General features: G+C 41.1%; 1 protein-coding gene across 2 annotated transcripts; it reads right to left on the bottom strand.

Moving 5' to 3' along the window:
* Window positions 1-11,844: 11,844 nt before the first annotated feature.
* On the bottom strand, window positions 11,845-78,654 carry ITGA6 (integrin subunit alpha 6). 2 transcript variants are annotated; one of them, XM_019727442.2, is made up of 26 exons: window positions 78,407-78,654; window positions 49,018-49,142; window positions 47,166-47,245; window positions 45,605-45,860; window positions 43,667-43,798; window positions 40,425-40,635; window positions 39,532-39,725; window positions 39,304-39,392; window positions 38,512-38,630; window positions 36,330-36,428; window positions 36,025-36,086; window positions 31,883-32,043; window positions 31,557-31,700; window positions 29,996-30,111; window positions 29,676-29,865; window positions 29,500-29,583; window positions 29,325-29,404; window positions 29,098-29,175; window positions 28,908-29,010; window positions 27,321-27,494; window positions 25,916-26,014; window positions 25,705-25,815; window positions 25,507-25,605; window positions 19,577-19,702; window positions 16,289-16,418; window positions 11,845-14,051 (listed from the first exon to the last, which is right to left on the bottom strand). In XM_019727442.2, the coding sequence occupies exons 1-25, from the start codon at window positions 78,586-78,588 to the stop codon at window positions 16,311-16,313; spliced, it is 3,222 nt and encodes a 1,073-aa protein (XP_019583001.1). In that variant the 5' UTR covers window positions 78,589-78,654; the 3' UTR covers window positions 11,845-14,051; window positions 16,289-16,310. The 2 variants fall into 2 exon arrangements, with proteins under 2 accessions (XP_019583001.1, XP_019582999.1); XM_019727440.2 differs by lacking the exon at window positions 16,289-16,418.
* Window positions 78,655-110,812: the final 32,158 nt, after the last annotated feature.

The following is a 110,812-nucleotide window of genomic DNA, read 5'->3' as shown; positions in this document are numbered from 1 at the left end:
TCTACAGTGAAAAATCATTTCTGTGCCTTCTCTCCACTGCTGCTTCCCCATATATACACCCCCTCCCCCGCCAGTGCTTTGGTATATCTTAGATGCAACAGATTTACCTTTCCATGGGTGTGAAGTTTATCTATATATATATATATATATATATATATATATATATGCACACATATATACACACACATGTATATATATGTATATGTGTATATATGTATATATGTAATATATATATATATATATATATATATATATATATATATATACTTTTAACCTGAAAATAAAAAGCCAAAGTGAGAGGCAACAAGCTTTTATTTGCGATCATAAAGAATAGCTATTTGGGAAGCACTGATTCAGGCAGAAACCCAAATAGTGATCTGATTATGGGGTGAAGGCAAGGGGTTTTTATGAAAAAAGGAAGGGAAATACATGAAGGAAGGAATTTCTATTGGTTCTAATAAGCTGTTTTTTAGCTGTACATGGCTCTTTACGAATTCTAAAGAATGTCTTTAATTATCAGTCCTTACAGTCAGGAAGTCAGCTTCCCTGTTAGCTTTACAAACAATTGTTTGGAAAACAATGATGCCCAGTCTAAAGGTTATTTTGCCCAGTTCAAACATTCCAGAGGTTCAAGGAGTAAGATGTACAATGCAGTTCCTCTGGAATGGCTGCTGTGACTCCATTTTAAAATGGCTCAACTTATGCCTATAGACAGACAGGTAGCTAGGTAGGTAGATGGATAGATATAGATATATAGCTGATATAGATATATAGATATGGATATATAGATATAGATAGATATATCCAGCAATTACTAGTATAGAATGATAATTCATTTCTCCATGGTGATCAGGTCTTGGGTTGTATAAAAATATATGTATAAAAATGAGATGAGAGTTGATTTTTAAGGTGTATCAGTCCCACAAATTTAGCTTGAAAGAGAACATTGACCACCTTGAAACAAGGGTAGGTGGTTGGAGGGATGGGGTGGAAGCAGCACTTAACATGTTATCTGAAAGTGGTGCCTCTAACCATTTTTTCGGGGATCTGTTAACATAATGGTTGTTAAGACTTTGGTAAAAATACCTTAGAGGAAGCAGCATGAACATAAAACCATGATATGTAGAGAAAGTATCAGAGGAAGGTGTCTCTTATGTTTGCTGCCTCACCAACCATGCTCTCTACCTTCCCAATCTGACTGGCCTTCATCCCTTCTATGAATATTTGTTGAATGCCTACTAACGCACTAAGTAATTATTAAGTAATGGCCTATGTGGTTGGGAATAAAGTCGCATGCAATTCAGATAGGACCCCTTTCAGATATACCTGTTCTTACAAAGCATATACTGTAGGGCCGAACATAGTAGAATTGTATACCATATCTTCAAATATTAGAGAGCTCTGTAAAAGAATGATTTGGTTTGTCCTTAGTGACCCAGATAGCAGACGGGGCTAGTGGGTGGAAACTAGGGAGACAGATGTGATGCACACATGGAAAAACTTTCTGTGGTGATAGCCACTGGACTGCAAAACGGGCAGCCTGAGAGGAGGGGTTCTTGTCAATGACCATTCCAGTCTAGCTTTGTAAGGACGGTGCAGAGAGGGTGATGGGGAAGTCGTGTAGTGCAATGAAAAGAGCATGAGTTCTGGTTTCTAATTCTGGTTCTGCCAGGTACTGGCGATGGCCTTGAGTGAGTTACATAACCTCTCTGAGCCTCAGTCTCCACACCTAAAAAGGGAGGGTAATATGTCTTGTTGGGTGGCTGTGACATAGATCGTATAGCTATCTGTTAGCACAATGCCCAGCACATAGTAGACCTACTCAATAAATGGCATCTATTTTTTTTATATTATTATTGCTGTTTTTATTATTTCCTTATTAGGATTTTATCAGAACCACTCACATATGTTTGGCCTGTAGCCAACTTTACCAAAGGCTGGGGACAAAACAATTTGAAATTAAATAGCAGCCATCCTTAAACCAGTCCCTCAACCAATTTCACCACTCTGCTGCGGCCGCCCTTCACGTTGCCATCCTCCTTTCTTCTTCCTTCCAGACCACTCCCTGAGCGCTGGTTCGCACCCCGTTGTACACAGTATCATTCAGCTCCCTCAACCTCTGTTAGCAGCTCGGCTGCTTTGCACCTAGTCACGCTGAGGTGTTCGGCTAAACATTAACTTGTGTGGAATCACAAGGCCCAGCAGAAATCTTGAGATTTATTTCAGTTTTCTCCCAGAAACCAATCCAACTGCTTTATAACGTGTTTTATTTTTTTCTCCAAACAAAAGTACACTCACCAAGCTTCCACCCAATATAGAGAGAACGAGTATATGAGAACATATAAAATGGCACCAACTTTTTGCTTCTTGGTGAAAGGCTTAGAGCCCAGAAGCTGGATTTTTTTTTTTTTTTTCAGGTATCTGGTAATGTGGTGGTTGTTAAGGCTTTGGTAAAAAATATCTTACAGGGAGCAGTATGGACATAAGACCATGAGAAATGTAAAGAAAGTGATCAAACGGTGGGATCTTTTATATGAAGTTTACTAAAGGGCTATCGTATTTTACTATGTAGATGTAAAGTACAGTGATATTCTAAGACTCAATAAAAAATCTTTTTGTATAGCATACTTGGGCCAGATCCTCTAAATTCACTGAGAATTTATGATTCATGTTGGCTGATTTGACTGAAGAGTGGAAAAAGCAATAAACAAACTAGACTATGCCACGTGTCTCTATTACCTCCTGGCTTCATGGGGCTCAGAGGACAAAGGAGGGGAAAGTCATGATGTTCACCCCCCTGCCCCCTGCCTGCCAGGCCATGATTTGTGTCCCTCTCACCTCTGCCCAGGGAGCCTTAGAGGTGGTACCCGTTTCCCTCTGTTGTAAATTGGGGTGTGCTTCACCATCCCTAGCTGCAGACCTCCACCCACACCTCTAAATAGTCCCTTCCAAACACTCTTCAGTTTCCCCTTTGAGTGTGCTACCATTTCCTGTCCCAGAACTCTGACTGATACATTAGCAATATTAATATAATTTTCAAAAAAGGTAAAATCGTGACTCTCACGCAGCTATAAAATAAACACATCATCACCATGTTGTACGGGTTAAATATCAGGATTTTGGCAATTATCTCAGTAAAGCTGAAAAATATAAAATAAAATGAACACGCCAAAAATTCAATTAACATGTTCATTAAATGAGGGAACCAGAACCGATGACAACCAGTTCAAAGGAGAAGTCAAAAATAGGAGGACAGAAATGATTGCAAAGGGCTACGAAACTGGCTTTTTCCCCCCTTAGGAATCAGGAACCCTCCCCCTGATAGTATTTGCATAGATATAGGCAAGAGTTATTTGCATTATCAGCTGTCTACAATTTACAGAGTTATACATAGCTCAAAGATAATGAATCAGCATCACATACCCTGGAAAGTTGTGCTCTAAACAATACATTGTATTCCACCGAAGCAAGATTTTCTTCCCTGCATACATTTGTCTTCTTTTTTAAGGAGTACTGCCATTCGACTTATTACTTGTGCACTGATGTGGAGGCCATCCTATTCACCAGGACTTGTTTTAGGGAAAACATCGTATTTATCTGGAGTAAGTACTGTATTTGATATGCTTTTGGAGTTGAGAGGCTGATCCCCTGGGAAACAGAACAGCTCTGCAGGAAGCCAGGGGAGGAATTCACTTTGCTGAGCAAAGGAGCAAGGGGGGTGGTGAGAGATGGCAAAGGCTGTTTCACAATGAGAGCATTCCCTGTAATCTTCAGTCAAGTTTACTAAAAAGAAAAAGATTGTTAAGACAGTATCTTTTATGCAAATTGGTGAAAAGAATGAATTTTGCATGAGAATTGGAGCCAATGGGGACAGCAATTACACAAGAGGAGCCTGAGTGAGAGGTGGGAGGGCTGAGGGAGACTGAGGGTGCAAACCCCTAAGAATTTATAGACTGGGACAGGGAGAACTCTGCACTTCGACAAACTTGGAATTAGCGATTTGAGGCTAGGTCTCTGAGAGTCGGGAAGTCTCCTGCTGATGTCTGAATTATATAGCATACTTGGGCAGAGTCCAAGTTGTTCTCTTTTTAAAGTTCTGTTGGGGTAGGGAGGTGTAAATTTCTACTTTCACCACCAATTTCCCTTTATTTCCTCCATTTCATTTCTTCTTAAGTTCTCAGCTGCCTACTTCTGGGGTTCATTCATTCAATAAGTGTCTCTTTAAACATGCTCTGTGCTGGACAGGCCCTATTTTCAGTTTCAGGGATACAGCAGTGAACAAGATATCCAAGTCTCTGCTGTCCTGGGACTTCTAAGGGGAAGAAACAGATAATAAATATACAGATTATCTCAGAGAGTGCTAAGGCTCGAAAGATAATAAAATGGAGCAATAGATTATGTGGTGTGTGTGTGTGTGTGTGTGTGTGTGTGTGTGTGTGTGTTGTGGGAAAGCTACTTTATAAAAGAGGTCTATGAAGTAGCAAAGGCCACTCGGAGATCAGGACCTTCAGAGGCCCTCAGAGAGAAAGGTGTTACTGTGACCCCTCCCAACACAATCCTCAAAAAAATAACCTTCCCGCCTGCAAGAAAACAACAAAGCAAAAATTTCCTAAACTTGTGGGCCTTCCTTCATTCATAATTCAGTGTGTTAAAGAGCAAAATTCAACCAAGTAAATTTTAAGATCTACTTGGCTATATTAAGTGATTCATGAATCAGGCAGCATCTCTCATCTAGCAACGAGAAGGGTGCTCCAAGGCACTGTATAAAATGGTTTTCATAGGAAGAAGGGTATGGTAGGGGAGTTGGCAAAAGAAGAGAAAGGATTACAGTTATGCACTGAATAACGATGTTTCATGGTTCAGTCAACGGACAGCATACACACCAGTGGTCCCGTAGAATACAATGGAGCTGAAAATCTCCTATCGCCTAGTAACATCATAATGCAACAAACACATCATTTACATGTTTGTGGTGATGCTGGTGTAAACAAACCTACTGCACTGCCAGTCGTATAAAAGGAGGGCACATATAATTATGGACAGTACGTAACACTTGATATGGTAATAAACGACGATGTTACTGGTTTGTGTATTTATTATACTACACTTTTTATCATTAGTTTAGAGTGTACTCTTTCTACTTATAGAAAGTCTACTGTAAAAGAGTATGCCATGTTACCCTGGCAGCAGCCTAATTCATCTCGTGTTTACTGCATCTCTTGATTACATCGTTTTCTCTTGTACTGATTTAATCTCATGTTTGTTTGTACAGTAACATGCTGTACAGATTTGTAGCCTAGGAGCAATAACCTATACCATACAGCCGATGGTAGATGGGCTGTACCATCTAGGTTTGTGTAAGTACATTCGTGATGTTTATACAATGATGAAATCACCTAATGACACATTTCTCAGAAAGAATCTCTACAGTTAAGTGGCACATGACTACATTTTTGACCAAACATCTTCTTTGGGGGGAGAAGGGAATGGCAAGGGTTTTATCATGCATATTGCCTCTTCTTTCTATGGGGGATGGAGAGGACCCATGTGACAGACGACCTCATGGGGGTTGACCAGAAAATTCCAGACTGGTTGATTAAAATTACATTTCTGGTGAAGGTTGAGACTGCAGTTAAGTCAGGTAGTAAATCAAGGTTTGGTAGCACGGGCTTTAGCACAAGTGATGCCATTTTGGGCTTGTGGTTTTCTCTTTAACAAAAGTAATCAATATGCCATTCCATTGTGGGATATTTGGAGGTCCTATCTAGGTTCCAACAATATGCACAAGGAATAATATGATTAAAATCTGCCTAAATATATCTATGAGCTCTTAATAGAACAAAATTCTAAGGAATAAGAAAGCATTATGTCTTTGGCAACCTTTATTTCTTACTAGTTCATAAAAATGGCACATCTTACCATTGATAATATCTTAGATGAAATTTGGCTTAACTGTTTATATCTGGATAGTATCTTAGATGAAATTTGGCTTACCTGTTTATATCTGGAGTATAGAAGCTCCAGGGGTTTTTAACTCTATAAGATCCACATTAGGTTGACGACTAGGTTAAGATTTTAGGCAGCAAGCAGAAAACATCCCTTTTTTTGGAGCTGTATTCCCTTCTATACTTCTCCCAAACTGCCTAGTTCCTGCCTAAATTCATCACTTTCATAAGACTGTGCTAAAAGCAGCAAGAAGTAGCCAAGATATGTCAATACTGAATCTTTTGCTACCTTTTCTTCTTGGCTGTGATATAGCTTGCCTTCCAAAGTATCACAGATGGTGGTATTATTAAATGTTTTGCATAGCATAACAAGAAACACCCCATTCCAGCCTTTAACATCTGACTTCTCTTTACCTGTATCCAGACATTTCCATGGAGCTAATGCCACATGGCCATACCTAATGCAACAAAAGCGGAAAGAGGGATTTATTCTGAGTAGTGCATCTGTCCAGTTAACATTTGTATTATCATGGTAAAAAGAGAAAGTGGACATTGGGAGACAGCTTAGTGGTAATTGGAATTGAGATCATCTGTGGAAGGTGTGAAGCCAGAGACAAGCATCTACTGCAATAATATTTAAGGAATGACCAATAGTAGAAGCCAAGGGAAGAGTGCTTTGAAAAATGATGGGGCATTTGATACTGTTATTCTCCAGCAGTAAAGCAAAAGGAGAGCTGAGAATGTATAGTGTCAGATGGGTACTAGATTTGTTGGGAGGGGAGTTGGTGGGCTTGGTAAATAAGGAGAAGGGATTAAGAAATATAAATTGGCAGTTATAAAATTGTTATGACATGTAAAGTACAACTTAGGGTATATAATCAATAATATTGTAATAACTGTATATGGTGTCAGGTGGTTGCAAGATTTATGGGCAGATCACTTCGTAACTTACATAAATGTCTAACCGCTATACTGTACACCTGAAACTAATATAATATTGAATGTGAACTGTAATTGAAAAATTTTTTAAAGATACTCAACATTGAATTTTAGGCCTCCACAACCATACTTAATTGCAGAAACACCCACCGTTAGTCCACCTTTCAGATCTCATATGAAGGTATTTCATAGAATCTAATTCACATGCAAAATCCTAGCTGCAAGAGAGTCTGAAAAAGTATTTTTAGCTTTCCAACTAGAAGGGTAGACTAGAGGTTGAGCAGCGAATCCATAGTTACTTATCATGTGGCTTAGGTGTTTTATTCATTTATTTTTGTTTTTCTGGCAGAAGTAGTTGGGTTGTTTGTTGTGGGAACAGGAAAAGGAAAACTGAAGAATAGTTGATGCTTGAGAAAGGAAATGTCCAATTGCTAACCCGTAACTCTTAGTTAGCCTGAACCTTATTTTAATCTTTTTGTTTTGTTACTGATTTAGAGAAGTCATTATACCAGGCCAACACATCGCTGCTTCTGGGGTCAGCTACTAGAACTGGCATATTGTTCCCCATTCAGTTGTAATCATAGTCACTGTAATGGGATTTTGTTCCTAGCAGGGAAGGTATCTTGAAGGCTTGGCTCACAAGCGTGGCCTAAGACCAATGTCATCTATCCTGTCAAGGCAGTGAAATCTATATACTCAGATACAACAGAGATTAAAATGATCCCCGGTTGCTCTTTATCCACAGGTTTGAGAATGTTAGGGGGTTGGAAGTTAAATAGAGGTGAAAGGATGGTGTCTAGGTAGAATCCTACTTATTCCTTAATAGCATTTTACAAATGATGAAGTTAAACCGTTAGGGGTTAGTAAACTTGCCTAAGGTCACATACGTAGAAAGTGGCAGAGCGATGACTTCAATAGACTGACTCCAAAGATCCTTGCTATCCGACATGGAATCCGTGGACCAGCAGCATTGCAGGGCCTGGAGCTTGTTGGAAATGTAGGCTCAGGCTCCGTCCCTGGCTGCCTGAATCAGAACCTGCACGTTAACAAGATCCCGAAGTGATTCTCAGGCATGTTCAGGTGTGAGGAGGACTGCTCTCAACCACGCTGTTGATTAAGACTTCCTAACCAGGGGGGCTCCCTCAGGTAAACACCCTAGAACTGCAGTTCCATCAGCAATTTGTTGATGCCTAGAATCAAACAGATTCCATCTTACTAGGGAAAAATGGTTTTCTGTTTTTGCCTTTAACAGATCTTTCTGTCAATGCATTGGGATGTGGGAAGGAGAAATGGGAGTTTTCAAGCTCTGTTCTTCCAGTGACAGCCTCTGGTGTAATATACATGGTGTAACTCAAGCATGAGACGGGCTCTGTAAGCATTTCATCTTCTGCAGAGCAGTAAAGGTGATAAACCACACACCGGCAGCTTGCCGCCCTACTGAAGGAAACCAAAGAATTGATCGAGTGTGTAAAGAACTGAGAAAATATTTTTAAAAAGAGTCTACTCTTTTTACACTCTTCAATTTCATAAACAGAAAAAAACAAGAATCAGTACATAGCAACCTCAAGATGCCTGCACACTGACTTCCTATATGTGCCCTGATCCCAACCCAAACATACAGATGCTCCTTGTATTAAGGGCTGAGACATTTTGTTGATAAGCAGTTTAAATGGAAGAGTTAGGTTCACAGTATTTTTCAGTTAATTACGGATACTTAGGCTTGCAGATTGTAGCTGCATCACCCACTAGTAAATCATGGGGTATGCTAGACTTTGAAGAGGAGACAAAGGCTCTAGTGACAACTAAAATAAACTGTTTCCCCGTCTGTGAAATGAGGAAGAACTAGATTTTCATATTTCCATCCTATTTTAACATTTTATGATTCTACACAATTAACAAGTGTAATTATAAAAATAGGCAACATTTAATGAGCACTTCCGGACCTTCTCATTTACGCCTTACAAGGACCTCTGAGGTGGGTACTGTTATCAATCCTATTTTACAGATGAAGAAACTGGGGCACGATGTGTCAGTCACAGAATGTAACCTAGGGTGATATTCTGAGACGAAGCTAATTCGCATCCAGGCAGTCCGACTCAAGCTCCCTCCACGCCCATGGCTAGCATACCTCTAGCTTCTCAGCTCATTAGTGCTGCAGTAGAACCACCACGAGCAGAAGCAGGCATTCCCACACAGTGAGCAGGCCCCCTTCAATATTCAGGCCATCCGACAACCTCTAAAGCAGTTCTCAATCATGGTTGCACTTTAAGTCACTTGGGGAGCCTTAAACAGCATTGATGCCTGGGTCCCACCTTCAGAGATTCTGATAGAGTCCGTCTGACTCATGTAGTCAGTCTGGGCAGTGGGATTTTTAAAAAATGTTCTTTAGGTATTCAAATGTGCAGCCCAGGTTCAGAACGACTATTCCACATTTTCTGGGAATGGTGTTGCTTCCAGAGGTAAGTTCCACCCACAAACGATCAGGTACTGACCTTACATGTCAACCATTAATAGCCTAATGCAAGATTTTGAATTCTGCTACTTAATATAAAATGAATTCACCTGTTTGTCAGTATTATCTGTTGTTTTACATGTAAGCTTCCTTTAAAAGGTCAGAGCCAGTGTTCTATTTGTATGTATGTCCTCAGAGCCTAATAATATCCTTGGACATTAGGGGGAAAAATGATTAAATCATATCCAACTATCTCCATCTTTCAATGACAGGATCTTAACAGAACACTAACATCTATCTACTGGCTATTAGTGAATTGAATACTTATCTGCTAGGTTTTGAGAAAATGAAAGCACACTCTATCCCTGTAGTTTGAGATTTTTTACAGATGTTCTAGAAGGATGAATAGTGTATGAGAAATTTTATCTGAGTTGTCTCTGCCCATTTCAATGACCCTGGCACAGGCAGCCTGAGAGAAATGGCTCCAGGGCAAGGGCAAAGAGAAGATTGAGGCACTTAAACTTTGCTACAAAAATTGCACTTAACTCCTTCACTCCAATTGTAATCATCAACCTTTACCTGATTTGTTCCACCCTTTGTGGCGCCTGGTCCACACTTGCACTGTGCTGGACCAGTTTTCTTACTCAGATGTGTTTTACAGTTCACTTATCCTTCGAAGATTTAACCATGAATTCCCTTTATAACTTTCCACTTAGATGGGTCTGTTGGTAACACCTCTGTAGACCGGGCCTCAGCCACTAGTACACAGTACTCCCACGTTCCAACAGCTGGATAGGATGCCTTTCAGAGTCAGCAAAACCTAAGGTACAAGAGAGAAGATACTTGATATTTGACCGTAATCAGGGACTTCTAGAAGAACAGATGCCCACTGGCTTCTTTGCAATAGCCACTCTTTTTAAATCATTCTCAAGTTCATTTTCTTCATCTCTTTGAACTTCTCCTTCCCCTCAATCTGAGTAGTTGGACCATAGGAGTGGTTGGACCCTAGCCTTTGGTCTCCACGAACTGCCTTTAATCATTTACTTGATGCTACCCACGCTGATCAAACAACTCTTCCACATTCCTGTTTTGTCAGCCCTGAGGAAGTACTTATGTGGAACCCAGAAACCTACAGCATTTCTCTCCTTTCCTCCTTTAAAACAAAACCTATCTTCCCACGTCGTCTTTTTGTGGGTTGGTGTACTAGAGATCAGTTTCTCATGAAGATGTCTTCATTTAGGATAGAATGACAGTCTTATGCTTACTTCCCATGTCTGGACAATTTAAAGCATTCCCCACCTCCATCTACCCCATTCTAGAATATTCTCAACCACAAGTGCACAACATAAGTCACGACGGTGCATGACCCATGTGAGGATGTGGCAAGTAATCTGCAACCAACCAAGTGTCAATGTTTGCGAAGAGATCCCAGGATATCCCGATACTAATACCATCATCCCCGGATATCCCTATACTGATACCACTCTCACTGCTACGCATTCCTGTATGCTTTTCAGGAGGGAGAGAAAGGTGGAATCACAGGAGTCATATAAAGCACCGCCATGACCCCTTGCCCAGGTCATTTATGCCATAGCACTAGCCAAACCACAGCAACTGACACCCTTTAACGATTATGGTGATTACACATTAATGTAGTGATTTAATCTGGGTATAACCATAGGACTGTGGCTATAAAAGGTTCACAGCCTCTGGCCCATCATTTTAAAAAGTACAAATCACACATTTCTTTGGGTGGTAATACCTGTCTGATCTTCAAAGAATTAAGAAGACTAAGACTTAATATATAACACCAAGTACAGTGGAAAACTATTACCTAATACACGGGACAGATAATATATTTTAGATTGGAAATTTATTCAGGCCAGGGCATGCTATATTGTCTGGGCACTATATACATGCTTTATTTTCATTTATTCAATTGTGATAACTCAGCTAGAGAAGATTCATAAAACTGCTTCAATCTAAATGAAATCCCTTTGGTAAAAAAAAAAATATTTTCTGACCCATCAATTCTACTAATTCAGCTCCTGGTGGTCAATATAGTGACACATGTCACAGCTGGACTGCTCTCACATCCAAAATGTGTTCTAAGAAGAAAGCAGCTTAGGCCTAAGAACTTTTATTTTTCATGCCATGGGATCATTGCTAAATAATACCCCATCCTTCACAGGCACACGCCTTTGAAGAAGATGAATCAATGCAAACAAACATCTCCCAATTTCTAGGTATCTTGAATGAATCATCTTTAAGATCATTTCCTTTTGAGCATCAACTGAACAGTAGAGTCAAAAGGGTGTATCATATTTACACTGCATTATTTGGGGGCACTCATATGTTTTGCTGATCTGAGATTATATGGGACACTAAGAATATGTAAAAACATCAAAAACTTTAGTTTGGCTTGATAAAATAAAAAGAAAGGCAGTTCAGGTTACTTATAAGTTTAGAGTTTGTTTCATATATACAATGCTGTGTTACTAAGCAATGAACACTTTCATAAAAAAATTTATTTCACACTTTTATACAAATATCCACAGGTATTTTCTAATCATGAAATAATTTTACAATGCTAGTTAGTATAAAAATGTATCAAATGTGAACAGACCAGTGACTCGACTTGAGATGACATTTTTAACAACTATAAATTTAAACACCACTACATTCTTGTTTCTTTGTTGTTTAACCACCCTTCCACCCCCCACCCCACCCTTTTTTCAGGACATTCATTTTTATAACAAAGGTCTATAAAAACGTTCAAAATATCAGCTTCTTAGCAACCTAAAAAGCCAGTGCATTAGGTTCCAAGTTACCTAAGCAAGAAACTGAGATTTTAAACACTATTATGACCTGCTTCAAGAAGTTTTTGTAAACAAATATCATTTGTAAAACAATTTTTGTGAGTGAAAATTCCAAAGTACAACTAGAATAATGTTCTTCGTATCTTCAGGGCATAAGATTTCCGAAAAGAAAAAAAAATAAAACTCCAAAGCAACAATGGCACATAGCTGTATTTTGTTCTTTTAAAACACTAAGACACTGCTTGCACTGTCAAAACAAATTAGCACCTGTTTGCTGTTGTTCCCTATATAACTTAACATTTTGAAGCACAGTAATTAAAAAAAAAATTCAGCTTTCATATCTATTCAACCTCTGTTCAATGTATAGAATAATGACTTCCTCCGCCCTCCATTTTTATAATTAAAAAACATTCTAATGTTCTTGTTAGAGTAGTCCTGAAGTAATTTGGGGAATCTATAGAGAGCAGAGGAAACAAAGCGAAAAATAGAACACTGACTCACTGATTAAATTATTCCAATAACATTAAAAACTTAAAAGCCATGAAGTTCTAATCTGACTTTTGGTATCAGATACTCAGTAGTCTTACACTGGATCGATTTGGATCCACCATAGGCACTCACCATTACTTTCAAGTCCTTTATATACAGCAGTGACAAAAGTTCAAGAAACAAACCCATTATTTCCAAGAGTTCCTGAAAGTTATAGTATGTAATTCAGAAATATCACACAGGCTCTAAACTCAACAATCTGATGTCTGTTAAGAATTAAACATCTTACAGTTAATCCCATTTCTTAAACAAAACTTTTGGGTTTGGAGGGAAGGGTCAGGGCTATTGTGAAGGAAGATGTTTTAATAACTTAAACTTATCTGTAAATTATAACAACTCTGGTACATTTATAAAGAATTATTTTCTTTTTGCAGTAAATAATAATATAGGTCAAACCAATGACCTCCCATGTCCTAACTGATTGCTTAATCCAACCTGAAGGGTAAATTGGAGAATCTTTGGCCTGTTAGTCAATAGCAAAATGGTTTGTAAAAAAGAAAAAAATAAATACCATATACAAGTAAGTATAACTAGCATTCAAGTCTGTTGCACCTGTGTGTTTTAGTGAAAAGGGAGAATGGAACCTGTATGTAATTGGTGGGAGCAAGTATTCACACTTCTAGGAAATGGAAAAAGATGGCAGGATGGCAACATCACCTTCTATTGCACATTTAATTTTAAGATAGTACTTTAAATTGAAACACAAGTACCCCTAAGGGCATTGTCTTGTGCTGTGGGACAGTTAACATGCAGGTTCTCCAGTCCTATGGGAAGAATGTTTGCAGAGGCAGTGCCGAGGTTAGGATGGTCACTCTGTTGCCATGGTGACTGTGGGTGCCTTCTTTGAGCTACACTATTGGGAGGATGTCATATGAGCGTAACTGGGCAGGCCCTTCCCCGGCACACGTGAGTCAGCCGCACCAAAAAAAAAAGGCAACTCGAAAAGTTAAATTAAGGCAGTTAAAGAAAAATCCATTCCAACAGTCTTAAATTTGGCTGTGCAAAACAGGAGCCTTAGGGTAGGTAACAATGTCCACAGCAGTTAAAACTGTACGTTCGTACTGTATGTAGTCTGTCTGAAACCAATATTCAGGTCTTGGAACAGGCTTTTAAATCCATTTGAATTTCTGAGTTGGGAAAAATTAAAAAAGCAGTTTGGGTACTGTGAAGCTTCTTTGGTCCCCCCTAGGAGTAGCTTTCATTTTCATTCCACCTTGTGATCCACTGTTTTTTTTCAAGGTTATCATTATATTTTTCATCTTTGATCTCTCGCTCTTCTTTCCGGATCCTGACAGCATGATATCGGGGAACGCTATCATCGTACCTAGAGCGTTTAAAGAATCCACACTGGAGAAGGGGGAAAGAGAAAAAGAAACAAATTAAGTAATCTCAGGAAAAGCAAGTACACTAAACGGGTACGTCTACGCTTTCTGTTCAGCCAAGCCTACCTCTGGACTAAGGGAAAAAGACATGGTTTCTTTTAAGAAAGAACTAATTAAGTCGAAAAGAACTGATAACAGCCAGTGGAGATAAATGGAAGAGAACAGCTGTAAAACTGGAAGAAAAGTCCGTTTTTCCATCTTGTCTACATTTTGTAACAATGTAACCTATTTCCTTATTAAATTTAAGAGTTTATGAAACATTGCTTCCATTTTTTATAATCACAATACTATAATATAAAAGATCTAATTTTTAGATTATTAAAACATCATTTTGAAGAAAAAAAATTTTTAAGGCCATAGACCAAAGATAATTTCATGCCTTTCTCCCACTAACAAAATGGAACTCAGGTCACAAATAGTTTACAAATTACAGTTTGAATACGCCAGTGTCCAAATGGGTCAGTTTAAGAATTTTCTCTCCTCCGACGCTCCAGTACACATCTCTCATTAGCTAGAAGGTAATTTATACTGCTGGGGCTTGCTGCTGTGCTTCCAAATTAAGCTCTTTTACTAATAAATCATGTAACTCTGTCCTGCAATAAAATCAATCATACCACAAGGAACTTGAGGAAAGTATCAGTAGACTGAATTTCAGAGCTCCGCCTAATTTCTTCTTTTTTTTGCAAAAGAAAAAGACATTTACATTTCAATTGTTAATGAATACATATTTTATTCTTTAAAAAAATATGCAATCTGATTCAAAGTAGATTTTTACTGAGAACATATCTAGATATTTAAAAATCAGATTGAATTTTTTTACATGAATGTATATGCCTTTTTAAAAAAAATGTGTTTTCAATTAAAAAATGCAGATAGAAGAAGGATGAGGAGGATACTTAGAATGGTCTGTTTTTATAACATAAATTCATTCAACATAAATGTTCTGTTCCTATTAATGTTTTTATTACATGACATTAATAGGAACAGAACATTTATGTTGAATGAATTTATGTTATAAAAACGTCATGGGGCAGAATAAAATTATGTGCATAGTTATCACTGAATCAATAGGAAAAATGGACCAAGAAGGACCAATGAGGCCATTTCAACATGGACTCCTATATTATCCTGTGCATAAAAAGCCAAATCACTATTACAAAATGTGGCTCCTGCCCCATTTAAATAAAGAAGGAAATCAAGGTTGATATGTAAAACTGAAATGGAAATGTTGGGATTCACTGAGACAGTGACATGGAAAGGGATTGTAGGAGTAATTCTATCCTCTCATGCTCACAGAAATGGAAAAAGGAATCACCACCAATTCCTGTTTCCACGGATTCACAAATAAGAGAAGCAAAACATGAACTTAAAAATTAACTGAGACCCCAAGATTGAATCAAATCTCTTGGAACATGAATCAAGGTCAAAATCCATTACAACATTTTGAAATAAAAACTATCCAGAGCATTTGTATACTAGAATTTTGTGTACTGAAGGTCACTTTGGTAAAGAACTATTTTCTGAAATTGGTCATAACATCCATCATGCCAACCAATAGTCTTGGTTTGTTGTAATGGTCTTCGGCCTGTGGTAGATATGCAGGAAGAGGAAGTTGCATGCTTAGCTAGCATAAAACAATTTCTGAGCAACAATAAAAGCATTCTAGCCTTCCCCCATCACTTTATAGCAAGGAGATAAAAAAGATGACAGTGAGAAAGCCTTCTCATCAAGAGAAACACCATGTTTCCAACATGCAACAGGTTAATTAGGCAGTCAACACAAGCGTTTTGGAATTTGGGAAATTCCAAAATGGACAAGAAATCTGGAATGATTTCTTATGCATCTTTGAAATTCCAAGTGGGATGCTGCATACTGGAGTAACAACATGTGGCAAACTGGGCTACTGTGGAGGTCAAAGCCTCCTTTTGTGTGTACATAGATTGCAGTTTTCTTCATTGCTGTGGACTTATGTTTAACAACACAAAATAACTCACCTGCAACGGAAGATTCTTTGTGCATTAAAAAAAACAACTGTGAGCTTTCGAGTGAAATAAATAAAATAAATCCAAGCAAGGCAAGCCAGTGTGGACATTTGGAAACATCTGTTAATGGGACACATACAGCAAGCTGTTGCTCTTAAAGTTAGCCACCACAACCATAGCAGGTCCCACAGCTAGCAATTAAAAAACATTGATCAATTACCAATTACAGAAGTAGATCAATACTATGCATCAGAAGTAAGCCTCTCTTTATCAGATGGCTGAGCATGGATCTCAGCCTTGTGATATGTGGCATCATAATGATCTTTCTTATTTCTCTTGAAGAAACCACACTACAAGGAAGCAAGGTATTTAGTCAGTTTTACAGTTTGGTGTAATAAGAGCTAAACAAAAAAAAAAGTCTTAGATTTTAACCTGTTTTCTATTCATAGCTTGTTTACCAAGAGACCACTATGGATCAAGTGAAAGTGAACAGCCACGGCACTATATTCCATTGGGACAGCAATCAACCCAAGTCTATTACCATGGGTCTCTCTCGGGTCAAATATTTATATGGGTGACATTGGTTAGCTGATTGATTTTTCTATTTGTAACAGAAATCCTGAGGACAAAAATTATCCTAAAAGGGAAAATATATACACATCTGATTATAGGTGTAGGTGGTTTCTCCCTGCAGGAGAATATGGACTTGAAAACAGGCCTAAGATTGACTTCTGCAGTTTATTGAGGCAAAGGTTAAAGAATCAATTCTCTAAAATTTAGCACAAATCCAAATAAAATAGAGATACTGTATTTTTCTGCCTTTCACAGTAAATTTTATGGAATAAATGCCATCTAGTTGAGGCCTTTGGATTTGTGGGGTGAATCACAATATAAATTCGAATATACCATCATGAAAGAATGATTGCAGTCATTGACCCAAATTCTGAACCAGCGGGTAACCCTGAAGGGGTAGGAACCTATGCTCCTCAGCTTAAGTCCCTCTAAGTGAGTATCAAAGAATAATTCTACTTTCTACTATATCCTTTCCTTCATTCCGCGATGGAGAACTTTTACTCTTTACTTTTATCTAGTTCCTAAGACCATGGAACTGCCCTTTGAAATATAACTTGGTCAAATAAATCTCTGCCCTCCTGAAAAATTCTGCTTCCTAGTCTGGCAACTCATCAAAGTAAAAAAATCTAGATCTGCTTTGTACAATATGGTAGCCACTAACTACATGTGGCCATTCAAATTTAAATTAAGTTAAATTAAATTACATTTACAAGTCAATACCTTATTTGCCCTGGCCATATCCCAGTTGCTCAATAGCCACATATGACTAGTGGCCACCATATGGGTCGGTACAGCTTCAGAACATTTCCATTAATCCATAAACTTTTATTGGGCAGCGTTGATCTAGACAATTTATCTTGATACCTATTTGTGACTCTCCATTTAATACACAGTGAACACCCCCACCCAACTTTCAATAACGTGTGCTAGTAAATAGGGTGGGAAAATGAATAAACCAGAAACTGAGAGCGCTGGTGCTGCCTCCAACTTGGAAACGTTCTGAAAACCCATGGCATAAGCATCTTGGCAAAATGAAGGTGAATGGACCAGCCTGGAGGACTTTCCTCTTTCACCTCCAAACAAAATCCTATGCAGAATCTCAATATTTAAAGCAAATAAAATCAGAACTAGTCTGGTTGAAGTGGAGATGTCAGCCCTAGCCCCACCTGCTTACTCCTGGCATCTACGTGGATGTGCAAAACCCACTTTAAAGGCCACTGAACTAGAGTCCTTTCTGGCCCCAAAATTCTATGACTTTAACACATAACAAATAGTTCAGTTTCAGAAAGAATAGTATCTAGCTGTAAAATAATAAAAATGATTTTCATCTGGGGGTTGTAGATGTTGTTTGATTACTTTAGAGTTCACTTGTGAGTTGGGATGCTTCAGAACTAAGGAAAAAAAGAGCCAATGAGATCATCTAGTCCAACCTACTTATTAAACAGCCGAGGCAAACCAGTACCCCAGGGAGGTGAAATGATTTGCCCAAGATTATATAGCTTGGATTTCTTAACTCTCAACCCACTGCTATGTCTCATCCTCATTCAAAACTGCCAATAAGACCTGCTACAAAACAGATTATCCTTGTGTCCTTTTCCAGAGAGCACAAGAAGGCCATCCTCAAATATAAAACCTCAAATTCAGTTTTCGATATCAAAATAATCTTCAGGGCTTCTCCTATATTGGTTGGCTGTGCTTAACCAGGGAAACCTATTGCCTGAAACATCAGAGGTAGGACTGGCTAATGCCGCCTGTGAGGAAGAATCTTGGCATGAACAGATACCAAGCTTCAATCACACATTTGGAGGACACCAGAAAATTATCTCAGATTGGCAAAAGGAAGTTACTTGGAAAAATAAATCAAACAGGAGATGCCCAATATTTGAACATGAGACTATCCGGAACCCTTGCCATTCTACTTTTGGATCCGAGAAAAGGATGAGAATAGTCTGCTCTTAGAGATTGCTGGCTGAGGTTCATAATTCTTTATGCAAAACTCACTGGACCAGATATGTTTGGAAATCCCGAGTTTTGGGTATTTTAGACAAGTAATATGCATACTTAATGCCACTGGAACCAAAACATATTTCTAAAGTGAAATTAATGAACAAAGGATAAAGACTGCACGGCCTCTCTTCACATCACGTCAAGTTTTGCTGCCAAATAAGTCATTACAAACTTTCAGTTTTCAGAGTTATTTTTGCAATTTGTAATTGTTGGTAAGGGACTGTGGACCTCCATTACTGAGAATAAATCCAAAATCTATAGGTTGTAATCTTTGGCAAAAGATGTATGCATCCGTCTCACACACACTTTTTTGTAAACTATTTATTGGTAGAAGTAGGGGGAAGATACTCCATTTTATGTGCAGGACCAATTCTAAAGCGGGACATATTGAACCCAAATCTTTCTCATGTTTGATATAGGCTATGATGACCCCCTTGAGATGCAGTTGTTCATTGATTTCATAATTTTATATTCTTAATCTAGCTGCAATGATGTAAAGCCCAATAGCTGCCATGAACATTTATTTGCTTACTACAGAAGTTGGAATTAACAGGGATAGATTCAGATTAATGTACTCAACAATTTGGCATAGGTTCAGAAGATTCTAAAACTAGTACAAATTTTGAAATTGTTATTTGCCAAACATGCTAAGTTATATGTGAAAAACACCAACATTTATACATTTAAGAAACTTCTTATAATGTATAAATAATATACTTTTAAACACAAAGTATTAGGTAGACATACAGGTGTTTTTCATAAAATTCCCAAGTTTGTTGTATGTTGGGAAAGTTTCATAATAAAATGTTGGGGAAAGGGAATACATGAAAAACAGAAATGTACATACGCTATCAGTGTTCAATTTACTTTTTTAAAAACATGAAATAAAGTTTAAAATCATGAAACTCACATTCCGGCTCTAACTTACCTTCCATAATAAAAGAACTAACAGAGCAAGCATCAAAATTCCAGCAAGAATAGCCACGAGGATGATCCACCAGGGGACTCCTGAATGCTGTGCTACAGTCTTTGAGGGAAACACAGTCACACGAACCTACGGACACGCAAGACAGCAAGATGATTATAAAATGGGGTGACAGTTAATACCAGGAGTTTACAGTTCTCATTCTGTTTCCGGACACATTTTGGACAATGCAGCCCATGGACGGATAAGATGCCTTTTTGACACAAGGTCCTCTCCCTTCAGCATGGAATATTGCTTCAAAAGGCATTCCTTGGAGATCTTTTCCCAGAACCAGGAAAATGCGGAGTTACGTTTTGACATAGTGGTTATTTTTTTGCTAACTTATCTTTTAAGAACTTTTGTTAAGGAAAGTAGAGAAAATTGTATCATGAACCATCATTTCTCGTCAAGTTTCAACAGTTACCGGTACATAGCCAATCTTGTCTCATCTATGTAATCTGGTATCTTTTTGAGAACGATCATACTTTCTTAAAAATTATTTTCAGCAATAGAAATAATTGGGCCAATTTATGCACAATTAGCCTACATTCCGCACTTAGATTTTAATGATGCTGTGAAATATAAAAACAGGGCTGGAGCTGCATGACTGATACCATTTTAATTTTTCCTTAGGCTATCACACTAAGGACCCTAATGAACAATAAAATCTCCTAAAATAGCTTGGTGCCACCTTCTACAACAATGTGTATGGACAATCTAGACTCTGAATTCATTCAGAGGCAGCTGAGAGATTTAAGCTGCAGCTGATGAGAAGCTTAATCTCTAAACATTTGATAGTTGGCAAATGCCAAGTAAACAGAGTTCATTCAGAAATCGAAAAAGTTGCTTACGGAAATTCACAACAACCTGGTTAATGTTGGTTCAGAGCTCAAGTGGATTTTTGTGATGCCAGGAGACTATTTTTCAAAGCACATAAAATACCTAGTGACTACTATGAATATGATTTTATAAATTATACTAATGAGAAACCTACCAGTTTGAAGTTTCTGATATTTCTGACTTAAGAGAATATAAAGAGTAAACAAAACTGAGAAGGACCATTTAACTTCTGAGAAGTATTTTAGTCAAGTATTCTATATTAATATTGAACACTGGATGCTGCCTAAAAATGCTTCTAGGTCTACATTGTACTTCAATACTTCTGTACTGCAATTCTTTTTTAAAAAAAAAGCTCTTCATTAAAGTACTTTTCTTTCTACTTATACTAGAAAACAGCTTTCAACCCTGTTTAACCCATATAAAATACTTAAAGGCAGGATTTTTGCTTTTCTCTAAACATGTAGTAAGGAGGAATTCACATTTCGAGTTTTCAGCAAACTAATTGACTATAACAGGCAGGCTTAAACACCTTTATCAGCTACCGGGTTTCCTGTTTTGATCTGAGGTTTGGCCCTTGCGCCTAGCCCCTAGGGGGGCCTCAGAGCTCACTTCCCCTCACCTCCCTTCCCCCTACAGATGCCCCAGCTGTAAGGTAAAAACAATCCTTTCTTGAGATTACTGGTTCTAGCACAGGGCGATCCATAAAGTAGGGGGGAAAAAATGGTGAGAGACCAGAGAAGAAATAATATAGTTGATGTGACTGGTAAATTGACCACTCTACATCAAAACAAAAAGATAATTTCAATTAGCCTACACCGAATCTCATTTAACTTTGCTTCCCTAGTATCTAGTACAGGGAAGGTACCTTGTGTGTCCTTGTGGGCAAGGTGACAACTTGACAACATTCTCATTTGTAAGAATAAATTCTGATAATCCTGGATGTGGAGAGTAGAGACTAGTCCGTGGCAAGGGGAATCAGCCTTATAATCACACTGTGTACTAAAGAAAGCCTTTTAAATGGCTAATAACAGGGGGAAATTACGCCCATAAAAGGCTGCCATCCAATAGCATACGGGATGAACTAGGAAATCTGTGACTTTGCAGCCAGGGGCGGCAGGGTGGGGGGTGGGAATCCAGCTGAGCGCTCTAAGCCCCAGGTCTGGCTACTTATTCAAACCAGAAATTGGAACCTTGTAGAAACTGCAAAACAAATCATTGGACAAAGACTGAGGACCGAAGTTAGTGGCTGGGCTACCCATTTAAAGGGCAGATGTGCCCTGCAAACCTCGTCTGTGTGATGGGCCACGCGGCTGCGGACTAGGGAGAGGCCAGTCAACGAGACTTTGTTTGTTTACTTCAGTTGTCAACTGAAGGTGTTTTTGTTTTTGTTTTGTTTTGCAGCACAGTCATTCTCCAGCTGGGATGACGAGTAAGGGAAGACCAGTGGGAGCTGCAATTCTCAGAGCTCTGGGAAGCCTGGTCTCATCTTGTCACAGTAACTGTCACTGATGGACAATGACAGGTTAAGGCGAGTAGAAATTACTTCCAACTCCAGAAACAATATTCTATTTTGGTTGCATGAACATGTAGGCATTTCCATAGGGATGATCCAGGCACGGGAACGTCCTTCATCATGTGCCTGCCTGGAGGGCTTGAGCTCTGCTGACGCATGAAATTCTGGCACCGGTGAGCTGTGCTTACACCCCATCAGCTTGCCCAGCCACAGTTGCTTCCCTAAATCTCTGTGTAACGTAATACCCTCACTCTCACTGAATACTAGTGCTAGAAATCACTCAACAAAGGGATTGTCGTATCCTTTATAAAAGTCTGTTAAAGACACCATCCCTCTAGTGAGTGTTCCTCGTGTCAGAAATCCAGCTTATAATAGGATCCCTATCTCAAGTTCTCTGAATTTAGAGCAAAACGAAACAAAACAAAACTCATTCCCCTGAAGTACAATGTGCCTTCATTTACCTGTCATATTTCCTTTTATCTTTGGCAGCCAGGAGCGTAGATACTCTCTTCCTATTTCCTTAGGAATGAATTGGGGTACATAAGTACAACCAATAAACGACCCCCTCCTTCCCTGGCTTAATTCAACAATTCTCACCTGTGTTCACCTTCTTCTAGACCATGAAATTCTTAACAAATGACCCTATATCTTATTCAACTTTGCTTCTCTAGCATCTGTGCAGGGAAGGCACATTGTGTGTCTTTAATAACTTGATAACTGGATGGATTCAATTTAACTGATGCTAAAATATAACCACCTCATCTTTATAACCAGCTCTCTCTGTGTTATAACGATGTCTTAAAAGTGTCTTACTGAGAAGTGAACACAAAACTTTTGAAATTAGTTTTGTTGTAAGGAAACAAAAAGGGTTTTTCTTTTTCTTTCTTTTTTAAAGGCAGGATTAGGGTCAAAGCAATGGGAAGAAGTTTCAATATTAAGACCAAAAGACAAATCTGCATTAGTCAACATCCTTTACTTCTATCTCCAAAGAAAAACGATCTTCAGCCTGAAGATGAACCAAGATAAAGATGGAATTTAAATCCGTAATAAGGGAAGGAATAAAAAAGGAAGGCCTGACACTTGAACTAAGCTAAAATCTTTAGGTACCCACCCCCCAAAAAAAAACACTGCTCCTTAAAATACTAAAGAAATATGTAGATACAATACCTGAACTTTGTAACTCAGAAATCACTGTTACTAAGAGATATCAGAAGACTAGAGGTAAGACAGTATCTCAGTTTTCAAAAGAAAGGGGTTTTACATGAGATGAGTAATCCATTCACAAATCTACCAATTCTTAAATAAAATAGCATCAGAGCAAAGACTCCACACAATTCCCATTAGCAGGCATGAGTTCCCCAAACCCTAAGAATATGAACTGCTCAAAAGACCCTCATTTTCATTTGTGACACAGCCACTAGACTGACTCCACGGCCCTCAGTTCCATCATCTAGAAAACAACAGCCCTGGATGACGAGTCATGGGCCCGGGGTCTGGTCTCATCTCCCCATGCTAGTCCTGTGATGCTGACAGAGGGACAACCTTCCTTGGATTCAGTTTTCTCGTGTGAATTTGAGACGTGGGGACTTTTAATGGGGAGCAAGTGTCACAGTCAAAGAACAGCAACCCTGAAGTCAGGTAATTATAGGTTTCAATCCAGAAGCCCAAATTACATCCCTTCTCTACACCTGCTTCTTCTTCTTCCTTTTTTTTTTTTTTGTAAAACGGGTACAAAGTCTGAATTCTTCTGAGGTTTACATGATAGCCCATAGGTAAAGCATCTAGTAAATTGTAGACAGTTTATTAATGCTTTATTAATGTTAGTCCTTCCCCTCTCAAGTGTTCTTTCTCTTTCTAGCTCTAAAAATTCAGTGATTCTCAGGGTTGCTGATTTAAAGTTACAGAAAGCTACTGCAGCCCGCTTCAGTCGGAGAGGCAGAGAAAGGATTCTCTGGGAGGGTGTGATTTAGCTGACAGTCCCTTATGACGCCTTATTGACAGGACGTTGAAAGGTGGGCAGGAGTAACATGCGAGGATAATATAAAGCCACACATGGGTGACCATGTGTCCTAGTGAGCCTGAAACAGTCCCACTTTACACCACTGGTCTCAGCACCCTGCGCCATGTAGCACCTGCCCCAGACAAATATTTTCTGGTTTGGATGATAAATTGTATGTGTCAGAAACCGAAGTGATCAGAAAGCTCCCTGGTGCCTCAGCTGCCTCAAGGACTGAAGCCAGGCCATTTCCATAAGCAGATCAGTACATCAACTTAAGAAGAATAATTCACCATGTTCCTTTCTCCATTCAGTCTCTTTTGCAAAATATTCCCATCTGTGACATGATACACGCCCCTGTGGGTTCCAGACCCCCAGAGGGTGCCCCACACTCGTGGCACAACACAAGCTGCTGCTCCTCGTCCTGTTCAATATGTTCCTTAATTGCCTGGATGAAGACACAGCAGCCATACTTCTCAGTTTGGAAAAAGATAAAGCTTGCAGGGATAGAAAGTTAAGAGAGAGCAAATGATCAAGCCTCAAAATTACTTTGTAAACTGAAACAACGGACCAAAAGCAAATCACATGAAACGCAAAGATACATTTAAACGCATGCCTTTAAGTTTTGCTCAAGGATGGGATATTAAAAACTTAGCTTGACCACAAATTGTAACGAAAAATCTTGAACATTTCAGCAGAACACAAACATAAAAAGAGTAGCTACTAAAAATGCAAACACAATCCTCAACAAACATTAAAACACCACATTTTAGGCTGAGATGCTTCAGGGTAAGCTGAACTTGGCAGACCACACGTCAGCTACTCTGCCCATCCCTGACCATCAAGGATGGTCACGTTGCCCAACGAGGGCTGGCCCAGGAAGAGGAGAGACCTAGAACCAGTTCAGCTGTGCTGGGAATGATGGACAACTGAGGTACTTAGCTCTGAAGAGAAAACAGAGGCATGTCCAAGGAGCCATGACAGTTTCTTTTCAATTATTTCAAAGGCTCTCTTGGCTACATGGCCGAGAAAGAACTTATTATGAACTTGGGGCATCACCAGGGGCTGATTTTATAAGATTCAATTCTAGATTCATACACACAGAGAGCTTTTCTAATAACTGCAGTGGGGCACACATGGCACGAGCTACCCCATAATGTGGTGGTCACCATCACTGGGGGCTCTCCTCTCCACCAATGGCTACAGCATTAGGGTCAGAATAAGACATGGGTTTCTAGAGAATAGAGAGGTGGGAGGTGCCCCCATTCTTTCATTGAGCCAACAAGTCTCAAATCTACCACGTGCACTTCAAAACTAGATGACCCTAGATTCACTTCTTATTTCAATGATTCTATTAAAGTACAGCTTGGGGTGGCAGTACCTTCAGATGTGCTCTGATTTCTCTTTAATGGGGGTAAATAACGGTGCTTTGAGGGAAATGAGTGCTAGAGCAGCACGACCTCAGGCCATGGGCACAGAGGAAAAGAGTGACACAGAGGAAAGAGTGATTTGCTCTGAACTGAATAAGGATGGGGAACCTCTCACCTGAGTGCCTGCGTTTGGCAGCTTGATATTCTCGGTGGTAGCAGTTACATCAATGGAAGCCCGCACAAGAATGTCCAAGTAGTTCATTTTAGAATATTCCTGTTTGTAGACAAAATTAGCAATTGTGTTAGGGAAGTGAGAAACATCCTAGGAGGTGGCAAATGACTTCCGGGGGGGACAGCCTTTGCGGGGCCACACCTCTAGAAATGTGCTGTTCCATAACCGGGAGCGCAAAATCACCGAGGCCTTGCTATCCAGCCCCCGCAGCGGGCATCTTATGTTCACACACCTCACGTTGACACTGCAGTTCTGGGGAGAAAAGGAAGAGCAGTCTTTAAAATGTAAGGGTCTGGGGAAGACCTTCCCCCCAGCCTTGGTCAAATATTCATAGCTCTTGTAAAATACTTACAAGAGTCTGGTATTTTCTTTCAGCAAACAAAGAAAATTTTTTGGTATCATCTATCTGTTTTTCAGCAATTTCCCGTTTCTTTCTTGAGTTGTGAGACTCCTGTAAAGAATTATATCCAAAATAGTTCCACGTAAGTACCTTTGTCCCTACTGTACAAACCTCTTAAGCACACCCTTTCACAAGATGCCAAATCCACATCATCGACAATACTCGGCCTTCTCCCATCACCAATGACGCAGAAATAATTTAAGTGTAAAATCTGCAAGTGTTATTACCAACCTCACTTCAAGTTTGTGGATTTAAGTAATTTATTCCCACGCTGACCTAAAAACTCAGGGAGAGCAAGAGGCTTCCTTTGTTCTTCTGTCTCCCCACTCAACTGTGAGCATCCTAAGAGCAGGGATCAAATCTCATGCCTGTATCTCCAGCACCAGCTCGGTGCCTAACATATGGTAAAAAGTCAGCACATCTTGAACGAATAAGCGACACAAAAGAACAGGGAAAGAAGCAAAAAGAACTAGCATAAGATTTATTCTCAGTCAAGTACCGAAAACTAACCCATATAAGAAGTTCTAACATTGCATTTTCCTTAAAGTAAGGATTAAGAATCATGGACCAGCCTGTTTTTCAAAGTTGATGGACAGAGGATCATTCTAATAAGCCACCAACTACCAACACTGAGCACACCCTGCCACCTTATAATTTCAAACAGAAAAAAAGAGATATTCAACAACAAAGCAAGTCTTCATCACTCTGGAGTACATATGATAAACCAGTTATATAAGCAGTAGAGAGAAGGGTTACGAGTGAAGGCTTTGAAAACAGGCTGAGCATGAATGTAGAATCTGCCTCTTAACTGTGGAGTGACTTTGAGACAGTTAATCCCTCTGAATTTCAATTTCCTCATCTATGAAATGGTGACGCAAAATACCTCATAGGACTATCAAGAGAATGAAATGAGCAAATGCAAACAAAATGCTTAGCATAGTACCTGAGACACAATAAGTACTCAGCAAATATTTACTGTTTTAAAAAACAAGAAGGGAAGGCTTTCAAGATCACTGGCCAAGATGCCAGTATGTTTTGTAATGAGTTTGGATCTACTGGGCGTTAACACTGGCATGTCCCAGTCCTTATATATCACACGGGATCATAAAACTTCAAAACGTCATTTGCTTCAACAAGCTATGAATGACCCTGACTTCGGTGCCATAATGGTCTCTAATCAACAGAAATCCTAAGCCTGACTTTGTTCCTCAGCTACAGAAAAGAAATTATGACACAAAGAAAAAGTCAAAGAAAGTGCCAGCATATTAGTTCCCCAAGGAAAGTAATGGGTTTCTCCTCAAAAGTCAGCTCCTCTTATTTATATCTATGGAGACTTGAGATAAATCTACCAACATACCTTTAGGCCCAGAGAGTTTATTTCTTTTTGTGGCTCACAATCTATCTTTTCCAATCCTTTCGTTTCTACTTTCACCAAATAAAGCAACCATTTGCCGTTGCTAATTTCTTTTGGCCACTGGATATTCAAGGTCGCCGTGCCGAGATTTTTAAGAGGTTTGCCCAAGTTAATTACCTGTTAGAAAATAATACATATTATCCCAGTGTAATTCTCTTAATGTAAAAGTAGCAGCTCCTATTACCAAGAGGAAAAAAAAAGCCAAAATATCTGGCATCATCCTACAATACAAGCACAGACTCCAAACCTGGATTATCGATGGATGCTCAAAATAGAAATTTGTGCTTAAAGATTCTTGTCAATAAAAACAGAAAGATAAAAAAGGTCAAAAAGAAGTGCTGCCTCACTTAATCCAGGAACTACTGCTGTGTGCAACAGAATCTGCAGTGCACGTTCACTCTGTTCTCAACATGCTCAGAGAAGAGTCACACGCGTGTTTGTGAATCGCTCTGTAACCAGCCTGCTCGGCAGATGACAAAGGCCGTGCCTTGGCAATGCACCAACCACCTGCTTCAGGGAAACCCCATCTACTGCAAACGTGAAGCTGCTTCTGTCCTCTCCCACCCTCAGGGAGCTTGGGATAACACCGGAGAGACCTGAGTAAAATCATGATGGCAGCCATCAATCTATAAGGCCAAGCTCGGAATGAGCAACTTCCTGCAGCAGAAGCCAAGATGGTATGAGCCCTCTTTGTCTGTGTGGGCTGCTCCAGAACCCAGACTTCTTTCTCAGCCACACTGGCACAGGTGTCATAACCACCAGCACTACCTGTCCCAGCTGTGTCTGTCATGCTGAGACACAGAGGAGAATTCAGCTTCTTCCTCCTGTTGGAGTCAGGGGTGGGCCAATTCTTGCCATTTCAGGTGGTCACCTCAACAAGGGTTGCTATGCTTCCAGGAACATGATCTGAGCCACCCAGAGCCAAACCCACATCGGAGTTACGAGCCAACTCTGTTCCACGTGCTTATGTTCATTCGACTAGACTTAGTATCACTGTGACTGCCTACTTTGAAACAGTTCAGAGCAATCATTAGTCGTCCTTGCTGGCATGTGCCAAATCCACATTCACCATCACAAAGCTGGGCTTGGGAAAGGTGAGTGAACATTAACCACTGCAATAAGAGAGATGGCCTTACAATGGAGGAAGAAATAAATCAGAGCATGTTCTAAAGCCAAACATAAATTACTTTATTTTTCTGTTTTATAGACAGACTCGGGCATGGGGGTGGGGAGGAATCAAGGTGTCTCTATACCACGTATACATTAAAACTCTCTAATAGGAAAAAGACAAAATTGAACTGGATTCTGAACGAAGTCGTATGTTGAATGACAGCTATTGTTCTCTATTCTGAAGGACAAAACTTTTATGATAGCCAGGAGGTTAATTAAAAACTGGCAAACTCACTTTTAACTGAGCATTTATCAGTCATATTTATTAATATTATTTATGAAAATTACATATTCAAGACCATATTTAGTATATGCTAGCTTCCAGTATCTATAATAAAAGGACCCACTGCTACAACTTACCCTGAACTCATACTCGACTAAACTTCCCACTTCATCTTCAGATTTCATAGCTTGCTCACCAACAACTGTACCTCCAAAGTACACCTGGGAAGGTTTAGCAACTCTGTTAAATTAAAAAACACTAGTTTGAGTGAGGATTGTAAATGGTTCTTTCAAATACTGATTTGTTATGCTAAACACAAACACTTACCCAGAGACCGATAAAAGCAGTTCAATAACCACTTTTGCTGTAGCTGTAATTGAAGCCAAATTATCCTGATTGCTTGTTCTGAAAATGAAAAGGAAACAATAGGGTTTTATTTTAATAGTTTTCTCGGTACAATTACATTTCCTTTATGCGTTAGATCAGGGCCAATTCATTGACTGGCTGTGTTTTCATGAAATAATTCTGAATGAAAAGGTTGAAGTAACTCTTACGTTTCCAACTTCAGATTAATATCCAGATCTGTGGTGTCAAAGGTGACCTCAGTTGTACTTAAAATCAAATAAAAAGTAACCTGAAAAACAAAAATAGCTTTTAACACAGGCCAAGCATATTGACATCGTCATGTATTTAACACAGTAAAATACAGTATGTGAAGGAATCACCTACACTGGAATTTCTTTTGAAAGGATTTCCGAGCTCACAGTCTGCTTGGGAGCCATTTTGGTTGGCAACACAACTTAACTGTTTCTCCTGTAACAGGAAAACACACTAGATCAGATTCTGTTCACTTGCCACAGTGGTGGCTGCCTTTTCCCCCTCAGCGGGTCTCTAAATACACTTACAGGGAAAGCCCTCAGTTCTCTGTATGCAGAGTAAGTCAACGTGTCCGGAAAAGTTGCAATGAGTTTCGCTTCATGAGCGTCGTCGCCATCTTTTCTGGGATTGCTTGGGTTAGAAGGGCTGTTGGTCACTGTTATTTCTAAAGCAATGTCCTTCTGATCTTTTAGAACTAGTTCTGGAACACCTTTTTGACTATTGAAAAAAAAAAGGGGGGAGGGTGGAAAATGACAAAGTCCTCACTACATTTTCAGTAAACCCTTTCTTAACAAAAACCACTGCAAAGCCAGAGTCATTTTTGCTAGTACTACAGAGCGATTCTTACATTGGTAAATAAGAAAATTTGTCTTGATTTCCTTCTCGGGTACAAAATTTATAGTCTAGTTTAAGGTTGCTGTTACACACATTGTCGTCTCCACATCCCTCTTTTAAGAAGTGCACCTGTAGGAAAACAAAACCATGGTAATTTTTGCCATTTAGGACTCAGAAAGGCATCTAAATAGGTGACTGGCTGTTTCCGTACAGTTCATTTCCCTGTGTGACAGTTACCACAGCAGAAGTCAAGCTTCCATCAGACTTTGGAATGCATCGAATGCCCACTCCCGAACAAAGCTGTGTTTTAAGAACACTCTGAGCAGGGCGATGAGGGAGTGTGCTGCAGTGAAGGCTGGGTGGGGGCCCTGCAGCCACACAGGTCTGTGTTCTGAACCTGGCTCTGCCACTCATTTGTGTGGCTCAGGAGAGTCGCTTAAGCTTTCAGAGTCTAAGTTTCATCACAGTAATAGTAATATGGGGGCACCACCACCCTACTTTACAGGGCTACTGCAACGATGATGATGATGCTACCTAACACGTGATTAAGTATTTTAACTCATTTAATCCTCACAACAAACCTGTGAGGAAGGGACTATTATGAGCCCCGTTTAAAGTCAGGACAGCAAATGGCACAGAGTATCCAGCACAGTGCTAATGGGTGCTTGACAATCACACTGATAAATAATTAGCAAAACTGTCTCTTTGCCTGTTACATTTAACAGGACTATGGAGCTGGGAATATACACAAGAAATATTCATATTTTTGATACTCGATAATATCAAACGTATATAAAAAATATCAGGCACTATATTTGGTGACAATAAAGACTAACAATGTGTAGCTTTAGGCATCAGCTCCTAAGCCTAATGCAGCAGGTACTCACTTCTGAAAATCTTTGTCGTGGGCTAGTGGAATCGGGAGTCTCAGAGTGGACACTCCAGCACCAAATGGATTTTTGCAGCAAGCGCATGACGCCAAATCGAGATGTCACAGCTCCCCAGTCTAACCTTGTATCTGAACCATCCTAAACCCTAGCAAACACACCCCACTTTATGGGTACACAGCAAGCCATATAATATATATTTTTCTTCCTAAGATTACCTCAGTGACATTTGGCACTAAATGACTATGTCATTGCTAATACTTTCTTGCCTTGCTTGAATTTTGATATTCCTTGATTTTAATGTTCAGACTGAAAACAGTTTGTTTTCTACATCTTAACATTCTCAATGGCAAAACACAACATACAATGTACTTTTCATTCTACGTGTAGCTACAGGATAAAGCTGATGTGAGAATAAAATGTTCTGCCAATCAGTCTCAATAAGTTGCTGTGGCCAAAAATTATTAAGAAAAATACTCTGGCTCCAAATTGTATTCTGTCTCTCCATATTCATTGCTAATTTGAGAAACAAATCCTCTTCAAACAAACTGCTTATGTTAAAAAACTTATTTAATACAAAGGAATGAACTTTTAAGCAAATCGCAAGTTCTACCGCCCTCAAAGACATTTGATTTCGCGTGATAAGATGGCTAAAACTCTGACAAAACAAAAGTCAGAAAGACTTACATCCGTATGAACTGTCTTGGGTTCGTTTGAATTCAGAATTGGAAGAACTTCTGGAAGTGAATTCACTCGCCTCCGAGTGGTTGGCTCTTGGATTTCTACTGAAGCAGTTATGGGAATGGGACGCAGTTTATCTCTGATATTTTCCTGAAAAGTATGCCGAGATCTAGGTAAACATGGTATAAATGCTATTGGGAACTCCAAAACAATGCCTTATTTTGTACCAAATAATGAGTTGCTAGTATAAATTTCAAAAGTCTATATATGCCACCATGACACTCAACTTCTGTCCCCTTGAAGAAACCAGCTTGACTATCTGCAGACCTCACCTGTAACCAGAGGGTTTCCTCCATGCACACCTTCTGCTTCTGCCTATTCAGAGTTAGTTCTTTAGTATACTTGGGCTCAGAACCTTGGTTTCGAAACTGAACTCTTGATGACAGCCCAGATTTTCTTCTTTCCTTTTCAGCCTCCAGTGTACCCACAATGACTAGATAAAAACAGACAGAAATCGTATGAACTTCAAGTACATTCAGGCACAATTCGGCTATAAGTATGCTGAGCTCCTGTTAAAAATATTTTAATTTCTTGTAGAAAAACACTTTTCTCCACTGCCATTGTTTCTCTTCATATTTCCTGGTGATGTACATTTTGATTGACTTACACTGTTGCTGTTCTTTCCTGCCCATTGCTGTTAAACAATGTTTTAAAGTTAAATTTTTATTGGGCCACCAGGGGGAGCTCGAGAATAAGTCAAAACCCCTGAGCAGTGTCTTCGAATCAGTTTCTGGCTGAATTTCAGGAACTCAAGAGTATTAAAGATAACAGGAAAAGACCCAACACTCCCTAAGGGCCTAAACTCTCTCTCCCTTCCTTCAATGGGCCCATGCTTAAAGGACTTAGTGCTTTAATATTCAAAAATGTAAAAGGGATTAAGAAGTACAAATTGCCAGTTATAAAGACAGTCAAGGGGATATAAAGTAGGAAAAGGGAATATAGTCAATAATATTGTAGTAACTATGTAATGGTGTCAGATGGGTACTAGACTATTGGGGTGATCACTTCATAAGGTACATAAATGTCTAGTTACTATGTTGTACACCTGAAAATAATATGTCAACTGTGACTGGAAAATAAATAATTTTTTTTAAATAAATAAAAACTAGAAGAAAAAAAAAATTTTTAAGTCTTTGGACCAGGAGTGGCAGTAGCATCTCCTGAGATCTGCTCAGGCCCCAGCCAGACCTACTGAACCAGAATCTGCGTTGTCACAGGATCACTAGGTGGTTCTTAGACACATTAAAGATGAACAAACACTGATAAAGGACAGTTTCCTAAAAGAGGAATACATATTAGAGATGGATAAGTCTTTTGATAATAGGATGAGATTTTTCACTTTAAAAAAAGTTAAAAGGTAAAACATATTCCTGTTAGTGGCTAGAGGGCCCATTTGTCAACTAAAATAGTTCTCACAAGCAAAGTTTCCAACCTCCAAAGCTCTAGAAGGCACACCCCGCTCCTGATTACCTAGACCAGGGGTGTCCAAACTGCGATCCATTGTTAATTGGCCTGCAGCAAATTCCAAAAATATATTTAGTTTACTTAAATAAACCAGGTGAGGCAATACATACTACACCTCGAGTGAGTGGCCCGGCTGTTTGTGTATTTTACCGCATATGGCCCTTGGTGGAAAACATTGAAAAAAGTTTGGACACCCCTGACCTAGACTAATGGAGCTAACAGGCAAGCTAGGATCCCTGACTTCAGAATGTATTCTTTGCCTGTTCACTGGATGTAGCCGCTAACTGCGTTCCTTTATGGGCAAATGCTTCAGAGACTCTGTCACAAACACAAAACACGACTGCTGTAATTTAAAGCTTGTTAGATGTCCAGGTTCCCACTTGCCTCTAGACCTCTGCATGAGTCACTGTCTCCCTCTGGACCGCCTCCTTTTCCACCTTCCCTGACTGTCTGGCTAACCCTACTCATCCTGGAGCTCTCAGCACGGACATGACTTCCTCCAGGAAGCTTTTCCTGGTCCTTCCCCGGGGATCTGACAGCTCTACACTCAGCCCACTGCGCTGTACCTGCTGGACCACCTTCCCCAGCCAAAGCCATAACCAAGGACCGCATCAGTCCGTTCAGCACAACACCTGATATAAATACCATTTGAAGAATAGGTAAATGGAAGCGGGAGTAACTGGCGCCATACCTACCTACACACCAGCGCATGCACGTCTGTGTACAAAACACACAACGTGACATTATTCTTATGCTGAAACCTTAGCGCTTCAGATGTCTAAGACCAAAATCTAGAAACACTGACAGTTTCGATCATAATTTCTGTGTCCATCTAAAGAATCCTTAAATGCCACGGCTGCCAAATGGAATGCGGCTTCATTTTCGGCCCTCTGTCGCCCTGACATCATCCATTTATCAGTGACCTGCTAACTTCACAATGAACCAGACGAAGGCTCACGTGCTGAGTGGCCGTCACATCAAAAGTAGGGGAGGGTGTGGGTGCATTAAAACCGTTTATCTCCCAAACCCACTGTAACCTTCCCTAACCCTCCAGACAGTTCACATCATCTTAAAATCCTTGCAATCCACCTTTGCTGACCTTTTGAGGGGAAGCCAAGTAGAATACTCATTAAGGCTCAATTATAAATATCTGTATGTACAGGACACCACATGTGAGGACTGGTGAGTTAAAACAGTCCGGGCAAACAATAAGCTCACAGTCTCAGACACTGGGAACAGAGTGTAGATTTATTAACTTATGCAGCTTTGTGGAAGTTCGGTTTTACTTGATTTAGAACTTCCCAATACTGTAGAAACACAGGCAACATAAATAGGTTTTCTGTAAATGTCTTCAGAGAAAAAAGTCCTATCCATGATGGGCCATCAATAAACACTTGGATAATGGAGTCGTTATATAATATAAAATTAATATTGATTGGGGGGGGGAGACAAGGAATGCTCTGATGAGATTTCACAGCTATAGTCAAACGGAGTGGTTCGAGAAAATGACAAGACTAATAGAATAAAAATGTTTCCGCATTTCTTCTCTGAGCCTCATCACAGAATCACTGTCTCTCCTTGGTTCTATAGTCCACTTCCAAACACAAAGGTAAACAAAGGCCTGTGACCCAAGCAGGCAAGTGTAAGGTATTGCACTTGGGTAAAAATAACACAAATGATACTGAAAGGATGATAGATAGCGAGAAATCATTGAAGACATTTTCTCGTCATTAGAAGCCACACAAAGGATTTGCTTTCTATATTCAATACAATGCCAGCTGCATCAAAAACGCAGAGCAAAAGGCCACAGCTCAGCCTATGCACAGCCATAATACACAGACATGAAGCATGCTTCATGCAAGGCCCAGAGCCCATGGAGGGATGACACAGCAGGATACTGCCCAGCCGCAGGGGCCGAAGGGCAGGGAGATGAAGAAACCACCCGAGGAAAGCTTAAAATCTGCAAAGCTGAAGGTGAAGCAGGCTTATGATACTGTGACCTGAGTGAAGGCAGACTTATTTGCCAAATTCTGGGATATTAAACAGTTCCTTTAAATTCCCATGCTCCCATTCTCACTCTGGAGCTGGACCAGATAGCTTATACCTGAAGAGGTATGGCTGCTACAAAAACATACCAGAGAAGACTTGGGGATTGACAATCATTATTAGAGCATCATTAGCCCTGTCAAAATTTGGGGCAAAACTCCTGTTTGGATTAATAAGAAAGGAAACAGAATAATACCTGCTAAATGATAAACCACTTTCACCATGTTATCTCATTTCATCTCTTCAATGTTAATATAGTAATTCCTATTAGAGGCATTTTTATTTATTTATTTTTTTTAACTAATGGGAAACTAAAAACTCAAATGTTAAGGGAGTTGCTCTGTGCTAGAGGGTGCATAACCATCAAAGCTAGAACCAGGAGCAGAGCCCAAGTCTCTGAACAGTCAGGGCCAGCCTTCACGTCCCCACAGGGGCCTGCACGTGGGGACACAGCTTGGGTGTTCTGGGCCACAGAGGTCTCTTTGGAGGGGGCTGGGGAGCAAAGAGTATAAACTGGCAATTATTCTGTGCAGTACTCCGGCTCCTGCAGTCTCTCTTCTACAATCACCACCCACCACCTCACAACCACAAAACCACTTTTCCACACTGCTTTTCAAAGACAGAAATGGAGGAAACAGTTGTGGTAGCAAATGAGTACTTTTCCAAGACATGCTGTCCTGAACCATCTGCTCTGGAAAATTCAAATGGGGACCAAATGGAGAGTTTTTCCCTCATGTACTTCACCTTCTTGATTAAAGAGAAGACAGCAGAGCTACTTAATTCCTTAAACAAGAATTTATGGACCCATTTTGGCCGTTACAGTTTTATTTTTCCGTTTTTTTGTGCAGAACTTGCAACCTGGCAGACAGAAAATAGATAATGTTCAAAGGTATTAGGTACTTACCTATTGAAGGATTATAACCGTCAGGTTTGGCAGTATAGTCAAAGCAGGCCTTAACCCTGAGGCTGTATCAAATCAAACACATATTTCTTAAAAGATGCATTATTGCAGTGGGAAAAAAACCCCACGTGTTCCCCAACTCTCAAATCCCCACACTGCCCACCGATGAGTAAATTGTTATATAGCCACTCGACAGATTCCTCTTTCCATTGCCCATTTCTCCATCTCCCCTGTGGCTCCGCAGGCCAAGGTCATCAGACAGCAGTGGGAAACTGAGGGGGCTAACTGGACACAGTGGAAACTCTCACCATATTCCACTAGGTGCCCCGCAGGCTGTTTTCTGGTGGAGATCAATTCTGTTAGGTGTTACTGTGATGGTTTTCTGAATATTAATCACAGGCCGGGATCTAAAGAACAAAGGAGTGAAAACAATGCTCAGCCTTTTACTACCCTGAATGTAAGATGAATTCATATACAGATAACATCCTCAGCTGCCTACTCTACCTTATAAACCACAGGAAAAACAAAATGTTCCCACATATAATTTTTTCCCCATTGCTGAAGAAAATAGCTGTTAACAGATATAACTGAAAACCTGATTATACAATATTTATTAAACATTTTGAAATAAAATTTATTAAAAATTATAAAGTATTTTATAGTTTTATTAGTTTTGTAATTAAAAGAGTAATATATGCAATATGTACAATTTCCCGAGTTTTCAAGCAAATATTGTGTCTCTGTCCCCACCCAAACCCCCAAGAAGCCTTGTGTGTCCTTCTAGATACATATTATATAGTCCAGGGGTGTCCAAATTGCAGCCCGCGGGCCAACTGCGGCCCGCAATCCATTTTTAATTGGCCCGCAGCAAATTCCAAAAATATATTTAGTTTACTTAAATAAACGAGGTGAGGCAATACGTACTTCACCTCGAGTAAGCAGCCCGGCTGTTTGTGTAGTTTACCACATATGGCCGTTGGTGAAAAACATTGAAAAAAGTTTGGACACCACTGTTATAGTCTATGTGTTTCTGTTAAAAATAGCTAACATTAAATATGAAACCATTAAGTGGGAGTCGGTTTTCCTCTCATTATGAAAGGATTTTGAAATTGACTTTCATGCTACCTACAAGGAAAAAAGGAACAAGTTTTACAGGGTTCACAGTCTACTTACTCATGAGGACAGGAAACTATGGATGTTGAAATGTAAAATACATACAGAAGCAAGTATTTAACTAACTAAAGATAGGTTATCTGCTGGGAAAGACTTGGTTACCAGATTTTGGTGCAGGAAGTCAAGTCAGAGACTATCTAAAAATCCTACCACTGAAGACTTATTACATGTATAGTATGGAATGATATTACCTTGTTAGAAAGAGTAAGATTGACTTATCTATACTAACAAGGGGAGATAACCGAAAGAGATTAGATTTTAAGAACGAGATTAGAGAACAGCAGTTATAGTATGGCCTTCTGATGTTAGCCTGGAAGTCGAGGGCTACTCAAAACTATTAAAACATTGATTCGTAGAAGATGGGACTATCGGGGAACTTATACTTGCTACAATTCTGTATTAACATTTTTACAAGAACATGTTTTTAAAATTTAAAAAAAAGATAAAAAACAATTCGTAATGGTGAATCCCTGGGAAAAGCAGACTCAAACACAGCTGAAGGGCACACCACGACAGCCTTCTGGGAGGTCGTGTTGCTGAACCCGAATCAAAAGTCTAAAACACACAGTCCCTTCAACTCAGCAACTCTCTTTTAGGAATTTATCATAAGGAAATCATCCAGGACATGAACAAAAGCAAGGATGTTTACCACAGCTTTCTGTATCATGGGAAAAAAACAAACTGGGAAGGCAATATAAATGTCCGATGACAGTGTGGCAGCTGTTAATAAACTACGATCCAGCAATGTGATGCCTCATAGACAGCTATTAACTTCATTTCAGAAAAGTACTCAACGACAGACAAGGAAAAAGCCAACTGTGCATTATAAACTCTCTGATGTGTAAAAAGTCCACTAGGCATTACAAACAGGATACAAAACAACATGTACATTATGATCTCAATTTTTTAGATATACATGTACAGTCACAGAAAACAAAAGACTAAAAAAACATAAACCAAAATTTTGGAGTTTAATAATGGATAGTGAAATATAGGGTATTTTTATTTCTCTACATTCTTTGTACTGTCAAATTTTCTATACGTTTTGGCTTCTATCAAAATAAAGGTTTTAAAAGATGTTTATGAAGTAAACATTTTCACCAATTCTGACCTCTTTTTCTCAATTAGTTCAAAATTCACAGGATTTTATAAAACAGGCTTTTATTACATTGTTACACTACTTGCAAAAAAAATCTTCAAAATGTATACAAGCTTTTGTCTTTTGAAGTATAAGCATTACAAATTTCAATACAAAGGTCAAAATTTTAGTGTAACTTGATTATTGAACATGTTTAACTAAAGTCAGAGATAACACACCTGAAAACAGTTACTGAATCTGAGAGGGAACCAACGGCAACATCAGGGTAGGAATTTCTATCAAGGTCCATATTTCCAGCAATTGAATATCCAAAAAAACGTGAATTACCCTCGAGAACCTGAAAGGAACAGGTCATCAGAATGGCCACCAAAACGAGCCTCTTATCCATGCTTTGAAAAAGACACACAATTTTCTTTTGAACTGAAGTTTAAGAGTTCACTTATAAACTATATTCATTTTAAACTATAAATAAGTATACATATGATCCAACACTTCATGCATTTCAAAAAAGTCACCTGATTTACATTATATCTCAAAGGATAAAAGAATCAATTTTTGATGAGCTTGTTTACTATATATTAAGTCAATCAGAGTATTTCAAACCAAACCTCTCTACCTGCCCAAATGTCTCATTTTTCTCAAAAGCAATTTTTAATTTTTGGTGTCTGAATTCTCCATGCAATTATAACCATCTATTTTTCGCTATTTAGTATGCTATTAAAAGATATATATCACATTTCCATCTATTTATGCTGTCACAATAGAATAGTCTTTTCCTTTGGATTACTTTGATTCCTAACTTATCAAAGAAATTTTACAACTAAAACAAGCAACTCATTGCATTTATATCTATTTCCAAGCTATCTTCTAATACTTGTTTTAAAACATAAAATTCATACTATTGTAGATTTGTAAATAAAATATGGTTAGTGTGAAAATTCACACTTAAATACTCTATTACAGGCAAAAAGCTGAGACCCCTATTATAGAAATCTGTGTTATCTGATTACCTGTGTTGGTTTGGTATTTATTCCATTCGCGGATCCATGATAGATAAAAACCTTTCCCATATCATCATAGGGAGCTCCAACTGCAATATCTGTTGACAACATCACATTTGAACAAACATTACATTTTGAAAACATTTCAATACAATGTTTTAAAATAAGATGTCATAAGCACTCATCAATCAAATTATCTCTCTATAAATCATAACCATTTCACAATCTATTATCTACCTGGGTAGCCATCTTGATTAATATCACCAATATTTTTAACTGCAATGCCAAACATAGAATCTTTGGTTCCATTAAGACGAATTGGCTTGACATTATTCCATCTGCCTTGCTGGTTAATGTAGACATACACTGCACCTCCAACTTCTCCATCTCTATCAAAATACTGTGGTGCTCCAATAACTATATCTTGCCACCTAAAAACATAATGAGGGGAAGAACTGTGAACCATTGGCTTAAAGAGCGTGCTTGGGGAGAATACCAACAGCCTAGATACTAAGGACACAAAGAGCTATGATAGAAAGGGCCTCAAATCTGGAATTTATATGTCATCCATCAAAATATTTGTTAGAAACCAAGGTAGCTTGTAATAAATATCCAAAGAAAAATACAGAGGGTAAGAACTTGAAGCCAGTTACCCAAGTTAGGTCCACAGCACAGAGAGACGCCCAGGAAAGATTCCACTCCCCTCCACCTTCCACCCCAGACCCAAACTGGCACCACGCACCATAGACTTATGTTTTGAGTTTGTCACAATCCCTACTTTCAACAGGACATTATGGATGTTCCAACATCCCCTTAAGAAACCACAGAATAGAACCACATATGTATCATTTTTGAGTTAAATTTTCCCCCCCAATTTTAATTCTCACACACCCAAGATCCCAAAACATGAGTAAAAACTGAAAAACTTGTACTCCTACATCCCGGGGAGGGTAATGAATGTCTGCTGCCAAAATATAAGTGATGAAGATATGATAGGATGGTAAAATTCTGGCAGCAAAAATATTCTCTAGGAATCAATTAACCTGAAAGGATGGCTCTTCTTAAGACCTATAGAAGCCAAAGAAGCAATGATTCCTTTACAAATGTAAAATGACCGAAGACATTCTTACCCGTCTTTGTTAAGGTCCACCACTGCCACGTCATAGCCAAATGAAGAAGCCAGACCCTCCCCATCAAATATGTGCTCGGGGAGAAGATGTGCAGACTTCATGTCTCTTTTTAGCAAAACCACAGCGCCACTGTGATTGGCTCTTGGAGCACCAGATACAAATGTGATGTCATCTTTAGAAATAATCCCTTTCCCTGAGTCCAAAGAAAAGCCTAGAAAAACAAATTATAGTTCACATCAACTCTGTTTTTCAGGAGGTATTGAACACTGGTAACTCCATCAGTATCTTTTCCTTTTTGTCCCAACCATCTCCTTTTGATCCCCCTACTGACTACCATACTTATGACATGAATAGAGTTACAGAGTTAAGTAGAGGAATGACACAAGTACAAAGTAGTAGGTGATTTCACTGCTTTCTATGGAAATATGTTAAGACTTAAAGAAAAGAACCTATGCTATTTAGCATCTGTGTAACTTGAATCACGAAGCAGTCATTCATTGTAAGAACTAGTTTAAACCCATTTTAATACAAGCACTGTTGTAAAAGGAGATCAAGCTAGATACTGAATTATCATGGAAAAGTTACATCAAATACACAGATACAACCCGACATAGCATAATTGAGTGCACGTTGTAGGGTTCTGCTATATTGTAATGATTAATAACTTCCATATTCATCGATCTCCTTGGAAATCAGGCAAGAACAAATGCCAACATCACTGATATACCGCAGACAGCATGTCATTATTTTGGACCAACTTAGTTCTCAGACACAAACATGCAAACAAAACCATGATTGATGAGGTACAGTATTTGAGAACCTATGTAAACAATAGAGGTGAGCAAGTTGTCTTCTCTATCAATGACATACTTGTTAGCAGGGCAGAAAATGTTAGAACACCTAATTATAAAGCATCTGGTAGGATGTCAGGTTACAAACACCAAGATTCAGCAGGGAGCAAATATAATATTTGCTTAATTTGAATGGCCCGTATCAAGACCATTCAAATTAAGCAAATATTTCTATATAAAGGTGAAGCAGATACAGAATAGTATAAGCTCACCCTTTCTATTGGGTTTTATTTATGAAAAGTTTCACCAGTACTGTTGCAGTTCTCAAATTGTGAAGTGAGTTGAAAAATAGGATGAGCCACATGTTTAGAATGGGGCGATATAATTGAATCCAGCTCTGAAAACCGTCTGGCAGCAGAGCCTCCACCATGGCATGCTTTTTATGTGTGCTTGACTTGAAATGAAATAGAAAATGAAAAGATTTATGCTCTGTATGGATCAAAAAAAATTTTTAAATGACCATGACCAAGACAATTTATTTGTCATCTCAGAGGTCACAAACCTAGGTAGCTATTCATCATCACATCAGGGGATGTGTCAGGCTGCTCCCTGGGAGGCTGTGTTTTATAAACAAACTGATCGGGATCTGTATAGGAAACGCTGGTCAGAAACAGCAGGCCTGTACGCATGCACGGGATGGGAGAGATTGAAGAAAAAGCAATTAAGCTTAGTAAGAGGCAGGGCAGCGACCACCATTCTGGCTGAATGATGAAGCCAGCACCGTATCCGGCAAGCCACGGTCTCTGCCAGCTACCAAAACCTCAAGCACATCGTTGGATTCCTAAAGCCCACTGATTTTTTTTGACATAACAGATGCACAGACCGCATGGACAACTGAAATGTAACAATACAAACTTGACGTGTTTTTCCAAGCATCCACGTTTGAGGAAATCCATTCTAAAAATAGCAAATGTGTTTAATAGTCAAATGCTCCAATAGCAACTACGTTTATAAAAACCATGGGCTTCTATTTAAAGACCAAAGGGCTGGTTTCTTGCCTAGAGCCATTAAAATGAAATGTTTCTGATCGTAAACCAATCCCTAAACAACACATTTGAAGAGAGGTTGTCTGTTAAAAAATATTCAAGTAAAGTATTGGTTTGTTGATAATATATTTACCTTGAAAAGAAAACGATTTTACCTTGAAAAACCATACTTAATAATTGAGACTGAAAACTGCTTGGCCCTGTGTTCCCTTCCGGTTCTGCAAAGTCACTGACACAGCATTCACACACCCAGCAAAAGAGTGACAATAACGCTTACTTTATAATATTGTTGGGAAGGTCAAGTAAGACCTGGAAAGCAGTAAGTATAGTACGTGATTTATAGCACATGGTAGATGCTTAACAAATGATAAGTCTATCTTTTCTCTCTTCTATGCCTTCACACCAAGTTTTGAATTCGGGGGGTGGGAGGAGTGTCTGAAAAAAATTTTTAAGTAACAGTACTGTTCATATGTATCTATGCAATTAGAATAATTTTTAAAGAATGTTTACTAACACATCATTTAGAATTATTCTTCTATCTAGACCTAGGTTTTCCTTTTTTACCTTCCATTGTTCCAGTAATATCTCTAGCATACTTTTCTTTTTCTAAAAAAAAATAGGTTACTCTTTGGGTTTAGGAGATTTTTTTACATTTTTTTCGAAGAAATGCACAGTAATTATTCTTTATGTCAACTCATACCAAGAATTAAAGCTTTTAAAAGCCTTTGTGTAATTACCATAATGCACATGAATAATTTAGGACACCATTAGTAATGCAAACAAGCCTTAGGAGTTAAGGAACGGGCACTTAGACATAATCCGGGGGTCCTCAAAGCTGCTTTAGCATCCTGCTCATCCTCAGCTGGAAAGCCCCTGTGCCAACCCGCCAGGGGCCCTGTGACATGAGAGCCCCAATCCAGACTCAGGGCCAACCCTGGGAGAAGGCAATCACAGAGGAAGGACCTGGAGGCCCTGACCTGCCACTTAAGAATAACTTCAGAAACGTCGCTCTTCAGAGTATCTCTAGAATGAAGCCCTGAACGGAGAGGGAAGGCACTCAGCTTACTGCTAACATCCGTGCATTTTTTCCCCCCCCCGGCTGCATGAACGGTCTATTTCAGGTTACAGAGGCTGACATTAACTCAGGAAACAGACTTCCATGCAGAGGACAGACGATTTTAGGAGAAAGTAGGTCTCCTCCCCACTTGAGGGAGCCCAGGTGAGAAGGGAAAGATCCCAAGCGTCAGATTACCTCCAGATCACCAAGGCCTAAATCAAATTCCAGCAAATGCAGCCACAGGCCCGTGGCTCCACCTGGCCTATTCTCAGCCTAGAAGTCCCTGTGAGGGCAGTGTTACACAGAGGCGTCTGAAAGGGTAGGCATGCCACCTACTCTCGTTCCTACCTAAATAACTGTTAGCAGGAACAGGAACTAGACTTTCATCATGGTCAGTCTCTCCACCAACTTCATAAGGCCCATCTTCAAAGATGTTCATGTCAAAAAAAGTGTTATTCTTTTGCTCTACACGAACAATCCCTAAAGGAATGAAATGGTGAAAAAACAAAACAAAACAAAAATGAAGGTGAAACAAAATAAAATAGATGGTTCGAAATAAACATTTCTCATGTTATCACTTAGTACAGCAAGAAAAGTTTAGAGGAAGAAAAGACAGAAAAAACAGATGACTTTTGAAGCTATTAAAGTTAAAATCATGTACATGTAAATTTTTACAACAAAGAAACTTGTTCTAGTAATAATAAAGAAATGTCCCATGCATTTTCATGAGTTAGATAACTATCTTTACAATGCCATGAAACTAGATGGAAAATGGAATGTTTACTTAGTTAACAAAACCTATAGAAAACAATTTTTAAGAAATTATATGAACCTGATATATGATACTTTACATTTTCTGTAATCCAAAATCAATTTACCATCTTTACAGTAGTGTAAAAATGAAATTGATATTTTGATCTGTTCTTCACTTTAACCAAGATTTCATCATTTAAAAATTTTCATTCAAAAGATTTCATATACTAACCCGACGACGTGACGTGTTTTTTTTAATGCTCACTTTCTTTTCTTTTTCTTCTTTTTTTAAAGGAGGGTGCATCTTATAGTAGCCCATGAAGGGATTGAACTGGCAACGTGATGTTATCAGCACCATGCTCTAATCAACTGAGTTAACCGGCCACGCCCTATGTGACTTTTTAAAAATGGTAACCTATTAATTCAAGGTTTATAAAGTAGATAAGACATGTTTCCCATAAGTTAAAGCATATATAATTGGTGGCTGTTTTTATTGTTTTCCTATGTATGGCATCTATTCTTGATAAAATAATTTCTAAATTCAACGTGTTATTTTGATTAGGTCACAATAACCTGACAAATACCGTTATGTGAACGATTCAACTGGGAGTGGGGAGACCAAAGGATATTATTTCCAAAGGTTACTATGAATGACACATAGAAGAAGGTGTTCTCAAGGATCATTTCTAATAGGAATGAAAACTTGGAAATTATTGAATGGAAAATTTTTCCTAAGATTTTCCTGACTGGTAAAAATGTTTTAATATAGGAATTTATTTTAATAAATTTCTCAAAAAATGTCTAATTTCCAAATCAGATAAATTTCTCCTCATTATGGATTAGACTTAGGTTAATTGTCCTTTATAACATAGTGGCTTTCTACACTGCCTAATTTCTTCAGAGAAGTTAAACTTTTATTATAGGAGCTGACCAGGTTCATCCAGTCAAAAAATGTGGGCCATTCTCCTCCCTCCCTCTCAATGTATCCTTTTACCTGTATCACAATATTTAAACAGTACCATTAAATTTCTCTGCAAGTTAGCTGAAAATACCATCTCAAAATTCCCTAACTTGTCATCTACCCTTCTAACTCTATTCGCAAAACATGGCCTTTTAAGATGCTATATAATGAAAGAAATGTCTGTACTGATATACTGTCATTTGTACATGACAGACAGCACTCAATTCTGCTGTTTTCAGATCACTACCTTAAAACTTTCAGCTTCATGAAACAGGAAACTATAAAACAGCAAGAACTACTAATGTTAATTATTACAGTCTTACAGAAAAAAGTTAACTACTTATATTAATGTAAATTGCTTGTAGAAGGGAAAAAAATCTCTTAAAACACACATTTCCACCATTATTTGTTTCTAAAAATCATAATTTAGAGATTTTAACATCCTAGCCTACTTCTATAATATACAAGTAACTTATAACACATTGTGTTTTCATTTAAGATGTACTAAATCATGGTGAATAGAAATTATGCAGTCATTCTCATCTCTATTTCTCTAAATACACATATCATACCTTTCCAGTTATAAGTGCCCGGGGCTCCAAACACAATGTAATGAAAGTCTTTAGTGAAAGTAGCTGCTACACCTTGCTGACAAGAACCAAATTTTTCATGGCCTCTCAATCGGCCATCACAAAAACTCCAGTCTCCTCCATCCATATCATCCTCAATCTCAAGATTCTGACTCAGGACGTAACACCTTCCAAAGATGTCTCGGGATTCCTGCTTTGTATTAACATGTTGCCTTTTTTCATATCGATGAGCGCATGTCTGCAAACAGATGGAATAAAGTAGCCCGTTCATGTCTAAAACATTATGTTTTTTATTACAAATTGATAAAATAGTCAAGAATAAAGAGGATGTTAAATGTGCCCTCAGCCTGGGATTGGATCAAAACCAGCAAATCCTCCCCAAAGTGGCACTAAGGAAACTATTATCTAGCATATAGAAACTAGGACTTCTGTCATAGTCTCACCTGGAGAATAATGCTCTAAGCCAAGTAGCAAATGCCAATCTGTAATCTACAGGCCATTCATTTGTAAATTTACCTGTCACATAAACAATGGAAAAACCTTATTTCTTTTTCTTAATTTAACTGGCTTTTAGGGGCTGTATACATCTTCACACTAGTATGTTTGTGAAAATAATATGTTCCAGAGGAGAGAAATGGAGATATATTCACAGGGATTGGGCAAACATAGCTAAAACAAAGACATTTTCCTTTCACCCACACTATTTCCTTATAATCCTAGATCCTAATTGATACTTTAAATTCTGAGATTAAGTTTATTCTATCAGGCATTCTCACCCAGAATTACACTGCTGGGAGAGATGAAATAATCTCTATAGTTTTACAGAGCATTCATGGCTATCCTCCCTGTACCACAGGTTGAAAATACTTTATAATGTCCAAGTCAATTTCCCATAATGCAGCCCTTAAATATCCAAATTCTACATTCAGTAAAATTCTCACTTTTCCTCAAAATTTTATATACATTTGTTACAGCAACCAGGTTTTGAAAGAACCACAGAAAGATCATCATACTCTAGGCCGAGGGGCACTTCCAAGGGCATCTAGCATGATCCACCTTACAAACCCTGTTGTCTTCGCTACCACTTCTCTTTGAAGAAGCTCAGAATAAATAAGAGAGTTTAAAATTATCTGATCTTACTTCCCATGACCATTCCCATATTTGTTTATATTTCATCTATAAAAGCTACATAGTTTCCGGGAACACGTCTAGTTTTGTTTTACTTTTCTTTTTTTTCTTTTTCTAAGACTATCTAGAGTTTTGGGGATAGTCAATAAAGGTTTTTGAAAATAAGTTCTTTGAATCTCAAGGTTCTAAAGAAAACCAGGTTGCATTGCTGTTTCAAAGCACGTCAAGAATCATAGGAAAAATAGTGCTTTGATTTCTTCTTGACATCAATTCCTGCTTTAAAGCAGGACACTTGCTAGAATGTCCAGTCCGTGTTGGCAGAGGCTCTGCCTGTTGTGTTCACTGCAGTAAGCCCAGTGCCGGCACACAATAGGCACTCAGACACTGTGGGCTGAACATGCCCCTCTACACTTACCACGACTTTACCCCCTGGCCCTTGGCTCTGGACGGTGACTCCCATCCATTGATCTTCCTTGCTTTCCGAGAAAGGGTCAGCTGTGGAAAGCAGCACAGGTTACACACACACAGTTAGGACTTCAGAGTGACTGAAACAGGCAATGAGCCAACAGATAAACAAGAACATAAGAAACTGTTTCTAAACTGCCTTGACTGCAAAGTTTAGCTCCTTAGGAAATTCAGTTCCTCAATCCAGGAAAACGATTTCTTACTTTAAGAAAATGGTAAGTGTAAGAATCTTTCATAAAATTCTTTACATAATGTACATAGTTCTACATGGTGGCCCTTCACCCTCTCTAACACCCAGGGCCCTGAGTACAGAGAGGTATTTGCAAATGGTAAGACTAAAGGGTAGCGCTCTAACATATGTCCCTTAAATCAACAATGTGAAAATCCAAACTCCAACTACCATCTCCACTATCAAAAAGCAGGTACTTCTCTACATACAGGCATGCCCCGTTTTACTGTGATTTGCTTTATTGCGCTTTGCAGATACTGTGTTTTTTTTACAGATTGAAAGCAGCCCTGCCCATTTTCCCACCAGTCTCAGGTGATGGTTAGCACTTTTTAGCAATAAAGTATTTTTTAAATTAAGGTATGTACATTGTTTTTTCAGATATAATGCTACTGCACATGTAATAGACTATAATATAGTATAAACATAACTTTTATATACATTGGGAACCCAAAAAATGTGTGTGACTTGCTTTATTGTGATATTCACTTCATTGCCGTGATCTGGGACCAAACCTGCAGCATCTCCGGGGCAGCCTGTACTCCTGAATGTGTTACATACAGCAGGAACTGTTCTTTACTGGGGATGGGAAGACCAGGCCTCAGATTCACTTATATCTTTCTATCATTGCCAAAAAGGAAGGGGATATATTTATTTTTACCCCCTCTTCCCCCAAAAAGAGAAACCACAAATACCATCCTGTGCTCATTTTAGTATTAGTTGGAACCTACTATATCCCACTATTTGCCTTTTCAATGAGAAGCAAATGAGAAGATTTTCAATCTTAAATCACTACAAAATTTAAACAACTTTAGGTAGACAGAAAGCAAAATGCCAGAATGTTAAATAAAGAGTGATTATGTCTAGATTACCAGTGGGTTTTGGGGTTTTCCTTTATAGGTTGATGTCGTTTATAAGTTTCCCACAATTAACATGTATTATTTTCTAATCAGTGAAAAAAGTTATTTCTAAAAGATGAAAAAGCAAGAGGAGAACATAAACATGAGTCTGCAAATCTACTTAGGCCAAGTATGTTAAATTAGGTTTGGCTGGAGCTTCTCAGTATACGAAATTGCTCTACCCAACATAGAGTCTTCGCCAAAAAAGCCCCTATCTGGGACAGCAGGGCAAATTTTATCCTGTTGTTTAGCTCTCATTTCAGAGAGATCTGATATTTAAAATAATCTTTCTTCCAAATATTTTAACAGCAAGTGAGAACTTTTGTTCTATGCATATCTATGTACAAGATATGCACGTTCAGTTTTCTTCGCTGCTCTGATTTTTTCAACAGCATCCTGCAGAACCTCAGCACGTCACTAGGTGGCAGCATCAATACACCGAATCCGTTTAGAAACCAGGGTTAGGCGGGGCAGCAACACAGTGCATCCCGAAGTGATTTAACAATAGAAAGTAAATGTTTTCAGGCCAAACAAGAAACAGTCAAGGCTGATGCAATTAGAAGAGGCCCTCTCTCCAAGAATAAATGCTTGTACCCCCTTTCCTGCCTCATGGAGAGGGCAAGTCGGGTACAGGCAAGTTGGCCAAGTGAATACTAAGTGAGTATAAAAGAACATACCATCGTTATCAAATTCAATCCGTGTACAAGGGCCCCGGACAGTGATGTCGCAGCTGTACAAGCCTCCTGTTCTGTTGGCCCTCTGCAATGGAAGGGCCACTGCCCGAGGGGCCCCCACGAGCAACCTGTAGGCAAAACAGAGAATTTGGAGATGTGAGTTTAATATGCATTTAACATCTGTTAGACTCAAGAGATACTGGGACTATTCTTTGTCAAGGAGTCTAAGTCTCTGCCAGCTTAGGCAGTGATGGGCAGCAAAAGTAGAATCCAGTGACTGGCTCATGCAACACACACACATACCTACTACGCAAGTGAAGTACAAGCAGAGGGGTTGCTGAAACCAGGTGAAAAATATGCCCATCTCTCATACCAGCAGCTCTCTCCTGAGTATGAGTCTGGTGTTTTTAAGACACACTTTTCACAGACCATGACCCCTACACCTCAGCCAAGGACAGTATATGGAACTCACTCAATAGACAAAAACCAACAGTCCCACACTGGAGGGGAAAATGGTCATATTAAACGGAACAAGCAATTTTTCCGACTGTGCCTTCCTGAGGTATTTTTCAAAGGTAATTTTGACTATATGAGTATCTTGTTAAATTAGGTAAACAAGGAGGCCATTAGACTGATGGAGCTCTAATGCCATGGTGACCTACGTCAGCAAAAATCCAAGCCTGTAAATATCTCAAGGTCACAAAATCCAACCCTAAGTACAACCAATCTCAAATAGCCAACCAGACTTTAAGCTATAGCTGACCAAATAATTTCCTTCATTTCCTTGCTTTGTTTGTATAAATCTTTCCCCTGGCTCCTGTTGGTGGAGCACTCCTAACCATTTCCGCTTGGGGGTTGCCAGATTTGAATCAATTTTTGCTAAAATAAACTCCTAAAACTTTTACTATGCCTCAGTTTATCTTTTCACAATACTGATTTAGAGCCTAATCTTTGCCCAAGACAAAACTAGCCTGAATTACTCTCTGTTGCAGCCTTGGCCTCTTTCCCTCTCAATTCTTACTTCCTAGCACTCTTGTCTCCAACAAACCCCTCCACTGCCACCCCACCAGTCTCGCACAAAGGGTTCAGGGAGGGCCTAGGCAGTGCCACTTATGTACTAGGTATCGTAATATTCCTTCTTTCCTCCCACCCCCGTATTCTTGTTATCTCCTTGAAGAGGGGCCCGTAACCCAAACCCATAATCCTTAAAATCTCACCGTTTCACAGCCAGGAGGGATCTCTGGCAACCCACTACCTTTCTGCTGGGTTCCTTTTGCTAATGCTCTTAACTCACCATCAGTTTTAGTCTTTGGGGTCTGGCTGACTGATAGAACAAATAGGAAAAGAAACGCACACCTGACTGGACACATAGAAATGAGGCTGGAGCTGGGGAAAAGGGTTGAGAACACAATATAAACAAACAACAAACTCCCCCAAACAGAAAATACGCCATTCTTGGCTTTCGAGAATTCCACACATCTCAGATGTAGAGGCAAAACAAAACAAAAACAAACAAAATATCCACAAACCAAACCATCCCGACCCCCTCTGTCTCTGCTGTGATCCCAGTAAAGGATTGAATGTATTTTTTTAAACCAATGCAATGTAGTGGGTGCAACCGGAGGAAAATGTACTTGGAAAACAGAGGGGAGACAGACTCTGCCCAGTGAAGCAAGGTCTTGCAGACTGAGATTTGACTTGTGTGGGAACAGAAGCCCCTGGCACCATCCTTCTCCCAGACCCCTGGATGGCAGCAGTCAGCCTCCACATCCAATCCATTCTACCTCTGAGGGGACTAAACAACACCTACAAAGGTACAGCACTGGGGCTGAGACTGAGCAGGAGGATGGAGGCAAGGTCCTTGGTGCCTAGAATTTCTCGGCAGAGGCAAGGCCAAGGCCCACAGGGGTCCACTGGGCCGCCCCACGCCTATTCCACAAATGTCCCTGCTCCCAGGAACTCTGACAAATAGCTGAGAGGTGAACTGGCCCAAACTGTGGGTGAACAAGTTTAATTACCTGGCAGATGTGGGGATGGAAGCCTATCCCAGACACTGGAAGGGGAAAGCAAGATGCCGGGGTCACAAGCACAGACCTGTAGGGTGTGAGCATGGCGGGAGCGTCCAGCCCACTAACCCTGCAGATGGGAAAACAAGAGACCTTTGGAAGGGGCGTAACTGCTCTCCCCTAAGTTCTCATAACTAGATGGCAGCCAGGACAAGAATTACTTTGGAGCAATGTTTTCTCCATTCTTTTAAAATGCTCCCTAGGAAATAGAATCTAGGATTTTAAGACATTTACAATCTAGCTAAAAGGGCAAAACCTATACAAATAAAACGCTAAAACAAGAATTGCTCTGGGTATGAGACTAAATTTAGAAAGGTTGAGGGAAGGCAGAGTCAAAGCATGATTGCAGCTGGGTGGGGTGAAGATCGGGAAGAGATTTCCTGTAATGGTAACCAACTCCAACGGGAAGGCTCTAAGGAGCAGCCCAGAGTTCCAAGGTTATTACTGTGTGTCTTCTCCCACCACTTCCTGTCCCATCCACACCCAAGGAGGCTGACAAACTGCCTAAGGCAGGTGAGGGGCCTCTTATTTCCTCTTTACTGTACTCGCTCATTCCTTCACTTATTCATTCCACAAACATGCAAGAGCCTTCTAGGATGAATCAGGACTCCCCCCTCCCTTTCCCTGCCAAACTGTCCCCGGGGGAGCCAGATCCATAAGCTGATCATTAAACCATAGCGAGGCAGAGGAAAGGCTGCGGCCAACGGGAGTGCAGTGTGCGGTCCAGAGGAGGGCGCCTAAGCCTGCCTGCGAGGAAGGCTGTCAGGTAGAGGACAGTGGAGCTGGAGGGGGCCAGGTGAGGGGCAGAGCAGGTGCAAAGGATGAGAAGGAAGGAGCCTGAAGAAAAGGAGTGGGAATCAGCGATACAACAAGATGGGGTTGGCGATGGGCAGCCTGGTCCTCGGTGCTCCGCGTTTGGGGCAAAAGGTCAGAGACACCCGGCGTCAGCATCCACGCTCCCGCTGCCTGTTGTGCCCTGCAGGGGACAGGTGCTTCCGTGGATCGTGTTGTTTAAAAAGCTGTGGAAATTGTTCCACTTACAGAGTGGGCACGTCCTCCAGCCCCTTTTGTACTGGCTGCGTGGTAGGGTTTCTCCCTTCTTGGTATCTCCATCTTCCATTCGGCCCCCTTACGACGGTCCCCTTACCCACGGTGGTTCCAGGGAGCCTTTAACATGTGTGACAAAGAGTAGGCACTTAACTCCACTTTGCTGGCTACTTATAAGGGCTGTGGCAACAAAACTTCACATGTGCTAAAAGTGCCAAATTCTTGTAGTTCAAGCAGTGTACTGGTTCTACTTGTGGCTACTCAGGTGGAAGCACAAGTAGATGGAAGCAGCAGGAAGGCGGATGGGAAGGGGACAACACATAGGAAAAGAAAATTCGACAAAATAACTGTACCTCTGCAGAGAATGTTAGCTGTCACGTTGCCTCCCCTCGGTTCTGCCTGCACGTGTCCCCTGCATCATCCTTCCTCCCAGGTCCCTGGCCCACCTTGGAATCTGCCCCACCTGGGATGGAGGGAGGCAGGTGTGTTCTGCAGGCTCAAGCCCCAGTCAGCCAAAGGAGGAAGAACAGAAACTGACTGGGGGCGGCAGGGGGAGGTCTCCCTGGGACCACACATACAGGAAAGCAATGATTGAAGCGGGTGGAAGTAAGTCAGACAAAATCAATAGAAAAGGTTAAGGAAGCACCTTGAAGAGAGAACACAGTCATCCCAACCAAACTCAACAATTGGCAGGTATCAATCCTCAAGGTAAAAGCTGCCTGCCCTCTCCGGTTCAGGAAATAAGCCAACTCTGAATTCTGCTTAGAACCAGCCTTAATCACAGGAGGCACAGCCCGTTTGCTGAAGCTACGTCTGGGAGGGACAAATAAGCAAAACTAGAGCTGTGTCCAGTCAGTGACACAGTCTCTGGTGCAACCCATTTACTTTCTAATCTAAGTCCTTTAGGACCCAGGCATTGGTCTGGGCCATTCAGAACACAGCCAGCTCCCCGAGCTAGCAGAGAGGGTACAGCTCCAGGAGGGACAGTCTGCATCCGGGGATCCCTCAGGCCATTCCAAATCTCCCTTTCTGCTCAATCCCAGCTTTCTTCCCTTTGCCTCCAATGCCCTTTGAAGCTGGGTTCAGCGTAAGCAGCAGGCACTCTCTGGGCACGACCAGGATACCCACAGCAACTCCTAGGACCTGGGCAGCAGCTGAAAAGCGATTCAGTTCATTTTCTCTTAAGCAGCAGTAACAGCAGCTGCTCTTATTACCCACTATGTATGGAGGAATTCAGAACTACAGTAACAACTCACATTCAGAGTGACAGGAACTAAAGGATATAAGTTATGGCCTCCAAAGGGAAGTGATGGAAATTAACAGAACAGGATCTAGGAAGCCTAGTCCCGTATTGGGTCAAAAGAAAAACTGCACTACGGAAAGGTAAGAATCTGGGTTTGAACTAAGATTGTTTTAGGCACCAAAAGCAACAGGAAAAATTACTTCCCGAATGCCTTTCCACAGGGCCAACGGACAATCATCTCTACTGTTTTGAATCTGTACTGACATGAAAATTACCTAGGGATTCCAACATACGTATTGGAAACCCATGTTTAGAATACAAGACAAACTCAAACCTTGCAAAACCACATCATCTTTAAAGATGAGAAATAAAATTTGAAATAGTAAAATGCCGGGAAAACTGTAAAAGGCTAACTACACAAGTCAGACAGTAACTAAGGATATGATATAAATTCAGGTCTTTGGAGTCTAGCTCGGAATTCTTGGCACAAAGATTCAGGACCCACCTTCTAACCACAAGGTTATTTCAAACTTCTCCAAGTTAGTCACACTCCTATTTCATATAGTCAAGTTCTCCCCCAATTAGAGCTGGTATACTTTTGCATAACTACTTCAACCAAAAGTCCTAAACACTGGGGGACTTTTAAAACTGTGAGGATAAGCAGCTTTGCTTCATTATTTTTGGCAATAATTCATTTCCTCGAGGATTAAAGATTCTGCCTCTGGCTATGCAACTTTGTCTCAGGAAATATGAAATATTGCTTCATTAGTACAAGAACACTATTATTGCTTTAATTTAAAACACAGCCTTCTTAGTTTGTCCAAATTAGGTCTTAAAAAAAATTAGAAGATGGCACTACCATTTCAACTGTGCCATCTCTACACTTAACCCATCTTCAAACTCAATTTTTAATTTTTGTTCAAGTAATAAATACAAATGGCAAGAAATCAGAAAAAACTTAGGGTGGAAAGCTAGATTTCAAAACTCATCCCAAGCCTCACTCTCTGGGTAAAATCCTTTTTAATTTCTGGATTTACTTCTCTAGAACTCTAGACATGCTCAATGTTTATTTCTTGATTTATCAGCTTTAGACAGTAACTGTTGACCCCACAATATGAAAAGGGAAGAACATAAACTACTCGCTATTTTCTCTCTTATGTTTAATACCTTGCTACCCTTTAGTTTTAAATAATGCATTTTAACTTCTATTTCCCTCCATCAACTTCCGATATAATCTCTCCACTCCCCAGTTGGTGAGATGACCCTTTTCCCCTAACTTTCCTCTTGGTTTCCTCCATTCACTGTGCTTTTACACTATTATTCGCGATTACCACTTATGTTTTCTCTTGCAACCACAATTCAGTCATCTGCTCTTTTATGTATTAATAACCAGGTAAATATCATTCAGTGCTCAACCAAATAGCATTGAAATGATTCTCTTTCTATCTGGGACCAGTATCAGGAGCCCTTAGCTTCAGAAGAAACTGTTCCTAGCATCAAGGTCAAACAGATTTTCTTACCCTCCATCAGCTTGGTGTATTTCACGTTTGGACAACTTTTGCTTTTCTTGGCATTTCTCATTGCCTTTTCTACATTGTTGCCTTTATTTTAGCCTCAAGCTTTTCTTAGCTCCCAGTCATACCTTGTATGGAATCAGGATCTCTTCATTGTTCAGGTTTCCTCCTCACAGCCCTTGGACCTCCTGGTACCGCACCCTTATTCCTCTAGGCCTGCTGTACAGGGTCATCCTAGGACGGCCCTTCCTGCCCTCCAGGGTTGGTCTGCTTTCACCTGGGATCCCACATTTTCTCTTATTTGAATTACTTTCTTACATAATGAAGGAACAGTACGTGATAGGTAAACTGAGTCCCTGCATATACAAAAATGGCATCATTCCACTGTCACCCTTGCCTGATAGTTTGGGTATAGGTTGAAAAACATTCTCTTCAGAACATTGATACTCTGCATTGCCAACAAAAATTCTGATCGAAGTCCAATTCTCATTTCTTTAAGGAAGATTTTGAGGCCCACCACTTTACCCTCGGCATTCTGAACAGCATGATGAGAGTATCTATATGTGCGCTTTTATTCACTTACTGTGCACTTAGAATCTGTCGACTTAGGACATTAACTTCCAGGAAACTCTTATCATGCATTGATCACTTCACTCGTTCCATTTTCTGTTGGAACTCCCGGATTAATCGAACTTCTCTCTCATTTTCCTTCCCTCTCTGTGGTTGAGATTTTTCAAATTATTTTCTAGTGTTTCTACTTTATTAAATTTAAAATAAAAACACTAGAAAATAAGTTTCAAATTCAGTAAAATTCTAAATTTCAGCACTTAACAATCTCCAAAAGCTTTTTGTTCTGATTGTGCCTTTTACATAACGCACCCTATTCTTATTCTGTGAATTCAGTATGTTCTCAAAATTCTCAGTATTTTACCTAGAACTTTTCCCCCCTCACTTCTCATTCTGTTCCTGGATTATCTGTTTTTTACAGTTTTTCTGTTGGTTTATTTCAACCATCCCCTTTTATGCTGCCAGCTCTCATCACATGCCTGATAATCCTCGGTTCTCGTTTGGCTGTTGTCTAAAAAGGTCCATTTCTAGCTGGGTCTCACCCTGAGCAGGAATTCTGAATGGGAGTCCGGGGTGGAGCCTGCTGGCGGCAGTTTTCAGTTTAGGCTCAGTGGGTAGGGAGCTTTTAGACTGTAAACCACTCCCTCTTCAAATGCTAGAGGACAAAGGCTTAATTCTTGGGGTGCAGGCATTCACACTAGCGAACTCTGTTCTGTGGTCCCTAGCATTCTCTAGCTGTGTGTGTGTGTGTGTGTGTGTGTGTGTGTGTGTGTGTTTAAATATTATCACTGCCTTGTTTACTTCTATAAGAATCTATCTTTTTAATTTGTGAGTTGTAATTGATTTAAGCCTTGTAAAACATGCACATGTCAATATTCCCATCCCTCTCCCCACCAAAAAAGTGTTATGGTTTTTTGTTTTGGGCCAAAGTATTAAATGCCAGCAGCTTACACTCTGTACAGCAGTGGCAGATGATGGTGGCACGTGGCGTCCATAGTCCTGCAACAGACCCTCACTTCTAGATCCAGGCTTCATTCCCAGTCCTGCCTTACTGACAATTCCCAGGGTGGTCATGGGGGGAGGGACGCCCCATCTTCCCCAATCCCTGCATGACTGTGGCTCCTTCCCTTATTAAGGTCAGAAGCCAGATCCCATCTCTCAGCCATTACGGAGCCCTGAGGAGCCTGGAGGGAAGCATACCTATAGTATCATCTGGAACCACAAGTCAAAATCCAATCATTTCTTGAAGGAATCAGATTTTCATCACAGCCTAGGTCCCCTGCAGTTTGAAGATGAATGTCTTTCTCCCAACTGTTATCGCATCTCTTTATCATTGAAGACTTGCAATTAGGATGTCAAATCCTGAAGAATTATTACTAAATGGAGGCGAAGAAATTTAACTCACTTCTTTAAAAATCAGTTTGTTTTATTTTAAATATTTTAAAACCAAATTTAACCTCTATCAGCATCCACAATTAAAACTGATTGAATTCCTTTTAGGCTGATGTGTTTATAACAAAGAGAACATTGTTGTTCAAAATAAAGTAATCAAGAGGGCAGCTCTCATAGGCGAATGATTTTATAAGGGTGAAATAACTTGGGGGTGAAAAGAAACCTTGCCTATATTCAAGGATATACAGAAAACAGCTCAAGACCCCCACGTCTGAGAACTTTGTTCTGTGGTCAGGCATCTCAGGAAAGGCCCCTGGGTTATGCCTTCTCTCCTTTTGGAAGGTCTAGGCGCTCCCACACTGAGGCCACGTTATACGGAGACATTTTTGGTTATCCGACTATCCATAAAGTGGTTCAAGCTTCCAGCCCTTGTGAGGCTGACCACACATCCAGGCTTTCCCTCAGGACAGGCCTGGCTCATGCCTGTTGTTCTGGGCCCCCGTCCACTCTCAAAAATGCCCCAGTTTGGAAGACAAATAGTCACCCTAGCCTCAGTCTAAAACTAGCCACGGAACCTGACTGGGGTGGCAGCTCGTAGTAACAGTGCCAACTGTGTGGCTGAATGTGGCCATGGTTTCACGGGCACTGGTGCGTTGTTTTGGCCTGGGAGGCCCTATGGTCAATCTCCACATGATCAGGCTACCGAAGGGCAGCTCGTCTGGTCACCAAATCTCTAATGGCCTCATGAGAGTCCCTCCCCCCCTCACCAAGGTGACTCTCCATCCAGGTGTCCCCTGACAGAAGCATTGCCGCTCCTCTGCCTAGAGAGGGAAGGACCTGCTTTCCAAGGTACAGTGATGAACAGGGAACGTCCAGACCCTTTCATCATTATCCACCCCCCCCTCCCCCCCCCCGGGCCACCACTGGCAAACCAACCTGGTAGCCTGGCTAGATTGCTGAGGACTTTTGTCCTTTCCTCCCCTCTGTTTAGTTAAGGATTTTCCTCCCCCTCCCTGCTCCACCTGGAAAAGAGAGGCATTAAAGCTAGCCTCTGCTTTTATCCAAACCTTGCAGCCATGCCTATGTCAAATTCCTCTCAGAGGAGAGAGGGCCTGCTTCTCTCTCCTCTGGAACTAGAAAATCAGTGAACCATCAGATTAACACCGCACGTCAGGCTATACAAAGCCCGCCACCCCCCCCAACATATATATACATATAAGTTTAAAGTTATGAAGTCACTACCTTATTTTGGTGACTGGTTATTTGGAGATAAAAAAATAATAGATCTGAGAAATCTGCACTCACAAAAATTGACATCCAGCTGTACTGAGCTGTGCATTAGCAAATATTGAGCCCTGGTGTCCCTTTGGCATACCTGCTACCCACTGACCTGGTTTCCTGCAGGAGCTCAAGGAGCCCAGCTTGATCTCATTTAAGCCCCTAATTTTAGGCAAACAAGGATGAAGGTTCATAAAGGTTCTGCCCAGGTCACCTGGTCAATTCTACAGCCTGCATTTATGACCTTAATAATCAAAACAATTAACCACCTGGAATGAGGAACTAAAAGGTCAAGGGAAGAGGGACAAGGAAGTAGACTACATTTTACTTTTTCATGAATCAACCTCTAAAACCATATTCATTACATCATTTGAGAGGAATCCCCAGAATGTCAAACTCCTTCACAACCTTAGCAATGAGATTAAGCACCAGGGACTCCTCTTCGTTGTCAGAGCTTTAAATGGTAAATCTAGGAGGGTACCATGCAGAGAGCGCCCTTTCTAACCTCCCTGATTTAACTGAAAGTGTCCTGTTCCCTGTCTATTCTTCAAGGGTAGGAACGGTATCCACCACGATCACTCCTATCTTGCCCCATAAGAAAAGCTTTAAACTGTGGACTCACTTCCCTTATTCAAGAGGGGAGGGACCTCCGAGTGTCTGTGACTTCCCATGTCTAGTTCAGTTTTGACCCTCTAATCCTGTCAAATTAGGAACTCAACTGGGCAGTTGGCCCCAGGGCAGCGAGGTTTGTGCGAAGCCAGTCGTTATTTGCCAGATTTATCCTCCCCCCTGACTGGCTGCTCTTCTTCCACCAGATCTTAGACCCTTTCCTAGACTCTCGCTTATACTCTAGTCCAGGGCCCGGAAACACCTTGCATTTACAGATGACTCTCAACACATCTTTCAGGCCAGACCTTTTCCACACTCAAGACACCCAACTGCCCAAATTCCACACTCAGACACCCAACTGCCTACTAGACATCTCCATTTAGCATCTCACATTTAATATGTTCAAAACAAAACTCAGCTTTCCCCCGTCATGCTCCCCACAAACCTTCCCTAGCTTAACAAATGTGTATCATCCATCCAGGTGCTCAGGCCAGAAACCAAGGAGTCATCCTCGATTCCTCGCTTTCCCTCTCATCCCACATCCAGTGCACATGCTCTTGGCTCTGCCTCCACACTTTGCTCTGAATCTGACCACTTCTCAGGGGCCCTTTGCTAGAAGGATGGTCTGAGCCACCATCCAGTTACACCTGGACAGCGACAGCATCATTCTAACTGGTCTACCTGCTTCCATTCTGGTCCCACCCCAGCCCACCTTCCACCAAACACCCACTGTTCTGTCTATATTTTAAATCACATCCCATCACTCCTCGGCTTACAGGGTTCCCATGGCCACCAGAATGAAATTCAAATTCCCGCCATGCTCTGCAAGGCCCTATGTGACCTGCCCTTTACCTGCCTGTCCAGCCTCAGCCCCTCAGGTGTGCACACCTGCCACACCCACCTGGTTTCTACCTGAGGGTCTTCGCAGTTGCTTCCCTCAGCTCAGAACACTCTCGCCTTGGCTCAGTGGGTTGCATCCTTCACATCCCTCAGGGCTCAACCAAAACATCTCCTCCTCAGAGAGTCCCTTCCCTGATCGTTCTTGCTAGGGTTCTCCCCGTCACTCACTATTTAATAATCGTCCTAGTCCTTATCAGTACCTGAACTTACGATATTCAGTTGTTGTCAATGACCTGTCGTTCCTCCATGAGAATGTTACTGGCTCCACGGGAGGCGGGCTCTTCTCTTGCTCCCTGAATACACCACCTAGCGCAGCACCGGGCACAGCGTGGTGTCCACTACGTGGGCTGCCTATCGGCCTAGGTAGGGACTCCTCATGCGGCCCGATATCCTTCACAAGGGAAGCAGCAAGCCTGCGTAGTGAGCTAAGTAGTGTTCACATTTGTAGGGCACTGTAATTATAGAGTCCTTCACATATACTTTGACTCAAATATGTCTCAGCAATTTAGAGAGGAAGAAACTGAGGCTCAGACATTACCTGGCATGGGTAGGACTTCAAGCCCATAACCTTCCCTCCCACGTGCCATATTCTTCCCACTGCCACGGGGAGCCACCCCCTGCCATCTGGCCACCCCCTGCCATCCACACGCCCCCACTCCTCTCACTTCCCAAGCACACAAAGGCCTTGGTGCCTTAGCACGCAGTGTTTCCTGCCATCCTGACCCCACCGCCCCCACCTCACAAAAACTCTCCTCGACAACAATTTCCAAACTCCAGCTCCAGGCTTTACACATGAATTTGCCTTCAAGACCCTGTGCTCAAGTTTCACTTTTTCCAAAGTGAACTTGCCTGGACAAGGATTTCTCCCGATTCCATTTAATTGGGCTATAAACTCCCTGAGGGCAGGAAACTGGTCCTATTTCTTTTTTTTAATAACCTCAAGGGTTTTTGAAACCAAAACCCTATGTAACTATACTAACTGTCGGATCCAGTTGGGCAAGTATGAGCTAAAATTCACAGTGGAATAAATCTGTTCACTTCCTAACCTTGAGTTTTCACATTTACACAGAAAGTTGATTAAAAGGCTTGAGGGTCCCTTTTCTCTATGAACTACAATCTCAGTTGCAAAAGACTAGATTTCTAATAACCTTTCAAGAAATCACATAATAAAAAAATATATATACCTTACCCACAAATTAAGGCAAACAAGCTATTATTGTTAGCAACACCCTGGCAGCTATTATCTCCTATGTTCTTGTATTAGGCACTCTACTATAAGTTTATTCAGAAGTAGACACTATTACCTCCACCAATTTCACACATGTGGATGCCGGTTCAGAGAGGACAAGCAACTTGCTCAAGGTCACACAGCTGGTAAATGATGAAACAGAAGCTGTGCCCTCCACTCCCTGATCTTGCTCTAAACCACAACACCCACCATCTCCTTTCTGCTTGATTGGGTGACACCATCACTGAAGTAATTCGATCTACCCACCTTTTCAAAAAAGAGTCATTTACAAGAACATGGTTGGTTATAATTAAGGTCTGTGAAGTGCTTCGAGATTCAGGCCACAGGGGCCCGAAGAATACCTGTTGCCTTTATCTGGAACAAAACCCAGTCAATTTTGTCCTGGCCTTCCCCAAATTTCACACACAAAACACTTCTTTGCTTGTCTCATTGGAGAAACATGATGGAACTAAATCCTGTTTCCAGTGACTATGAAACTCCTGTGATGTTGGAGCCTGAGGGTTCTAGCTCTTATCTGACTCTGTACATTTTACTGTAGGTGTGTCTCTGAGAACAAGGGAACTCAGGCAATAAAGGAACATCAAGCAGAACATGTTTTATTATCCACAGCATTCACCTCCCCGTCCAGTTCAGAAATCTCTACCATCTACCAGAGGAAAAAAAACAAAAGATATAAAATCATGGCATGAAGTTCAGTCATTTAAATGGAATGCCAACAAGAGTGGTCAGATCAGCAAAATGAAGGGGCTGGGGAAGGAATTCTGCTTCTATTCCTGGCATCAATTTTTGATGTGACCTTGGTTCAAACTTGGTTCAAACTTGCTTCTAATTTCCCAACGGTAAAGATGTAAATAATCTCAAGAAAAAAAATACCATTGGCACCCAACAAGGCAAAATTACAATAGACACTGGCTGACATTTAAAAGGGCCAAGAATTTTACTTCAATTCAGCACAAATTTATCAAGTATAGGTATAAATATATAATGACCTCATTTAAAAAATGAAATTATTAGCTGAAAAGTGCTGACCAAGCAACTCATACTGGTAAGACATAACTCAGAGCTATAATAAAAATGCTGCTATCTATTGCAGTAAGATAAGGCAAATGAAAGTCTCCAAGCAACCATTCTTTCAGTCTTACAAAGCAGCTGCCAGACTATGTCAGATGTGGCATTTGGTCACTTCCTGTACTTCTGAATTATCAGATACCCAGTTTTGCAGTTGCCAAATCACATTTGTCCTTCTAGTAAATTGTCCTTTCAAGGAACCAAGTTTAAGAACGTGTATGAACTGGACTGTGAGCTCACCTTCACACAGTGGAGACATGGCAGATGATTAATAAATTTCTGTGAAATAAAGTTTATTTGATAATCTCTCATCACATTTAATAATTTTAAATTCAAGCATGTTGTCTATTAGGTTTTTATATGACAAGTGTCCCAAGCATCAATATTATCAGTGCTAACTCTCAAAAAAAAAAATTGTTTCTTAAAAGCTGTTATTAAATTAACTCATTTGTAAAAGTGATTTTTCAATTTCCATCATTTTTTCAGTAAAATATTTTAAGGAAAATCAGGAAGAGAAAAGGTATATTTAAAAAGTACACACCTGGTAGCTCGCTATATCCATTTTACTATTTCAATCGCTTAGGAAAGCCACATTTTTCAATGTTTTCAAAAGGAAATTAGTATGATCACACAGTTTATTTTCTAAATGAGATGACTGAAACAACATGCTTAGTAGCAGTTAGTAGCAGTGCCAGAGACAGCTGGCTGTTGCCCAATATCAGCTCTCCCCTTCTTTCCACAGTGAAGGAACTTTTGCTGGGCATCAGGGCCCCCTGAATAAAGACTACTCTTCCCAGCCTCCCTTTCCAGTGGGACCTGCCATAGCTCTCAGTCCTGCTGAACGGGACACATGATGAAGTGTCGCATTGCTGCTCCCAGGAACCCTCTTTAGAAGCTGGTATACGTGTGCCTGTGACTATTTTTCTTTGTCCCTTTCTTCATCCCGACCCCTCAGACCAGCTCCCAGACTTTCATATAACAAGAAAACAAAAACAACGCAAAACACAAAACCAAAAGAGGCCTTTCATGTAAAAAAAAAAAAAAAAAAAAAAAGATTTAGAAATAGGATACTGTGACAAAAAGAAATACAATTTATAAAGTGTACCTATATAAATATTTACAGCCGGCAAGTTACACTGCTAAACATTTACATTGTTTACTACTCCACTCCTGCATTTATAGATGATATTTAAAAATATTTAGCAACTAGTATCAGTATGGCTTGGGGAGCAATTTATCAACACACAGGGTGGTGTAGCTTTGGCGCTGCACCCCAGAGACCCCTGTTGTATTAGGATGTTTCCCCTTTAATTGATGAATTATGGGGAGAAGTATGGGTGGCGGGTGAACGTTCTAAGGGAAGAGTGGCCAGGGCAGTGTTAAGGGTCACTCAGGGCAAAGCTATTTACCAACTAGAAGTATTTCAACGGTTTACCAACTAGCACTACTTCACTGGTACATAATGGCTCAACCTCAGTCCTACGTGGGCCTGTCATTATCAGGATAATATGTTACGTGCTTGTAGCAGGAACTACCGCGAGATAGTGCACGCCTTCTTATCTGCCCCCTGACAGACTGGCAAGCCAAAACCATAAGCAAATACTGACGGAGTTACAAGAAGACCCAGTAGGTTCAAGTGTCGGCTGTGCCACCTACTAGCTGGGTGTCATCTGTATGAGTTATCTGAGAAGAATGGTTCTACCGAAATTTTCTCATAGGTGTTGCAAGGATCAAATGAAACAATGTCAAATAACCTTGCAAACACTAAGGCAATGATGAAGCACTACACATGCTCTTACTAGTAATGCATATTGCAACAAGCCATTCTAATTTTCACAAGTACTTTTTAACAAGTATAGGTACAGGTGGGGCACAGACACTGAAGCCATCAAGAATGCAACAGGCTGGGCGTCAGCCTGTCAACTCTAGCTGAGAAGATTCCAGCAACCCCAGTGGCAGGGTAGCCTGTGATAGCAGATGGTAGGACAGAGTAAGTGATAGAAAGTAATGAAGAGCAGCCAGCCACTCTTTCAGCATCAGCCATGATTATTAAAGCAACGCCAGGCGAGCCACTGCACTAGGAATTGATCCTCTGCTTCAGGGGAGAGGAGGGGGGCATAAAGTTCTTCATTGCGGCACTACTGTTAACAGAAAAGGCTAGAAATGAGCTGAATACCAGACTCGTGAAATAAATCATGCTTCATCCCTAAAACTGAACACTATGCAGACATTAAAACTCCTAAGGAAGCCCTTTAGTTACAACATCAAACGAGCACTAAAACATGCCAAAAGGAAAAAAAACACAAGGTGCAGAAGAATACATATGGCATGCTATCATACATGCAGAAACTGTGTCTGTAGTGTGTATATATATATATTCGCTTATAAACGTACAAGTGCTCGTGAAAGGATTCACAACAAACTGGTAAAACAATGGTTGCTTCCAGGAAAAATAGGGTGAATAGAGACCATGGGAGGGGGGCAGTTTCATTCCACATCTTTTTGTAGTTTTTATATTTGTACCATGTGACTATTACCTAATCAAAAATGCACTTAGAGTGGAATTTTAAAAATGACATCGGTCAGTGGACAATGGGTCACTGCAAGTCTTGCAGAGAAAACGGCAGAGGTGGTCACAGAGGTTAGAATCAGTGCCCAGAAGTCATGAAGAAAGCAAACCTCATAATTACGTAAGGCAAGCTCATACATGCTATCTTTATGTAGGCAGTTGCAGGCAGGCAAAAGTCAAAGACTGATTTTTACAGCCCATTAGAGAGGCATGACAACACACCAATAAAGAAGCGGATAAAACCATACCTTCCGTGCACCAGGCCCTGTGCTGGCCCCTGAGCGATACAGTCAAGTGCGCATGGAGGGCAGAGGTTGAAATATACTGAGGAGAGGAAATTCAGACAGCTGAAAAGGGAGACAAGTTTTCCCCCATAGCCAAGGGAGGTGAAGAATAAAATGGAATGACATCAGAGAGACTCTCACTTTCACGGCGCTGACAGCATTCAGGGGACCCTCTCAGCTATGGAACACCAGCAACACAAAACCCTCACCTCCCTATCCTCCTTTACCAGGGAATGAATCTGTCCAGTTCAGGGACATCTCAATATGCAGAGCAAAAGCTCAGTAGGTACCATTTATAAATAGCTTCAGGGTTCAAATGCCTTTGTCTTGGAAGCTGTGGACACTGCCCCGACTCCCTGCAGCAGCCACTTGTGACAGGGAGGAGCTGGGGTGAGTCACACCCTGAGTCAGGCACCTTTCATCTAATCTAAAGCATGAATGAATGGAGGGAACCAGGAGCATAACAGAGTGGGTGTGGGTCCATAAGGGAACACACAACTGCTCCTGGATGTGTGGTCAGAGGCAAATCCAGGCCTGGTTCCTTCATCACTGAGAAATGCTTATGTCAGGAACTCGGGATGACAACTCTCTGTGATGAGAACAGACTGTCAGATGAGTTTGGTGGGATCTGAACAAATCTACTTAAGCTTCTGGTGACATTTATAAAAACAGACACATTGGCTAGACAGACCCCTGTTTGCAGGTGGGCAGTAGAGGCAGAAGCCAGGGGCTCGAGTGGGAAACCAGAGACACCTCTGGACATGAGGGGAGGGGAGATGTAGGTGCAGCTTTGTCAGCAGTCAGCTGCATGACCCAAAACAAATCCTAGGTCTCCGATTATTGATTTATTAAATGAGGAAGATGGTCTACTTTTCTAGATCATTTCCTGGGTTCCTTTCTAATTTCTGCAGGTAGTTTAAACAGCTTCAATGGTAAAGAAATCCACAAAAGCATTGTTGGGTCACAATACTAGAATACACCCACTATTGTTCAGATGAAAACACCTATGGCTTGAGCAGGGGCTTAGATTTCTCTGACAGTACATTTTTGTTTTCTTTTTGAGGAAATGATGTATGCTGGGCTCCACATTAGAGCTCTAGGCAAACAGATAAATCAGGCCCCACTCCCTGCCCTCAGAAGGCCCACAACTCAGAACTGACAGGAAGCTTCTATTCGGACAGCTCCCAAATAGCTTATTAGAAAAATCATAATGAAAACATCAGTAAGAATAAAGAGAAACTATTAAACCACACTCAGCAGGATTTGGGACATCAAGACATTAGTCATTAGACAATCAAAGAGAAAAGGAACAGAGGAAGAAAATAAAGCCACTCCTAGGTAATAGATTAACATGGGTCTGAAGGAAGCTGGGGCGGGGTGAGGTGAGATGTGTGTGGTATGAACGAGGAAAGTATTTGCAAGACAAGCTAAAGATGGTCTTTCCACCAGGAGCAGCTGTTAGTCTAATCTGGTGTTCCCTGAACAAACACACTTCTTGTGAACTTCGACCCGTAAATAAATGTCATATGGAACCTCAGCTCCAACCTGAACTCAGTGTGCCACTGACATCACTCTGTGTCATTGTAAAGCTACTAAGAGTTATGTAGGAGCAGCAAGACACAAGAAACAAATGAATATGGCCAAGCCTTTTACCCGTTGCAGTTTTCTCTTTAACTCATTTATAAATTTAAGACAAATTACAGCAGGTCCTCAAATAACATCGTTCTGTTACAACGCTGCAGGAACTTAACTCTTGCTTATATCAATTAGCCTATGGTTAAACTGGCTTCATTATATGTCATTTTGCCTATTCCAAGAACCTATCAACGGCATTCAGTGAGGACTTAACAGTATTCTGGTTTCTCAAAGGATGTGCACAGGGAACCCTGGATTTCCACAGGCAGAGACAGGTACACAGAAGCAATCCTTGACCAAATTGGAAAACACATACTAAGCTAGGAGATGGCATTTTAAACTGCTACCATAAAATTTGTTAAAGGTTTAATTATATTGCCCCTAATCTACTTTAGAATATGTCAGATGATATGATTTAGCACAATTCTGTATTTAGTTATTTTAAGATTAGTTTGCCAATATTTTATGGCCGAATACGGCAGCCTCATTTCTGGGCACTTTAGAATTAAAGAAGTACCAGGGTGTTCACAACCATGTGAATATATGTAACACTACTGCACTGTACACTTAGAAATGGCTGAGACAGTCAAGTGTATGTTATGTATATTTGCACAATGGGAGCAGGACCACCACCACCATCATCAGGGTGTAAAGGATCATTTTAAAGAAATTGTCATCCCACTTCCCATTCTCTAGAAGTCTTCAATGCATTTGGGAAATTACATCAACTTAAAGAGCTCAACAAATACTTATTGGGTACCCATTTCTGTCTACTAGATTTGAACCAAAAAGGGACAAGCCGTCAGTCTCATTCATAAGAAGCTCACAAACCATCAGCGATGGTTTCAGGCAGACATTTCTAGAGTGCCTTCCATATGCAGGGGATTTAGCCAGGCCAAGAGGGCAAACAGGTGTCATCTTATGTGCAAACACCCACGCCTGAGCAGGGGCGAACTGTTGGTGACCTGGAGAATTCTGAGACTCAGCAAAAACACTGCTATGGTCATTTGCAGTGCCCCCGATTAGCAGGGGGAACGGGTAACAGTGGCTGTATATTTGCTACTGCTATTCCAGGCCATTATGCCGGGAGACACTTAAAAACTTAAGATACTGTTCGTTCTATTTAGGACAAGATTATGCAGCACAGGTTTAATTCCAAGAAAGGGCCATTTCACCGAAAGGTAGACATGTGTATGGCACAGCATGGCCATACATGGGTGGACTGGGCATCGGGGAGCTCGGTATCAGGGCCCACATTGCCCCTTCATAACTGTCACTTGACTTTTCTGGGTCTCAGTCATCCGTCTACAGAAAAAAGGTTGGGCTGGTCAGTGCTTCTCAACCATTTTCACAAAAGCGCTGAATGACGGAGGAAGGCAAATGAGTATGGGGGCATAGCCCAAAGAGACCACCAGAAGCTTGAAATGTCTTTAAACCCTGTTTCATAGTAAAAAGTTGAACATATTTCATGTTGCACTATAACGAGATAAACTTTAAAAAAAAAATAACTCGCCACCATGCCACCTCAGGAAGATGTTCAATATTTAATTTGTTCCACACCCCAGGGCAATGGATGCGAAGGTCTTGATTGTTCATACTCTTGCATAACTTCAGAGATAATTCTATTTCCTTTCAGATTCGGATTTACCTCAGGCGACCGCTTCAGCCTATACTATTTATTTTGAAAGCAGAGGTAGAAAATTGGCAGTATTTTGAACCCAAAGTGCTCTTTAGTACATTGCTGACAATTCAACAAGGTCATGCATCGTTTTTATTCAATACATGCAGGGAAACACTGGAGACGTGGCACAGGAGCACAGAGACAATCAACCAGGCCAGCAGGAGCAAGAAGCCAGGCTGCGGCGCCCCTGCCATGTTCCTGGCTCACTTCCACCCCGCACAGCACACGCCTACCTGTCTGTCCACACCTGTCTACCAGGCCTGGAGGACACACAGACACTGCCATCCAAGACAGTAACCGATTCTGGAACAGCAGATACTTCCACATGAGAAATGTTCACTCAACACCTAAAATGAGCCTTGTAAGAATTTAACAAAATACAAAGCTGTGGTTCTCTGTAGCTCAAATATAGCATAGGAACTGGAGGTTGTTAGGTGGTTTTGATATGTTACCATTTTCTCTTCCTTCTTCCAAGTCTCATATTTCCCCTTCCTCTCTTTAAGACAATGTTACAGTTTCCATCTGCCTGTGAACTGCTCCCAATTCTCCTTGTAGCCCCACCCATGGGGCAACTTCACCTGTGATCTGACCCCCAAAGGGTAACCTCTGCTGTCCCCAAGACTATAAAGATAGCTATAAAAACTCCCTCTTGTGAGGGAATTATACTCATATTTTACGCATAGCCCAAAGCGACCACCAAAAGCTCAAAATGTCTTTAAACCCTCCTGTTTTATATTATATGCTAAATGATTTATACTTACCGCTAACCTGCACAACCCTATGGGGCAGATGCCGGTAGCACCTCCATTTTACTAACGAGAACAAGTAACTTGCCCAAGGTCAAACCCACAGAATGTGAAGAAGATGGGATTCAAACTCCACATCTCACGTCTTCTAGAATGGAGTTCTTACTCCTACCAGGCAAACTTCTACACAAGTATTGAGAAGCTTAGTACTAATGATCTACTGTTATTCACTGGGAAATCAGAAGCAACCAGAAAAAAACTTCAGTCTTCCATCAGGGCAACTACCCACCTACCTGTATCTGTGCCCCTCTGTTCTGTGATGTGGTAACTAGACTCACTCCTGCACTGGTGCAGCCCTCTCACCCCACCCACATCACACCAGCAGTTCTCACCTCTCTGACATTCACTTCTCCTTTTCTACTGCGTCATCCTCATCAAAGATCCAGCTCACTATGATTTTCTTCTGTCTTAAAACAAAACCGATAAAATTCCCTTTTGACCCCATTTTCCCCTTAGCTCTCGTTCTCCTCTCTTCCGCAAAACTTAAGGTTCCTATTCTTTGTCTCCAATCCCTCTTCTCATCTCTCGCCAGCCCGCTTCCAGCAGGCAGTGCTCCCTCCACCAGGGCTCTGAAGGCTGCCACATGGCTGGGGCAGTGACCCATTCTCAGCGCCATCGGACGCAACCGATGGCCCACTCCCTCTCTAGCACACTTCCAGAATAGCACATCTCCTGGTGCTCCTGCCTTACCAGCCATTCTTCTCAGTCTCTGGTGCTGGTTCCCCACATCAGCTCATCTCTGCAGGGATTGGGGAAATGCCCACAGTGAGTTCTTAGTCTCCATCCTCACCCCCTCGGTCATCTCATTCATCATTCAGCCCATCACTAAATACAACCTAGAAGCCAATGCCGCCAAGATCGGTATCTCCAACCCAAACCTTTCCACCTGAACTTCAGATTCTTACCCAACAGCCTACTCAATAACTCCACTTGGATGTTGAGACATCTCAAACCTAACGCACCCAGAATCAAACTCCTGATCTTCCCCCAGTATCTGTTCCTCTTATAGTCCTCCCTAAACCGTTACCTCACACTTCATCCTTCCAGCTTCTCAAGCCAAAAACCTTGCAGACATTCTCCTCTTTCCTAATAACTAGTCCATAGGAAATTCTGTTGCTTCTACCTTCAAAATATATCCAGAATGCAACCACTTCTATCTTCACTGGTACCACCTTGGTCCGAACCACTATCTCTTATTATTAGAGGGGCCTCCTAATTAAACATCACTGCATCTACCCTTGCCCTCATACAGTCATTCTCAATAATCTAGCAGCCAGAGAAATCTGTTTAAAATCTAAGTCAGAACATGTCATACTCTTCTCAGAACCCTCCAATGGCTTTCCATCTCACTCAAGAGGAAAAGCCACAGTCTTTCAATAACCATAAGGCCCTATACAATTTGCCTCGAAGGAGAGCAGCTATGAGGCCTCAATGGCAAACATCGTTTTCCTAGAATTATGTCTCTGCATAACCTGATCACACCTGAGTCTTTTTAACCTTTTCCTTGTTTGAAAACTCTTAGGTTTATTTGTGTCACAGCAAAGCTGGATTCCTTAAACCCTAATCAATAGGTTTTCAACACCTCACATTCACCCCAGGTATTTTAAATATATTTTCCTGTCTGTCTCCAATCCCTCCAGAGACTTACAGAGTTCTAAACATTTTTACTTCATGATTTCAAAATACCTTTGTTCTCCAAGGACAGAGAGAACTACCCTGCCAGTGAGGAGGATGGGGGTCAGGCCATCATCTGATAAGCCGTACCAGTGGGAAAGGGACCCAGGCAGGACTTGTTACTCTCCTCAGCAAGGAGGAAGAACAGAACTTCAAACTCCCAGTTCTGCCAAATGGGCAGCCCACACCAGGAAACAACCATTCCACACCTCTGGCTGTGATTCACTTTGATGAGGACCTTCTAGTTAACTTTACACCACGTTGCTTTGTCAGGTCCATAGAAGACGGTGACTACTTGAGCAATAGTGGTGTATCCTGTAGAGAAAGACTCTGATTCTACCAGGAGAAAAAAGTCATCTGGCTCAGGAGACTTACGCGTCAGTGACATCCTACCCACTGGGTCTGAAATGTTTACCATTTGTAACACCACACACACACACACACACACACACACACACACACTTAAATGAATGAATGTCCTTTTCAAAATAAAGAAATTATATGACATTGTTATCACCATGCAAAGCAAGCGGACCTTGGGTAAACAGGCACTGCCCTGTGCTTTGTTCTTCATATCACTAACCACTGTGTGCCTTTCAAATTCTTCCAAAATTTATTTTCATTTCTATACTCCCAGACTTAGAAAGCATGTTTCTCTAAAAGGCTTTTCTTATACTACATCTGAAATGGCTATTCAAAAAAAGCCATCTTCAGATTACATGACATGCCAAATATGTTTAGCCAGTTGGCAAATAAACGTGCGAGCAGACCTACGGCTCTGTCACTTGTTTTTGCCTCTACAGTTGCTTCAGTGGCCCTTTCCCCATTCCCTCTACTTCACAAGTCTTCTTTAGCATAACTGGTTTTAGAGACTTAAAAGTTTTCTAAAGTCTTTTTGGCCCATTTGGGGACGGATAAAGTCATAGCAGTATCCAACACTGCAATCTAGGACGTATGTGTATGTCTATGTGTGGTGTGAAATGGGGACTGTGGCCTATGGAAGGTGGCATTCTGCAAACACACCAATCTTGGAACAGGTAAACGGATTGGAATTGTTCTGCCTTGTTTACCTGAACAGAAAAACAAGACAGCGGCAGATGAGATGACCATCAGGCAACAGGAACTGACACTGACGAAGAAACGACCTACCTGTCCAAGTTCAGACCTAATTAACAGTCAGCCTCTAACGTTAATTCCCAAAGAGCATGGTTTACAATTCTAAATGCCAGTTTAACAAACAAAAATCTGCTAAAGTTTTAAAATCTGCATACTGCACAGGCAAGGAAGCATGGAAGATGTGAATTTACAATCAATTTGCCTGCCCTGTTGTGGCCACTGCACCTCTTACAGCCTTGGTTTCCACCCTTTATTTAACAGAAGGTGCTTATTTGGGCCAGGACTAGTCTAAGGCACGACTAGCCTCACTTCACAGCTGAGGAGAGAGAGGTCTACAGAGGTTAAGTACTGTGATTTATAATAAGAAATACATATTTGGTCTTTGTTCACTGTTTCTGGAATAGAACACCTAAAACCCTTGGAATTTCTTAATTATGAGAATAAGATGTCTTTTGTTATGCTAATGAGGTGACTTTAGGAAAGTACCTGAGGAGGAGGGCTGGTTGCCAGGAGAACCAACCACTTCATTAGAGGGTTGGAAGTTTCAGTCCCTCCCCCCTGACCTCCAGGGAGGGGAGAAGGGCTGGAGGTTGAGTTCAATCACCAAAAGCCAATGATTTGATCTACCATGCCTAGGTAAGGAAACCTCCATAAAACCCCAAAAGGATGGAGTTTGCAGAGCTTCCAGGTTGGTAAACACATGGAAATTCCAGGAGAGTGGCACGCTCTGAGAGAACATGGAAGCTCTGTGCCATTCCCCCTACCTCGTCCTATGCATCTCCTCATCCACTGGCCATTCCTGAATTACATCTTTTTATAGTAAACTGGCAATCCAGTAAGATGTTTCTCTGAGTTCTGTGAGCTGCTCTAACAAATTAATTGAACCCAATTAATTTGGGGGGTGTGATAACTTCCAATCTACAGCTGGTCCATTAGAAGCACAAGTGACAACCTATCCTTGGGATTGGTATCTGAAGCAGGGGAGAGGCCGTCTTGTAGGACTGAGCCCTTAATCTCTGGGATTTGATGCTCTCTCCAGGTAGACAGTGTCAGAATTGAGTTAAATTGCAGGACCCCCAGCTGGAGTCAGAGAATTGTTTGGTGGTGTGTGGGGAAAACCTTCACACACTGGAGCTGGGTGCAGAATTGTAGGTATCCTGCACAGTGTCACAGCTAGTCAATGGCAGAGCAGGATTTGATCCCAGCTAGCTCTAGACTCTAGCTGGCATCTAGACTCTAGCTCTACAGTCTGCTCTTATCCACTCCCTTATGCTGCCTTCTGCGTAAAAAAGGAAAGCTCATCTAGCTCCAACCTAGAAAACCTTAAGAACAAATTCTTGGATCACATCTATGGAAACTGATTACATCTAGTGCAACAGACCTGGCTGAGCCTAGAATTGTGTTCTTTACGAGGAGATTCCCCAAGTTACCCTGATGACCATGCAGGTTTATGCGATTCCCAAGTTGTACCCAAACACAGAAGGGAAGACAAGCAGCAGAGGTTGCCTCTGCCCCCAGCACCCATTACTGCAGGGCTCCATCTTGACCGCCTTCCCAAGAGGCTGTTCTGAGCTGTGGTCCAGAGATCTCCATTCTATAGCTCACGGGAGGGGTCAGCAACTTCCCCACCCAACCTAAAGAGTTACATACATGTAGCCAAGATTCCCTTACTGTCCTTGAATAACGAAGCTTTAATCAGTTCACAAAGTGCCCTCACATGCTTACTCACATTTGACCCCCACACCCCTGTCAAGCTGCTTTCAGGATCTCATTCTCCAGCCATCCTTCTCTATCTAGTCTCATTATAACAACCAACAAATCCCGAGTACCCACTGCAGGGCAGGTCAGCCTGTATTTCTGGGGTTAAGTTCTTAATTCTACCTTTAAGGCAAAAGTCAAGTGTAATTAATAATCACTCGTGAAAATCCCTTAGCTGGGACTTAAGCCCTTGAAAACTCAAAAACCGAGAATTACCATCTTGGGTGTCTTTGTGCATTATGGCTATAGCTTCCCTTTTCCCGGGGGCAGCAGAGACCAAGGGCTATTTAGAGCAGGGAGGGCAAAAGGTTGTTAAATAAAGGGATTTCTCCCTCTCTCAACCCTGAGCTAGAAGAGTTGATCTCACAAGTTAAATTGAGTGTATGACTCCATTGTATTTGCAAGGCATATGATACGTCGGTGCGATGAGGCAAAGAAATGAACATAAGACCCCTGCCCTCACATAACATATAATTCAGTTGGGAGAGATTGGATCATCCTCTGAAAACAGCAGATAACAGTTAAACACAAAACCATCAGAATTGTCAGACACGTGATACTAAGTGCTACAGACACTCAAACGAAGAAGAAATTCCTGGAGTGTAGGCTGGGCTAAAAAGGCTTTCCAGGAGAAATTTAAACTGGGTTTTGAGACATGATCATGTTCTTTCTTAAGATGGGCTGACTTGGAAGCAATCAGTATTGCAGGTAAAACTGACCCTGTCATCTAAGCACACAATACTATTTGCCTTTATGTCTCCACTGTCCCTCTGGAAAGTGCCAAACAGTTCACTGGCCAACTCTGTCCACAGTAATATATTGAACCAAGGTCCTAAAGGAACCATGTGCCATAGTTCTACTACTTGGTTACTAAAGCTTAAATCTTAATATTGTTATGCTAAAATAGAGTATTATGCGGCTAAGCACAGAGTAACAGTGTCTTTACAATAGTGATGAGCCTGTCACCTGACTTTCCTAACAAATTATTCATACCAGATGAATACTCTGATGCTTTTTCTCAACCCTACGTCATTACTTGCGTGGTCTCACACCAGCCTGTGTTAAAATTAAACTTGTTTATTTCTGCTTCCTTGCAGAGTCCTAAGATCTCCTCTAAGTGTCCCTGCCCATTTTGGCTCTTTCCCTACTCTCAGAACTCAAGGTGACCGAGCACAGCCCCTGGATGATGGTGCTGGGTCACATGACACTCTGAATGAATTCAAGGAAGCAAGTGCTTAGGTGTACATCCTGAAGACAGCTCTGATCCCTAGCTAGACACAGTCACCACTCTCACCAGGGTTTTTCAGAAGAAGAAGGGAGGGGGGTGGGTGACAGGCAAAGAAGGAAGGACGCCAGAAGCTGATCCAAAACCAGTTGAAATAGGGGCCAAGAGGAAGAAAATCCAAGCACAGATATTTAAATAGATAGCCCTGACCCATATGGGAAGCAGTTTATAAATCAACCTAACATAGTACATTCCCCAAACTCAGATGCTGGTCAATTTCTCTAGCTCTGAAGGACATTTCTGAATTGTCCTTTTAGAGATGGCATTAGCACAAGTCAGAAATATCAGGTTCAAATCCACATTCTATTAAGATTTTGCTGAAGCAATTGTGAGACTTTTAGGCATTTAACTTTCAGCTTTGGCTTCTTCATCTACGTATAAAAGCAGCCAGTCAGACAAGATGAGCCCTCGTTCATTCAGTAAACATGATTTTAAAAGTGGGAGCATCACAGTTCCGAGAAAAATCAAGAATAAACATCACAGAGTCAGAACAGAAGTGACGGTGGACCTAGAGAGCCTCTGGAAGATAGTGGTGATCAGAAAGTCCCCAAAAGAAAACGGGGGTTGGGATAAATCCAGAATTGCTCCATGAGAATATATACAAATCTCTTCCTTCTAGATTCTGTCCTACAGTCATACATATATATCCATCTCTTCCCAGAAGTGCTAAGAGTGATGATGATTCACAGGATGGACGTACCCACAGATGTCATCTTATACTTTCTACCTGGGGGCTAGGGGTGGGAGTGTGTGACTCAGCTTTACCTACGAGAAAGGAAAGATTCCAACGAGTTCAGACCCTGACCCCAGTAACTCCAGCCAACCATCTAATAATCTTTTGGAGTCTGAAACGTCTTTAATACACAGTCTAAAACCCTGAGTGAAGTTTTATGGTCTCTAGTTCACCTTTATAGTCCCGAAAGTTTTAGGAACTCACAATATGTTTTAAGGCTCTCAGATACAATACTATTCTGTCATAAAATCTGAATTAGAGTTTAAGATGTTATTAAATATTTTAATAGCTTTGTAGAAAACTTAACCCACAAAAATCTACGGTGGTTTCTAGAACAGTGCATTCATTTGATATTCCCACATATCTTTGATATTTCACTTCTCTGACTCAAAGCCCCTTGTTCAGAAAATTCACTTTTGTTATAAATCTAATTAAGATGGACTGAAATTAAATTGTTTTGAAAATGGGTTTCATAAATGTGACCAAGAGTTTAAAACATCAGTTACCCAAACTACAATAGCCATTGGCTTTACTCTTTGGCAGTCTTAGAATCACAAAATGTTCACAGCAGTACAGTGGCTGGCACACAGTAGGAATTCAATTACTGCTTCTAAGTTTATCACCATCAACAGCTATCTTTAGTCAGCAAGTACTCACGCCAGTCAGGAATTAAGCACTTTGCATGTTATCTCTTAATCCTCACAACAACCCTATAAAGCAGTAGTATCTGCCTTTTACAGATAAACTAAGGCTCAAAGTTAAACAGCTGCTAAATGGCCCAGAACAAATTAACAAATTTGAGCTCAGGTCTCTCTCACCAGTTCCCTGAAAATACTCCCACTGAGCTTGCCCAGAGAGTACAGGGTTTAGGAAGCTGGACCAGAAGTAGTGGGGTCTAGACCTCACTGGCTGTTATTTACACCTGCATCCTTTACTGACAAAGGTGACAGCGGATGTGGGTGTGGCCTGTGTGTGCTCGTTCTCCTGGGAGGACAACGCTGCTCCTGCACCTAGAATACTTTACCAAAAGAAGAGGGGTAGGGAGCAGCATTTGACGTAAACCACAGCCCCTAGAGTGTAGTTACCGCTATACTCTAAGCTCTAGGGAAAGATGCAGTCCCCTTCAAGTGAGCCTCTCCCCGTCCCAGGGTTCAATCAGTCCCTCTGTCAGCCTCTAAGAAGAGCATTTCTAGAAAGTATCAAACCCCCAAAACAGGCTTATTCTTTCCCTCAGGAGAACCTGCAGAAGCTCTAACAGCAGAGAAGCCCACCAGTAGTAACAAGGTTCAGCAAGTGTCCTGCTAACCACCTTAGTGACAACGGCGTCCTGGCGAAATTTGCACATCCCCACCCCAAGGATCTTTTCTTGCCCCAGTACTTCCCCAGTACAAGCATTTCAAGGAAGCCAATCAGCTTCCACAAGCATCTGGTACAGAGCGAGAATGCCAAGGAGAGTGTATTCCCTCTGCTGGCCCACAGTCATTTGTGCACAAGTTCAAGTTCTCCATATGGGTGGATGCACATCTCCACACTTCTAAGTATTCAGACAGTAACCGTGATCCATTAGCTGAGTGAACAGAAACCACCTTTCGCTTCAGATTTACAGCTTAACAATTTCTACTGAGAGAGAAAGCAGAGTATAAGCAGCTGGCAAGGCCTACAGACCACACACCAGCCGCCTCCCCAGTGTTGTCAGAAAAATCTGACTTTAAGATTCAGGGACCCACCATATTCCCCTATTCCAAAGTTCTTAATTGCTGAAATCAAGAGATTTTTCTCCAGCTCTAAAAGTCCCGTTTGCCTCTTCTAAACACCAAGTCCTCTCTTTACTGTGGCTGCACTTTGCTTTCTCCGCTCGGTTGGTCCTGGAAGGACCTTGGTTCAACTAAAGGCCTGGGGGGAGGGCGGCCTTTTGTGAGTTTATTTTTCAGTAGCACAGATCAAGAATGCAGCCCCACTGCGATTAAGGAGACTAAGCTCCCAAATACCCTCTCCTGCCTAAATAGTTTGATCATGTGGGAATCAAACACTGTCTAAGAAAGAAAAGAATTTAAGAGTGCAGGTCTCCACTTTCTCCTGGGAGGAGCCGCGCTATTCTATGGTGGGGTGGGGGTGGGTGGGGGAGGCGGGGCAGGGGTTGTCACTTGCAAACCTTGTTTTCAAAGCCCCAGCCCAGGTCGGTCCGACCTGTTGCTTTCACCCCTTGGCTGGGCCTGCCCCATACAGAGGCCAGAGGGCCTCGGGTGCCGCTGGGGGCTTTGGGGCCTGGGCTGGGGTCCCGACACACCACTCAGAGGCTCTGTTTTCTCTGTTGATCCCGTCCTGCGAGCAGGTGGTTGGTTAGTACCATCATTTTTTTTTTTTTAAGGAGAGGTGTGAAAGTCTCCTACAGGAGCGCCCTCCCTGCAGGAAAAACCACGCAGGACGCAATTTAAAGTGACTTTCCAACTTCTGCGGGGCGCGCGAGTCTGCAGCGGGACGTAGTGCTCCGTAAGTTTGGAAAAGGCCTGGATCTTCCTGGAACAACGCTCCCAGTAACCGCACCGCAGCGATACAGCGGCCCTATACCCCACGTCACCCCCCGCCCCATTTACACACGTGAAGCTGCCACCTGCCGGGTTCCCAGCAAACGCCGGGAGGAAGGACCACCGGAAAGTACTTAGTTTAAAAGAAAAAAAAGTACACTCCCGGGGCGGAGGACAGCTCCACTTGGCACCCCGGCCGCGGTCCGCAGGGGTCGGCCCTCGGGTTCTCCTCCAGCCCGGGCTGAATGGGGGGAGGCGCCAGAAGGGGCCGGGGCCGGGGCCGAGCGCGCGGACCAGCGGAGTCCCGGGCGGGGCAGCCGAGGGGCAGGGCCGGCCGGCGGGAACGAGGAGGGCCGGCGCCCGGGTGGGGGTGGGAAGAGTCGGGGAACTCACAGCCGCTTATCCTCGGGCTGCAGCTGCCAGTGCATGGCCAGCGAGAAGCCGAAGAGGCTCCCGGAGTCCCCAGTTTTCCGGATCACATTGTCCTCGCGGGTGTCCAAGTTGAAGGCGGCGCCGAGCCGCGGTAGGAGCCCGGCGGACAGGTAGAGCAGCCACAGCTGCCCCGCGGCCGCCATGGGAGGGCCGGTGCACCGGGACGGGAGCCGGGAGCTGCGAGCTGCGGCGGCCGCCCTGCTCTCGGGGCCGGGTTCGAGGCTGCCGCGCTGCTGCTACCGCGGCCACCTTCGGCTCCTCTCGCCACTGCGTCGGGCCCCACCCCCGGGACGAGTCGAGCTCTCCGCCCAGCCGCTCCCCCACGCAGGCAGCTCCGGACCGCTGAATGAGCCCGTTGTTCTCTGGAGACTCGCAGGCGTTTTATCAAGTGACGAGACGCCGGCCCCGCCCCTCCCCACCCCTCTGGCCCCTCCTCGCGCGCCCTCCGCCCGGCCTGCCGCCGGCACCTTCCCCGCCGGCCTGGCTGCGGTGCGTCGGAGCGCTGCCCTCCCTGGCCCGCCCCTAGTCGCTCCCGCCGGCCCGAACCTGGCCGGGAAGCTGCGGTGCGAGAGGTGTGCAGACGAGCTCTGGGCCCAGCAGCTCCATCCCAGGGGTCCTCCTGGAAAGAAGCACTTGAATTGTGGTTGCCATTCGGCGTAGAGCCAGAAAGGCGTTTACTATCTGTTAGTATAAAGGAAAGGGCTGGTGATGCGCCGATTCTGATCGCCTTAAGCAGCGTGTTCTCGCAGCCCGAGGCCCACGTGCAAATGCAGACGTCATTCATTCATTCCACAAGTGTTTATGGAGCGCTTAATGCACGCCAGATACTTGGGGAATGGAGCTGCATAGATTGGCTCTCAATTACCTAACCGTGAAAAATGATAATAGAACAAACTTTTGATAGTGCTGTACAATTTACAGCTCACACTATTATCTCATTTACTCCTGAGGTGGGTATTTGCTTTTTGCAGAAGAGAAAGCTAAAGCTCAGCCTTGACCCAGAGCACCCAGGAATCTGTGCCCAGGTGAAAATGAAAGTTTGTGGGAGAAGTCATATTGGTGCCAGCAATTTAAAACTTGGTGTCCAAGTGTTCTGAGGCTGAGAACCCCTTCAACAATAAAGGATGGGTTGTTTAAAGTGTTACCCCCAAGCTCAGGAGCCCTTCTTTCCTGCCCCCAAATTCCCAGGAGTAGTTGGAAGAACTTCCCTGCCAAGAGGCAGTTCTAGCTCTGTGTGGGTTGCCTAAAGGCTCCTGCCTCCAGAACTTGGGGTGAGGCCTCCAACTGAGGTGTTGACCTCTGGGGAAATTTTATTCTGCAGTGGTTCTTAACCAGGGGAGAGAAAGTTCAAAATTACTGTGAATTTGAATGACAAAAAAAATTTTACACTAACATCTAACTGACATTTAGCATTTCCTTTCATTATGAGTGTAGGCAACACAACACAGTGGCAATAGAGTAAGTATCTAGGACTTCGTCTCCAGTAGAACCTACAGGTTTTTACATCACATCACAGTTGTTGCAAAATATCTTAAATTATAGCAGTTATTAGACCCTCAGCTAGATCTTATGTAATATGTTAATTAAAAAGTATATGTATTGCTATAGTACAATTTTTTTAAACATTGTATTAATTGTATCAATATAATTGGTTTCCTTTATAATCCCATGGATGTTATTGTATGCATTTAAACCTAGTTCTGTAAATGGGTCCATCGTCTTCAGCAGCCTGCCAAAGGGGTCCCATGGCATAAAAAAGGTTACAAAGTGCTAGGCTGAGGGCTTCCGGAATGCCTTGGGGAGCCTGCCTTGGACTCTGACATCCCTGCATTGGAAATAGAAGTAGAGTGCAGTCCCATGGAAGAGCTGGAGCTCTGTGTGTGCACATGGGGTGAGGGTAGGGTGCCCCTTCACCTCAACTGGCCTTTGTACCAAGGGAGCAGCCAGTGCCACAGAGAAAAGCCAACTGAACATCATCAAGGATCCATAGGTGATAACAGCTGCCAGATTGAGCCCCTCTGCACATAGGGGTAGCTTCTCTGCCAATCAGTAACTCCAGTCAAATATAATCAAAAGTGGGGTGCAGTAGGTTCAAATTCAGTAGGCAATCTTGGAGCTCACACTGTTTTAACAAATCACATCACACTGTTTTAACCTTGATAAGGTTGAAAAATTGTTGGAGACTATAACTTAATAAACTAGGAGATATCTGCAATATGATTTTCATGCAAATTGGTTACAAGTTAGCCTTTCCTCTTAATGTTAAACACATACTATTTGAGAGAGAGAGGTCCAAGCTATTATAGTTAGAGCTCACTCACTGCAGGCTGGTACTCAGCAGGTGCCGTTGATATAGCTGCAGTGATTCTGAGCTGGTTGACAAAAGCTCTGCCTTGAGCTCCCCAAGTTCAACTACCCCCAACCCTACCCCCACCCTGCTCTGGCCACTTTCCTAGGACACACCAGCTTTCCCACAATCCAGCCTAAAGGTTTAGGCCCGTAAGCCCTGGCGCTGCAAGGGCTTCTTCTGATTGGGTATGCCCACGTCATGCCAGATGTTAACTATACTGAATAGCACCCCTTGCTTCCAGCAGTAATTCATCACCTTCTTCCCAAGATATGTTTCATAGATGATGTTTGAAGAGCCAGAGTTACCTACTTAATCCCAAATACGGATTGTGCTGAAAGTTTTAAATAATGTTACATTTACATACAGCAATTAAGTATATGGTGCTACTGAACTGAATGCAGCCGTGTAGAAGAAGGAAGGGATAAAGAAAAACAAAGATGAGAGACTTGTTCTGGAGTGTGCCAAGGGCTTATCACGAATGAAAAACTTATCAACTACGCTTCTACCTTCCACCTATCGCCTGCTTAGGTTGCCAAATATAGTTGAAGTTGAGTCAGACTCAAGGACTCTTAACAATAATCTCTGAAGCTTGCAAGCTCTTCCTGACTGATTAACTGTGACAATCAAGTTTTGTGAATCAGTTATTTCCATGATAAATAGTTAGGTTGACCTAAGGGAGAAATGTCTTACAAAATGGAGATTTAGAAGTCCTTCAGGATCTCTGGGGCCAAAGGAATGAAAGAATCAAGAAACCTAATAAGTATGAAGTCAAGACCTGGGGAAGAAAAAAACAAGGAAAAAAAAAATCTGAGACAAGATGATACTTGTCTGGAACCAAAGGGAGACAGCTTGATGATAAAGGTATGCTGACTATATAGGGCATGGGTGTGTGTGTGTGTGTGTGTGTGTGTGTGCACGCACGTTCACACGTGTATAAAAAAAGATGTGCATGGTACAAGAACATCTCTACAAATCTAGTTATGACAAAATCGTGTCATGTTCCCAAAAGGGACGTTTAGAAAACAAACAAAAAGAAATACCTAAGAACATGATTATCATATCGCAGAAGCAACTTCTACAAACTGAACATTTTAAATAAAAAAGAAGTGAAAGTTATGAATAGAGGTACTTACTCAGATGAAAGCTTTTGAATTCTTATATTTTAACAATAGAGTAATCAAAAGAAAATTATTCTAGCATCTATTCCCATCTTTGGTAGGGGAGTTTTCAAATAATTTAAAAATATTGCTCACCTGTGGAGAAGTCTGAGGAATCTATATCATACCTGATATATTTTCCATTTCCGGGGACCTACTTTAATCATTTTGCTATCAGGTTCACTGTTATATTGCCTTCATCATCACCAACAGCTGAGAATATCATATTTGCTGCTTTTAGATAACACGGAAACTACCTATTGAAAACATGTCTTTATTCTCCAACAGTTGTACATATTCCCTAGAGCCCTTTCATGAAAGGCCATACATCAGAATGGTCAGCATACGGTCTGTGGAACTCAAGTCCTTTGCTTCAAATCCTAACTCTGCTCCACACTGGCCAGATGACCTTAAACAAGCCATTTAATCTCTTTACACTTTAGTTTCCCCAGCTAGGGAGTGGGGATAATGGCAGCATCTACTCCCACAGAGTGGCCTTTCCTCAGAATCTATAAAGTTAATGTGATCAGAAGTTGTGTTAACACCAGAACTTCCACCTGTGTACAAGCTTTCAAAATTTGGCTTTTATGAATGATTCATTGTCCCACGATATACCTATAGTTCTATGAACTAGCTATATAAACTGTTTCAAATAGGGATTCTACTATTCAACGGCAGTTGTTTGTTTGTTTCAGAAAAAATTTTCCCATATTGTTTGTTTGTTTGTTTGTTTGTTTTTGTCTCTTTATACAAGTGTTTGGGGAGTTGCCTTCCACACTGAACTGTAATGCTTTTGGTTTTGACATTTTGTTTGCTATAAGTCCCAGCACATTTTATAGGACAAACCTGCCTTTGGTTGGGATCAGTAGAATCCAAATTACTTGCTATACCTTATTTTAACACCCACCTCTTTTATTTATTTACCGAGATATAATTGATATATAACAATGTATAAGTTTATACATTATCTAAGGTATACCAAGATCTGACAACTAAGTTCATAAACTCATCCTAGAAAAAGTGCTACGTACCTCATTGCTGAATATCACTACAGTCACCTTCGAAGTACTCCCCCTGGGAAGCTACGCACTGATTTCAGCGCCTAGTCCACCCTTCGAAGCACTTTGGAACTCTTTTTCTGGAATGGCCTTCAGAGCTATCGTCATATCACCCTTGATGTCCTGAATGTCATCAAAATGTCTTCCTTCCAATATTTTCTTTATCTTCGGGTAAAGAAAGAAGTCATTGGGGGCCAGATTGGGTGAGTAGGGAGGGTGTTCCAATACAGTTATTTGTTTCCTGGCTAAAAACTCCCTCACAGGCAGTGCTGTGTGAACTGGTGCATTGTCGTGATGCAAGAGCCATGAATTGTTGCCGAAAAGTTCAGGTCGTCTAACTTTTCTATGCAGCCTTTTCAGCACTTCCAAATAGTAAACTTGGTGAACTCTTTGTTCGGTTGGTACAAATTCATAATGAATAATCCCTGTGATATCAAAAAAGGTTAGCAACATCATTGCAACAAGTTACAAACTTAATTGTCAGACCTCGTACAATATAATGGTTTGATATATGAATATATAGCAAAAATGATCACAATAAGTTTGCATAGTTACAATTTTTTTCTTGTGATGAGAACTTTTAAGATTTACTTTCTTAACAATTTTCAAATAAACAGTATAATAGTGTTAACTATTGTCACCATGCTGTGCATTAAATCCCCAGGCACATTAACAAGACATTTGTATGCAATGTAATAATTTCTGATGGTGCAGATGCCACTGGATAGAACAAATAACAAAGAGAAAAAGAATGCTGAAATTTGGACCACCTACTAGCTGAAAATGTTCCCGTAACCATGGCTTTGCTGTCTTGCATCACGTGATCCAAAGTGAGGGGCACAGTTCTGCATTATGCAATGTATTTCTGGACATCCCTGGTACAAAAGGAGAAAAATGGGCTCTGATACTCAACTCATGTCATTTTCAGAAACCTTTAGAAAGTCAGTGCAACTTCACAAGGCAAAAGCCGTTGTCCTAATGTTCTATCGAGAGACATTGAAGCAGAAACTTTTTGTAAGAGAGGATGTCAGTTTATCTCTGACCACACTGAGACTCAGGATTTCCCAACTTCTGATGTCATAACCGTGGCCACACCTTCATTCTCTTCTTCAGCCCTGGCTGACAAGTAGCTCACCACTGACAAGTAGGCAAGTAGACCAAATTTCCTGCCTCCCAAACAAGGAAATGTTGCAGATCACAAAGTGTGATCTTGATCAAAAGGTGTCCTCTGGCAGGAAAAAACACCGGTAACATTTTAGTTAGGTGGGAGTGTTCGTACATCAACATGTGCCCCTGATTCTTTCTGCCCACAGAAGGATGGAAAGCATAGAAAGGCTAGCCAGGGGGATTCGTGCCCTACCTAACCCAATCAACCAGGATGAATTTTTTTCAGCCTTAGACCCTACTAGGAAAGAGTCTCCACCCACCCCACTGCTCCAGAAGAAGTTTACTTTCTCCAAGTAGCCAACCCAAACCCTGTTGCTGTTGGTTACAAGAAACGGTTGGGTAAATGCCACATTGGTTGAAAAGGAGGTAAGAGAGTATGGGAGACAGTCAGCTCTTTGATTTTGAAGGGCTATTAGACTTTCCTAATTTACACTCTGTAAGTAACCCAAATACATCCATTTCTCTGAGACTTTCTTTATGCGCTGACTACAGTCAGTTGGTGATGTCTTTAGTGGTTATAAACAGTTTAAATCTGTATTTTTAAAAATAATTCAAATGCAGGAAAAATAGTTTGTTATGTATACTTCTAAAATATATTACAATGGTGAAATATTTTCAAATGTTAATTAAAAGGAGATATATATATATATATATATATATATATATATATATATATATCTCCTTCCAGCCATCAGCCACTTAGGATAAACATTCCAAGGAGAGGAGCATTAAGTAGATATCCGATCTCTTTGCCCATGTTGGGCTAAAGAAGAAGAGTCCCTTCTTCTGAGTTCCTTCTCAGGTTCCATCCACACTCTACATACATGTCACTACTACTTCAAGTGAGTGATACTGTGATTTATCTGCTTACATGACTGTCTTCTACTAAACTGTTAGTTCTTTCAAAGTAGGGACTATGCTTTATTAATCTTTGCATCCCTCAGACCAATAACTAGTCTTCGAACACGGAAGCTTCTAAAAATGTCTGACTGTGGTTCCTAAGGGTTTTCCCCAATCACCACCTTTATGCCAGTAGTCTTCTTTGAAGGTGGAGTTTCTTCAAGAAAATGTATCATCTTTGTATTACATGCTTAAAATGGAGAATACCCAACAGTGCACTTAACTCAAAGGGTACATTCTCCCCACACACAGATTCCTGTAACAATCAGTAGTTCTTATGGAAATGGAAAACCCCCGCATCAAGTCAGCTAGTTGACAAGGAACAATTTTTCAACTCAAGGTCTTTGATGCTATAATCCTGCCAACAATTCAAAGACAGCTAGGAAAAAGTGTAAGTGGACTGTATAATCTGGAGCAGAAATTCTTAGCACAGGATTTTTGGGAGGTTGGAGGGAGAGTGGAGAAAAAGAGGATGGATTGGAGAGGGGAACAGGATGGCTGCAAATCCAGAAGTCCTTTGAACAAAGAAAACAGTAGCATCCTGGGAGGGTTAGATGCCCTAAATTGGAAAATATTTTTGTCTACTATCGCTGCATGTTCACAATGCTACCACCTTCAGTGTGTCTCATCGTTTAGTCACCAAATAAAGAGAAAACATGGTGACACAAAGTAGGAAGTGTTCAGGTGATAGACTTCCCTTATATACCCCCCTCTCCACTGCCCAATCCACCCAACAGTACGTAACGTAACTGGGTCAGTCTCTGCACTCTGTCCTGACCCCATTCCAACTGCACGTGCCTACATGGGAGGGAGCTCAATGCCAGCTAGGCCTTCTCAGGAAAATATTTCTGGGAGAAGACATGCATTAAATATCATAGCAAACATGGCTGAGGCTTATGAGCAATACTACAGATGTGTCTTTTTATTGCAATGAAAATTAAAAGATTGAAGGAAATAGTCTTCTGTTTGCACCTGTAAGGATGACATGGTGTGGTTCAAAGCCACAACTATAGTTTATATAGAATTCTGCAAACATGAGTAGTATGTGAAGGAGTATGGTTATTGTAATAAGACGACAGACCAATGTGTGAGTCTCAGAATTTAGTACTTACAGACTATATTGTTCTATATACACATCAATTTCCTCTGTGATTTATTCAAGGTTGATAGCAAAATTGTCAGCCAAGAGTTATCCATTTGAAAAAAACTGTGTAATGATTCTCAATGACATATTCCATTTCATGGATCTCCCAATTGTTATTAAATATTATTAAGCACTCAGTGCACAGATGAGGGTTTCATGGAAGTCTTCTTCTCCCCCCCCCCCCCCCCATAATTGGGTAAGGCATTTGAGAACTGACTTACAATACTGATCTTTCTCTATGGTCACAAGAAGTATCTGAGGCAAACTCAAGATGAGCACAGATTTTTTGACATTCCTTTAATTGGCAGGTGGGGTCTGCTTCCCTTACCCTTGAATCTGAACTGGCCTTAGTGCCTTTCTTGACCAATAAAAATTAGCAGATGTGACATTTTGGGACTTTCCAGACTAACGAATAAGAAGCCTTATAGCTTATTCCTGGGACTCTTGGAACACTCACTCTTGGACCCTAAGCCACCAGTACGAACTGCAACTGCCATGATGGAGCAACCATGAGACCATGTGGTGAGGGAGCGGTCCAGCTAAGCCCAGCCTTCCAGCCATCCATGCCAAAGTGCTAGGTATGGGGCTAAAGCTATCTCAGATCCTACAAACCTACCCAGCCACAAGCTGAATACCAGCAAGTAATCCCTGCTAACGCTACATGGAGCAAAAGACTCACCCAGCCAAGCCCTGCCTGAATTCCAGATCCACAGAACTGTGAGTTATTAAAAAAGTGGTTGTTGTTTCAGCCACTAAGTTTCAGGGTAGTTGGTGATGGAGCAACAGATAACCAAACGAGATGTGATATAAAGTTCTCGTGTGGGACTCCTCGGATGGTGGGCATCAACTCCTGTACAGCTGGCCCCTCCTCTGCCCTCTTTCCCAGTGGGAACAAGTCCACCATGCGAGGCCGTGGTTGGCAAAGCTATTAAGTCATGCTCTTGCAGAAATGAGATGAGTTATACTTGCTTAAAGGTGACTAGAGTTTTGTGGATGATGATTTCATGGCTCTATGACTAATTCCCAATCACTCAGTAATGGGTCTAAAGCATGTGCAAAATAAGGTAGGCTTTATATAATTTCTCCCAGCCTCTAGCATGGGGGGTAGGGGAGAACAAAAACAGCTCTGTCTGGCATTGTGTGGTGGGTGATAGCTGCCACTGATCCACACGGGTGCTCCCTGACCCACTGCATCTTCAAGAGTCTTTTATAGTCCCCAGCTGCCATTAGCATTACACATATCCATTATTACAACGAATTTTTAAATGGCCCTGCAGAGTTTCTGGTAAGCAGGAGGACAAATCTCAAAGTGTCATTCCAACACTAAACACTTAAAGATCCCCCACCAAAGTCTCTCAGCCTCCCTCTTCATTAAAGGCTTTGGGTTGTTTTTTCCGTTGTTTTTTTTTTTCCTCTCCAGCTCTAGTTTCATTCTGTAAAAAGGTTCACTGACTTATATGCCATGAGCAGACAAGCTTATCGAATGAACTGTAAATCTAATCAGGTTGGCACGGGGTTTCAGGCAAGCCACGTAAACAATAGCTAGAGTTGTGTTAAGCTTCAGTGACTCCAACTGATTCCCAGTTTGGTTCATTTGTGCGGAACAGTTGGAGATAAAAAGCCAAGCCCATTCATTTCCAGACAGCAGTCCTAATAGAGAAATGAGCTGTGGATCCCCAGGTGGTTTCCTATCCAAGCTCTAAAGACAGGAATTTATTTATAGCATAAGGTGTGTCTTTGAGTTACTCCATTTCCTTCCATTTCCTTAATATTCTGTATTTCTAAGGAGATCCTGGCAATTCTTGTTGAAATTGGAATCCTGTGGAGAAATGAGTAGAGAAGTCTCCGAGTTCCTCTGGACCCTCATAATAGTGATCAAAGTGTGGTCCTGAATCCTCACCCATGAGGGTTGTTTTTTGTTGTTGTTTTTTAACATAGTCGTGCCCCAGGTTACCTCTGAAAATTAAACGAATTAGTTTCAGCAACTAATTCAGTTCTATTTCTCATTTATATATTTTTACAGCAACACATCCATTTTTAAATGTGAATTACACTCTCCAGATTGTAAAGTTTATGTAGTTACAGTACTGAAGTCATACCAGTTTTCAATCTCCTAAATTGCATATGCTTAGTTTCCAGATGGAAAAATGAATATTCACCACAGCTCCACTAGGAATGCCAATTTCCCATCACTCCCTAACATTGGGCAATGCAGTTATAACACTGTGTTCATTTAAGGCATTTTCTGGTCCTCCAAACCTTATATTTATATGCTAGCTGAAAGTGCAAGTGGAAATGAATGGGGATGATGATATTTGCCTCATTCCAATTTTTCTGTGAGAAAGAGAAAAGCACTTACTTGAAACAAGCAGATGTGAAAACACTTCTCACCAATCAAAGTGTTTATCACTAAGTTAGGAGAGGCTGCCTGTTTAGAGGCAGCGAAGACGATATGTATACTTAGCAAAACGAACGTATTTCATGGGACAGAACCTTGGAGCAGAACTTTTGCAGCTTAGTTCAAGACAACCACTGGAAACACCACATTTCTTTGTCTATTAGGCTTTTCACAGTTCATAACTTGGATTCAAGAGTGCCTCTTGTGTCGATTTCAGTGTAGACTCACACACCAACATACTCACAGCTTCAAGTCACTATACCCAGAGGCAATACAGGGGGAAAAGGCAAAGAATAACGTCCCGACCACATTAAAAGAATTAGCTTTGTAAAATAGTTCAGATTAAATTAAGGAAACATTAATTGGAATAAAGTAGATCTCTAATATTCTGGGGGAAAAATCCTGCCATTGCTCTCAATTTGATCCCAGACACTTAAAAATATTTATAACAGGAAATTCATGAAATAATATATAGGAAGATGGCAAAAAATTACCAATGAGATACTGCAAATGTGATGCCCATCTATGAGTGCCATGGGAAGCCATAAGTCAGATAAGAAGGAAAACATAGAGTACAGAAGAAAAAGAAAACATGGAAATATGTCAGAGGAAGTGGTCAAGTTAGAACTCATCTTTCAAACGCTGTCCAAAGGTCACTCTGAGCCCTCTTATTTTGTACAATATTGTATGGACCAGGGCAGTCCACATCGCATCGCATCACATCCTGGTTTAGAAGAGACCCAAGCTGAGCATGGCAAATAGTGGCCAAGAGTTTAGGCACTTCATGTGCAGTCTCCCTTCCCCACGCTCTACAAGACCCTGAGAACTGCTTAAACACCAGATGGAGTCAGGCCAACCTAAGCCATCAGCTCACTTGGGGAACACACCCAAGAGTAGTCCCGCCAGAGTGGGAATGCCTTGGCCAGAAGGATATCAGTTATACTGCCTGCCACCTGCACTGCCCATGCTGTGCACAGCTCTGCCCCTGGCCTAAGGTGTAATTTGAAGGAAAATGGGTGACAGGGTCCTTATTTCTAAGGTACTGTGCTAATGAAAAGAGAGACTTGAAGGCAACCTTGTCTCCATATCGGAGCACGGAGGACTAAATCCTAATCCCAAATTCGTACTAATTTCATGAGAAACCTTGAGCACACCACTTCTCTGTTATTCCATTTTTATCCCTATAAAGAAGGTGAGGCTAACTCTTCTCTGACTGATAAATCCTGTTATATACCGTGTTTTCCCGAAAATAAGACCTGGCTGGACAATCAGCTCTAAGGCGCCTTTTGGAGCAAAAGTTAATATAAGACCTGGTCTTATTTTACTATAAGACCGGATATAATATAATATAATATAATATAATATAATATAATATAATATAATATAATATAATACCGAGTCTTATTTTACTATAATATAAGACCAGGTCTTATATAATACCGGGTCTTATATAGTATAATATAATATAATATAATATAATATAATATAATATAATACCGGGTCTTATATTAATTTTTGCTCTAAAAGACACATTAGAGCTAATTGTCTGGCTAGGTCTTATTTTCGGGGAGACTGGGTACGACATACAACATAGACATATCTGAGTGAATTGCTGTGTTTAATTAAAGGTGGGCTTTCAAAAAAGGAATGAGAGAGGGACTATATGTTACTTTCTACGCCAAATTCTTATTTATGGACCACTTTAGAGGTCATAAAATTTTTGTGCTAACAGAACTTCGAGATCATGTAGAACTCAGTCTTCTCATATGTAAAGAGTTAAGGAAACTGAGGCCCATAAAGGATTTGGGGCAGAATCAGGATCAGATATGAGTCTCCCTCATCTCACCAAGTATTTTCCCCAACAGACCAGATCAGCATGGAGGTAGTGTGTTCTTTTTCTCAGCAATCATCCAACATTCTAGAATTCACAGGGCTCTGTAGGAGAACACAACCATGTTAGTTCCATTTGCCCAGAAATCCTGAAGCTGTAGAGCAAACACTTGGCGGAGGCTGAGGCGATTCCACGACTGTGTCCGGGCATCACATTCCACTGAGGCTGGATCCTGCGTACTTTACCAGGGCACAGTGGTCACCTGTCCCTGCCACCCAGGTTCCACACGAGGGCTCGCAATCTTCCTGGTTGCATACTGCTTCTAATCCAGGGGATTGGGTGAGAAGAAACCAAGAGAATGTATACCTCCTGCCCCTAGAGACTGCGTCGGTGTATTTCCATGAGCTCCTCCTAAAGTCAATCGATTCAAATCAGCTTATCCTAATGACTTGACTCATACTTGCTCCTGGCATGAGTGTGAAGCTGGTTTCATTTTTTCTTAAGTAAATGAAATTATCTAAATAAAAGCAATGTTTTTAAAAAGTTAAAATATGAGTCACTTGCTCACTATGGAACAAAGAAACCTAGACAATAGAAGTATATAAAACAGAAAGTGACATTTTCCACCCATCCAATCCCACTCCCCTGAGATAATCATTGTTAACAGTTTGTTTACATCCTCCCTTTTATGCGTGTAGGAACATGTTTATAAACATTTGACTTTTGAACCTTGACTAATGTTACAAAGCTCCTTGTTAAAGATCATAGGTTAAACTCCCTCTTAATGCTATAGGAAGCCCTCCTTTGGGGATCCTAAAAGCAAAATAAGTATGGAAGAGGCCAACATAGCTTGTTGTGACTAGTTTTGACAGGTTACCTCAAACATGCAAATAAGTCCAATCTGGTAATTTACAAATAGGACTCTAGCTCTTACTGGAGTTAATAATAAGAACTATGGAACGGAAATTATTTTCCAGTGCTATTCTGCTGAGTTGCAGAAAGGTTTTAAGCATAGCAAAGCTCTATTTAGTACCAAATGGTATCTAATTAGGAAGCTACTTGGCACAATCTCTGTGGTGTTCTATGTTCTCTGGTGATTTCTTTCAATTACAAGAGTAACAATTGCTGGGGTGCTGCTGCCCTGATGTTTGGGGAGGTGGTTATAACTTGGTCTGCTTTGAGGGACTATTCTCTCTAGCCTCTAGGACTACAACTTAGGGAAGTGCACACCCACATACCTGAGGGCTGTGCCTGCGCTTGCCATGGTTGAGGCAACGTCACCTCAGGGGGTATTTATCTGAAGGGCTCCCAAGCTGCTGTGTACCTGGCAGCTGCTCAAGACAAAGGGACACCTGAACTTGGGGAAAAATAGTAGCTACCCAAGGAAAGCATTTACCCCATGTGGGCCTATAATTAGAAGCAGATAACACCTTGCAAGCTGACTGCTGGCTCTCATGGCCTCAGACATTAGCTTTCACATAGTCCCTTGGAGCTGAATAGGACCCATGGAGGTGAGGTACAGGGAGTGTGTATTTAGCACAAGTGCTTGATGAGGCTCTGTGCATTGTGGTCTGAGATACCAACGATCCTGTTTAGCCAGAAGAACAAAAAAGGTAAAGCCTAAATGATTGTCAGAGCAAACCAACGGATGAGCAATTCGTGTGATTATCTCTCACTTTTCCTCTCAACAAGGCATAACTTTGACCTCTACTCTAAACTTCACTGCAACTTTCTCTGTGCCCCTGGAGTGCTGTTCGCTGCTTCAATTTCTTCATCTGCAGGATGGTGCCTATCTCCAAAGGAGAATCAGTTGGTTCATGCCCGAGATGGGTGTGAAAATATAGATCAATGGTCACAAAATCTCATTTACAGCAATCGAAAAAGATTGCCCAATTTCTTCTGTTATCCTGGACTTAAAAAATCAATTACAACTTGAAATAGATGGGGCAATGTTTCTCAAAGTGAGATTCACAAGTTCTGAAAGAATTTTTCAATCCGTGGTTTTCTTTTGGATTAAGAGCTAAGTAATATAACAGTGTTCTGGACCATTGGATGACAACCTTGTAACCAAACGCTATCTTAAGTTCAGCATCTGCATTATGTGTTTCCAAGAGACCGGGGCTAAATCTTCAATGTTGTTATACAACACTGTACACGCATTGTACACAAGGCAATGTACTGAATTGATTGGACAACCAATATAATGAATCAATAGATAAAAACCCAGCTGTAAAAACTAACAATAACAGCAGTGAAGCCTCAAATAATGGTCTATCATCTTCAAGATCGAAAGAATCAAGTTAACTATTGAAATATAAACAACTAAACACATCTTCCTATTACTAAACCCAACAACAGCAATTTAGTTTTCATAAATGTCATCTGTTGCTCATTCGAATTCTACTGATATTATAATTATGGATGTTTGATAAATATATTTTGGTATTACACTTGTTTAAAAGTCATAAACCTAAGAACTACATACCTAGTTTTGTGTGTGTGTATGAGATGTGATCAAACAATAGTGAATGTTTAAATTCAAAAAAATTTATTACAGTAAAACAAAAATTGCCATTAATCCCCCTCAAAACACTCCCCCTCACTTCAAACACACTTATCCCATCGTTCTTGCCACTTTCTGAAGCAGTTCTGGAAGTCCTCTTTGGTGAGTGTCTTTAATTGTGCTTTTGTGGCTGCCTCGATGTCCTGAATTGATTCAAAACATTTACCTTTCATGATCATTTTGACTTGGGGAAGAGCCAGAAGTCTCACAGTGTCAGATCTGGTGAATAAGGTGGATGAGGACACACTGCAATATTTTTACTTGACAGAAATTGCCGTATACCAAAAGCGGTGTGTGACACGGAGCCTTGTCATGATGGAGGATGAAGTAAAGACACTCACGAAAGAGGACTTCCAGAACTGCTTCAGAAAGTGGCAAGAATGATGGAATAAGTGTGTTCTAAGTGACGGGGAGTATTTTAAGGGGGATTAATGGCAATGTGTCTTTTACTGTAATAATTTTTTTTTTAAACATTCACCATAGCTTCTGATCACACCTCTTATATTCAAGTAATGCTACTTTTAACATAATAAATTGAGTCATCACTTGGGCTAATAAGAATTTTTTTCCATGAAAACTAGTCTACAAATTAATTTAATTTGAAAAATACTCAACTAAGACATTAGCTGGGATTTGGTTTATTAAATAGAAAATTACATTCTAATGTTACCTATTACAAGGAATTTTGTCAGTAACTTTCAAGCAGAGATTTAAAGTTGGTGGATCTTCCTAATAATATTCAAAGTTTTATTTTTCAATGCACATTTATTTGCATATTCACTTATTCATTCATCAACCATTGAGTACCTACTATTTCCAAGTACTGTGCAGGAATTAAAATAAGAAATATAATAATATTTTTACCTTCAAGGTTCATAGCATAGTTGATAAACTGAAGAAATGCCCAGTAGAAATCTATTTGCCTGAGAGGTGAGAAGCCTCTTTGTGGAGAAAAACCCCAGCTATGTGTTCACCTCTGAGCATGTCTGCCCAGTTGGTGGGGTGACCAAATATGTTCTTTATCCCTGTCCTGTGATATCTATTCCTGTGATAGTACTATACTGTTTTAATCAAAAAACTTTATGATACTCTTTTAAACCTGAGCAAGTCCTACATCATTATTCTACTTTTTCAGAATTTTCCTTGGTACGCTTACATGTTTTGTTTTGTTTTTTCAGATGAACATTAGAACATTTTTCTCAAGTTTTTCCTGAAGTCCCATTAGCATTTTTATTATAGGAATGCGTTAAAAATCAGAGCTTAATTTGAGGGATTGACTTATCAATAACATGTGTCTTTACTAGTAGAAATATATTCATAGAACATGTTTCTTCATGAATTCAAATCCTCTTTTACATATCTAAAAAAGGAAATTGGTTTATTTCTATATACAGGTCTAGCATATTTCTAATCCTATGTATTCGATGTTATGTTCTGTGAATGGGATCTGTATTTTTAGTGTGTTTTCCAGGTATTGCTTGCACATAGGGACAGTATTGATCTATATAATTGTTTTGTAACTGATCCCCCTAAATGCTTATTAGTTCTGGTAATTGAATACTTTCAAGTCTTTTCACTTTAATGCCCGAATGGCAGATGCCATTTTAACTGATGAACTCAAAATTTCTTCAAATCTCTTATTTTTGCCAATATTTGCATTTGATTCCTAAATATGGTATTTATTGTAGCATAAATAAATGTGGTGATATAATTTTATTAATAAAATTTATTCTCTAGGATGATGTGTAATGCATATTTCCCAGTACGTTCATTCCAATCATAGTTAGTTTTCCAATTGCTTCTTTTGGTTTAGACAGCCTTCAATAGACAGTTTTTTAATTTTCAAATAAGAATTACTTTATCTCCTTTTAAATACGTATCTCTCATAAAATATTTTGTTACAAACCAGCAATGTAACAGGTTTTTAACCTTTACACTGTAGTTTATTTAGTCAGGTGCCTTACATTAATTTTTAATTTAGTGATAATATTGAATAATAACACACTGTTTCATATTTCCAAACAGTGACAGGTCAGAAGCAAAAATCTGGTTGCTAATCGGCTGTGCTTGTGCCATGTCAAACTCCGGTTTTCTGAGCAGCAGAGTTTTGGCATTTTTGTTCTGCTTGCTCATTGCTTTGGCCCAAGGATATGAGTTGGATGAGAGCCCTTCTTTTTTATTCAGAGATGCCATAGATTAATTTTAAAGACTTCCTTTCATCTGCATAACAGAATGGGTTCAGATAGCCTTTTAAGCTATTATCTGTACTTTGGAACTTTGTGCTGGAAAGTCAAAGCAATCATACAAAAGGGGTCTGTTAGAAACACTGAACAATGAGAGTTTGACATTTTTCTCCTTCTGCCTCCAGAAAAGAACCAAAGCAACTATTTTATTGCATTTATATATTTCATAAAAGAATGTGGGGTTATATTTATATGCCAGCAAGCTTCATGGAAATGACAAAACCGTGCAGCTTGTTTAAGAGGACAGTCTCATTAATACCTCATTCCCATTGAGTTAGTTGAAGGAAAGTGGCAGCAAATTATTCCGTGTGTTTTTCTACTAGGCACTCAAATTGTATACTTGTTTAAATGGAAGAAAAATAAGGAACAATGATTAATCTAGGATGAAATTCAGCCTTATTTTGCAGGAGGAGGGTGGTGAGGAAGGGGGAGAATAATAAATAGTATGCGACACATTCAGAATTTTGGCTGACATGAGCCTATGCATGCAAATATTTTAATTAGAAATGAACCACAAAAAATTTATTTTTGCCCTTCCACCTAAGTGCTTCTTGGTTACATTATTTTCGTTATTTTTTTTTCCTGTTTCCTCTCTTGACTTCACCGATTTTATGGGAGCCTCCATGTGTGCACATTCTTTGAATATAAATTGCTTTAATTAAGAGCCACCTGAGCCAGAGAGCTCACCCTGGCTCAGGAAATTCAGCTCTCAGCTTAACAAGGTAAAGACTTGGCACACAGGTTTTCGTGTCCTGGTTGCCCTTCCAAAGGAGCTGTGACTTTCCAGGACAATGTCTTCTTTGAACCCAAGATAAAAACACAGTAGAGCTCTTTTTGGAACAAAGAAATATAGATAGGAAATAAAGACATTGTTTTATCAAATCCTCACCGTCTACTCTGACGTAAGCTGGCTAGGAAAGAGTCTCCTTCCAAGAGGAAAGTGAATCGAGTCTGTTTTCTCCATACTTAATCCTGATAAAATTGGTTGGTATTCAAAAAAAGTAGAGGCAACAGTTCCCATTTTCTCTTCCTGGGAGTTTTGTCCCAATTTTTGCACATTTATCCCGCACAGGTTGTGAGCCCCCTGCCATTCAGTGGGTATGAATCACTGATTGGGTAACCAGAGCTGGGTCTGAACTCCTTTATTTGGGCTGCTTCTGACACATGATTAATCATATTTATTTAAGCAGATTCTGCCTCATTCTGGAATGAGGAGGAGCTTTTGCTGTCTGAATCTGGGCTACTCAGAACACAGAAGAGAGCCATACCCTCGTCTTGCAGCCTATCTTTCCATATGTAACTACCACTATATTAGGTACCAAAGGAGATGGGTTAAAGGGCAACTTGTCTAGGGTGTTCTGACTACACCATGTCCTCTGACGCATGCGGTGTGCTTGCAGTGACCCTCTAGCTCACCACTGCATATAACCAAGAGGCCAACTTCTTCCGTTTGCAGAGCTCAGCCACTGCCCCAAACAAGCCCTCTCTACCCATAGACCTAACCCCAGGTTTGCAGTGACAAGGTCCTTGCGGCATCCCATTGCCTCTGAAAGTCTTTCCGTTACCTCCTTTCAGTGTTTCTCTAGCTTCTTCTTCCTTCTGGATTCTCTCTTTGAAACCCAGTTCTTGCTCTCCACCTACCAGTGTGGACCTGATGCCAGCTACCCTCATTTTTGGACAAAATCCAAATCCTTCCAACTACCCTCATTTTTGGACAAAATCTCCAGCCCCACTCACTTCCATTACCCGTCTGAGGTCTTGGAACCCTAGCTCAGTCAAAGGCGTGGGCCCCCTCTGCAAGGTGCACACCCCAGGACATAAATAAGACTGTGGGGGCACAGAGAATGCCCAGACTGTGCTCATTGTCTTTCAGGGCTTGTTCTCATCCTAATATCAAGAGTAACAGAAGTCTAGTCATGCTACTTATCAGTCTGGTACCTGAGGACACTTAAGGAACATCCAAACTAAGTGTTGACAAAAGTCACATCATTAGTTCATATCAAACTTGCCAAGCCCTTTAGTAGATAGAAACAAAAGTGTATATAACAACCTGCCACTTTGAAACTTTTAATTAAAGAGACATAAGCTTAAAATGTTTTTCTACACTTATTTAGCACCTACTATATATGCCAGGCAGTAGACCAGGCACCAGATAACAGAAATGAATAAAGACATAGTTGGTTACGACAGGGACTTTGCAGTGTAATAGGGGAAATGAGACAGAAACAAACAGCAATGGTGCTCTGATAGATATGAACACTAGGAACAGCAGGGGCCTGCAGTAGGCCTTAAGAGATGCTGGGTGGAGGCGATGGATCATTCTCCAAACATTTATCAAAGGCCTACTGTGTTCCTGACACTGGGAATAGAGTTAAAAGGCAGTCCCAGTTTTCTAGGAGCTCACCATCTTCTAGGAGAGCAAGAGAAACAAACAGATGCACGGGAAACACTGTGATACAGGGCATACGAGGAATACGTACGGGTTGCAGCGTCACTCATAGAACTCACAGAAGGGGTTCTAACCAGTGGGAGTCAAAATACGTAACTGACCCATCAGAACTGACTCTGGCCAAAACAACTGGTTCCATAAATGGCTCTACCAGCTCATTATGAAAGAACCCTGTCCCTCGCCCAGTCTGGATGGCCAGGGAGCTTCCTAAAGGAAGTGATGCCTGATTAGACTCTTGAAGGACAAGTAGAAATTGGCCAGGCAAGGGCATTTCAGACAAAGATAACAACATATGCACATGCTTGGTGGAGTGAGAGCACAGTGCATACCCAGGAGAATAGGCATGCCTTCTCCAAACACCCCCAGGGAGCGCCCAGGCCATGGGCCCCCAAGGGGCTTATCAGAAACAGACCCTGTGAAATGAGGTGGCTTGCTTGTTGAAACCATTTAGAAGCCATCAGAAGTGACATTTGAAGATAGTCAGGACTGGAAACAACACACACACACACACACACACACACACACACCACTGCTATTACCCTGTTTCCCTGAAAATAAGACCTAGCCAGACAATCAGCTCTAATGCGTCTTTTGGAGCAAAAATTAACATAAGACTCAGTATTTTATATTATATTATGTTATATTATATTATATTATATTATATTATATTATATTATATTATATTATATTATATTATATTATATTATATTATATTATATTATATTATATTATATTATATTATATTATATTATATTATATTATATTATATTATACTATACTATATTATACCCGGTCTTACATTATAGTAAAATAAGACTGGGTCTTACATTAATTTTTGCCCCAAAAGACGCATTAGAGCTGATTGTCCAGCTAGGTCTTATTTTGAGGGAAACATGGTAGTAACCAGAAACCCAAGATACACCCTGGATGATGAAGACCAGCCCCTGAGCCAAGGGTGAAAAGGGAGAGATTGGTAAATAAAGGAAAGCTGACTAACGATACAGGGTAGGAAACAAGAGAACAGGCTGCCTCAGGAAAGGCCTGAAAAAAAAAAACACCCAAAAAAGGTAAAGATCAGACCATAAATCTGCTCCAATAATAATTTAATCTGCGACTTAAGTGAAGTTAGTAAGACTGAATGCAAAAATGAAAATGAAATGGAAAATGGGTAAATCCAACGTAACTCATGTAGTGGACATCTATTGTTTCTTCCTGCCCAGACCTGCCCCCATGCTTCTGTAATGGAGGCCCCCTTTCCTGTGAGGGTCCCAGGCCCTGCGATTCAGGTGGACCTGACCGTCCTGGCCTCTCCTCCACTGCAGGTATAGGAATGGACCCAGTCCCAGGCAGCCCATTTCCTCTGGGCCCAGTTATGGGTTCACAGCTGAGCACATGATCTAGACTCAGCCAGGCAGTCTTTTCCAGGGCTTTCCTGGTGGAGTTCACGTGAAGGAACTCTTCCTTACTGGAAGTTGAAAGCAGGTTGCATGTGAGCTTGAGATGCTGGAAACCATCTTCCCCAGTGGTGAGAGATGAGGTCTTGATTACATCCTTTCAATCCCTAGAGACGACATCCCTCCCTGGGCTTCCCTGTTACTTGAGCTAATTCCCAATTTTTTTTGCTTGAGCTAATTTCAGTTGGAGTCTGTTGCTTATAACCCAAAGGGTCGCTGAAGAAAGGGAACCTATACTTATTGAGTTCCCACCCTGTGCGGGCATAGTGGTTACTTTATATTAACTCAGAAGAGACGGTGTGCTGACATTATGTGCCAGCGCCTTGTCTGTTCCGAGACCATCAAGAAAACAATTCAATAGCTAACTAGTCTAACAGCACTGATTATTAAAATACTGTTGACTCAGTTAAAATACAAGGGTGCCAAAGAAGTCAGTAATCAAGACGATTGAAGTTGTGGTGCAAAAAATCCAGAATAAACAAAATATCAAAATAAAAAATAAAGACAGATCAGATCCTGTACTCGCATGATTCGTCTTCACTTTCCCACCCTAATTATGGCTTTGCTCCTTAGTGGCTCTGTGCACCTTGAAAGATTTGTCACTTCTTGTCTTTGCTCCTATCCTAAATAGCAAAACAATCCTCAAAATGGGTGTGACTCCCACGTTCATATTTGGGGACACCAGGATAATGTGAAACCAGAAACTGTACCTAAAAAACTGTGCCTCCTCCCTGTACAGGGAGGAAAGGAGGGAGGAAGAGAGATGCATACTATAAACTAAGGTTGGAGGGAGGAGAAAATCTAGAGTGGATGATGGAACCCAATTTTCACTACTGAAATAGGGAGAGGGGTGGGGTAGAGGGTGAGAGGGCTGTCTGGCCTATGAGAAGCGCTCACTCACCAGGGTTATTAAAAACAACACCAGAACGTCTCAACAATAATGACCTCTAGTTCCTTGGTGGAATTAGCCAAATCCCCTAAGGAGTTTTGAAGACACCAGTGAGTAATGAAATGCACTTCCCCTATTTCTTCTCTCTTCTCTTTCCTTTAATCCAGCCCCTTTTCTAGGAGCCTTTGGAGCTAGTGTCCAGTTATAGAACTGTCCTCATCAAGCTGCATGCAAAGCTCAGGAAATAAGGCAGAAGTCAAAAGTACAACTGATGGGCTACCATCTCAGCAGTAGATCACTGAAGAGAGATCGGGACCTGAGAGCTAGGCAATTTCTGCTACCAAACCGTCAATGTTTTTATCTATAAATTGAAGGTAATATTTTTTGCCTTGCTATCTCAAAGTGTTCCTAAAGAATAAAGACTATAGGGTGGCCGGATGGCTCAGTTGGTTAGAGCGCGAGCTCTCAACAAGGTTGCCAGTTCACTTCCCGCATGGGATGGTGGGCTGTGCCCCCTGCAACTAAAGATTGAAAAAACGGTGACTGAACTTGGAGCTGAGCTGCACCCTCCACAACTAGATTGAAGGACAATGACTTGGAGCTGATGAGCCCTGGAGAAACACACTGTCCCCCAATATTCCCCAGTAAAAATTTAAAAAAAAAAGAATAAAGACTATAAACCAAAAAGGGTTTCAGATACAAGATATTACTCTGTTTATTTAGCTAGAGAATTTTTCTAAAGTTATTTTTTGTTTGCTTTTCATTTCACAAATGGGTGGGGGAGGTCCTGGCATTAACTGTGATTTGTACTGAACGAGAAAGCATGCCACTTCATTATCTATGTTGAAAATCATCAAAATAGCTAACATTTATGTGCCACACACCGTACTAGGTTTATATCTATTATCTCATTTAAAACTAGAGGTCTTTTTTTGTTTTTGTTTTTTGTTTGTTTGTTTGTTTGTTTGTTTTTAATAACGGAGCTCAAAGAAAACTAAAGGGAATTTATATATCTTCTGTTTATTAAGAGACTCATTTTTTTCATTCACTTGACAAATATTTTATGGATGGATAAAAATGAGCATACAGGCATTTAACTTCTACGTATTTAAGGCCTCATAGGATTACTTCATGTTATCTTAAGAGATGTGGGGGTCTTGTTTATGATTTAACCAATAATTTGATTATACCGACACCAAAAGTTAACTCAGTCTCTGAACCTACAGTCAAATGTATTCCCCCTACTGACACCTTAAAATCATGCAATTTTCTATATTTTGACTTTTGGTGGTCTCACTTTTCCTGTAAAATCACCAAAATGTCCTGATGTAGTTTATGCAAAGCAGTTATCTAAATAACATTTAGTTAACACCTACTTCTCATATGTGCTAAGAACTGTGTGGCTAGTTGCTGAATTGACAGGAATTAATAAGGCACAATCTCTTGAGGAGATCATTGTTAAGTGAAGCAGAAGTACACAAATAATTACAACGCATCATCATTTGAGGCAACAGAGAGAAATGCACAAAGTGCTGTGGGCCCATGAAGTACACAAACCATGGATTCTGGATTCTTCACATTCTAGGAACAAAAGAGTACAAAACCCACTTTATAACATTGAGGGGTATTATCAGACTCAAGAGATAGATCTGCAACCAAGTGAGAGAAAAAAATTAGGAAGAGCGGTGTTTGGAAACCTTATAGGGAAGTATGGATTATCACACTCTTGAGAGACGTCCCTTTTACCCCAGTGCACAAGTCTTTCGGAGTCAGTTGCTGAAATCAATCACTGAGGGATGGGATTTCGGTTTCTGAAGCCAGCTGAGAAGAATTGGCTGGATTCCACCTCTATGGAATGGCCCGCGTGGGACAATTCTCTGGATAGGCACCCGTGCTATTTGCTTAAAGCTTTTTAGCATGTGCTGTATGCAGCAGCTGACTGGACTAGGACACCCCTCACCCCCATGCCTTTCCCAGATGTTCTGGTAAAAACCGCCCCTGGAAGTCATTGAGCCTGGGGGAAGGAGAAGGGAGAGAGTAACTGAGCACAACAGAAATTCTCAAATGCATTAGAAAAATGTACATTCTATCTCACTAAGCCAAAGAGGACCCACTTAATATACCAAGGTTACAACAAGAGGGCTACAATTTATTCCCAAACAGCCTTTTATTTTGGCCACGTCTCCATGAAATAAAAGAATTGACACCTGTGTGGATTCAAGTTACTTGGAAATAGCTCCCTACCGTTCTTGCCAATAATTGTAAACAGTTTTCCACACATGCTATTTGAAGGCATTGATCATTGATACCTTATCTAATGAATAATTCGCCGAATTTTAAAAATGTTGCTAGAACTGGTAGATATCCAGCCATGAGAAATCTGAGGCCCAGACAAATGAACTGAATTGCACACAGGAAGTCAGTGAAAGAATAAAGTCTAGAAGACCACAGCCGAGCTCTGGACTGCTAACCAAGGGCTTTGGTCAGGTGTCGTGTATCCGTGATGGCTCTCACCCACACAATAATACTGAAGAAGAGAGACTGATAGTGTTTACATTTGTGCGAGGTTCTTTACATATTAACAAGCTTTCGTGGACATTTTTCTTGGCAAGGCTTTGGCATCTCTTCCTAGCTATCAGCTCAGTCCCTCATTGTCTTTCAGATTCTTTGATTCAGGGAGAACAGCCCTGAGCTCTGCACACACTCCCTGGCCTCCTCACATTCGCTGTGGAAGGCCCACCTGGAAGCGTCCCAGGGCAAGTCCTCCTGTGGAGGTGGGAGAGGATACCACCCAAAGAGCTCTGTGAGCTCGCCACCTCCAGTGCGCATGTGTTCCCAGCCCTGGCAGAGACTATCACTGGAATTTAGCAAGAAGCCTGTTGAATAATTACTACTGCTGTGGGGCTGATAGCTGTTAAGGACTTGTAGGGAGTGTCAGTTCTCCACAGGCAACTGCATTTCTGAGAAAAGGGCCTGATCTTGATGGGGAAAAAAAACCAAAAAACCACAAAAAACAAAACCCACAAAGCTAACAGCTATTTCTATTTTAAGAGAACAAGTTGTTGAACCTGAAATGGCAAGAGAGTTCACAAATCCCTTGATCTCCCACTTCTGGCACGTTCCATCCACGCTGGACTCAGATGTGGGTCTGGACTATAAACTAAGCACTTGTTGAACCTTCTCTTCGTCTCCTCTGAAACACATGCTGAGAATACAGTGAACTTAGGAATTCTTCACAATCAAGGAGGAAGTTGGGGAGACTTAGGTTTGAAAAATGAGGCCAACCAGTTATGGCACATGATTGGATATCCATGAATCACTTACCTTGGGCATGCCAGTAAATGCATGGACACTGGCTGGTGCTTTGGAAGAAATTAAAGAGGCATCTGATACCATTCCTACCCTGAAGGACCATACGATCAGGAACAGAGCTAGCCCCCTCGGAACTATTAAAGACCAAAACAAGATAGTGTACTATGTCTAATTCAGAGATGGTACCTTGTGGCATACACGTTTAGGGAATAGAGAGGTCACTGAAGGCCGGAGTGTGGCCCTCAGCCTCCCTTTCTTCAGGCCTTTTGTAGATGCTGTCCTCTCGGGTGTCAGTCCCAGTCTTCTTTCTCAGTCTGACCCGTTTAGTTTGGTGGTTCCTGAGAACCCACTTTAGGAGCCTCTCAGTTGCTACTGATGGGTATCCAACTTGAAGGCGTGTAACTCAATGGGTCTCCATCTTGGCAGCACTCTAGAACAACCTGGGAAGCTTTAAACACTACCTGCGGAGATCAGTCATTGGTGGATTGCTTTTCTGACACTTGAGGGCTACATACTTGCAGCTCTGACACTGGTCTCTCCATTCGGAAGCATGCAGTACAGTGATGAGAAACTGTTGTCTTATGATCTTTTCATTAAAAGCTCAATTGAAAACTAAAGAAAAACTACCTATACCCAAGTGCTATCCCAGACCCATGAAATCAGAGTACCCAAGTGAGAGGCTGCAGCATCAGAGTGTAATGGGCGGCCAGGCTGAGAATCACTGGTATAAGCAATAGAGGGTTATTTACAGACTCACAGAGGAAAACCTCAGGAAGAGCCAGGTAGAGCTGCTCGGAGGGACAGCCAGATCCAGGACATTGAACACAGTCAAGGTCATCTCTGTCGCCCTGCTCACTCTCCCACGTATCTGCTGCATGCCCTCAGACCAGTTCCTCTGTGACATGGGAACCATGGCGGGTAGCAGCTCTGGCTCACACTTTGGCAACCAGAGATGATAGGGTTTCCTTCTCTCAGTTCCATATTGAATCCCCCACCCCCCGATTCAATAAAGGGCAAAAACTCTGATTGGCCGTACAGGTGCCATGGTGCCACCCCTCAACCTGTGTTCAGATATTATTGTTGGTCCAGCCTCGTTCATGTTCATGTTCCTCTCTCCGAGGAGGGTGCTGGAGAGACTAACACAAAGCCTTGCTGTGCACAATGTGGTCTACAGACCAGCAGTGTACGCGTCATCTAGGCACTTGTTAGAAATGGAAATTCTCAGGCCTCCTCTCAGACCTGCTGATTCAGAGCCGGCACGCTAACAAGATCCCCTGGAAGAAAGGAGAGACATCGGATACCATCCCTTGAGAAAGGACTGCTCTATGCTCTAGTTTCATTTTCTCAGGTTGGCAAAAGTACAGGTATTCCTTTCTCTCGGTTTCATGTCAAAGCCTCAGGAAAATGATGTCACCACTCGCCCTCTGCTGCTTCTGACAGCAGCAGTACCAGCACCTGGTCTCACCTGGTTGGCAAGTAACCCCGTCAAGCTCCCTGCACTATTTCTTTTTCTCCGTCTTCAGAGTTGGCTGTGATCAGGCGTGGGACAGGGTCTGTGGTTTTGCTGCAGTCGCTGATACGGAAAAGGATGTGGTGATTTGGGCCAAGTAGGGTCTGGCAGCTGGTGCTTATCAGCCATACCCTGTGATACACACAGATGTGTCCATGCTGACCTCCTGACTGAGGATGTGTGGGAACTCAGAGCTTCCCATGGGAATGGAGGACAGGGTAAGGAATCGAGAAGGCTGGTGTAGGTGTGATGGCATCCTGCCAATGGCCCCTGAGTAGAGCCCAGCATCTCTGCTAGTCAGCAAGGGGGATTTGGCTCTGCAACCTGGCCCAAACATAAATCTAGGGGTCAGGTCACTCTGTTCGCTCAGTGATGCTCTGAGTTCTCCTGGAGGATACTGTTTGAATATACTCTCTAAGCCCCAAGCCCACCTTCTGTGTCCAGACAGTCAACCAGTTTTTTCCCTTACCTTTTCCTTCCTATGTCCATTTCCTTTCCCACTCCAAAAGGAAAGGGTGAAAATTAGTGGGCACTCAATAAATATTAGTTGAAGAAATAGATGAATAAATAAACAAATGAAGTTTTTCACATTTTTGGAAGAGAGTTGAGCTTGGCTTTCATCTGCTTTGATGGATAAATACCTTCACTTCTGGGAAACTATGTGGAATGACCCTATAAAATCATCACTTCATTTTTATTTATATCTTTCTTGCATCTCCACCCTCCACAAACAAGAAGTCATCTCTGTATTCCAGAGCCTCAATTTTTTTTATTATCCCTAATAAGAGCTACAGGACAAGTCTGCCTTTGGTCTCAATGACTTTTTACCAGCACTGCCATTAAAGAATGAAGATAATTTCCCCCCAATCCTTGGAGCACTTTCATCCCAAGAAGAGATACATTTCTATCCCTGTTTTCCAGAGCAGAATTACAACTGAGAGCTGACCCAGCTGCTTCATTTTGTGGAGGAGGAAAGGACTAGATCACCAGAGGAAGGGACTAGATCTGCCCAGGGCCGCACAACTAGTAAGAGGCAGATGGTGAGTTTCCTGAGTTCTGATCCAGTTCTTTCCCCTGTCACACCATCGTGTAACCCATTGACCACTCTGCTATTGGCTCTCAACTTAGGGGCATGTCACTGCCACTTTCCTGTGACTAGAAGGCAGCCTATGTATATGAAAGGGCCCCCTAAGAGCTCGGTCCAGCAGCCCGCCTCTAACAGAGGGCTGGGGAGGATGGACCAAGTAGGATTCCAGAGGCCAGTTCCACACCAGCCCCAAAGTTACAGACCTGATTTTCTAAAAGCCCATTTTTCTCTGTCTCCTTTACCCAGCCCAAGCAGCACCGAGAGGATTTTGCTCAAACTTTCCAAAATAACTTCCCTTTGGGCTGAGACCAAACATGTGTAGCTTCAGGCCAAAGGAATATTGAGAAGTTTATGAGCCACTAAAAATAGACAGTTACAACAGAAACTCCCTCCTACTTCTGCCATTTTCCCCATTGGTTACACAAATATGAAGGCAGATTCCAACCATGAAGGGTAGAAAAAGCAGCACATGCTCCAAGCTACGGTGTAATCACATGGGAAATAAGTTTAAGAAAGAACAGCGCCATTTCAGGAATAGGTAAGACCCAAGTATCACACCTGGAAAGTAGAGGACCCATCGGCACATCCTCTGGCCCTGAATTCTTCCCTCCACAGCCAAAGGCAGAGGCAGGAGTAATGGCTGGACTAAGCCACAGCCAGAGTGACAAACCCACCGTAGGCCTCTTCTCATTTGCAGGCTCTCGTCTCTTGGGAATCTCACCATTCTGTGAGATGAGTGAGCAACTATTATTATTTCTATTTTGTAGATGAGAAAACTCAGGGAGATGAAGTGACTTGTCAGGGTCACAAATCTATCTTTAATCATGGTGTAGGCTCAACAACATTCCAGAACAACTCCAACAGGGCAAATGGTTTCTTTGAAGTATACTTGGGCTTGCCTTCTGCCTCGACTAGGTCTGTACTTGGCTGCTTTAAAGATTCTGTTTCACTTTATTCACTTTATAGAGCCTGGAAAATAACCAAGTTAAGTATGGTCTTTAGTTCCTAATGTACCTGGCTTTTTGCCAGCCACATACCAGGAACCCCTGAAATACACTCCACTGAGGTGAGGGCTATAACTTAGAGGCTTGAGTTAGTCCAGCAGCCACTAGTCCTGTATGGCACTACCTGGCACTGGGATGAAATGCCAGAATCCCACCAAGAATGAGGCTCAATCCAAGTGCTTAAGAGAAAGCCGTTATATGTTTGGTTGGCCCTGAAGCAAATGGCTTTTATAGCCCTCAGGCTGTGCATATATGTCATGAAACATCTAGAGTTACACAAAGTAGAAAAAAGAATAACAGAGGTCTGCATAAGAGAAGGCATATCTTTTTTAACAGTTTTATTAAATTCATTGGGGTGACATTGGTTAGTAAAATTATACAGGTTTCAAGTGTACAATTCTATAATACATCATCTATATATTGCATTGTGTTCACCACCCAGGGTATATCTTTTCTAGCCACTTTGTCCAAGGTGAGTGGGGCCTGAGAGAGTACTCCAGATTCTGGTCTCCTCCAAAGGAAACGTTTGAAGCTGTGCAGTTCCAAGCATCACCTGGGCACTTCTTGGACTTGAACTCTGCTTATATACTCTGCATGGAACAGTGACCCGCCGTCATTAAGATGGCTCTATTCTATTTTTAAAGGCTCCCAAAGTAGGAGAACCACAATTCTTCTTCGTTGGCCATTTAAGTGTTTTAACAGCGTTTTAGAGAAAGTAAAATCATCCTTATTTCTAACCAAAATCTCTCATGCTGGGATTTAAATCCATTTCTTCTTGTTTGGGTCTTGGTAAAGATAGGAAACACCTGGAGCCCTACCTGTGTTTATCGCTCATGTTGTCTCAGGTTTCCCATTTTCTTTTTTTACCTTCTTACCCATCTCTTTTGAGTCCTCTCCAAATTCTTATCTCCATTTCTTATTATGAAATCCAGAAGTAATCACGATACTTGAAATTGGACACCAGTGCCCATGAGATACATGTATATAATAATGTAAGATAAATAATATTATATACTAGAATTTTATATATATATAATTAAACATTATTTAAAAATCTTTTTTTTTTACCCCTTTCACCCATTTCTCCCACCCCCACTCCCCATCTCTAGCAACCACCAATCTGTTCTCTGTATCTATGAGCTTGGTTTTGTTTTGTCTTGTCTTTATTTTAGATTCCACATATAAGAGAGACCATATGGCATTTGTTTTTCTCTGACTTACTTCACTTAGCGTGATGCCCTCCATGTTGTCACAAACGGCAGGATTTCATTCTTTTTTATGGTTGAATAATATTTCTCTCTCTCTCTCTCATGTGTGTGTGCGGGTGCATGTGTATGTGTATTATAATTTCTTTATCCTTTCATTCATTGATGGACACATAGGTTGTTTCCATATCTGCACTATTGTAAACAATGCTGCAATGAACATGGGGGTGCAGATATCCTTTTAAGTTACCGAACTTTGCTACATATAACGTGCACTTTTTTGCCCAAATTTATGAGGGAAAAATAAAGGTGCTCATTATACATGGGCAGTACTAATTACATATCTATATAAATGTTTTTAATTCTTTTATTTATGCTTATGAGTTAAAAGTGTAACTCTAGAAATCAATAATGACCTCCGTATGCAAAATAATACACTGGAATATGAAAATCAGTTTTATTCCTTGGTATTTTATTCTTTTGATGTGATTGTAAATGGGATTGTTTTCTTAATTTCTCTTTATGATAGTTGGATATTAGTATATGGAAATGCAACAGATTTTTGTGTATTGATTTTGTATCCTGCAACTTGACTGAAATGTATTAGTTCTAAGAGTTTATGTAATCTTTAAAAAATATTTTCATTTGTACTAGCTCATTTGAGCCTTAAAACCACGATTCTGTGAGATGAGGGAACAGCTATTGTTATTTCTATTTTGTAGATAAGTGAAGCAAATTGCCAGGGTCACAAATCTAAGTAGCTGGACAAGGAGCCAAAGCCAAACCATCTAACTCCCAACTCAGGGCTCTTTTCATGACACCGTCTCACTTTTTGTGGGTAAATCCTGTGTTGTAGAAGGACAGTGTAGCCCAGTTCCCTGTCTGTCTAGACCCAGCCCCTCCCTCCACTGTTCCTCTGCAATTTTCACACTTGTGTCACAGCACATTAAATAATCCCTTCCACTTCTTTTTTCCCTTCTGGAGGGCAAAGACCAAGTCTACTGATCTTGGGATCCTGAATCCTCACACCTTACAGAGTGGGTTGGTCCCTGTGTGCTCAACAAGCATCAAGTAGAATAAATGAACAATTAATTATTTAAGTAGAGTCAAAGAATGAATGAATGAATGAATGAATGAATGACAAAAACATCCTAGCGAAGCTTAGAGAAGGGTGTTTATGCAATCAGTTTTGCTACTGTAAGGCAAAGAGTCTTAATAGAATAAAAGGTACAATTATACAACTACTTTAGAACATTAAATGAAGCTTCCACCTTGGTAATTTTCATGAAATAAGCTTTACTCATCACAGCCTATTATCCAGCATTATAACATTCAACTTATAAGCAGGTATTCCTGTGGTTATAATAAAAAAGTATGTATTACTAATGTTAAATATTATATCAACTGTTTCAAGTCATTTCAAATCTAGGCAATTTTTTTCTCATGCTAATGGATGGTCATATTCTCCATGGTAAAATGGCTCCTCCTTTTTCTTCCCCCCAAGAACATTTTCAAACCATAAATGTCTAAAGCTATCACTAAGTACATGGCAAATATTTATTGCTCGCATTGATGGTCTCATTTTTATTCCTGACTTCCCATAGAAAGCTAAATAGGATAAACTAGCTTAACATTTATGGAGCATTGCCATTGCTTTTGTCCCATAAAAGGTAACAGTATATTAGAAAGCCCAAGCGCTGTTTAGAGAGTGACCTAGCTTTTAACTTCTTTATGACTTGAGAGAAGTTATAGTTTAGATAGTTAAAATTAAATATTGGAGCTATGGTTCACATCTAAAAGCACAGTTTTAATTTAAGCACTGCATATAGCTGGGAAATGTATGTCCTCAATGACATACTATAAAAAATGGTCTTATTCTCTGCTTGGGAAAAACAAAAACTTGCATTCAGTTGCATAGTCATGCGTGGCCAGCAAATTAGGAGCCAGCAATGCATCAATAAGTGTTTTCTCACAACTGATGAAAGTCTTAAAATCCAAGTACTATTATATTTAAATTTTCTTCCTATTTTTATACACTATGAAAACTAAGAAAAAATAGTAGTGTTTGATGTTATTGCTAAAGTACCATTATAGGATTAAAAGAAAAAAGACAAAGGCTGAGTAATTGTTTATGTAATTATTTATGGCTTCTTATCTAAGATCAATTTTTAAGGTCCTCCAAAGGGAGAAGGGAAGTGGTTGTTTCCTGTACACAAAACTTGCTTTGTTACAATCAACAATTTGGAGACCATAATAAGCAGTGTAGAACCCGATGGTTTCTCCACCAGAGAGGACGCGTCCTGAAAGACTTTGACTGAGTGCTTTGATTTTGATGAGCTCACAGTTCCGGCAGCCATCATGGTGCTCAGCAGTGCGCAAGGGGAGGACATTTCTGGCATTTTCAATTCTCACAATTTGGAGATCCCCTTTGGCTAAGAGAAGTCCAAAGTAAAGAAGAAAAGATGGACTATTTCCCACAAATGAAAAATTTGATTGTAAGTAAAATGTCAGAGCTGGACTACAATTTGGTACAAAAGATATCTTTGTGAGCTGGAGGCCGAGCACAGTAATTATTGAGGGTTACCCACATGGAAATTGTAGGTAACCAAAGGCTGGCTTCCTAACGGTGCTATACTTGCTTGCGAT

Source organism: Rhinolophus sinicus, linkage group LG01, assembly GCF_036562045.2.
Source record: "Rhinolophus sinicus isolate RSC01 linkage group LG01, ASM3656204v1, whole genome shotgun sequence".
In the NCBI taxonomy this organism is placed as follows: Eukaryota; Metazoa; Chordata; class Mammalia; order Chiroptera; family Rhinolophidae; genus Rhinolophus; species Rhinolophus sinicus.
This window is presented reverse-complemented; position numbering and strand designations above follow the sequence as displayed.

What these genes read in the sequence shown, in the direction of transcription:
- ITGA6 (XM_019727440.2), bottom strand. Translation starts at nt 78,588, where the DNA reads ATGGCGGCCGCGGGGCAGCTGTGGCTGCTCTACCTGTCCGCCGGGCTC. An exon ending in GGGGCACCTAGTGGAATATG is followed by an intron (nt 36,087 to 36,329) that starts GTGAGAGTTTCC and finishes GATTTGATACAG; the next exon opens with CCTCAGGGTTAAGGCCTGCT. An exon ending in TAGTTCTTTTATTATGGAAG is followed by an intron (nt 14,052 to 19,576) that starts GTAAGTTAGAGC and finishes CCCCTTCTCCAG; the next exon opens with TGTGGATTCTTTAAACGCTC.